The following is a 121,896-nucleotide window of genomic DNA, read 5'->3' on the forward strand; positions in this document are numbered from 1 at the left end:
GGTAAAGTTATTACCCTGGAATGAGAACAGCTTAGTTGGATGGAGACCCCCCCCCTGCCCCTGATTTGTGTACGTATACATACGTATCTAATCTATGAGAAAAAACTATGCAAAGAATAGAACAGTAGAACATTCACTGGATAAAGAATGACAGTAGATACACTCACAGATACAGTACTACACAATGTATACAAAACGTACATAGTATTATTATTCAGGGGTCGAAATTAAACGTATTTTCATGGTAGTCAGCAGGGCTGGTAACCGAGAAGTTTTAGAAGCCCCGATGAGATTTTGGTAGCCCCAAAAACACATTGAGTCACGGCACAAACTTTACAATACACCATCAGCACAGTTCATTGCGGTTTGTGATATTGATTTTCATATTATTTTCCCATTAGCCCAGCGGGCTATCAAGCTCTGATAGTCCCGGGCTAGCGGGCTAGTGGCAACTTCGACCCCTGTTATTATTTATTTAAGATCATAGTCTATAGACCAATCTGACACGCACCGTGCGCGCAAGTGTTGGCAAGTGTTGAGCACCACGCACCATTTATTGCGATGTCTTCAATGCCTAGATTGTGCACAAAAAGACACCGCAGTTGGTAATTTTCAATAGAGGGCGCTACCAATTTTGTTCCGTCGGATTGGTCTTTAAAGTAAACAAGGTCAAACTAACCTGTTGATATGATTGTTGAGTACATCGTACACATTGGGATGCTTGTAGATGATAGCATACCCTGCTACTGTATCCGCACCCGGAGTCAAGATGGCCCAGTTACCTCCAAACATCAAGAGGAGGTTCACGATGTCCGAGTGACCCCTCTTCCCAGCCTGAAGTTACACAACAATGCATTCATTGTTATAATTTGTTATTGGGCTTTTTCACAAGCAGAATCTACATGTATGTAAGGGTGCTACAACATCAATTAATCAAACAACAACAAAAGCAAAACAAAAAACAGCTCTGAACATAACATCAATTGACCCCTTGCACGCACGTCACACGCGGCATCTGATGCCACGCTCACCTTGTTGGTGGTCAATAGGTTTACGTGTATACGCTGCGTCGCCTAAAATGCGCACTTCTCTGAATAACACACGTTGACATTGACCACCAAAATGGCGCATCGAAGATAACTCTGATGATAACGTCAGGTGAATTGGATCAATTCATGTTATATTTTAGTCACTGGCACAAGCCAATTTACTTTCAAATGTATAAAAACAAATTGTATTTCTTAATTCTTTTTCTGTAATTTTTTACATATCTGTTTTTTTTTTATAAATCTACTCAATTCAGCCTTTGACTGCGATGTTTGAATGTTTTTAATAAACCAATAATAACAATAACAAGCAATATTTACAGTGTTGTTATCAAGAGTTTAGCTAAATTGTAAGCATTTCCACATGTTAAACTTAAAGAAAACTTTCATATCAGTAGATAGGTCTCACACATATTAGGCAAAAAAAAAATAAAAATTAAGCGTCCTGCCTTTTTGACCCTTTTTCTTTTTAATTGCTGGTCGACACATTTTGTCAAGACAATTTTTTTTTTTTTCCCTGTGTAAAAAATGGCCACTTTAAAAGGAGGCAGGCAGGATACTAAACATGTTTTTTTCCTTTTTTTTTTGCCTAAGGCCATTTTCGGACCACTTTTAACGAGTGAAGTAAACCGACTTGCACACTTTAACGGGTCCAAATGTTCAAATATGCGCGAGACCTGCACAGTATGTATGTATTAAAACACAGAGATTAAAAACGTGAACTGTTTTTTTTTTTTCAGTAAGCAATGATCAACCTAGACCTGACTGTTTACAAAACACAAACACAAAACAAATATAAAATAAGGAGATTTCACTGGTACCATCATCATAGCCGTCTCCCCTGTGCCATTTTGCTGTAGATTGACGTGGGCACCAGCTTCAAGCAAAATAGCTACCAGGTTATAAAGTCCCTGCAAAAACACAGAAAGAAAACTGGATTTAAAAGTTTGCGTCTAAGCTGTGACAACACAATTACAAATATGTTTAACTGGTATCCTGCACATTTTTGCTCAGCAAAAAAAAAAGCAGTTAAGCATCATTTTCTCCTTAAGCAGCTCTTTAAATTTATCGGTTTATTTCGTAAAAAAATTACAACCAAGGTTGAATTGCACTAGAGCATGCACAATATAAACATTTCTTAAAAAGAATCTAAAAGGTTAAACAGTTTTAACACATGACCGGAAATGAGCAAGTATTCAAAACAATCAAAACAACAAACAATCAACCAGCACTTAACCAGAAAGAAAGAGACTTAACTAAAAGAGACACATTGTGCATAGAAAAGCCAACACTCAAATCCATACAGTTCAACTTAAAAGAAATGAAATTGGGTCTAAAATTTCAGCTTGTTGGACACCAGAACGCTTAGCCAAGACAAGCTAAAGATTTATTGTAGAATATGTGAGAAACAAGAATGGTGTGTTGACAAAAGAAAATGCCCCGCTGAGATTAATCTGAGCGGGCAAGCGGGGCATTTTTGTTGATCTCACTCACTTTTTAAAATCTCACTCAAGAATGAGATTCATCTCATTCTTGAATTATCACTTGGACAACATTTCTTTGCGTTAGCCAAAATGAGCTTCACATTTGATCTAGGGATGTAGGGGGCTCCAAAAATAAACAAGTTTCGAGTTGATATGCCAAGTCCTTCTAGAGTTATTGCTCAGACAATATTTCTTTTGTTATGCCCTTTGGGCTTGCTTCGCTGACGGGGCATAACATTTATTGATGGAAAGGAACAATTCAGTTTAAGCATGATATCTTACCAACTCCGTGGAGTACATGAGCGGAGTCAACCCTGACTTCTCCGGTATGTTGACCAGAGCTCCGTTGGCAATGAGTAGCTTAGCGATCTCGTCGTGGCGGTTCATACAGGCCAGCATGAGCAGCGTGACACCACAGACTGGGTCCGGCTGCTCCAGGTCATGCATGCCGTTCAACCAGAGAGCTTCACGGACGCGCTGGGTCTGGCCCTCCTTCACGGCTTGTTTCAACGATTCTACAGAGCAAATCCAACATTGACAACATTATCTATAAATAATATAATAATAGTGGATTCTTATTTCGCGTTCAAATTCATTACTCCAAAGCGCTCAAGGCACTACAACATTGTTACACCCTGGCAACCGGGCCATTTATTTTATACCTTAAAGCCATTGGACACTTTCAGTTAATAGTATCGTCCAAGGCCCACACTTCGTGTATCACAACTTATATATAAAATAACAAACCTGTGAAAATTTAGGCTCAACTGGTCATCGGAGTCGGGAGAAAATAAACAGAAAAACCCACTCTTGTTTCTGCACGTTTCGCCGTGTCGGGAAATGTGTTTAAAATAAATCCGTAATTCCCGATATCGAGAATTGACATTGTTTTAATGTTTTCTCAAAAAGTAAAGCATTTCATGGAACAATATTTCAAGAGAAGTCTTTCACCATTACCTTCTGTAAACCCTGTAAGTTATTTGTAAATCTGTGAACTTTTAATTTTTAAACCATCTCAGCTTTTTAAAATGAAGTACTACTCTCTGTTACCGAAAATGACCCGAGTCGACAGACTACTTATTTTGCTGGATTGCATCACACATTGTGGGTTAGATAATGGGTCAAGCATTGTCAAGAGAGGATGAGCATGACTAAATACTGACCGTTTGAGAATATGACCGGCGATAGACCCTCAGGTTTGACCATCCAAGGCTCCTCAATAGATGTATCTTCATCAAAATCAAACTCAATCCCACCTGCAATCAAAAGAGAAACACAAATATGAACCTTCTAATTGTATTATAAACATGTTTAACACTTACCCTGCCAATGTATCTTGGTAAAAGTTGTTTTATATTCTTGCATAGGAGTCGACTCCAATAACATGATTAATTACATGATTAAGAGTAACAAAAATAATATGTAGATTTCTTTGACACGTGGCTTTATCACAAGGGTGTTTTGTAGCGCTCATTGAACAGGAAGGAAAGCTTCAAAAGTATGATCAAATAATAACTAAATACAAAACAAACGAGGATAAAATAAACAGTCACATTAGTTTTACTGATTTCATTCAAGTTGATCTGTATACATCAGATCAAAAAGGACAGCCTTCAATCCAAATAAACGACACAAATTTTAAACAAAAATAACGTACGTACTGTAAAATCATGGCATGTATGTGTATTTATTAGTAACAAAACACTAACACCGGATGTTAATCCAACAAAATGTGCCACTTTTCAATTGCATCAATAGAACAGTTGACTGGTAAGAAATTAAAATAAAATAGTGACATGGTTCAAACTAACCAATCTATTGACCCAATTCACCTAAGCCCGGTTTCGTGGCTTTGCTTACCACCGAATTCTGTGCTTGCGATCACCATTCTTTGCTTACAGGGCAAGTGCCAAATTTCTGCCCTCGGTGTAATGCCAAGAAAGCCTATTAAGAGCAATATTTTCTACATAAGCAGCTCTATGAAATTAGCTCCAGAGGAGAAGGGCACATGAACGTACGTTATTGTTTTTCAATCAACATGTATTCAGAATTTCTATGGAATATTATCATTGTGAAAGTGCTCCCAATGTATGATGTGCATTTGTGTCACAGGCAAGCAAACATAAGCCTGGTTTATACACAAAAATTGGGTGCGGAGTTTCAATTTGAAGTCAATTTCTGTGAGGCAGACATTCGATACGTTCCCCATTGTTGACTTGGGGAAATTTGATTTTGCAGTAAACAAGGGGCGTGTTTGCAAACCTCAGCTTGTGCTCTCGCTTCTATGAAGGCTCTATCACCAATATTGGAGCGGAGTACATTTTGCATGATGTTATCAATTTCAAACGAAGCCCAGAGCTGGAGACGGGGGCCTAAGATTTTGAAAAAGCCCCAGAGTTAAAGGACGACAGACTCTACAGCATAACCAGTAGTCGCGACCTGGCTTGACCTGCTTGAAACCAGGGGCTTTCCCCAAACCCCGGCTAGGGCTCTGGCTTATCAATTTAAGAATCCAGTGTACATTTTGCATAATGTTTCCAACATCAAACAGAGCCGAGAGTAAGAGACAAAGCCCAAGGCAAGGTTCTGAAAAAGTCCCTAAAATAGGAACTTGGCTCTTACGTCAGACCTTGCAAGCCTTTTCTAACACATGGTCATGGCAGCATTTGATCAATGACGTCACGGGTGGCAGCTGCTAAAATAATAATACTAGGTTCTTATGTAGTGCTTTACAATGTATAACACCCCTAGGGGCGTATCAAAGCGCTTAGTATTTTTCCTGCAAAGTGTATGTGGAGCTATGTTGAGGCCTATTCCTTTATGTAGCACCATGTATTGGTGCTATATGCTGACGATCAGACCAGGAACACTGCTGCGAACCCTTTCTCATTACAATGAGTACACTAGGTTCTTTGACACGCATTACTGGACTTACATACGCTTTCAGTCCAATCCAAAGGACGCAGCAATAAAGGTTATAAGTGTCTCGCACGACCGGGACTCAAACCCACACTCTGCATCAGAGCTTGAGTCCGATGCTCTTATCCGCTTGGCCTCAAATAAAAAAATTAAAAAGCAAAACAAAAACAAGTTCAAGCAACACTTAAAGAAAGCAAAGCAGTAGCATGGGGGTTGATGTAATAATACCTTGCATTGAGGAAGAGGTTGTGGTTGAGGACATTGAGGCAAGCAAATCCCGGAGCTCAAAAGGTAGAGGTGGCTCATTCAGAAGAGCTGCACTGCCACCTGGGGCAACAGTGGCCCCTGGGGCGGCAGTGCCACCTGGCGCAACAGTGCCACCTGGGGCAGCATTGCCACTAGGGGCAGTGACTAGAGGGATAGCAAAATCGAGGAGAAACGGCAAAAATTACAACAACATCATGCAAAGCGGTGGACCAATCGATACGCGCAACAATCTGTACACAAAGACATGTTTTTTGTACTTTTGATGTCAATCAGGCATCATGTCGAGCGATTTATACAATTTCCCTGACAGGACATGCAGGACAGCACATGACATACATGTAATGATGATGAACCAGGCCTAAAATTTCAACTTTGCAAGGGCAAGGCCACTTTCATTTTGCAAAGGGCACTTCCATTGGAATACCTTAAAGTGTATGGAAAACTTTTGAAGGGCCACAAAGACGGTTGCCTCTGAATAATTCCAGGCCTGTAGAACGCTGAGACCATGAATATTTGAAACTAAAAAAAACTTTAAATGAATCACAAAAAAAAAAAAACCAGATGATAGGCGAGTTTAAGTATGATACATGTACATGTAGTCATGGTCGGAATTGTACGACATTACATCTGCAAGTTTTTGTCAGGGATTTTTCCATGTCTTTGTGTGAAAAAACGTTGTGCTGCCAGCACACCAGCCATGGCGACACAGTGTGCAGAAACTGCATACGTACAGATTGGTCAAATAAATTGCGACACAGAAATCAACAATAAACACAGCATGCAGAACGTGTAATTGATGCAAGTCGCATTGTGCTCAGTGTAGACCAAAGGCAGGAATACAGAAATGTGAATCAATATCTTCCTGGTTCCGCTCTTGGGCAACTCATGCAATTTGCATCACTTCGTTGATGAAAAAAAATGTGTTATAAATTAAATAATGTTAACGGGACACATTGCCTTTGATCGGGCGAGTTGATCTATGAAAATCGTTTAAAGGCAGTGGACACTATTGGTAAATGTCAAAGACTAGCCTTCACAGTTGGTGTATGTCAACATACGCATAAAATAACAAACTTGTGAAAATTTGAGCTCAGTCGGTCATCAAACTTGCGAGATAATAATGAAAGAAAAAACACCCTTGTCACACAAAGTTGTGTGCGTTTAGATGGTTGATTTCGAGACTTCAAGCTCTAAACTTGAGGTCTTGAAATCAAATTCGTGGAAAATTACTTCTTTCTCTAAAACTATGCACTTCAGAGGGAGCCGTTTCTCACAATGTTTTATACCATCAACCTCTCCCCATTACTCGTCACCAAGAAAGGTTTTATGCTGATAATTATTTTGAGTAATTACCAAGTGTCCACTGCGTTTAAAACCATTTTCTAACCACACATTTTCATAACAAACGGTTTCAAACGCTTTTCATAGACCAATTTGCCTGATCCTAGGCAACGTGTCCCTTTAATATCGTTGTAAAGCTGGCATATGAGAGGCTCCATGCAAAGCACCTGCTATCTATAATAATGAGGGATCACGCATAGCAGGTTTATAAATCACCATGCCAGTGCAAAAACGTATGCCCTTCTAATCTAAACCATTCCAACATATACATACCCCCAGAAAGTTTTAGTGCAGAGAGATTTTTTTGGTGTTTTGCATTGAGCCTATCTCGTGAGAGGTACAACATTATTAGAAAATCAAGTATGCTTTTTCACAAAATGGTGTAAGATCCATGCTGTACATGAAAAGAAAACATCTAAGGCCAAGTGAACGCAGGAACCATCGTTGACCAAGTTAGCCTGAAGTGTGTCGGGACACTTTTGAAAATTGGAAACAACTTTAAGTTGGGGAGGTGGTGCTTTCTGCTCTACTGGCCAGGCTTCGGACTGATGATACCCAAGCCTACATCCGTATGGACTGTAAAAGGGGTAACCCTATTTCAGCCCTAGGACTAGTGGCAACTGCCTCTGGAAAAAAAAATAATTGTAGCCCACACCTTGAAGTGGTCTTCAGGCCTTGTGTGTCTGGCGACTTGCAAAAAAGTGGGAACAGCGCAATAATAACATGAGCTTCAAACAGTATTTTTTTAATTGTCAAAATGGTTATTTGTGCAAAAAATTACTTTTCTTGTTGAAGTGGTGATTAGAAAATAACTTGGTTGAATAACTGATTAATCGAGGTAACAAATGAATGATGAGTTAGAATTATGTAGATGGAAAAGAAAACTTTTTTTTAAAACAAAAAATTTACATCTGGACCAGGTACCTCTGACGGCTAAAATCTTGCTGATCTCTGGTATCTTTGTTTCAACTTTGACCTTCTCCGTTGGTTTGAGGTCTTTTTTCTTGGCTTTCTTGGTGGGTTTGGTGGAGTCGGTTTTCTTGACTTTCTCTGAGGGTTTGGAGTCGGTTTTCTTGACTTTCTCTGAGGGTTTGGAGTTGTTTTCTTGACTTTCTCTGACGATTTGGTGTCTTTTTTCTTGACTTTCTCAGATGGTTTGGGACATTTCTGGCTGGTATTGGAAGCAGCGGGCTTACGGCTGGTTTTGCCAGAATCTGGCACATGCTTGCGGTGCTTTTCTGTTTTACACACATCACACACACACATGCAGTTAAGCAATATAACGCATGAGGACATGCCACAAACTGCAACCTCGGAGACAGCTTCAGCTACATGGAACGCGTCTGCCTATTCTTCAACACTGGCAGAAGCGCTGATCTAGCTGTAGCTGTAGTGGAAGCCGCAGTTTCGGACACCGCCTAGGTAACTGATGCAATAGGCCATTATAAACTCTCTCATCTTTTGTCAGGTCCCCCTTTTCACACAAAAGTAACATAGTTCAGTCATTGTAAAAGGACCAGACTATTTGACTTCCCTTTTTCAGAAGCACAGCTTTATAGGCTCTGACTCTGGCTCAATCAGTAGTTCTGAAATCAAGCCTTTTTGGTATGCTCGGTTGTTTGTAATCAAAGTGTTTATCAATAAAACTAATCCTGTATTTTGTAAGAAAATTTAATTTCAAAGGGTGATTGCATTTTTAAGATTCACCGAAAATCCAGAGCGAACAATTCCACGCATGTTTTATGTTTGCATCCCTAAAAGGGATACAATCAGAGCAGCATCACAATCTGAGCCTGCAGCATTACGGACAATAACCTTCTCAGGCTCAGAATTTGTTGGGCATAGAAAACTTAAAGCTTTTTACATGTTTCTCAAAATGCTTTATACTTTCAAAAGCTGCTGTAGGCTTCTTAAACTAAAAGTTGTTATTGCCATTCCTGTTTAGAGCAGTTGCCAAATGTGAAACAGACACAAAGTTGAGCCTGAGCCACAGGACCCAATTCCAAAGAGCTGATCAAGCACAAAAAGTACACAAAGTAGCTAAGCACAATTAAATTGTGCTTACAAGAATAAGGTTACTAGCATAGTTACCAGTACCATGTTACAATATGTACCACTTGTGACTGATATCCTGCTCAATTCTGCTTAGCAGATACAGTTTGTATACATATATATTTTCTGCTTAAGCAGCTCTATGAAATTGGTTAACTGAAGTCATGCTAATGTACAAGAGCAACTTGCATTCTGTGGACGAACAGACAAAAATAATGGACGCATTATAGAACAGGTCTACAGTGCACAACTCACCTTTTCCATTCTACACACAAACAAATTTGCTTGACAGAAAACTATTTTCATGCATGGAACAGGAGACTGTTGAACGCTAGGTGGCAGCAGACTTACCAGGTAAATGTCCATTGTTTACGTAGTTCCGAGCATGCGCACATTACCGAGAACAATGGGTTTTACCAGGTAAGTCTGCTGCCACCAAGCGTCCCAAATGTCTCCCATTGGAGGAGGTTTGCATATTATTAAGCAGCATTCTCTAGAAGGCCAGAGATTGAATACAAGGCATGCCTAAAGGCCGAGTTATAGTTGGTCGCGTGATGGAAATCTTGACGCCAATTATAAAAAGACACAGCTTTTGGGCCTCAGTCTTAAGATTGCGCGCAAGATTTCCATCGTGCGACAATAAACCAGCCTTAATACTATTTCACAGAGGAAAGGGAGGCAAGTTTAGTTTGTTGTTTGTTTGTTTGTTTAGACAATCTTCCCAACAAGGGACTTTGGCAGAACACCCACAAGGGAACGAATAACACGATGACAATCAATGTCTCAGAAAGTGCTGAACTTTTGATCAAGCCCTGTAAAGCCAAAGCAACAATGTGTTGCTTTAGATTGAGATCGCATTAGGTTGCATTTTGCATTGAGATCGTTTAAGAGAGGGTTCTTAAGAGACTCCATTAAAAACAAGAGACAAAAACAAATCTAAAATGTACATACTCTCTTCTTTGTTCATCTTAGTTTCCACCATCTTGCTTGGCATCTTTGCGTCTTCATTGTGGTGAGACATATCTTGCTTTTTCTCGTCAAGTCCCCTGTTGATCATCATAGGCTGTGGACTGACTATACCACCAATGGAGGGCTCACTCACATGGCTCCGTACTGCATCACTGCTAGGAGCCGCTGTGTTTGCAACCCTAGCGACCGGCGCCACGTTGTTGTTGTTGGCAACTGACTGCAGCATGGATTCCTTCTCGACGAAATTTTGCAGTTCCCAAATTGGAACTTGCCCGGCGCTGGCTTGCTTCTGTGACTCCTGTACCTTAGTAAGATGGAACCCCTCCGGGCTGCTGTATGTTGGGGTCGGGTAGTAAGGTTTTGAGGTGCTGGTTGTTGGCGTTGCATTGGCTGTTGATAGAGGCTGACAACCTGCTGGTGTGTTGTGTGTTGTGGTTGCTGCGCAGAGGGGAGCCTGGGTGTGTGGGATGATACGGGGTGCTTCAGTGTAAAGGGCGCCCTCTGTGGTTGGCAGTTTGTGAGGGATCTTGGTGCCTGTCAAGTAAGTCAGACCGCTAGGGATCTTGGTGCTTTTCAGGTTAGTCAGACCTCCAGTGTAGAAAGGGCCTTCGGCATTTGACGTGTTCAAACTACCCACCGTGGAGAAAGGGCCCTCTATATTTGGGATGGTGCGGGGAACTTCCATAACGGGTGCGGCCTTGGTATTTGTTAAGTTAGTGGCAGCCTCTGTGGAGAAGGCGCCCTGAGTGTTCAAGATGTTTAGGGTAGTAGGTTCTTTGCAGAAAGTGCCCTCAGTGTTGTGGATATTGCCAAAAGAATCCTGAATGATTGAAATGTTCGGGGTGCCTCCTTTACAAACAGAGCTCTCTGTCCTCGGGATATTAAAAGAAGAGGGTTCTTTAAAGAAAGCTTCCGTGCTTTTTGTGGTGATAGGAGTAGATGTGGCTTTTGTGTCTACGGTGCTAGTGGTAATTCCTGTGAAGAAAGCACCCTCAGTGTTTGGGATAGTAAGGGCAACCTCCTTTTCGGGGTGAAACGATACTTGGGCAGCAAAGTCCGGGTGATGAAGTGACACTTTGGCAGCGAGATCCTGCCCCAGGTTCTGAACGTCGTCCCTGCTCCCAACAACTCCTACCATGCTTAGCTCTTGAACGGGGTAGTCACTACCTGATAGCGACAGCGTAGTGCTGCTGCAGCTGCTGCTGTTACTGCAGGTGCTCGGGGTGGTGAGTTCCCACGGTTTCCACATGGTGGTGGGTGTCTCTTTCTGGGAGGATTCGGGGGACTCCGGTGTCTTTTGGGTGACGACTGCGGGCCAGCGTGATGCGGCGGCGTCAAAGGTTGGAGAATGTGCTTGGGGTGAAGTGTTTGAGGTAGATTGCACAGACAACTGCTCCAGTCCATGTGCTTCGTGTTTTCTGTCTGTAGAGGGAGCTAGATAAACCTGGTGTAAGAGAAAAAGAAAAAAAGTAGCAGGTTAAAGGTCAAGTCTAGACTGATCCCTTGCTGTCTTATTGGCAAGGATAAAGACAGGCACTGGTCTTACAGACCCAGCAATTTCATTGGATACAATGATTTTATTGGATAAACCTGTTTGTCAGTTGTCACGTCTCCTTACAGCGTGAATAAACTCCTGTGGTGCCATTTTTAATCAAATTTTGTTGCCTTCAATTCAAAACTGCCAGGTCTCCGCTAACGCCACTCTAACAATTGTGATCTCATAAATGCATGCATGTCATACAAGAATCGCAGGCACTGCACTATCCTGAGGTATCAAGTCTCACGTACAATGTACAGTGCTCAACCCAACCCTTCTCATGCTTAGTGTACATGAACCATCAAGTCCCTTTTAAAATATACAGTCAACCCTGGTTACAAAGAGCACTGTTATAAAGAGTTTCTGCTGTGAAGTCCGGAATTAGCAATTCTGCTTTGTGTTTCTTCTTTTTCACTGTCCTCTTATAACACATTCCAATAACAAAGAGGTAATTTGGTAAGTCCCAGCATTCTTCTTTTGAAGCATGACAAATGTCGTTTACTTTGGACAGCTTTATCAGGCCTGCAGCTCATTTCACAAATTAATACTATGTCGAGTTAGGAAGAGTAACCCGTCCTTACTTAGGATGGGTTCAATTTTGGATGGGATGGTTGTAAATATCTTTGTCTCTGTGTTTTTTGTATCGCTTATATTTTTATACCAGTCTGATATTTTTTTAAATACTGTGTTTTTTATGATGCAAACTGGAAGGCAATTTGCATGTTTTTAACGTGATGTGAATAATAAAATTAATTGAATTGAATTGAATTGAATTGAATTGAATGCATCCTATGACTTCAGATAGGGAACTTTAAACTCGTCAAGTAAGAACGAGTTTGGTGAAATCGACAGGAGAATTAACACGGAGGCAACACAGGCCATGGCTCTTGTTCTAAAACCATTGAACGCGGCATGCAATTTGACCCTTCGAGAACTGGTTCCCGAGGGCGTAACATGCATTGAAAGTTTACAAACAAAAATTTGTTTTACAGTTTTTGAGGCATGCAACTGCCCGTTGAAAAAAAGAGGAACATCTTCAAAGGCACAACGCAAGTGCGGAGGGAGGCAGCCGAAACGCCACGGGACACGAGACCCACAATGGTACCCTAGAAAATGTTGAGGTTTATTTTGCTCTAAGGTGCATTGTTAGCATGAACTAGGATTATTTTACATTATTGTAGTTGTACATTGTTGTTGCCAGGCATACATGTACTAGGCTTTAACAAACAAAAACAAAAATTTTTGTTTTTAAACGCGGAAGAGTTGCATGCCTGAGTTTTTCCTCACCTAAAATAAATGCTTTTTAACAAGCAGCTACATTTAAATGAAAGGAAATAAAGGAGAAGTGATTCGGACTCAACCAGCTGTTTACAAATTTGCAGGGTTGTTGGCGTGCGATATTAAACCTTGCCTGGTGCTGGTACTTCATTGCACAACCACAACCCTGCTTGTTTTAAACAGCTGATTATGAGATTCCTCAAATACGCTTTTATTCCTTAGTAACAAATACCTCTGTACTGTAAATAGTCTGGAACGTCCCTGTGTATTTTTTTAATCCACATCGAATGCAGGTCCACACCAAAAAAGAGCCAGATCATAGTTTGTTGTTGTTTTTTTGCACCAATATTTCAATTTTCCTAAACATCTGTCATGCTTTATTGGCGTCAGGTGCAACAGCATACAAACGTTTCATGCATTCTTAATTGCCCATATTTAAAATTATACTGGCATTGTTTTAAAGAGTTGGTAAAACTGTGCCTTTCACGGTGTGGGCTACAATTATTTTTGTCCAGAGGCCATTGCCACCTACTCCTAGGGCTGAAACAGGGTTACCCCTTATACAGTCCATACGGATGTAGGCTTGGGTATCATCAGACCGAAGCCTGGCCGGTAGAGCAGAAAGCACTACCTCCCAAATTTTATGTAGCAAGTGTCACGACCGGGACTCGAACCCACACTCTGCTGATCAAACAGCAGAGCTTGAATCCGGTGCACGCCACCTTTTGTGCTTTTAAAAGCAGCTCTTTGAAATTGGGCCACAGTTTTTCTCTGCATTCTTAAAATTGAGGTACACAATTTAGTAACAAGTGATATTTGGAATCTTTCTTGCACACATTTTTGTGTGTGATGTGTTTGAGGCATGTGGAACACATTTTCGCACAACTAGGGATTGAATTCTGTTCTTGAAGGGGGCACAGCATCTTTCCTCTGGTAAGGGGCACATCTACATGTATGAGGTCAGGAGACCTTTAATTTGTAGTGGAACTTTGCTAATCGGCACCACAGCAAAAGCACAGGGCACAATCAGCAATTATGGGTGTTGTCGGTTATTTCGAGGCACGTGTATGTAGAACTACACTGATAAAACGATAGTGCATAAATATTTTTAGGTTGATATTTGGAGTGCCTCTTTAATCAGTTCAGCCATTCCGTGGTATTTGCGCTTCATAGTAAAAAAATTAAAATGGTTATCGTTGAAGTTTTTACATTTATTTTGAAACAAGAAAACCTAGCGCTTCTTCTTCTAAAAAGACTTTATACAAATATTCTTTATTGTTTTTGCGACAGCCTTGGGAGTAAAGGGTAAAAAGTGTACACAAAAGTCTGAACAATCCTTGAAATTCAGGTTTTGAAAAAAAAATCATGAAACAATAGGTGTTCAGATTTAATCATTATGTATAAACAACAAAGAGTCATTAGTAAGGACAGCCAAAATTAAATATGCCTTTTTGAACTATTAACTTTTGAAAAATGGGAGTTAATTTTTACCCTCGTTTTACTGTCACGCGAGTCACAAAAAAAATGATTATAGTATTTTTTCTATTATAGACCCTCAACATTTTTTTTCTTCTCTCTCATAATAGTGGTCTTTTCAAAGGGTCTTTCAAGAATTAATTAGTTTTTTTTACCTAGACCTTCTACCTAAACAAAAAAAAACACCCTCGAGTTGTCACGCGAGTCACGGCTAATGCACTTAATGCACATGGTTAGCAAAAAGCTACCAAAGTATTCTGGGGATGATGTCTATGAATGTTACCAAAGCACCCCCAGCCCACTGGAACATACTACTATGCCCCTGAATTATAAATTTTTGTTAGAAAAATGAATTACAGTAAGTCTAAGAACGAGAAAGTAGAATGAGCTGGGCCCAATTTCATAGAGCTGCTAAGCACAACAATTTGCTTAGCATGACATTTTGGCCTTGATAAAAGCAGGATTACCAAGCAAATTTTCACGTTATTTTAAGGATTTGCAAACAACAGCTGAATACCAGTAACTAGCAATATGCAACCAATGGAAATTTGGTTGGCAATCGTGTTTTTATCAAGGAAGAAGTTTCATGCTAAGCAAACTTTTGAGCTTAGCAGCTCTATGAAATTAAGCCCTGTTGCAAACTGCCTACCAACCAAAATGACCTGTGGTAAATATATGCAAGCAATGGTTGATGGCCTGAAGTTACCAGAAACGTGTAGCCCTCTACTAGGGTCGTAACGTCGGGCCATTAACTGCTTTTTGAGGTCTAATAACACGCAGAGTTTTTTTGTTGTTTTTTACAGCAAGTGTACTTGAAAAATCCCCCACCCCCATTTTCAGTTTTTTTGTAAGCTGGAGTGGACTTGTATATTAGACAGAAATTTTGGATTGATGTTTTAATGAAAGTGCCTGAAGTTTTTTTATTTTTGTATATAATGTGTATTTTCTTTGATCTGTTAATAATATTTTGGGGCAGTCTTTTGGTAAATTAAATGTAAAATTAAACGTGTACTGTACTGTATAAATGATTATGACAACTATTTTAATCAGTGTTAATGAACTTTGCAGCTTTTTGGGGAAAAGAATTAAACATTTTAATAGATAAAGGGATAAACTCTAGCATCGAAATGATTTTATTAATGGTGATAATAGGCATTGAGCAAGAGAATAAACCATTGTCTGACTGGCTGTTCAGAGCTACCTTACTTAAGCGTGCTCACAGATTACGCATGGCCATCACAGCTACCGTACGTTGTTGTGCGCACACATAAGGTATGGCTCTTTGCAGCTACCATACTTTGGTGTGCACATAGATAACATAAGGGCCATCCATGGCTATTGATGGCACCCTGATAAACCATGGCCCTTAGCAGCTACCATACTTTGATGTGACATTAAGTCATAGAGCAACTGGTACACTCTCAGTCTTCTGGTGAGATATATGCAGTTTAGGGTAACCATTTGAAAACATGCAGGCCTGATACTTCACAGAGGCAAAACAAAGGCGATTGCCTCCATGCCAGCCTCGCTACCATGGGCAGCGCGCCGTATCGATACCTCTCGTCACTAACCCCTGGGAGGGATGTACTGAGAAACAACGCTGATTGGCTCAGGAAATTCGTTATGCATTAGATGTCGTGCGCGCGTAGTTTTAAGATACTAGCATGTTGATCACACCCGCGTTTTTTATGATACGAACACGTTTTTTTTTTTTAAACAAAAAAAACGAGAGGCTGTGACAATGCAGTAGAAAAGTCAGAAAAAAGTATGGTGGGAGATTTACATGAATTTCGGTTAAACCGTTTAGAGTGAAGGGATCTTTAAAAGTTTGAAGTGAAAAAAAATCAAAAATAGTGAAAATGTTGAAAACAGTGAAAAGGTTTTTTATTTGTCGATCACCATGTATGTATTTCACAGGTCAGTATTAACCAAACATGGCCTTAAAATATAAGATACTTAGTGTAATATGTTTATATAGCAGTCTAAGTATTTACTCTTAAAGGGGCTGTGTTGTCGGGATCACAGTGAATCAATTGACAGACATTGAACTCTGAACTCTTACCCAGTTACTGCACACTTCCGCACATTAATAATGACGGTGCCCTTTTAGGCGTTTGGTTGTGATGTGACGCGGCCACGCCCGTTGAACTCTGACCTTTGTCCCAGTTACTGCACACAAGCGCATAATAATAATGACTGTGCCCTTTTAGGCGTTTGGTTGTGATGTGACGCGGCCACGCCCGTTGAACTCTGAACTTTGTCCCAGTTACTGCACACAAGCGCATAATAGTAATGATGGCGCCTTTAAAGGCATTTTACACGCTTGGCAATTGAAACCCACCGTTTTTTTTTTCTTTTTCAATCCTATATACTTGTAGATGTACCTTTAAAACTAACATGTGAAAATTTTAAGTAGCACTTTTAAAATATTGCTGAAAATTAGGAGCGATTACATGTATGTCCTCGCAGGAAGCATAATTTGCAATTGGAATACACAATCTGAGAAACGCTACTGTTCGTAATGTCTCTCAGATTCAAATTTGGGGATCTTTCTCCATAACTGCAGTACTTTAAAGGGAAGGTACACATTTGGTAATTACTCAAAACAAATATTAACTTCAAAGCTGACTTGGTAACGAGCATTGGAGAGCTGTTGATAGTATAAAACATTGTGAGAAACGGCTCCCTCTGAACTAGCATAGACTTTGAGAAAGAGGTAATTTCTCACTAAAATAACAAAAGACTTCTAGCAAGAAGTCTTTTATTCCTATCTGAAAGTACACAAATTCGTCCAACAAGGGTGTTTTTTTTCTCTCATCATTTTCTCGCAACTTCGATGACCAATTTAGCTCAAATTTTCACAGGCTTGTTATTTTATGCCTAATGTATGTACATGTTTGGATAATCCAAGTGAGGAGACTGGTCTATGACAATTACCAAACGAGTACCTTCCCTTTAAAGTGAAAAGTTTCTCAAAATGCATTATACCATGCACACTTCTACTACCAAAACTGCTGTACTTCTTACCATGTAAGTTTTCATTGCCCGTTATTTTCAGAGTCTCTGGGTGCATTTGATTAGCTTCCTCGGGTCGACCCCGGTCTGCCCCCAGTACGCTCAAATAGCTTTGACGTCATCATTCCCGGGGCTCACCCGGGTCAGCCCCCAGTGCCCTGCTTGTGGAACGGGTCGCTTGGGGCTGGCCCGAGGTGCATGACGCCACCATGAGAGGGCGAGTGTGATCGTTCAGTTAGCTCTTGTCAGGGGCTCACCCGAATGAGCACCGCGGGGTCGACCCAGGGAAGCTAATCAAACGCTATTGTTTGTGATGTGCATGTACTGGGTGAGAGTTCATATTTCCATGTCCAGTCACAAGCAGACAATGATCTCGACGACACAACTTCTTAAATATTCACTAATTAATTGTTGTTTTTTACAAACAGTACCAAAATAATGTGTCTAACGGAATTTCTTTGAGATGTGTATTTCTTTTTGATCAGCATTTTGTTTTTCTATTTTTGAACTAAATATATGTACACTGATCTAATTATTATGTGTCAAAAATATGCTAATTTATGTAAACTGATTAAACAGTTTCTACCAAAGTAGTGTCTTACGAAATTTGTTGGAGGTTTTTTTTCCTTGTCAGCATTTCCTTTTTCTATTTGAATTAAATATTATCAAACATTGATGTATGTATAAACAAATAATATGCACATTTATGTAAATCAGTTAGTGATATGACTTCTAATGTATGTTGTTAGAGTTAGAAAGAGAGTCTGTCCTCCTTGGCCATGTTTCTTTCATAAGCAACCCGGTTGCAATATAGGGAGTCTGGGAGTCAGATGAAAAGGTAAAGGGCTTTTTACTGATAAAGTTACACTGGTTACGAACAACTAAAACCTTGGGCCCAGTAGAGGAAGCAATCGTTTAGCTTCCCCGAGTCGACCCCGGTGTGTTTTTTTTTTTCAGGACAAGTGTGTGCAGATAATTACCCACGTTTGTCCTGGTAAAAAAAACCGCCACGCACCGGGGTCGACCCAGGGGAGCTAAACGAACGCACCCAGAGTTGTTTAAGCAGAAAATATTCCTTAAACATTTTCTGCTAAGCAAAATTAAGCAGAATGCCAGTCATAAATGTTACACATAGTATTTGGTTGATAACCTTATTCTGGTAAGAAAAATGTTGTTGAGTTACTTTTTGTCCTAAGCAAATCTATGAAATTGGGGGTTGGTTTAAAAACAAAAAATGTTATGGATCAGGCTAAATTTGTTTTATCAGTGTTTTTATTTTTTGTAAGCAGTATTCAACAATATTCAGTTCCAGTGCTCGAAATGCTACCATTGCATCGAGGCACTTCACAGATGAAAAAAATATTCCTAACAATTGACTGCTAAGCAAAATTGAGCAGGATACCAGTAATAGATGTGTACATGTGACATCATATTTTGGCTGGTAACCTTAGTCTGGTAAGCATTACTTTGCTGTGCTTAGCTACTTCTTGTGCTTTAAGCAGCTCTATGAAATTTGCTATTTCTAACTTCAACTTTTAAAAAGTGTATTTAGTATTTTATTCTGGTGTGGCAAGAGATAACAAGGAGAATTACATGGAGATAACAGGTGTTAGTTGTCAGATGAAAAGGATGTTCAAGTTAAGCCTCTGTCCCGTAGTAGTACTATCCAAAAAAGTAGGTCTCAACCAGGGAAGGCATATACCCACATTGAGATCCAGTCACTGTAATTTACTTCCATTGTCTTTCTTATATATTTCAATAGATTCCTGAATTATTAGTACCAAAGAAGAGCTACTGTGTAATATTGTTTTGCAGAATGAAATCGAAACATTCGAGTTTGAAATATTTATTCACTGTAATGTAGTTTTATTATCTTATGCACTCATCTCTAGCATGAAACACTAATAAAAAGGTATTCATTATTATAAAAAATTGTGTCAAGTTGCATCTGAATAAGAGTATGGTCTTAGTTTAAGTCTGAAATCCTGCAAAATGTTTGGCAGTGGCTATCGTCAGAATTCTAGAAAGTCTGTAATCTTTAATGTTGTCGTTTCAGACATTGGTCATAGAAAAAACGTAGTCAATGGATTCAGATGTGACTAGGTCAATGTTATGTTCCTAGCCCAAAAGGATCTGAAAACATATCCTTTATCACAACCCCCCCCCCATTTCACTACTACACAACAAGCTCAAAAAAGGTCATAACTTTTTGGGTGAACTATTTCCCCACTACATGTACTTCCCTGCCAAAACAACACAAGTGGAAATAGTCCAGCACAATTACCATACTTGGATTTATATTAACATGATACAGTTTTCAAATTAAAACAAGACAACAGATACAGTATCTCAAAGGGTCGTGGGTTCAAATCCCACCCGCGTAATATGCCTGTGATATGTTTTCACAGGACTCTGGAAAGTACTGAGTATATAGTGCTAACACACATCGCTTTATGGGTAAAAACCAAAATTAATATTATTTATCCCCGATGCTAATTGAACATCTATTATATCGTTGCGATACCCGCTGCCAAATTATAGGATTCGAACTGCCTCGAGCTACCGGGCAACCTTGGTAGTCTAGTTGGTAAGACACTGCTCTAGAATTGCAAGGGTCGTGGGTTAGAATCCCACCAAAGTAATATGCCTGCGATATGTTTTCACGGGACTCGAGTAGACAGTGCTGACACACATCGGTGTATGGGTAACGGGTAAAAACCAAAATTAAGATACAGTATCACTGGATAGGGGATAGCATTTTACCTTAGCATGAATATTACAATTAAGGGGTTTATTGGAACCTAAGGGCGTCAGAGCATAGGGGTATTAAAAGGGCTTGGTGGAACACAGGGGTGCTGGAAAATAGGAGTGTTGAAACAAAGGGAGGTCAGAAATTAGAGGGGTTGGCATATACAGGGGTCAAAGGTTACGGTAATGTCATTGTCCGAAAGTCAAGCCGATTGGATCGCAAGGGACAATTGTTAGAGAAGAACATTCCCACTTGAACAAAATTACAGCAAGGGAAACGCAACTTTAAAACTGATAATTTTATTGATAATTTATTCATCAACAATTTCATACTTTAGACTGGAGTGTGGACTACAATGTCTACTTTCTGATAATAAAAAAAAAAAAAAACATTGCAGGATGCTTTTTCATTTTTAACAAGTGAACCATTTTAAAAGCTTCAAATGAAATAAATAACTTTGACATTTTATTAGATTTAAAACAGACTTTGCTTGGCGTGTTAACTAAAGCACAGTAGAGCAGAGGACCAGTGTACTTGATATGTATGGTGCAAACTTTCATCAGGGACCAGTTAAGATTTATATAGATCTGCTAAGCATGGATATGTACTTAGAAAATACTCCATGATGTACTTTGAACTCTGAATATTCATTTGTGTTCTTTACAAATTAAAATTGAATCTGTAAACTGGTCAAACGGGTATTAAAGAAAGCTATGCAAACTTCATACTTCATACACAAACGTACATGGCCAGATTCCATGACACTGCTTAGCATGTAATTCTGTGCTTACTACCAACAGAATCACACCCTTTACAGAGGCCTTTACAGAGGGGCTCTAAGGTCAATTCAATCTTGTGATCCGCCCATTTCCTCTTAAGTGATCCATTCATATGACCCAATAGATAGACTATTATGCAAATGAGAAACAAGTTGCAAGTATGTACAAACCTCCATTAAAATGGTATAAAATGCCATTACGTTTGATACCCTTCAAGTGCAGTATTTGTAAAAAAAATTTGTAACTTTGACATTTTGAACAGAGAAGTTTCAGTTCATTCCTGAATTCTGATGATATTCAATCCAAATGGCATTGAGTTTGATCTGACTGGCGCAGAAATTCTTCCTCTAGGAGATGCAAAGGCAAAGACTCATTTGTTCAATGATCTTGTAAACCATTTTAACGTGAGGTTAGAGACTGGTTACTTTATCCCCACCTATTATGAGGACTCCATCTATCAGAAAATAACAGACACCAGAAAATTCATTTTGACCTCAGAGCCTTTCTTTAAAGGGAAGGTACACGTTTGGTAATTGTCGAAGACCAGTCTTCTCACTTGGTGTATCTCAACGTAAGCATAAAATAACAAACCTGTGAAAGTTTGAGCTCAATTGGTCGTCAAAGTTGTGAGAAAATGATGAGAGAAACAACACCCTTGTTGGACGAATTTGTGTGCTTTCAGATAGGAATAAAAGACTTCTGGCTAAAAGTCTTTTATTATTTTAGTGAGAAATTACCTCTTTCTCAAAATCTATGCTACTTCAGAGGGAGTCGTTTCCCACAATGTTTTATACTATCAACAGCTCTCTAATGCTTGTTACCAAGTAATTTTTTAAGTAATTACCAAACGTGTACCTTCCCTTTTAGTGCAGACTTATGTGGTTAGCAGCCGAATGGAATCGGCCCTGGTCCTTTTGTAAGCTTCTTTTGAAGAAAAGGTACAATGTTGAAAAAAAAATTCAAATCCAGAAGTTGAGTTTTTTCTAACTTTGTCTGAGAAAACTACAGCAACCCAGCAATTGACGTTTTTTACATTATACATGTAGAACCAGCTCGAACAAGGAAATTGACAAAATAGGGAGACCGCCAACATAGGGCTAGATCAGTTGGTAGAGCGCAGGTCGTTTATCCGGAGGACATTGGTTCAAATCCCGCTTGAGTAAATTTTTCTTTGTTCAACCCAAAACCTTTTTAAATAGATTACACACAAATTTCAAAATCAAATGTCAACATCAGAGTGTGGCGGTCTCCAATTCAAGTCGCCCTTAAGCGAAACACTGAACCATAATTGCTTGTCCACACCCAGGAGTAAATGGGTACCAGCGAAGTGAATGATTAGCAAACTGTGAGCCCATTAGGGCACCAGTGCTGCATACTCTTCAAGAGTTGGTTTTATAGGAAAGCTTTGAGGGGCTCGCTTGGCTTGAAAAATACTTAAAATAAATAGTTATATCTTTCTTTATATTTTCCCCTAATTCTTCAAAATCTTTCCCCCAGTTTGCCAAAGTTTGATATTTAGTGAGGTTTTGGTCAAAATTATTGTATCGTATTCCTTTCTTTTTACTCCTTTTCCACTGAACTGCTTCTGATTCACCAATATACTTGGATGTGTTTGTCAGAGATAAGATTTTATGAATCTGAAAACCAGCCTTCGAGAACAACGAAGGTAAAAATGTAAGTTTCTTGGAACAATTTTATTATTATAATTTATTCATAACCTTAACATAATCTACATTGTACCTTTCCTTTAAATAAATACAGTACCACCTACAATCTCAAAACAGTTTAACAAAAAACTGACTAACCCGAGAAGAAAAAAAGCTCCGTCCAAAACGAGACCATGAGCCACATTTCTCCGAAATTATAAATCCCTAGCGATATTACACACACAATTTGGTAAACGGTGAAAAGGTTAAACGTTCACGCCCTTCACAGAGCAACGGTCGTTAAAATTGTCGTCATCGATATATATTTTTTGTACCTTAAGAATACATTTTCTGTGCTAAAAATCAGCCTTCTTCCATCTTCATAATATAAAAAAAAATAAAACTTAAGTACAGTGTAATATTTTCCCATTTTCAAAGCGGGAAAAAAAATCTCCAAGTTCAAAATTTCAGAAAACTTTGTTCCTCCCATCGTTATTTATTTCAAAGGCTGTCAAAAATACACCCCTACAAAAAAAGAAATGTAAACTTCCAAATAATTTGCATAATTAATAACATATTCACATGCATATATGAATACGTACAAGTACTTTGAGCTTTAAGGTGATGAATGTCAATTGATTAAATACATGGTTAAGGCTAACGCTGTGGTATTGGCCGGTGAAATTTACATAATTCATGCACAGTGAAAGGTAAAACATTTTGATATTTGAATATTTGAATATTTATACAACTTGACTATTCAAGGTTATTATTTACTTATTTCATTTTTGTTTTTAATATAACTCGTAGGGAATTCCTGTCAACAATTTGAATTTTCTTTTTTTGAAGAATTTTTTGTTATTTTTTTTACTACTCTTGAACTAAAGCACAAGGAGCGCGAATTTTTTGTAAACCGCAGTAAAATAATTAACTGCACTATTTGGAAGCATCTTGATGAAAGGGGTATGTTTTGAGATGTAAATAAGAACAATTCTGGTTGTTAAAGGTGCAGGGGTCGATTTCACAAAGAGTTAGGACTAGTCCTAGGAGACATACAAAACGTGTGGCTAGTTCGACGAGTAACTCGTCCTAACTTGAGATAAGACTAGTCTTAACTCTTTGTGAAATCCACCCCTGGACACATTTAGTAATCGTCAAAGACCAGTCTTCTCATTTGGCGTATCCCAACATATGCATACAATAAAAAGAAAATTGGAGCTCAGTTGGTCATCAAAGAGAATAATGAAAGAAAAACGCCCTTGTTGCACGAATTTCTGTGCTTTCAGATGCCTAAAAAGGCTTCAGGCCTGAAGTATTTTAATATCTCAAAAACTATGTTACTTCAGAGGGAGCTGTTTCTCACAATGTTTATACTATCATCAGCTCCCCATTGCTCGTTACCAAGTGAGGTTTTATACCAACAAGTATTTTGAGAAGTTACCAAATGTGTCCACCTTTGAAAATTACTCCATTATGTTTTGTTCATGATTAAATTGCCAGTTGCACCCGAGGTGTAAATAGTAATGCACCTCCTTCATATTTTGGGCAACCTTTTCCAGAAAAATATTTTGCGTATATTTTTGTCCACGTAATGCTGATCTATTGTTAAAAATATCAAAAAAAGCTATAACAAAAGTCACATGTGAAAGTGTCAGCTGAATACAGTGTTTACTTCTTGAGTAAACAGTGAAAAACTGTCATGGTATTTTCACAAAAACGTTGAATCCATCCACCTTTAGCGAGGTGACAGCCGGTACCAAACGCATCTCTGGCCGCAGCGTATGCAAACTGACACCTACCCGCAGAAATCCGAGTAAAGATTCAAGTATTAATCGATTCTCAGAACCAAATATCTATTGATTTCAGATCAACTTTTTTTTCTTTGAGTGCACAATTTATTTATCAGTGCCAAAGGTAACTTGTTAGCATTACTGTATTAAAAGAACGTTACAGAATTGGTAAGAAACAAAAATCGTGAAGATCACAGATTTACATAAAACTTACACGGTCTAATGATGATGATAGTTGAAAACATCCCTTGAAATATTTCTGTCTGAAATGTTATATTTGATTAGAAATAAATAATCTAACTTTGCAGTTGGAGTTTATCGTTCAGTGAGCGTTTTATTCATTTTTGTTTTGGCATCGATGCAATGCCAAATGGGAATCGGTTTTCACTATATGATCTCGTGACCCAGATGACCGATCAATCTCAAACTTCTACAGGTTTGTCAGTTTATGTATATGGTGGATTATATAAAGTGCTTACACTGCCAGCAACTGTTTTGTTAGCAACAACCAATTCTGCAATGTTCCTTTAAATGTCAAGTCAAAATTCAAATTTTGTTTTTGCAGTAAGGCCGATTTTGTTAACAGAGCCATGACATTAAGCCATATCTATAAGTTGTCTTAGGTAAAGCTAGTTCTGAAGGAGTCTTTACTCTTTTGATGACAGATACACAACTGTAAGACCCAAATGCTTGTACTTGAAAAACCAGTTTAGTAAGAACTAAACCAGTTTAGTTAGAACTAAACCAGTTTAGTTAGAACTAAACCAGTTTAGTTAGAACTTGGAACTTAACCAGTTTAGGTCAACTTAAACAGTTGTCTAACCCTGTTAGCACACTGTTTAAGTGATTTAACCAACTATAAAACAAAAATCAAGTTTAATTATTACCCCAAATAAACTTTATTTACATTCACATCTCGTTATTATACTCAGAACCGGTAACGACTGGTTTGTACCAGTTCGATTCCACTTCCCCCTCCCCACAATTATTAGCCGTTTATAACCAGTGCTGGAATATAAATGCGCAAGAACTGAAGAGGCAAACAATAAATACCCTTATTAAATATACACAATATAAAAAAAAAAGCAAAAGTGGAGCACACACGTATTTGGTAAGTCACGAATCAGGGGACAGCTAGAAATGAGCGAGGGCGCTCTTGTCTGGCGCAGAACTGGAGCAATACGAGGGACTGAAATTGTGATGTAGATACCATGAAAGGAAATGACAGACATTTTGTAATCTTGGTGCCTGGGTCCCAATTCCCCAAAGCTTCTAAAGCGGAAAAATGTTGCCGAACGCTTTTTGTGCGGAACAAAAATGAACAGGATACCAGTCACAGGTAATACATATGACATGGTACTTCAGCTGGTAAAAGTTGCATGCCGGAGCACAACTCTGCCATTTTGTTTTCACTCCACGTAAACAAGTGCAACTCATACGGAGGCTGGCAGGAAAAAATTAGTCTGGTGCCAATTCCTTAAACAAAATAAAGAACTACCACATCCATTGAATGAGAAGGGAATCCGACTTAAAATTAACTGATTAATGGTTTTGCCAATGCAACTTCAGGACTGGCTTTCATAAAGCATTAAGATTCAACTTAAAATGAGTTGTCAATATTACCATAGTGATTTGTGATCGCCACATCACACTTTACTTAGCAACTACGAATGATTTGCATTTAAGGTCAATCTTAACTCGTATGTAACTAGCTGCCCCTTGACCCTAACCACTTTAAACCAGTTTAATGTAATCCACAAGTCATGCTTAACTAGCTAGTTTATGGTAACCTACCCAGTTTAGACAAGAACCTAGCAAATCTCTACAGATGTACATGTACAACTCACATTTTTAAGAATAACTCGACCTATTTATAACAATTTTTTTGTAAATGGTAGGTTGGTATTTTTTTCTTTATACACAGGATTAGGTTATAAGGTCCATATATATAAAATACTAAGTATAAATATTTTGGTAAGAATCAAAGACAGGCAATAATTTTTTTCAAGAGACCCCCATCCCCAAACCCCTCCTCCCTCCCACCCCATACCTTACTAGTTGTTGCTACATGTACATGTACTGTAAGCCTCTACAGAAATGTCTGTAATAATTTACCCACCCCCTCTCTCCCATTTCCGTTTGTCCAAAGACTTTACAAGTCTCCAGTGCGGTTCTCAAACACCCCAATTTCAAAAAGCTGCCAAGCAGAAAATTCTGCTTAGCAGATTTCTTTGCTAAGCCCAATTTCACAAAGTTTTTTTAGCAGAAAATACTAGCAAATTTCTTGGCTAAGCAAGAAATGACCAGGGGGACCACTAGCAGCAATGGTAAATGTATGGTATTCTGGCTTGTCACTTATTTTTGCAAGGCAAAAGTTTGTTGTGCTTAGCAAGTTTTTATGCTTACTGGCTTTACGAATATTGGGCCCTGGTTAGAACCCATTAATAAAGCATGTTATTCACTTAAGCTTAAAACGTGTTTATGCTTACCAGAATAAGGTAACCAGCTAAAACACCATGTCACATGTACAATATGTGACTGGTATCTTGCTTGTTTTTGCTTAGCAGAGTATTGTTAAGCATCATTCTCTGCTCAAACAACTCCATGGAAATTGGGCTTACATGTCTGTAGGCCTTCAGATGAATTTCAATCAAATCAACATCAGAACATCATTTCGTTGCTTCGCTTTTTTTTATTCATCAAGGTTTATCAATCCGTCATAAAGCACTTCAGACCAAAGGGTTGGAGTTAACGCAGCGGCCATCTTGGATTATTCAAGTGCGACTCAGTGAAATCCAGAATGAGGCTAAAAACGAAGAACAAAAAAGACTGGTGCTCATAAAGCCCTGGTTTTCTGATTGCGGTATTATGGTTTGGTTTCAGGGATCAGACGTTCGGATGCAGAGTACTCAATTCAGGAAACTATTTTCAAACAATTTTGTGCGAGATGAATTTGAGCAGATCGCTGAAGACAAGTTTGTAGATTTATGAACAGGTCAAGTACGTTGACCTCTGCACTTTGAACTCTGGAATACTCCATTAAATTTACATGGTAGGGGTGATCAATTGAATATTTTATACACCTTTACATACATCATTACATCATGTAGAATTTAAGCATGTCACATGTAAACTACATGTTTGTCATATGCTGATCAGTTATGTCAAATGACCGTCACTATTCGTCACATGGTTCTAGCATAACATTGAGCCCCTTGAATATTCCATGTTGAGCAAATGAACATCACATGTTAATCACATGTTCATCACATGTTCATCACATGTGTGTCATATGGTTTTAGTATGATAACCTTGATTGAGCACATGCCTGTTGCATGTTGAGAACATACTGAATGCATGTTGAGCAAATGCACAATGCATGCTGAGCACATGCACATCACATGTGGATCACATGCACATCACATGTTGATCACATGCATGTCGCATGGTTCTATCATGATAACCTCGTGCAAGTTTCTTAAGAGCACTCAGTGCAGGTTGAGCACATGCCCATCACATGTTGATCACATGCGTGCCATTAGGTTCAAGCATGACAACCATGTTACATGTTGAACACATGTTGAACACATCGCATGTTAAGCACATGCACATCACATGTTGAGCACATGTTGAGCACATGCACAGTACACTCGAACCTTAACCCTACCAAAGTTCACGGCATCATTATCACCGTTACAAGACCCGATCCATCCCATCTCCCCAAAACACGATTTCATCACTAAAGTGTGGCTCGTTCCAACCACCAGAGAAGCACACACACACACACACCAAAAAAAAAAAAAAAAAAAAATCCCAAATGCTCTTTTATTTAATTCCAGCCAAGAAAGTCGTATCCAAGTCTTGTATAAGCAACCGGATGAAGGACATTTCTTTGCGGGTATTCTCAAAGATAATTTGTGGGTTATCAGAGGCACAACGTAGACAGTTAGGTGCCATGACCATCGCTAGGTTATTGATGTCCATCTTGGTCTTGGAGACGTTCACTACCTGGCTGAAGATCTGCAAAGAAAAGGAAAAACAATAACTATATATTAGGTGTTTGTCCTTTGGAGCTCTTCCGTTTATATTTGATAATTAAACAACCCAAACCCTGAACATTAATTTGAGGTAGTAGGCCTAGATAATCTCCCTTAACCTAACGCAGAAGATAAAGAACAATAACTAGGCATCATAGGAGCTAAGAAGAGGAATAATAAACTTGGCATTAGAAAATAGGTGTTTTTTCTTTGAGTGAACACAAAGCTCTTAATCTGATGTTTTATGATTATACATCCCAAACTCTGAACCTAATTCTGATTTTAAGATATAGACTATCACCCTTAACGTATCACCTACTCTCTTACTATGCCCAAAACCCTAACGCTGATTGAACTCTAACCGCGACTCCAAATTAATCATATAATGCGCAAAATCCTTCAAATTGAAACCCAAGGCGATTTACCCATCAGTGAAAATAAACAAACTGACCTCATCTAAGGAAAGTAATGAAATATCACATGAAAAATTCTACAAAAATAATCGCAATACAGGAGAGCTACATGTATATTAAATCTAAACTTAGGTTCAACAAATTTTTAAAACAACCTGTTTTTTAGTGTGCCCTCTAAATCCGGGGATGTTCGAGGGCACATAAATTACAATAAAAATTCAATAAAAAAATACCAACTACAACAATACAATGAAGCCTGCAAAAATATATACAATGTGCCAAGTAATATGTACAGGTGCAGCATGAAATTTCACAAACAAATTTTCAATGACAGACCCTCACCCCTAACAAGGGGGAACAAAACAGCAAAATATAACATAGTAAAATATAGAATGAAAGAGTAAAACCTGGAAATGTACACAATAATTATCAAGATGCAAAAGCAGTACACAATCAGGGGGGGGGGGGATTTGAGAAAGACAAATGGTAAAAACTACAGATTTAGACACAATATGGACTGTTATTTTCTTAGACAAAGGACAAATCACTCAAAATACGGAAATCCACACAATCAGGGTCAAATTTCATGGCTCTGCTCACCACAGAATTCTGTTCTTAGGGCACCCTACATAATTAAAATGGGCAGTAAGCACAGAATTCCACGGTAAGCAGAATGAATTCACTGAATTCAAAACCCAATCCACATCCAAGGCTCCGGTCTGAGATGGGATTCAAACCAGGGTTCACAGAGGTGAAACGCAGGGAAAGAAACCAGGGAGCCAACCTGAATGCCCTGACAATGCAACAGCAGCAGCTGCAGCATTAACCACTAACTGCAGCAGCTCCAGCAGTTAGCAGCAGCAGCAGCATTAACCACTAACTGCAGCAGCTCCAGCAGTTAGCAGCAGCAGCAGCATTAACCACTAACTGCAGCAGCTCCAGCAATTAGCAGCAGCAGCAGCATTAACCACTAACTGCAGCAGCTCCAGCAGTTAGCAGCAGCAGCAGCATTAACCACTAACTGCAGCAGCTCCAGCAGTTAGCAGCAGCAGCAGCTGCACTAGGGCCCAATTTCATAGAGCTGCTAAGCACACAAATTTGCTTAGTATGAAATGTTTGCCTCAATAAAAAAAAGGATTACCAACCAAATTTCCACATGATTTTCAGGATAATCAAACGACAGCTGAATACCAGTAACAAGCAATCTGAAGAAATGAAAATTTGGTTGGTAATCCTGTTTTTATTAAGGAAGAAATTTCATGCTTAAGCAAAGTTTTGTGCTTAGCAGCTCTATGAAATTGGGCCCAGGTTACAGCAGGCTGCAGCAAATATAATCAGCTGCAGCAGGCTACAGCAGACTGCAGCAGTTAAAAGTAGCTGCAGCAGCTAGCCCCAGCTGCAGCAGCAGCAGCAGCAACAACTCACCTGCAAGAACTTGATGAAGTGACACAGCACCAGGCGGTTGAGATCAGGCAACTCCTCCACGATCCGTAGCGCCGCATCCGAATCGTTGCAGTTGCGCACACAGCGTTCGTAGAACTCCATGGGGATGAGCGGGTCGTAGAGGTCACGGTACCACAGCTTTAAGAGAGAGGCCGGGATGTTGGCATCGTTGCACTGAGGCATCACCCACTGGTCGCACTTGACCTTGAGGGCGTTCACCTCATCGATGTCACCAGGGACTCTGCAAAGTAGACAGAAAAATATTGAAATTTCTTGTCAATGGTTGTTTAAAAGACCAGACAGAGCTCGATCAATTTCATAGAGCTGATTAAGCAGGAAATATTGGTGAACAGTTTGCTGCTGAGCAGAAGAGAGCAGGATACCAGTCACAGATTGTACATGGTAATTTGACATTTCTTTTCAACAGTTGTTGTAAAGACTATCATACCATACAGAGATGGGTCTAATTTCATAGAGCTGCTTAAGCAGAAAGTATTGCTTACCAATTGTCTCATAAGCAGAAATGATCAGGATACCAGTTACAAATTGTACATTAGACATAATAGTTCGGCTGGTAACCTTATTCTGGTAAGCATAATTTTGTTGTGCTAAGCTACTTTTTGTGCTTAAGAAGCTCCAAGCAGGGCCCAATCGCAAAGACTTAAGTACACAAAAAGAAGCTAAGCACAACCAAATTTACGCTTACTAGAATAACGTTTCCAAAAACCACGTATCATGTACATTTAGTGACTGGTATCCTGCTTCTTTCTGCTAAGCAAACAACTGGTAAGCAGTATTTTCAGAAATTGGCCCCTGAACATTGAGCAGGGCAAAATTTCATACAGCTAAGCACAACACAATTTTGTTCGTATCCAACAAAATCATTGTATCCAATGAAATCACTGGTTCTGTAAAACCAATATCTGTCCTTAACCGTGCGGAAAAAGGCAGGGGACCAGTCTACAGGGCTTAGAGAAACATTCAACGCAAGAGGGCGCTCTCACCTGAATATTCCCTCCACCTTCTCCCCTTCGAGTCTCAAGACCTCCTCAGCGAGTACGACGGCGATCCAGGGAAGTTTCCGATCCGGAAACCTCTCTCTCTGCAGCTCCATCACGTCGTCTAGTGTGTTACCGAAGAGGGACGGATGAAAGACTGAGTCCTGATCGAAAATAAAAGTTGAGGTTTAAAAGGAAGACCACCTTTGGTTTTTGGAACTGTTTGATTGTTCTAATCCCATATAAATGTAGATGTACATTATACAATGGTCACGTCTTTTGAGATATCATGGAAAATCTGGAGCGAATAATGTCCAAGTAGGAAGAATGATCCCTGATAGAAATACACAATCTGAATAGCGTTACTGCAGTATCGCCTTAGGGAGCCCATAAGTAATTTATCAAAAAGCGTCTTACGATCGCCAAATAAAATATATAAAAACGTTGAAGTGTAAATTGGGGGGCTAATCATCCTTACTCGCAGCTAAGAGCTGAATTGCGAAGGACGCGGCTACAACGTGTTCGAGAAGCAGGCATGCAGGGCGCCTTTGGCTGTCAGCCACATCAACCCATTATGACCACGGAGCAAAGCCAAAAATCAAAAGTGTTTGATTTTTACCGAGGGAGGAAAACCGGATGGTCTGGAAAACCCTCCTGGCACAGCAGAGAGCCAACGCACAACTCAACTCACACAAGGCCGTGGCCGGGAATCGAACCGGGTTCACCTTGGTGAGAGGCGAGCGCTTTACACACAAGCGAACCGTGCCACCCATAGTGATTTTCCTCTTGGAGATTCCCTGGAACTGGTTGCCTGTAAATTGCCTAGTGTGCCATTGGGCCAATTTCACAAAGCTGTCAGTCAGAAAACACTGAAATTTCTTTTCTCAGCAAAAATTGAGTCGGGCACCAGTCCCAACAATGTAAACTTAACAAAATTTTGGCTGGTAACCTATTTCTGTTAAGCAATGATTCTCTGTGGTTAGCAAGGTTTTTTTTGCTTACAGGCTGAATGAAATTGACTTCAGATGAAGAGCAATAAGACAGAAGGAGAGCTGGAGATGGACTTACTTTGGCAAGATTAATTTCTTCCAGGGTGATTTTCTTGACACCCTTCCTGGCTCCTGTCTGGGCAATTCTCTCCAATTTCTTGTAGCAATGATCGGCGTACTGCCTCACTGGCACCTAAACACGAAAAATGGACAAAAATCAGCACTTGATGACTTCGAGCAAAACGAGTCGTTTGGCGATCCCAGGTCATTTGATTTTTTTGTGTACGATAATCTATGCTTTATTACTGTTAAAACCCCATGTTGATACCACCTTTGGTTCAAACGTTGTGAAAGAAGAAACACCAAGAGATGTGAGAGAATGAAACTGAGATAAAAGTGTTTCAAGTCGACACATTTTCTTTAAATAAGGGAATCAATGTGTGGTGAAGAGGTTTTCAACTAGTGGTTGAATCCCAACGAGGCCTGGTTCCTGTCTGAGGTATTTATGAATGCTAATTTTTAACCCCTTTTTGAAATCATTTAAGAAGATTAAAAATAAATAAGATATATTTTGGCATTTAAATTTCACCCCTGTAGCATATTTTGGCTTGTTTTGCCAAACTGATATTTCCGATAAACAACTCATTTAGCTTGATCCCGTCACAGATGTTGGCGTGTCATGGCGAGTGCAATTTCATTCCATTGTGAAGCCAAGGACTCTCGGAAAAGTGAACTCAATCACTGTACTAGCAAAGAACCCAATAAGCCTTTTTGAGGTATGGCGGACGTGATATGTACACGCGCGTCACACGCCGCGACTGATGCCACGCTCACCATGTTGGTGGTCATTAGGTTTAAGTGTAAACGCCGCGTCGCCTCAAATGCGCACTTCACTGAATAACATACGTTCTATTTCTATGGTCAATACGCACAAATTTACCACTACTTTACAGTGTTGTAGGATTGTGTCCGCCATACTTCAAAAAGGCTTATGGAGAGAAGACAAGGAAGGAAGTTTCAGTTTTAGACGTGGAAAGAAAACTCTGGCAAATTATTCCAGGGAAACACCACACAGTCAGGTAGGGACTAAGAACCCAACATAGTACCCCCAGTGGGATTCAAACCGGAGTCCTAGAGGTGGGAGGTGAGGAAAGATAACTCTACACCAACCTGACCACAATTTAAAGACTCTGGACACTGTTTGTAATTGTCAAAGACCAGTCTTCTCGCTTGGTGTATCTCAACATATGCACAAAATAACAAACCTGTGAAAATTGGAGCTCAATTGGTCGTCGAAGTTGCGAGGTAATAATGGAAGAAAAAACGCCCTTGTCACACGAAGTTGTGTGCTTTCAGATGCTTGATTTCGGGATCTCAAAATCTAATTCTGAGGTCTCGAAATCAAATTCGTGGAAAATTACTTCTTTCTTGAAAACTCAGTTACTTCAGAGGAAGCCGTTTCTAACAATGTTTTATATATACTATCAACAGCTCTCCATTGCTTGTTACCGAGTAAGTTTTTTATGCTAACAATTATTTTGAGTAATTACCAATAGTGTCCACTGCCTGTAAGTACATTTCACTACATAGTACAATGAGCACTTTTCTATTCCTCAAATGAAAATGAAAAAGGTCTCCAGCCAAAACATATGTGCAAATAAATACTAATAATAACAATAGTAGCTTCTTATACATGTATACTGCTCATATCTGTCACTCACTGCGGCTCAAGGCGCTTCAACATTCAGTATTCCCTGCATGGTATGTGGGACTACTGCATGGTATATGAGACATATACTCCTTTTACACACATGTAGAACCATGTAATGGTTTACAAGGTCTTGTGGTGCTACATTTGTACATGCAGCCAATCAAACCAGGAACGAGCCCCTTCATTTTTTTATAAGTGCACAGGGTTCTTTGACGTGATTTACACAAAACTCGGCACCAACAGCTTTACGTCCCATCCAAAGGACAAAGCATCGTGGTTAAGTGTCTTTCTTAAGGACACAAGTGTCGCGACAGGGACTCAAACCCACATTCTGCTGATCCAAAACACCAGAGTTGGATTTTGGTGCTCTCAACCGCTAGGCCAAAACACTTCCATGTAGGGGGTAGTGACAAAGCGCTACATAAGAATGCATTATTATTGTTATTGTCATTATTATTATTATTGTAAACGGAAACCTAATTGTTCGGTGTTAGGCCTGACTATAGACTCACAGTGCATTGGTATCTGTTTACCTGTCTGGTATCAAAGTCACCGTTGAGGTGTTTGTAGATGTAGCCCTCTAGGTAGGAGAAGAAACGAATGGAGGGAGGGAAGAAGTTAAGAAAGATGGCCATCAGCTCCCAACCGTGACGTAGACTATCGCTGTAACGACAAAATGGGAAATACCATAAGCTGGTGACAGTTATTCGTTATACCCAATGCAAATTTAACATCTATTATATCGTTGCGGTACACGCTGCCAAAACATTGGATTTGAACTGCCTCTAGCTACCGGGCAATCTCGGTAATCTAGTTGGTAAGACACCGCTCTAGAATTGCAAGGGTCGTGGGTTCGAATCCCACCCGAGTAATATGCCTGTGAAATTTGTTCACAGGACTCGGGTAAGTATTGAGTATAGAGTACGTACACATAGAGTGGGTAAAAACCAGTATTTTACATGTAAATAGCGGTTCAAAAAATCAACAAGATTAGCAACGTCTAGGCATGTTTACACAGAAATGAATGGTCTCTGAAGGGTTAATTAGGCAGCTACATCTACAGCTGATACCACGGTGAGATCGGCACAGCGCGATCGAGTACCACTGGGAACAAGGTTTAGGGTACGGGTGCAGTCAACTAAATAAGCATATTGGACTGAAAGGTAAAGACGACGCTTTGACTTACTCATAATAATTAGCAGTGGTCTGCCTGCATATCTGTATGTACATCTCATCCCTGACCCCTTCCACCGTCCAGCCCCTCCGGACCAGGTCAAGGGATACCGACTCAGTGGTCAGGTTCTTGATGATCCGATCGCCCATGTAGCACTGGATCAGCTTGAAGACTTCTATGGCTTCCTTCTTAACGATCTTGTCCCGCGTGAGAAGCATCGGCTTTCTGATCAGGTCCTAGAAGCAAGACAAAATTCAATAGAATGACAATAATAACAATAAAAATAATTAGGTTTATAATAATAATTAGGTTTATTTTCACACCTGAAGGGCGTCTCAAAGCACTTCCAACAATATAACCCCTCGTCACTCGGCCGTTAGTTTATTCCTTAAACCATCTCAGCTCCTTGGGGAGTATACAACCTGTGCAACAAACATGCGCTACTCACGCAAAAACCAAATCAAGGTGTGGGCTACAATTATTTTTTTCCAAAGGCCCTTGCCACCCATTCCTAGGGCTGAAACAGGGTTACCCCTTTTACAGTCCATACGGATGTAGGCTTGGGTATCATCAAAGGGTTTCACTTATTTCAAGAACTATTGAAGGCTCAAGGAGGCTTTGAGTAAAACATTGCGGGCAAGCTCAATTAAAGAAAGAAACCATCCTTTTCCTCTGGCAACTCACACCTGTTATCTCCATGTAATTCCTTTTCCAAACAGTGGACTTAACATTGGATCATGCACAAACCACTGGGGCTGCTGACTGCTCCAGGCAGATTTACAGCTCATCCATTTAATAGAATGACCCGATGTCATTTAATGTATACAGCAGTTCAGTTATGGAACAGTCTTCCAGAGGTTGTTAAACAGGGTGAGACATCAGAACAATTCAAAACCCGGTTAAAAACATACGTGTTTACTTTGTACAATAATTGTTGATTTCCTTTTACAGCGCATAGGGACCTCACGGTGATATATGCGCTATAAGAATGGTTTTATTATTATGTTATTATCATTAATACACAAACCACAATATTGAGAAGGATGTATAATTTCAGAATTTTTGTTGCCAAACTGCCAAACTCAACATTTTTGGTAATTGTCAAAGACCAGTATTCTCACTTGGCCCAAATTAGTTATGTGTAGCCCTCACCTTCAAGTGGCTGTTTGGCTTGGTGAGTTGGGTAATTTCTCATAACAAAAAAAATGAAAAAAATAAGTTTTAATAAGTACCTTCGTGAAGGACAGCATCTGTGACAGCGGAACCTTCTTCCTGAAGATGCCCTTCTTGTGTCGGTTGACGTTCTCCGCTGCGTAGTTCTCGAGATCACTCTCAGACGACGACGGCTTCTTGGACCGTCCCATTGTGATGAGGGAGGGGCTTGGCTTGATGGCTCCCGGGACCGTTCCATGCTTTTGCTGGGTACGAGTAAAAAATAATAAATTTGTGAATATTTCAGTTATTTCTACTTTGTTTTAATAGAAATAAGGGGAGAACTTTTAACATTTAAAAGCAAAATTTTTTTTTTTTTAAAACCTGTAAACTTTCATACATGTAGATCGTAAATAAGAGAGTAAATGATTTTAAAGGAGACGAGACCTCTTTACAAATGCGTTCTTCTGTAACAGCCCCTTTGATCCTGATGAATTTGCAAATCAGCCTGTTACAGTGGCCGCACTTTGCCGCACCTCAGCGGGCCGCAGCCTGGACTCTGCGATATTGCATGGCCCGACGCAGCCACTGATTAAAATATTTAAAGGTGTGGCCGCACTTTGCCGCACCTCAGCGGGCCGCAGCCTGGACTGTGCGATATTGCATGACCCGACGCAGCCACTGATTAAAATATTTAAAGGTGTGGCCGCACTTTGCCGCACCTCAGCGGGCCCGACGCAGCGCACTGATTAATTTGTTTGTTTTGGTCACCTCTAAGGTGGATAAAAAATTTAAAAAACAAATAATGAAAATAACCTGTGCATTTGTTGTAGATAATACCAATAGAACGATCAACTATACCATATGAACACCAACATAGATCTCTCCCAACACACACGTACAGATTCTCTGCTGAACCATGTTGGCAAATAGTTCAAGGAGAGAAAGAAAAGAAAACACCTTTCTCCTTAAATCTTTTAAGTGATTAGGGAAGGGCACCAGACTAGGCCAATATCTATAATCCGTGGAGTCCTGTTATCTCTGTCACTCTGCAGCCATCTTGGTTTTGGTTTATTACCCAATTCACAGGCTGAAACAAGGCCGTATCAAAATTTTCGATTTCTAGACAGTGAGGTGATTAATTAGGCTGAGCAGCTTAGTAATGTGATCCACAAGGTTGATGAGTACGGACATCGGAGCAACTGACCACCACCTGCACAGAACACTTAGAGTCAAAGAACTTCAATGAGTCACATGAGTAAGAGAGTAATGTTTGATAAACTCGTCAGACTCGGCAAGTAGTTGCATATCAGAAGACAAGATGTGAAAGGTGGTCCTACCAAAACTTGGCGTGGATGATATTGAGTCGTCTTGGTGCGAGTGACACTGAGTTATCCTGAGTTAGAGAGATCGAGTGTCCAAACTAGCAATTGAGAGTTCTTGAGTTGGGCCACTGAATTATCCCAATGAGATCCAAGACGGGTCGGTGAGTAAAGACAGGAGATGAGTGTGGCAGACCCACACTCCTTTCTTAGCGAGAAGTTGAACATCAGGCTAGTATCCAAGGTGTGGTCAAGCTGGGAAACTCAAAAGAGGTCGGGAATGTGCCAACGAGTTACCAGTGACACTCGCCCAGATTAAAACCACATATACATGTTACCACATGGTCCAGCCAAGCCAGTCAGAGTGTGACGTCAGTCATAGAGACTCAACAGTCCAAGCAGAGAAGCAGACCAAAACTGAAATTTCATCCTTTTCTTCTCCAGTGTGATAATTCCAGTTAGGATGCTTTCTGCACCTTAAACACCCAGCAGGGTGGATATGTGCGCATCACAAGTCTTTTTATTATTATTTATTTATTTCCCGACTTTACAATATAGATTCAGATTCAGAACACACAGCTGTCAGTTAAGCACATAGAATCCACCAGCATATAGGCAAGATGCACAACAACAGTTTGAGTCTACCCAACGATTAATGCTTGCAGAGCGAAAGCCCAGTCTAAAACTGAAATTTCTTAGTAACAAAAAGTTGGTGTGATGTCTCCAACTAATGCTTTCCAGACTAAACAACTCAGATTCAGAACTCCAAAGCTGTGAGTAAAGCACATAAAATCCTTCGCCAAGCAGGCAAAACGACACAGCAGCAGCAGTTAGCTTTGAGTCTACCCAACAATACTGTTTGCAGAGCGAAAATAAACTCTGCCCCGTCTAAAACTAAAATTTCTTCATTGTCTTCTCTACAAAAAGTTGATGCGATGTTTCCATTTATGATGCTTTGCCGACTTTACAACAGATTCAGATTCAGAACACACAGCTGTGACTTTACCACATATAATCCTCCCCCAGCAGGCAAGACGAAACGCAGCAGTTTTCCAATAATACTGTTTACGGAGCGAAAGCCCAGTCTAAAACTGAAATTTCTTTGTTGTCTTCTCTACAAAGAGTTGGTGTACTCCAGATACAGAACTCAAAGCCATGAGTAAAGCACATATAATCCAACCCGAGAAGGCAAGCCGACACATCAGCAGTTAGCTTTAAGTCTATCCCTCGATAGTTTGCAAGAGGGAAAGGAACTATGCCCAGATACACCCTGCCACGGATGTACGTATATACCCATCCTTACCGGCAAAATCTGACCGACGTCGCAACCTCACAGCACACCAGATAAGAACCTGAGCATGTAATCACATCATGAGTTCAGTCAATGCTGAATTTACAAAGCCGACCCTGCTACCGTTAATCGGCAGTTTCCTCTTGCTAAATGATCAAATAGCTGCATGCGGAATGACCAATCAATTCAAAACACTTATCAGAGTTTTTAAACTCACTCGTTAAGGATCCCAGAACATAGATTCTTCAGCACCAAATTTTGCTTAATAATGTTCTGCTAAGCAAAAATATGCAGAATACCAGTCACAGGTTGTACATGTGACATGGTTTCTATGGTAACCTTTTTCTGGTAAGCAGAATTTTGTAGTGCTTAGCTACTTTTCAATCCTTAAGCAGCTCCATGAAATTGGGCCCAGAGGAAAGCTCTTCCCCTGAACATCACAATTGTTCCATATGCCGACTCTTTCACTCAGACCTTTCTTTGCTCAACTTCCTCAACTCCCTGGGGCCAATTTCATAGAGCTGCTTAAGCAAAATTTGTGCTTAAGCACGAAAACAGCTCGCTTATTTTACACATGTTACTGGCCAAAATGTTATGCCATATACATTGATTATGACTGGTATTTAGCTGTTGTACACTTAGTAGCATAACAATTGAGTGGAGTCTTGGCCGATAATCTGATTTTACTAAGCAAGGATTTTTTTGCTTAAAGTCACCTGGAAGTGGTATTTTTTCAAAATAAAGCTTTTGTCACTAATATTATGTGTTTTGATGAGTGGAATGTGAATTAACAGTAATCTAAGGTTTTAAAAAATCAGTTCTTATGTTATTTACAAATTTAAGAGTAGACCCCCACCCGAGAGGGCGCTGTTCGTGACGTCAATCGAGGCAGACTTTGCCTGTAATGCATAGAGTAAACACAATTGCAAAGTACATGTACGGACCAAATCGTGAGTTTGTACGTTTCAAAATTTTTTGTTGTTGTTTTTTTCCGGCAATGCCGACCAGGTGTATTGCTGCTGAATGCAGAAAAACACTTTTTGAAATGTACCAACTCACGACTTGGACGTACATGTACTTTGCACCTGTGTTTACTACACGCATTGCAGGCAAAGTCTGCCTCGATTGACGTCACAAAAGGGGTAGGCGGAGTCAGCCCCCAAACAACTTTATATATGTTTTAAACATATAAATCGTGACAAACAATTACTAAAAAAAATTGTTTTATTGTTCGTAAGCATATACTCTTATGTTTGAAAGAAAAAAAATTATATTTCCAGATGACTTTAAGCAAAATTTTGTGCTTAAGCAGCTCTTTGAAATTGGGCCCTGGCGAGCATACAACCCCAAGCTGCTTAAATTGGCGCTAAGGGGTCAATCCAACACAATACTGTCAAAGTCCTTTCATTTTCCGATTAATACACCTGGGTTCGTAACAAAAAATGTTCCGCAAACCTCCAGTAAGACTAGACTGTATTTCTAGCGACAATGTTGTACGGAGCTAGTTTGCCGTGGTCTTTACAAACGATACACCATCAGTACAAAAATGTGCCGTAAACCTCCAGTAAGACTAGACTGTATTTCTAGCGACAATGTTGTAAGGAGCTAGTTTGCTGTGGTCTTTACAAACGATACGCCATCGTTACAAAAATGTGCCGTAAACCTACAGTTAGACTAGACTGTATTTCTAGCGACAATGTTGTAAGGAGCTAGTTTGCCGTGGTCTTTACAAACGATACACCATCAGTACAAAAATGTGTCGTAAACTTCCAGTAAGACTAGACTGTATTTCTAGCGACAAAGTTGTAAGGAGCTAGTTTGCCGTGGTCTTTAAAAACGATACGCCATCGTTACAAAAATGTGCCGTAAACCTACAGTTAGACTAGACTGTATTTCTAGCGACAATGTTGTAAGGAGCTAGTTTGCCGTGGTCTTTACAAACGATACACCATCAGTACAATAATGTGTCGTAAACTTCCAGTAAGACTAGACTGTATTTCTAGCGACAAAGTTGTAAGGAGCTAGTTTGCCGTGGTCTTTACAAACGATATGCCATCGTTACAAAAATGTGCCGTAAACCTACAGTTAGACTAGACTGTATTTCTAGCGACAATGTTGTAAGGAGCTAGTTTGCCGTGGTCTTTACAAACGATACGCCATCGTTACAAAAATGTGCCGTAAACCTACAGTTAGACTAGACTGTATTTCTAGCGACAATGTTGTAAGGAGCTAGTTTGCCGTGGTCTTTACAAACGATACGCAATCGTTACCAAAAAGTGCTGTAAACCTACAGTTAGACTAGACTGTATTTATACATGTAGCAGCAACGTCACAAGGACATTGCTGTGGTTCAGACGTGTATACAATCTGTCACAAGCATTTCCATAGCTACATTAATCTAATTCATGAGCTCCTTTAAAACTGTCTCCCTCATCAAGCGTCTCCCTTGACGACTCATGGTCAACGCAAAGAAGAGATGAGGAAGGGGTTAGACGATGGCCAGGAGAGATGGGGTGGAGAGGGGGGCTTCCCTTGAGGAGGAAGGAAGCACTGGCATGGTCAAGATAAGACATGAAGATGATGGACAGAGGTAATAAACAGGGACACACAGTGAGGTTTTGTTGGGCTGGATGGTTTTTGTTGAGCTGCCAAGGTTTAATACCTCGTCATTGGGGAGACTTCGTGCAACAATCATATACTCTTGACAACACCAGAACTTGAGTCTGCTTAAGAAATGTAGCCCAGCGCAACAACCAGAGACCACCATGCCCCATACCCACCATAAAAGCACAAACTCCACAACCAATCAAACGTTCCTCGTTTGTTCAACACCGAATACGTCCACAGAAGTAAATTTGCACTTCGAGTGCTGGCCCAGAAACACAGTTTTATATTACAACGATTGTCAGACGTGTTTAGTAGTTGCGCCAGAAACAGTGAAGGCCAAGCTATAATAACCGAAGGCCGGAAATTGCAATAGAGGAAAGAGCAATTTGAGAGAGTACTTCCTGCATTAGAGAAGGCTTAACCTGATGGGCCATCCACAAAAAAAATTGTTTCTCAGCTGTCATGAAACAGATTTTCTTGTTTCTTTTTCTACATTTTCTTTTTCTACATTCATTTCTAATCCCTAACAAATGTAAATTTTAATCACACAGATGTTTGGACAAGGCTAAGCTTCTGCGCTCTAGCGCACAATTTCATAGAGCTGCTAAGCAGCACATATTTGTGCTTAGCATCAATAAGCAGGAAACCAGTCAGAAACTGTGAGCTGCTTAAGCACATGCTGCATGTAGGAGACCACAAACAATGTTTCTCTACTAGTAACTTTTGACATTGGAAGTTGTTAATCTTTCCCTGGTGCTAATCAGTGGGGGGGTAAGTTTAGAAAAATTAACGAGGAACAAAATGTTAAAGGGTCATACATTTAGACTGTCCTTCTTTTACAGGAGGTGGTTTGCCTATGGCACTGGACAAGTTTGTTAATAATTGTCAGAGACCAAAACTCTCACTTGGTGTTTCCAAACAAGTGCATAATAACAAACCTGTGAAGATTTTGACTCAATTTGTCTTAGAAATTGCAAGAAAATAATGGGGAAAAAAAACACCCTCCTTGCACAAATGTGTGTGCTTTCATATAATCGAGAAAGGCTTCAAGCCTAAAGAATTTCTCAACTTCAAATATTTTAGTGAGAAGTTACATGTACCCCTTTAAAAAAAAAAAACTATGTTACTCCAGAGGGAGCCGTTTCTCACAATTTGTATAAATACTATCAACAGCTCTTCATTGCTTGTTTCCAGGTAAGTTTTTGTGGTTATTTATATTTTGAGTAATTACCAAACGGGCCCAGTGCCTTAATGGTAAACAAATTTTGTCACAGCACAAAAACTAGTTTCAGAATTTAGGAAGTGCAGCATGGTTTTCAGACGCTCAACAAAAACACTGTATTTCTGCAAGAGATTGTTCTGTTTAGCTTGAGCACAAATAATACAGAAGTTAGAAACAATAAAAAGCCAAACTTACCGGAAAATGCTTCACACAAAAAACGGAGAAGTAGAATATTTTTCAGAATTCTTTTTAAATAGGTAGAAAAGACTAGTGGAAGGTGGGTGTTTACGGCAGAGGGGATTTTGGCAGCACGTTTTTTATTAGTTTCCCTCCCCCCACAAAAAAAGAAAACAAACAAAAACAATAGCTCATTCCTGCAGCTGTTAATTTGGGGGGTTTGCAAAGCAGTAAAAAATTAGGAAAACAAAAACATTTTTGAAGTGTTCAATTTTTGAAGTGCTCTATACCCGTTGTTTGACGACAGTTTTGTGTCCTCACTTTATCCACCAAAAATTGTTTTGATAAGTAATACCAAAATATTCTTTCTGATAATGCAATTTTTTGTCTGGAATCTTATAAACAAAATTATTTGCACCCTTTTCTCTTCAGGTATCGGCTCGGACAACATAATCGCAAAAACAAAACAAGTTTAAAAAAATTAGATCCCTTGAAAAAGGATTGCAAAAACTTTTTTTTTCAGCAACTTTTTTTCTTCAGGTATTTTTCAACATAACTGCAAAACGAACAAGCTTAATATATCTCTTGAAAAAAGTTAGCAAAAACTGGAGGCAAGGGAGGGTAATTTTTTTTTCCAACCAAAACAAAATAAAAGAAGTAGCAAACCAAAAATTATGCAATTTTATGCTATTCACAATTCGTCTCCTCCCTTTTATTAATTATGCGCAAACCAAAAATATGCAAATGCTATTCACACTTCGTCTTCCACACTCTGATTAATTATGCATGCGGGATGACCCACCTTCCACTCGTCAGAGGGGGGTTTAACCAATCCAATTACCAGTGATGAGGGGCGTTGGTCCTGCACTGATATGCTGCGTTCAAGCGAGGGGAGTCCCTGCGTTGTTCCGTTGTCTTGCTTCTTTCCCCGCCGTAGTGACTCATGGACCGTCTCGTTCTGATCCTCGGGGCTGTCTTCGAGAGGCTGGCTGCTCGGGGAATCGTTGGAGGCTTCCTCCGTCTTGCTGTCGTCTTCGATGATGAGTGCATCCTGGGAAACTTTATGGTCTTCATCGTTATCTATAACAAGATGAGGTGAAACATATTCGTTTGAATAATTTTTAGCTTTACATAACAAAAACTTAATAATTATAGAAAAACAAGTAAACTGAAACTCACATAAAAACAAACACCCAATACCAAACAAACAAAAAAACACCCCAGCGAACAAGCAATAAAAAGCAAACAAACATATGAACAAACAAACAAACGTCTCAACACCCCAACAAACAAACAACAACCTAAACAAACAGACAAATTGAAATTGTCCTAGCAGGGATGTGGTAGCTGCACTCGTGTCTGCTACAACTGAGGTAACTACATTTACTCTGCCAAACAAAATTTTAAGAAAATAAAAATTGGCTTACCGTCTGAATCAAAGCTCTTATTGAGATTCTCCTGCGAGCCGTCATCCCTCAGATCCAACTGTCCCTCTTCGATCACCTCGCTGTCTCCGTTTGGTATGATGCTCATTGCTGAAGGCATTCCAGACAGGGGTCTTCGTTGTCTAGGAGGTACCTGAGGAGGCTCCAAGGTGGTGTAGTGGATCTGATCCAACTCTCGTAACCTCTCTCGTTGATGGTCCTCTCGCTGTTTCTGATGAATGAAGTCCAGGTTCTCGTAGATCGGGTTCGGGCCGTCTTCCGTGATCCGCTTCGTCTTCTGTTTGGCTCTGAACTTCTGGACTTGCGAAGCGCGGGTGTAGCTTTGCGTTTTGGTTGACTCCTCCGCTGGCGGATTATCGTCGCGTTGTTTCTTGTCCGAGGGTTGGGGGTCTGGTTTGGATTGTGGTTGCTGCTGTTGGGGTGGAGTGCTGCTGCGGAGAATGTCGTCTGAGGACTGCGAGTCGGAGGTGACCTGGCGAACAGAAGAGTCTGAGTGTTGAGATGATAACGAGTGCTGTGAGGTGTGAGAGGTTTGTGAGAGTTGGCTCTCCGAGTGCTTGTGAAGGTTTGAGCGATCCGAGCGGAACTCGCCCTTGGCCTGGTAGTGGTGAGGTACGTCCGACGCTTCCACCGGGGTGAAGGAGTCCTGGCTAGCACTGGAATCGGGTGTTTGGACGCTGTAGTGGTAGGTCACGGGGACGGTCGGCGACCCCTCGAAGGAGTCCTGCCGATCGTACGGGTACTGGTGGGGGTAGTGGACGCTATGCGGGGAAGCGAACGCGGTCGTTGAGGTTGGCGTTCCCGAGCGGAAATCGGCGATGGGTGGCGGGGGAGGCAGCTGGGGTTGGAATTGTGAGTGCTGGGGCGGAGGAGGCTGCTGCTGTTGCTGTTGTTGTTGGAACTGCTGGAAGCGCTCCCCCGATTGCGAATGGGGGATTCCAGGGATGGAATGCTGCTGCTGAAGCTGATGGGCCTGTGCATTCGTCGGGGAGGGGTGCGGCGGCGGCTGGTTGTGATGCTGCATGGCGTTCAGCCCCATCCTGGGCATCTTGCTCTTCTTCTTCAATCGCGGCGACGGCTGCGGCTTGCGGGCGTCTTCCGAGGCGCTGCGCACCGGCGACCCTTCCGGCTGATCAGCCGGTGCGGGGCTGCCCCCGCTCACTGAATGCTGACTTGAAATGGACAGCTGGCTGTCCGATCGTTCATGTTGATAATGCCTATTTTGTGGGTGCGGCGGGTACCCCTGTCCATAACCCATCCCAAACTGGGGGCTTCCACCCCCGAACCCATCCCTATACACATCCCCTTGTGAGGAGCTCAATACAACCCCGTCGTTATACCTCGGCGATCGTCCCTGCTGGTACCCAGTGGGCGATCCGTCCCTTTCAAAGGACCTCCCGCTCCCACGAAGCATGTCCCCACTCCTTAGGGCTTCCCCCCTGCCCGAGTTCTGTCTCTCGAAACCCTTATGATGGTGTATCCGGGAATTATCCGTGGAGGACCGCCGTCGTTTTTCAGAATTCACGACAGGGTGGGTCGTGCCCGGGTCCAGAGGCTCGCTGTCGGAGCGTAGGCGCCTCATCTGCTCAAAGGAGGACTGCTGCTGCTGTTGGTATAGGATGGCCTGCTGATCCATCGGGTAACGATACGCCCGTCTGGTCTGGGGCGAACTGTGGGACAGACCGGGTGGAGGCACCGTGGCGGCTTGGGTGACTTTTCGGCGTCCCTCAACAGGCGAGGCATGAATGTGCCTGGGAGAAAAAAAGACAAAGACAGAAAAGTTTTATATTCTGGAACTGCAATTTTTTCATCTCATTGCTGAAAAGAAAATTGCCATTGAATAGGAAGAACATCGTGAAATAAAAACTGCACAAATTTGTTTGAGGATGAGTAAATACAATATGTACGTCAATTATATAGCATGTATAGATGTTTGGGCACAGCTTTGTACCATTGGTGTCCAATAATGTACCATATTGCACAATTTTATGAGGCTGCTTAAAAGACACTGGACACTATTGGTAATATAGTCAAAGACCAGTCTTCTCACTTGGTATATCTTAACATACAATGTTTGCATAAAATAACAGACCTGTGAAAATTTGAGCTCAGACACTGAGCACTTACCAAAGCTGAACCGACTGACTCCTTTTTCTAGTCACCAAAGCTTTCTCACCCACACCAAGTGTCATTTTCTTTCAAAGTTTAAAAAAGTGCCAAAAACGACAAATTGTTCAGCTTGAAGATACTTGGCATGCAGCCTAAAATTTCAAAAATTGCTGAAGCCAATCAAATTTTTGTTGCTCTCTCGAAAAAATTAGTCCTTAACAGTTTTCCAATCAAAAAATTAATGTTCAGCTTGAAGATGCTTGGCACCTAGTCTGAAGTCACAACTTGCTGTAGAATTGTTCTCACATTCATCTGCGACAAGGAAGGTTGTAAATTTACGTGTTGCTTTTGAACTTTTCAAAAAACTAATTTCTTTGGTCTTGTCTCTCAAATTACTTTCTGGTTTATGACAAATCGTTTCGCGAATACTACATCTGAGTTCCTCAATTGCAAAACAAAAATTGTTGGGCGGGCAGAAAGAAATTATTTTGAGTGTCACGGTGGTGATGTCGTAATGGTTTATTAATACAGCCATTGGTTAGTTTTTATAATGTGCATCGCGTTCTTGAGGAAGTCCCCGTTAATGCCCATGTGATTGGCACATTTCCTGTTCGTAATGAAAATAACTTAGTGTCTATAGTAACGTAAATCATGTGGAACTGCTTGGTAAAAACAACACACACATGACTGGAGTTTGCTAACCACAAGAAACACTGGTCTAACTGAATGGGCAGGGTCCAATTTCACAGAGCCGCTTAAAAAGCAGACAAATTTGCAAAAATAAGCAGGACACCAGTCAGAATTGGTGCATGTGACATGGCATTTTGGATGGTAACCTTATACTGGCAAGCAAATTTATTGTTCTTAGCTACTTTTCGTGCTTAATCAGCTCAAAAGAAACTTCTGCACATGAATTGCTTGTGCCCTTTTTCTATTAAATTTTGGTTACCTCATTCTTGAAATAAGACTAACTTGTGACTGGTTCAGCAAATGAAAGTGTTAAGCAATATTTCTTACTAAACAGCTTTAAACTTGAACCCATTTTATTCAATTGAATGATTCTGGGGGGGGGGGGGTTCAGCAGAAAATGCTGCTTAGTGCGCTGCTCAGCATTTGTTTTCTGCTGAGCAAAAATTAACAGGGACCCAGTCACTAAACACATTATTATATTATAAGTAAATGGTATTTAAGCTGGTAACCCAGCTTTTGCTAAGCAAGTTTCTTTTCATGGCTGATACTGCTCGACCAAAAGCACTGATGTAAGAGGGTAAGATTGAGCATGATACTGGGATCGAAATTACCCGTTGTACATTTTGTTTTTCTCTCCGACAGCTCTGTGCACAAAACTCCCATAGTGGAGGTTGTTGAAATCGTTTCTGAGCAACCCCGCTTACTTGAGCTTTTTTCTATCAAGAAGTGTGCAAGTCGCCCTAAACCTTTAAAAAATGGATGCAGGGACTGAGGTACAAACTGCATCTCTCTAGCATTTTTAGTTCCAGAGCATTGCTGAAAGTTTTTAATTGTCCGGGCCTATGTTTTGAATGACTATTATTTTTGGTTGGAAGCACTGATGTAAGAGTGTACTTTCCCTTTGAGTTCTAAACGAAACTGAAAGCAGTTGTTGGGTGCAAGGCGTCACATAAATATTGCCCATTTACAAATCTAACAAACATGTGGATACACAACAACGAAAGCGAAAGGAAATGAGTCTAGGGAACTTTTACACAGAGGTACAGTATTTCCCTAAATTGTTCAAAACCTCAACATCCACCTTATAATCCCAAACCGCGATTTCATCAAGCGCCACGGGTTAGCGGGGAATTTTGCTTCTGTAAATTGTACTTCATGTTACTGAACATTCTTTGCTTACACAGCTACAATCCCAGCCAAAATGCTTGGGCCACCCATTCCTAACGTTACAATAACCACTCCCTGTCCACTTCCCCCCCGACAATAAACATTCCCCCTAGCCCTATTTGGTAATACCTTTCGTCTAGTGAATCCATTCTCTTGTGGAATCTCGGCCCCGTTCCGTTTGCCGACTCTGCTCTGACGTGGTCCTCCACAGCGCCATCAGTGGGGGCATTGTTGTCGTTCCGTCGATCTCTGTTGTGATGATCGCGACTTCTCCTATGTCTGTGCCGCTGCTGTAAGAAATAACAACAAAATTCTTTGTTAGAAAACTGTACTCACTCAAAGGGTCTGGGGTGGATTTCACAAAGGTAGTCCTAACTTAGGACTAGTCCTAGGCAATGCTAAGCGATAGGACCAGTCCTAAGTTAGGATGAGTTACTGGTCCTAACTTAGGACCAGTCCTATCTCTTAGCATTGCCTAGGACTAGTCCTAAGTTAGGACTATGTACCTTTGTGAAATCAACCCCAGGGCACTTTATACACAGTGTCCACAGATTTACATTTAAAAACTTTACCAGTTTGAAGTTAAAGATAGTAGAAAGCTTCCCTTAAAACATTATTGCTGAGGTGCTGTAGTATTTGATAAATGAGTAAAACAATGGCACAAAAATTAATTTAGACTCAGTTTAAAAGCAGTGGACACTATTGGTAATTACTCAAAATAATTATTAGCGTAAAACCTTTCTTGGTGACGAGTAATGGGGAGAGGTTGATGGTATAAAACATTGTGAGAAATGGCTCCCTCTGAAGTGCCATAGTTTTCGAGAAAGAAGTAATTTTCCATGAATTTGATTTTGAGACCTCAAGTTTAGAACTTGAGGTCTCGAAATCAACTATCTAAACGTACACAACTTCGTGTGACAAGGTAATTTTTCTTTCATTATTATCTCGCAAGTTCGATGAACGATTGAGCTCAAATTTTCACAGGTTTGTTATTTTATGCATATGTTGAGATACACCAACTGTGAAGACTAGTCTTTGACAATTACCAATAGTGTCCACTGCCTTTAAGCATGTAAAAACGTATTAAACCACTTATGGTATTTTACCATAACCTACATGTACCATAACTGGTTAATATGTTTTAGTGAGATATTGCGGGTTACCATGGTTACCGTCGGTGAACTACACGGGTCTTGGCCCAATATCACAGAGCTGCTTGTTAAAGCCATTGGACCCTTTCGGTAAACAGTATTGTCCAAGTCCCACACTTCGTGTATCACAACATAAAATAACAAACCTGTGAAAATTTAGGCTCAATCGATCATCGGAGTCGGGAGAAAATAACGGGAAAACCCACCCTTGGTTTCCGCACGTTTCGCCGTGTCATGACATGTGTTTAAAATAAATCCGTAATTCTCGCTATCGAGAATTGATATTGTTTTAATGTTTTCTCAAAAAGTAAAGCATTTCATGGAATAGGCCTAATATTTCAAGAGAAGTCTTTCACCATTACCTTCTGTAAACCTTGTATATTATTTGTAAATATGTGAATTTTTTTTTTTTTTCTGTCCCGAAAGTGTCCAATGGCTTTAAAGGCACTGGACACTATTTGGTAATGACTCAAATTAGTGGGTAACATAATCAATTACTAGGTAACGAGCAATGGAGAGGCTGTTGATAGTATAAAACATTGTGAGAAACGGCTCCCTCTGAAGTGACATAGTTTTTGAGAAAGAGGTAATTTCTCATTCAAGATTATTTTAATTGAATTTGAGACCTCAGCCGCGTTCTTGAAATCAAGCGTCTGAAAGCAAACAACAATAAAATACTTCAGCTGAAGCCTTTTATTTAAATGCACTAAGCTTGGGCGATATTGATTTATTTTATTCACGATAATATCGCCGACAATATATCGCGATATTCGATATAATCGCGATTAGTTAAATTTGACATCATCAGTCTTCAAACTCCCAGTGACAGTTGTAGAAGAGACAGTCACAGCATAAGAGAGGTGTTCTAATGACCTATTCTTGTGGTTTTACTCCAAATCTATGGGGTGCATGATGTCTCAGCTAGAAAATACATCCCGATATTGCGATATATCGATATATTTCGATAAAAACCAAATCGATCCGATATCGAAATCGTTTCCAAGTTAGTATCGCGATATTCGATAATATCATGATATCGCCCAAGCTTAAAATGCACCTGAGCACTGGGGTTGTGAAACTTCCTCTTCGGCGTTGGATTAATTCGTCAAGGAGTCATTAGTACGACTCGGACCGTTGCTGTTTTTTCGCTTGTTTGTTTGTTCTTGTTTTTGTTTGTTTTGTTTTTTGTGTGTGAGGGGGGGGGGGGTTCCTCTCCTCTCCACCGGGTAGGGGAGGCCTGGAATTTCAACTTTGAGGGGGCACGACCATTTTCATTTTGGTGAGGGCATTTCAGTTGGAAAATGGCCAAGGCCAAGACCAGAGGTCATGGAGGCCATGACCTCAGTGACCTCTGTATATTTCAAGGCCTGACCTAACAGACAAAATCAAAAGAACCTTTTTCAAAAAAACAAAAAAAAAATACCGGACAGCGATATGACGTCAATTTACCACTTTGCGCCAGCTTGCAAATATTACCCCAAACTAATCAACTCACTCCTAATGATTCATACACCGCGGAATATTACTCATAAAATTTCCTCGGCGGTGTGATTCTTAGAGACTTTCTGCCCCAATTCCTGCCGTGATCACAACGAGACCAGGCGCGATGAAAGCATTGCACCTTCCAATCATCTGGGAAATTGAATTACTCAAACGCAGATGCGTGCTGTGCAAAGCCAAAACGATTTGGAGCTAATTCCTCAGACACTCTTAGAAATATTGGATCAGCAAATTTGTCATTCCTATTTTGAAAATCTGGATTTAAATACCGTATGTATTTCACACTGGGGGTATTTCAAGAAGACACACTGGTATGGGGGGGGGGTGTGGTAACACCATGCCCCATATCAAGCACCAGAATGGAGTGATTTAAAAGCTTTCTACCAAGTCGGGCCCGGGTTATTTCAGAGAGTGGTTCCCCTGGTACACGCCATGGGACATTACAACAAACCCAGGTCATTTCAGACAGTGGTACCCCCTGAACCAGCCATTTGGTCAAATACATGTACATAGTACAACACACTTGGGGTATTTCAAGAAGACACACTGGTTGGGGGGGGGGGGGGGGGGGGTTATACCATGCCCAATATCAAGCACCAGATGGAGTGATTCAAAAGCTTTCTACCAAGTCAGGTCCGGGTTATTTCATAGAGTGGTTCCCCCTGGTACCAGCCATGGGACATTACAAAACACTGTGTAATCCTTCCGTAATGAACTACCGGGTCTGTTTCCCTCCTGTATTGCAATCATTATTTTCAGTCTTTTTAAGTATTTGCCGCTTCTCTAATCTCTCTCTCTCTCAACTTTCTCCCGAGGGTGAATTGTGACTAATGATGAAAACCCACACAGTGGAGGATGGGATCATCCTGGTGTGAACAATGTCTGCGGTTGCGGACTAAAAACCAATTATGTCCGAGGGAAATTACACTGCGGTTCGGAATCCTCAGCACACCTAGGGTTTATCGTGGGGAGAGGGGCTGATGAGAAGAACATCTTGTCTTTATTATTATGATGTATTTCTGGTACATGTCAATTACCTAATCACTGTCAGTGTTGTAGCCACGGTGGGCGGTGCTGGGCGGCCTTGCCCAGGACTCACAATGTTTTGCCCAGCACTCTGAGCAAAATACATTGTGCCACCTGTCCTTACTCTAAGGTGCCACCCAGCACAGATTTCAAATATTGTCCACTTTGCATTGATCTCAGCACAGCTCATGATAAGGAATGTCACAGAGAAAGATCACAATCAAAATTCAACTTATTGCATGGCCCCATAACACAAACAGTTTGGAAACCAGGCCCCACTTCAGCAATATGGCCCATAAGTGGCACGGTTGGCTTGTGCGTAAAGCGCTCGCCTCTCACCAAGGTGACCCCGGTTCGATTCCCGGTCGGGGCCATATGTGAGTTGAGTTGTGCGTTGGTTCTCTGCTGTGCCACGAGGGTTTGGGTTGATGTGGCTGGCAGCTGAATGCGCCCTTGCATGCCTACTTCTCGACACATTGTAGCCGCGTCCTTCGCAATTCAGCTCTTAGCTGCGAGTAAGGACGATTAGCCCCCAAATTATTATAATTCAACAGTATTGCCCACCAGCACGACTGGTCTAGCTACAACCCTGATCGCTGTACATTTTCCAAGCCTGAGGAAACCTGTTAAACAAGGGTGCTTGCTACATTGTATGTGAACCAAACACATGGGGTTACCACCTACCATGCCTACTATTCCACGATAAGTGTTAAGTAACCGATTTCACGAAACGCTAGGATTAATCCTTACTCGAGTTAAACTTACATTAGGATGGGTTCAATGCGTCCTACGTTTTTGGATACGAAACTGAACTCGTCCTAAGTCGTATTGATTAATCCTAAGTTAGGAAGAGTTTGGTGAAGTCGACGGCTGGGTTCTTTACTGTGCACTACCGATCCTAGTTTAACAAGACGTCATCCAGGGTGAAACGGATATTACAAAGTACTGGAAGAGTTATTTAATTTGTCAGAAACTTACAGATGATTGTTGGCGTTGCTTTGCCCATTCTCCTTCGTCTGGTCTGACCTCTGTGTTTAATTTCAAGGTCTGTAAAGAACAAAGTCAAACAAGGAAGAAACATCATTATACAAATTAACTCAGAAAAAAAAAAACTATATTTAAGCCAATAGTTCCACAAAAATATTGTAAAAATTTGGTTGAACAAAGAAAAATTGACTGGAGTGTGAGTTGAACCTGCAAGCTCCACTCTAGATTAACGTGCCGGCACTCTACCAACTGAGCTATCTTCATGTAGCTCTGTATTGGCAGTCTCTCTATTTTGTGTATGGGTGCGTTCGTTTAGCTTCCCTGGGTCGACCCAGGTCAGCCCCCACCACCCTGCTTGTGGAGTGGGTCACTTGGGGGTGACCTGAGGTGCATGCCGTCACCACGAGAGGGCGAGTGTGATTGTTCGATTAGCTCAGGGGCTCCCATATTAAGATACAACATGGGCAGCGACAGCCAAGTAATCACTAATAATACTCTTTATCTTTGATGCAAATTCAACATCTATCACATTTTTCATTCTAATTTCAAGATGCATCTACGAAGATTCAAATATAGGGTGCGTTCGTTTAACTTCCCTGGGTCCACCCAGTGGTGCTCACTCGGGTGAGCCCCTGACAAGAGTTAATCGAACGATCACACTTGCCCTCTCGTGGTGACGGCATGCACCTCAGGTCACCCCCAAGTGACCAACTCCACAAGCAGGGCACTGGGGGCTTACCCGGTTGAGCCCCGTCGAAGCTATTCGAACAGGTCGGGGCAGACCAGGGTCGACCCTGGGAAGCTAAACCGACGCACCCATAATAAGGAAGTCCCATCAAGATGAGAGACAAGCTCGGTTTTGCCAGGGTACTTCAAGCCGCCGAACAAGACAATATTATTATTGGGTCGAGTGCGTCTGAAGCAAGGGCTTGCCTTGTTGACAAAGTCAGTGTTCTTCATCAAACTCGAGGTACTCGACCGATTATTTTTCTATAATGGTTAGATAGATAATTTAAAAGTACTGTAGAATATAATGATCCACACAAATTTGCCTCGAACAAGCAGAGGCAGTCCAGGGAAAGGCAAAAGTAAAAAAAACTGTCATCAAAAAAAGATGTGCCCTCCCTGAATGAAAAACTATTTAAAAAATTAATACAACAAAAAAACGGCCGGAAAGTCAGGATTCCTACTGTTGATTTTGTGCCACTGCGCAGACATCCTCAAGGGTCTAGAATGCCATCATGTCTGGGCAGACCCTGGGAACGAGGATGCAGGGACCGACGCTGAGGACTCAGTGTCTAGCACGTGTGTCTCTGCAGCCACCATTAACAACAACGGGCACTATCGGGCAGCATGAATATTTATTATTATTATTAATTATTCGGCAATTCACATAAAAATACAAAAATACAAACATTTTATAGGTAAAGGATAAAGCTCTTAAAAACATTAAATAGCCCTATATAAATATAAACATCTGGATTGGAATGAGTTTGCATGAATAATTCATGGAGCTATTCCTGTTCCAGACACATTAGCAATGCATCATTAACTACGCTAACATTGTCAGTTACATACAAAATAATAATAGCCAGGGCTATTAGTCTGTTAAACAAATATTTTGTTTTAAACTATTATAAAAAAAAGAATCTAAACGTAGAAGTTCACAAGCTATTTTCACAAACTCATTTAACAATTTAGATCTAACAGTGAATTTTGAACTAGGTCAAAATTAAATATTAATAAACTTGTAACAGTCTCGCTGGCAGAGAAAATTGCATGATTAATCATCCACTCAAGATTCCTGCACTTTCTTTGTCCCATACAATAAAGAAGGTGCATCCTCCTCGGGCAATTTGCAAACCACGTCGTTGCTCTGCAACACTCAAAATAAGGTGACTGTTTAGGAAGAGTGTCATTTACCGGCCGTCACGGACTTTGGAATGGAAAAAAAAAGATCTTGAGAAATCCCTGCTGTTTCTGAATGATTTCTGACCGCAGAAACGTTCCGATACAGCGATCACTTCCAAATATAAACTGAGCCACATCACTGCTCTGCAGCTCTCAAAATAAGGTGACTACTCATCAATGAATATTACCATTTTACCCATCGTCACAGACTTTGGAGCGAACACAAATTTTGTTTACAAAAATCCCGCTGCTTTCTGAATGATTTCCGACCGCAGAAACGTTCCATTAGAGCGATCACTTCCAAATATAAACAGTGACACACGTCGAGGTGACGAAGCGTCCCCGACTGTTTTTGCCGAAGTAATGAATGCGTTTAACCATGTGTCATTGGCACTTTGGCGATGTCCGTCAAAAAAAAGATGACAAATGCGAGAACTCTTAAAGAAAATCGCGGCTGATTATGCCCTTCGCTGGCCTGTATTGACGTTCGGTAAAAAATCAAGGGGTGAGAGTCAATGCTGGACAAGAAGGTCTGAAGCTCGGTCAAGTTTTAAGAGGTACACATACATGTACAGGTATGTTGCAATGATGGAATTTCCATCTTTTAGTCACCTCTGGAGTGATATAATTTCCAGGAGCTTTTGTTGGCAACAGTCTTCAGCATTAGAGAAGCAGATCAAAGAATAGGATTCTTTCTGCAGGAAAAAAACAGCAATTTTTTCCCACCACAGAAAAAAAGATGCACAAAAGATTTGACTCAAAAAATTATGGAAATGGTAGATGCACATTGTTCGGAAGTGGGTTTTTGCGCAAAAAGTACAGCTGCGTGTATTGTCCATAATCTGCCTCCTTTTGGTGTCAGGGATGGCGCTTTTTGAGAATGTGACATTATATTCAAGGGGTCTATTGGTTATTTTATGGATAACACGGTGGAGTTGATTATGAAGTTGATGGATGGGTTGTAGAACTAGGGAGGGTGACAATTCAGCCGATGATGAATGGGTCTCAGTCTCTGAATGGAAGAGATACATGTACCAATGTTGTTTGTGTACTGATAGACAACATGGTGTAAAAAGCATGGGGAATTAATGAACCGGCTCAGACATTTTGGTGTCGATATTACAGGAAGGCTTTGTTCCACAATCAGCCCCATGGCTGAGGTGCATTAATACATGTAATTATAGTAATAAATATTGTTATTAACCTCTGATAATGGAACTAAGGAATGGATGCCTCAAAAGCAAACTGAGCTCAGAAGCCTGGGAAAGCCTATAGACAAGGATTCTTTAAGAATGAACCAGAAACACAAGGGTTTTAGCCTCAAATCTTCGATAACTGTTCGGATTATTTTACAAGCATTACCAGATCCTCAGGACCTACGGCTTTTGCTCCAAAACAAAAAGCGATTTATCAAGTGATATATCTTGCCTCCATACTGCGCCTTGAGAACCCCTGCGCCTTGAACACCCAGCAGGGTGGATATGTGCGCATCACAAGTCTTTAATATTATTTATTGTATACCCTTGTTCATAGACCCTGGATACAGTCGTACCAGTTGGAAGAGCACCGTAACATTAATCAGTTGGTCATTGGTTCAAATCCATATCCCGTCAATTTTTCTTTGTTCAACCGCAAATTATTTCAGATAAAAGTCTGAAATTTCTCATTCCTGACTACATCTTCTCCAATAAAGCTCATGAATGATTGCATACTTCTGTGTCACACAAAGCCACAAGCAAAACACGACAAAAAACCCTAATGACTAAATTTCCTAATAAGTCTATTTTCTAGTCTATACACACAAAAAGAGCCCCTGATGCTAATTTGAAACCTGAGTCAATACAGACAGACAAAGTAAATTAGTTGGAATTGCTCGGGGACAATCACTCTAGGAATTACATGGCTTTTGTCAACATTACAGGTCTTTACTGAATGACAAAACACTGTTCGTCATCCACAGCACAAACCTTCCTGCAGCATGTAATATGAAACTCAATCAACTGAAGCCCCCCCCCCCCCCCCCCAGAAAACAATAAAATACAAAGTTTTTGTTTCTGGCTGTATTTGCACCCCGAGATATGGCACACTCGGTAGTATGTAAAATATTATGTGAGACGGAAGATAAAGAATGGAGGGAAGAAAAAGAAATTAAACAAAAACTTATTTGTTTCTTGGATTTTCTTTCTGGTTGTATTTACTCCCCATGGTTTGTGCATGTTTACACAGTAGAATGAAATGTAATGTAAGAATCGCAGAATTGTGAACTGAAACAGTTTTCAAGAGAATTTAGATTCTCCGCAGTGTTGACATGCAAGGAATTATATATCACAGGTTTTTAAAAGTAGAATATTTTGTAGCGACTTTTTGAAAGTAATTAACCACAAGAGAAACTGAATGGGTATATTTTTGAATCATTTTACATACGTATGTTTAACACAGAACTATTGACCTAAGCAGGACTTGGACCTGCAACCTTTGGAATGATGTGCCAGCACTTAACCAACTGAGCTTCTAGCCCTATGTTGGCAGTCTCCCTATTTTGTCCATACATGTATCTTTGCTCGGGGTAATAGCCATGAAGCCTGTGACTGCTGTATAGCCAGGGATCAAACCCAAATTCAATCTGTAGTTGCTTAGTGCAGGGCCTGGTCTTCTCTAAGAGAGCAAGGCCATTTTCATCTTTGCAAAGGGCACTTTGGAAAAAAAAAACTTCACATGAAGGGGCACCATTGCTGATGAATAATCAGCCCTGAACCAGGAAGTAAACTCAAGCTAAATTTAATCCCCATTTTTTCTAAATCATTAAAATTCCCGAGGAATCAGATGGATGGATCAGATGACCAAAAGCCACCTTCTTTTTCTTCATCATAAACAACATTTTCTTCTAAAACGCCTGACGAGCCCGGGAATCTGAGAACACAAGAGAAGATGGTAGCAAGACCTCAAGACAACAAGAGCACTTCTTGACAAGGCTTAAATTTTACACTGGACAACCAGCTTTAAGGCAGTGGACACTATTGGTAACTACTCAAAATAATTATTAGCATAAAAACTTACTTGGTAACGAGTAATGGGGAGAGGTTGATAGTACAAAACATTGTGAGAAACGGCTCCCTCTGAAGTAACGTTGTGTTCGAGAAAGAAGTAATTTTCCACGAATTTGATTTCGAGACCTCAAATTTAGAATTTGAGGTCACAAAATCAAGCATCTGAAAGCACACAACTTCGTGTGACAAGGATGTTTTTTCTTTCATTAATATCTCGCAACTTTGACAACCAATTGAGCTCAAATTTTCACAGGTTTGTTATTTTATGCATATGTTTAGATGTAGTGAGAAGACTGGTCTTTGACAATTACCAATAGTGTCCAGAGTCTTTAAGGCCAGTGATTTCAGTGTCAGGCTAGTATATAGTAAACTCAAGACAGGACAAGTCTGGTGGTCGTGTTTTTTTTCTTTTCAATTCAACATTTGTCTCAAAAGGAACGATGTTCAAATGTTGAGTTTGAGTCTCACAAAATATCTATCAATCCTGATGAACATCAACCAGTAAAACAGAAGAAATAATTCTTCTCTTTGTGTTTTGATCAAATAAAACAGTTAGGATGACAAAACTGTGTGTGCTCTAGTTTTGATTCTAGTCTCTTCTCATTTTGATTCAGGTAAATGTAAATAAAACTCCGATCCAGTAAAAATTCTCAGCTACAAAAATACAAGTCCTGCGGTCTTGTGAATCCCCCCCAAAAAAAAAAACATTAAATAAATAAATAAATAAATAAAAAAAATAAATAAATAAATAAAAAAATAAAAATAAAAATAAAAATAATAATAAAAATAATCAGGCCTCACTTGAGAATCTTTGCAGTCGTCTGCAACGTGGAGGTCTTGGGGTTGATTGGATGAAGGAATTATGATTCAAATAAAATGGTGGATTATAAAATAATCCCCCTCATCATTGCTGCAGAGTTTAGACATCTGCATCAATAGGGCGTGGTGAAATCGGATAAATGAGTTAGGCCATTCAAAAGAATGATTTTGTTTAGGGTGCCTCATTCTCAATTTCTTCAGGGGGGCGGGAGAAAGTTTTTTTTTCACCCCCTCTCCAACCAGACAAAAATATAATTAGAAATTAGAAAAAAATACCAACATTGAATGACACAATTTAAAATGAACTCATTTGTATTATGGGTTCATTGTAAGTATGTATTATTGAATATACATCAGATTTGAATGACTTTTATCAGACTATATAAGTCAACATTTGGGCGAAAAGACAATCCCAGTGTTTTTTTTAAAGGATGGTCAACATTAATCAGGGAGATATTTAAAATAACATTCAACATACTGATAAGGAAGCAAGTTTCCAGAATCAGGGAGATTTGCAAATTTGCTCATCAGAGCATGGAAACGTTGGTTTTTAATCAGGGAACTTTCTGCAGAATCTGGACGAGTTTTGCAGCTCTGCAATAGACCTGTATCATGCTGCGTCCATCTTGGTCATGTTCCTCGTATCGAATAACAATAATGCATGCTTATAATCAACTTGCAATTAGGAACCCACAATTTTGTTCTTCCAGCCTCGGTTTGGTAACATTGATATCAATGGGAGAAATATAAGTTGGCTGCACCAGGATAAAGGTAGATACCAGAGAAGTACAATGGCAGGGCTGTATGCTTCGTTTTTGAAAGGGCAAGGGCACCAAGGCATTTTCTTCTTGGTAAAGGGCACCCTATGATGAAATTGCAAATTTGTACTGGAGCATTTCAAGGGCACCAAGGCAATGACCAGGGGACACGGAAGCAATCGCCTTCGTTGCCTCCGTGAAGTATCAGGCCTGCAATGGGCATGTTCATTTACTGTACAGGATCTCATGGGTCTTAGAGCAAGGATAAAGGCCTTCCCCCTCCCCCTCTGAGAAGTCTGTGTAGAAAATGAACAAGGTGCATTGATCCAGGGTAGTCTGGTAGTAGTAGGAAATGACAATTGAGAGGAGGGTTTTTCTCAATGAATGATCTGCTACACGTGCGAAGTACGAGGTACGTGTGTTGTAATGAAGAGGGTCATCGCACTTACAGAGTACAGAGATGTAGGCCAACCATAATAACCGTATGAGTATTCTAAAAGAAGGGTCTAACATGTACAGGTATAGGCACAAAAGTTCCTAATCCATTAAAACAAAAATGGTGGAAAAAAAACGGGTCCACCTTTGGAAATGAATTTTTCACATGCGTGTTAGTTTGGTTGTAAACATGGTAAAGGATTAAAGACAGTGGACACTATTGGTAATTGTCAAAGACCTGTCCTCTCATTTGGTGAAAGTCAACAGATGCATAAAATAACAAACCTGTGAAAAATTTGAGCTCAATCGGTCGTCGAAGTTGCGAGATGATAAAGAAATGAAAAATTACCCTTGTCACACGAAGTTGTGTGCTTTCAGATGCTTGATTTCGAGACCTCAAATTCTAAATCTGAGGTCTCGAAATCAAATTCGTGGAAAATTACTTCTTTCTCAAAAACTACATTACTTCAGAGGGAGCCGTTTCTCACAATGTTTTATACTTTCAAACTCTCCCCATAATACTCATCACCAAGAAAGGTTTTACGCTAATAATTATTTTGAGTAATTACCAATAGTGTCCACTGCCTTTAAAACAATTGAAGGATCCAAAAACCACAGGTATGTTTGCCTTTAAAGAGTTTTATACAGTACATGTACATTAGCAGTGTTTCTAGAAAACATTTGACGATTGGTACGGGTTTTATACAGTAGTTTGTGTTTGTCTATACTTACTGAAAGGAGATACTGAAAACAGCACATAAACTCCATAGTTTCCACAAAGTAAACTGCAAGCAGTCAGCTACAAAGGTAACTAAATCCAAGTTTTGTAAATCACCAAGAACCGTTCTCCACAAGCAATTAGGTCATTTTCTGGCGCATCATACACATACGATGGCAGTTTATGAATGGAATTCTGATCTCTTGATAATCGGTTGTCCACCACACTGCTCCAGTATTGTCGCTACGATACTTTATCACTTGAAAATTTACAAAAGAATGTATTCACAATGATCCAGGTTGAAATCCACCGAAAGGTTTTTACGTCCTACTGTCAATGCTTCTCACCCAGCTTTCCCCAAAACCCTGCTCTATTAATTCACAAAACAATATAATATTATTATGCAAAAAAAAAGTATTTTATTCAACTGTCCGTTTTTCAGATGAAACGATCCGGGAAGTCCCCTCACGAAAGAAGTAATGAGCACAAATCTTGCAATGACAACAACAACAAAACCGATTACACTTACATGTAACTGGCTGGTCCATTAATTCACCAAAATATTGACAAAATCTGTTTCAGGCAATCCCTCTTAAAAGTATTAAATTTCTGTCAATTTGACTGTACTTTTTTCAGATGAAACGATCCGGGAATTCCGCTCACGAAAGAAGTAATGACCACAAAAACTTGCGACGATAACAACAGCGCTCCATTACTTAACCGTGAACTCACAAAGACGTTCATTATTTTAAGACGATCCCATGACTGAAAAAATCCTCAATAAAGTCCGATCCACAGCACAAGGAGTAATTTTTTTTAAACAGGATGTAAAATCAACCATTAATCTCGCCACGAGGCATCATTCCTCTGCAAGACCACCGTCGAGCCTCTCACCACGCGTGACATCGTTCCAATCCGAACCCTTTGTCTCTCACTAATCACAGATAGTTTAGAGAAGCTCTGAATGAACGACTGATTGCACAAACGACGCTCACACACATCAAATCCAAAATTATTCACCCTACACTATAATTGGATATTGGTAGCTCCTCCGTTGCCGTGGTATCGCATCCGAGAGAGTGAGAGCCAGAGAGAGGGAGAGAGACGGATGACTGGAGTAACCGGAGAGTAGCTGCCCATTCATAAAACCAAGGCGTGTGAATCGGAGTGCTTGGACGACCGTTGGTAATGAGACCGAAGACCATGTGAGTGTTGGCGGCGCACGTGGTGTGGTTGTACACTACGGAGTTTGCTGTCTCAGGATTTTGCTGCTCACTAAGTACTACTATGGAGTTTGCTGTCTGGGGGGGGGGGGGGGGGGGAAGGGGGTGCTGCTCGCTATTACTAACTCGTACCTGGAAAGGCGGCGAGCTGGTCTTAATTTGCATCTAATTTAGGGGTATTGGGCTTTTTATTTTTTTATTTAAGAAGGGATTTGAATGAGTGACAGTGGAATTCTGATATCAATGATTGTGTACACAGTGGCTTGGTTGGGATGATGTTGTTACAGTTCATGCATTACCTGTTCAGTAGCGATTTGGTGCATTCTGTAATTTATTTGAGTGATAAATTGAGCATATGGACACATTCAGTGTACAAAAGCCCTAAATGGTCTTGATTGTTGTATTTGTTTCAAAATCCCCCAAAACAGGTCAAAATGGCACTCTTAAGAGTTCTCTTTCCTGTAAATTCTGAAGACAGTGTGGCCGTGCTATCTTTATTTTTCGTTTGCAAGCTTAATAAAGAAACTTACACTTAATTGCTGTCAATACAAACCAATGTTCTGTAATGATAAGGTGAATGAACACGGTGTGGCAAATCAAAATTAATGGATGTTTTCAAATTGCATCCTGTTAGATCTACACAATGTAGCTTGGTTACTGAGTTGAGCTCAGGGACTAGCTCCGTAGCGGAGTCTAGTGACACATTAATGAAAAGAGACCTGCTGCGTTTAATGTTGCTGCTGCCTTTTTTTAATAATGTTGCTTTCTGCTTTCGCCAGGTCTGAGATGTAATTACATCGTATGTGGGATACATTGGGACATTGCGCACTTTGGGTAATCGTTGTGGACAATCAGAAGCCGGGAGACTTTAATTTGTACATTAAGTTACAAACCACAGAGAGAAATTTACCCAGACAGTTTCCTTTGTGAATGTGAGGTACTACTTGATAATTGAAACCAAATATCGCATCCACTTTATAAGGTGATCCCTCTGCTGTGGGCTCCTGCTTCCTACATGTACATGTAGGTTGTATTGAAACTTGGGTGTGATCCCTGGCTACATGGCAATTAATATTTGTTTCATTATATTTTTGTTAACATAAAAAAACATGAGAAAACCATCATATCAGCCATTCCGTGGTATTTGCGCTTCATAGTAAAAAATTTAAAATGGTTATCGTTGAAGTTTTTACAAGAACACCTAGTGCTTCTTCTTCTAAAAAGACTTTATACAAATATTCTTTATTGTTTTTGCGACAGCCTTGGGAGTAAAGGGTAAAAAGTGTACACAAAAGTCTGAAAAATCCTTGAAATTCAGGTTTTGAAACAAAAATCATGAATCAATAGGTGTTCAGATTTAATCATTATGTATAAACAACAAAGAGTCATTAGCAAGGACAGCCAAAATTAAATATGCCTTTTTGAACTATTAACTTTTGAAAAATGGGAGTTAATTTTTACCCTCGTTTTACTGTCACGCGAGTCACAAAAAAAATGATTATTGAAGAATGTTCCTGATTGCACAGTAGACGGTAGTATTAAAACCAATTAATTAACACCAATGAGAAAACATTCTTGTTTCAATTCAGCGTGCTTCGCCCAAACTTCAACAATTTAAGTCCAGAATGTCCCCCAGTTTTGGAGAAAAAAAACATGGGGGAGAACCCTCTATGACAATATTAGGTTTAGGTTTATACATGTAAGGTAAATTTATAAGTATTTATAAGTATACACCTAAACCAAATAGTACATTCTTATGCATACGTGTGTATAATGTCCTCCTAAAAAAGGCCAATGCCTGTGCAAAGCTTGCATAAAAGACACTACAAAAAGATGCTCTAACACCCCAACAATAAACACCTCCATGAAATTATATTCCTGAAAAAGAGCTTCAGAAGTGAGAAGGAAAAAAAAACACCATGGAAATATAAATGAGGCGGAGAAAGCTTCATCGTTCCACGGAGCCAAAGCCTGCCCTTGAGGCATACAAAATGCTCCATTTCAGTGAAGCGAGACCGGTTAAGAACGCCGGTACCCTTGGGCATTCACAAACAGGCTTTATTTAGATGATGATGCGGTCAGTGATATTGGGGGGGGGGGGGGGAGGGGGGTGGGAGTTATCGCCAAGTCCAGAGAAGCTGGGATGCCTTTAATTTACAGAGGCTTGTAGTGGGATGTAAACACAATAAGGTAATGGGTCATCATGTTTTTTTGTGTTTCAGGGTTGTTTTTTTTTTTTGGGGGGGGGGATTAGGGTTTGGGGGAGAGGATAATCGCCAAGTCTAGAATAGGAAGCTGGGATAGCTTCAATTTACAGCAGCTTGTAGTTGGGAAATATAGACGTGATTAGGTAATGGGTTGTCATGAGGGGGGGGGGGTTTCGATTGAATTTAAGAGGGGTCAGTGTGTAATGAAGTGGGAGGGACATTAATTTTTTTTCTTCTCTCTAGCGCCCTTCTAATAACAAGATAGAATCTATTTAAAAGAAATCAGGGGGGTCGATTGATTTTAAGAGGGGGGTCAGTGTGTAATGAAGTGGGAGGGACAGATTATATTTGTTCACTCCATGGCCTTCTTAGTTCCCTTCTTATAACAAGATCTGGGGGGGGGGGGGTGATCGATTTTTAGAGACAGGACAAGGATGTCAGTCGGCATTATATTGTGAATGAGTCATGGGTGGTGGATGTTCAGGGTGAGTGGTCAAGAGAGGGCGCTGTTGCAAGAACTTTATCCAGCACATTTTTCAGGACTGCTCTTTTTTTTTTAATGATGGGGAATGTAAAGATGGACACATCTGAACATAAGAGGGGGCTATATATTTTGGCTCTGGAGTATTCTTCGGAAGGATGTCTCCTTGCAGATTTAGCGGGATTGACAATTTTTGGTTAAATGGGGGGAATGTAAAAGATAGGTATATCTGGACACAAGAGGGGGGGCTACATTTTTGCACAAGTGAGTTTTTTGGGGAGGATGTCATTGCAAAATTATTGCTCGCCAGTTAACTTTTGAAACTTTATACTACATGTACTGACCAAGCACGGGCCTGTATTCTTCATTTTTGAAAGGGCAAGGACACCAAGGTATTTTCTCAATTTTTGTTTCTACTGCCAGGGCATTTCAAGGTCACCAATGGGAGACTTTTTGAAAGCTCTGCCACTAGAGGGCAGCAGACCTACCAGGTAAGGGTGCACAACTCCTATAGCAAACAATGGTAAATGCTAAAAATTCAAAAATACTCAAAAAATATTTAGAAGTCTCTCAGCCTCTTGAAAATAAAATCAGATACATTGTCATACTGTACAACTAAACTTCAGATTTCTTCTCAATTTTTGGTAGGTCAGCATTTTGGATTTTTGCTAATTACCCTAAAAGAAACACTCCCAAAAACTCAAGCACACCGCTTGTTATCCTTGGGGAACTCGTGTCCAGTACGTCCTGTTCCAGAACAGTTTGGTTTATGCTGGCAATGTGTTATGCAAAACAAAATACAGTTTGGCTAAATCTAAAATACAAAATCAAAAACACGCAAAACACAAGGTATTTGCTGTCAGTGACCGTCACTCATGCTTCTCCAATTCCTAAGTTGTTGACATTACCTGGTGAAGAGCGCCCTCTCTTGGTGATTGGCAGATAGTCTAAAGTTTCCCATTAAATAACCAGGGGGGGGGGGCATGGAGGCAATCACCTTTAGTGCCTCTGTGAAGTATCAGGCCTGCAGTTCTGCCATCTGTTCCAAACCCGTTTCACTCAAACTATGGCAAGGAAACCAACCAATCAAAATTACTCTAACAGATTCTTCCCTACAGACTGACCAATCAGCTTACCTGTAGTTTAGCCAAGGGTAGGTCACAGTTCTGCAGTCTGTGACAAACTTTTTTTCACTAAACCATGCCAAGGAATCCGACCAATCACAATGACCGTAACAAAATCTTCCCTACAGACTGACCAATCAGCTTACCTGTAGTTTAGCCAAGGGTATGATGTCACAGTTCTGCGGTCTGTGCCAGACAGTTTTCTCCAGCATTTCATTGTAGTAGTAGAAGCGTTTCGTTTTCGCATCAAACAGCTCCCACCACTGGTTATTGTCACGTTTCTTTCTGTAATGATCAAGAAGAAATTGTGGAAAACGTCAATGACATTATAATTATTAAATCAACATACTACATCTTCATGTGAACAGCACATTTGTTTGAAGGAGAGCGCTCACTTTCGGAACCTTATGGTGACCAAGGACAAAACAAAAAAGGAAAGCGAAAGGACTCCATGTGGAGAATTCTACAGACTGGGGTGCTCCAAAAGACAATTTGTGTACCAAGTCTATGAAAAACTGTTAAGTGCAGGGAAAAAAGAAATAACACAAGAAAAAAGTGTCCTAGTGTCCTGCTTAAGAACACAAGCTTCAAGAACGGGACTCGAACCCACATGCTGCTGATTAGACACACCAGAGTTTGAGTCTGGTGCGCTTGACAGCTCACCCAACACAAGCCACATGTCTCAGCAGAGCTGCTTCAATTATTACTGCAATAGCCCCCTCTCTTGGTCACACACACCTAGTCCTGTTTTGGCCAATGCAATAAAACATATTGTTTCTCTGTGACAGCTGTCACAGTGTTGTTTACACACATGGTGTGAGTTACTTAAGAATGGAACTTTCTACATCTAATCAAAACACACATAAATTTCACTCATTCAAGAATAACTGATTGAAATGTACTGAGCAACTTCTGACCCACGGGCCACAATGCATTCAGACGAATAACCGACTCCTCCAAGCGCTGTCACAACTTGTAATTTAAAGTAATAAATTTAAAGCCAGGAACCCAACAATGTGAAGATGGCAAACTATTTAAATAAACAAGCACAGCCCCTGTGACAACCAAAATAAATTCCACTGGCATCATAGTGAATGTAACCACGAGTGAATTATGTGGGACAAATGCTTGGGTCATATCTGGGTCTAACCATTGACAAATTCATCACAAGACCACGAGATTATTAAAGGGAAAATACTGCTTTTAAATGGGAATCTTTAAATCGCAAAATCATTCTGCTAACCTGGAACATTAAAGGAACACGTTGCCTTGGATCGGTCGAGTTGGTCTTTCAAAAGCGTTTGTAACCGTTTGTTATAAAATGCATTGGTTAGAAAGATGTTTAAAAAGTAAAATACAATGATCCACACACATTTGCCTCGAAATTGCGTGGTTTCCTTTTACTTTGCGAACTAACACCTTCAGCCATTTATGGGAGTCAAAAAAAATGTTTACTCCCATATATGGCCAACCGTGTTTGTCGACGAGATAAGAGGAAAACCACGCAATTTCGAGTGATACTTGTGTGGATCATTATCTACTTTTAAAACATCTTTCTAACCAATATTTTATACAGTATTTTATAACAAACGGTTACATACGCTTTTCAAAGACCAACTCGACCGATCCAAGGCAACGTGTTCCTTTAAAAACAAATAATTCTGCACACCAGATACATGTACCTTAAGCAAAATATTTTTCCGATATATCTCTTCTGATAACTAGCCTTTAAGCGAAATATTTCTGCTTACCCGGAACCTTCAAGCAGAATATCTCTTCTGATAACTAGCCTTTAGCCAAATATTTCTGCTTACCCAGAATCTTAAGCAGAATATTTCTGCTTAAAATAACCCAACGTTTACAACCAGTTGCCAGCTTACATGTACATCATGTAGCTTAGTTGGGCGTTGCAGAGACTAATAAAATAATATGTCTGCTAAAAGCAGCTGAATGATTTTACACTGTGGACAATCAAAACCACGCTAAGCATCCCCACTACCCCCCGCCCCCCCCCCCCCCCTCCAGTCCCTGTCTCTCCTCTCACTTTCTGAGATGCCAATGTCCGACATTTCTGGCCTGCAAGGAATGTGGTAGTGGATGCTGTGGAGGAATCCTGCCCAACCAGCTCCAATGAAAACCCAATCATTTCCAGTAACTTTAAACCTATTTATACGATGACCTTGTGTCCTCCCACTGTATTCATTCAAGTCGTTGTCGCAAGCGTATTGGAATGATAACGCCTGTGACATATTTTTAAAGGGAAGATACGTTTGGAAATCACTCTTAAATTGAATTAATGACGTTTTCCTCTGCAAACATAAAATGTTTTTACTACTTGTTACTATGACAGTTGATACATAAACGCACTGCACTTACATCATTGTACATAGCAGTTAAAGGGAAGGTGCAGTATACAGTGGTACATCATGTACCTTTGGTAATCAAACTTTGGGCTCAATTGGTCATCAAAGTTGCAGGCAACTTTGGGCTCAATTGGTCATCAAAATTGCAGGAAAAAAAAAACAAAAAACAAAAAACACCCTTGTTGCACAAATTTGAAATCAGATGCCTAAAAAGGATTCTGGCCTGAAGTATTTTATTAATTGAGCGAGAAATTGTAACCTCTTTCTCAAAACTACATTCTACATGTTACTTCAGAGGAAGCCGTTTCTCACAATGTTTTATACTATCAACAGGTCTCCGTTGCTGGTTACTACATGTACAAAGTTTTTATGCTAACAATGTTTTTGAGTAATTATTGTACAGTGTCCAGTGCCTTTAAGCAAGCATCAGGATAAATAATATTATTTGGTTTTACCCATACACCAATAGGTTGAAGTACTGTACTTTCCCAAGTTATGTGAAGACGAAAAAAGTGGGGAAAAAAGGGGAAAAAAGTCCTTAAAATATCCTTTCAAAAGTGTTTTTCAGAAAGAAGTCCACCCTGACCAAGGTCGTAGGAAATCTCCTAATCAATCGACACCTCCTTACAACTCAACCTAGTCCCCCTTCCCCCTAACCCTCTGACCTTTTTAACATGCACGTCAATGAGGCAAAACCCTTTTCCCCTAGAGAGTCACATCGGAAATAATTGGACACGCACAGAATTTCTTCATCTTCTAAATACTTTCTGTCATGAGTCCCAATATCCTATTTTTATTATGGCAGGAATGGGAGTATCCTCAGAGGAGATCGGGGAACGATTTTGTCAAGCAATTTTGCATAAATAGCAAAATATTTACTACTACTACTAATAATAATATCAGTTCTTTTATTTTAGCGCTTTGTCACTCCTGACGGCGGGTGTCTTAAAGCACTAAGCATGTGTCTTATTTGAGGGGTGTATAATGTAAGTCAGAGAAAAGACAAGAAAAGCCTGCCAGTAAATTCACCTTAAAAAATTAAGTTCCTCACGTGTCGGGATTTATCATTCTCTACATACATTGTACAATGTACTTGCCCTTTAACTTCAATTAAGTTTATTGAACAATTTCAATGTTGCATCTCGTCAAGTACTTCCTGGATGGCCCACTGTAGGAAATCCTCAATTGACCTCCAGTGACCCCCTTTTCAGGCATTTCAGCAACAAGGTCAAATGTCATGAACATGTCTTATTGTGTAGATAAACCCTGCCAAGACTAGATTTGGTATTTTCTTAGTAGCTTAGGGTGCTCAGAGCACTATGTAATTTTCAATATGAATGAAAGAAAAAACACCCTTCACACGAAGGTGTGTGCATTGAGATAGTTGATTTCGGGACCTCAAGTTCTAAATCTGAGGTCTCGAAATCAAATTCGTGGAAAAAACTATGGCACTTCAGAGGGAGCCATTTCTCACAATGTTTTACACATTACCATCAACCTCTCCCCATTACTCGTCGCCAAGTAAGGTTTTATGCTAATAATTATTTTGAGTAATTACCAATAGTGTCCACTGCCTTTAATTTTTTACATACGAAAACCATGGATGCTCCAGATTTGTACAGTGGGGTTAACCAAAGATTACAAGACATCGTTCCACGTTACATGTACTCATGTTACACGTGTTACATGTACATTGTACTCCAGTTACATCAAACTCATGTTACAATGATAAGTTATATGTATACTATGCGCATGTACTCATGTTAAATGTGTACTCATATTAACAATTATGTACCCTTGTTACACACCCACGTACCTGTACTCTTTTTACATACACATTCATGTTACAGTGCTAATGTTACAAAATAAGGCCCACACTCTCCGCGCAGGGAGTCTAGTTTTTTTGGTTTGAAACTGTAACACGAGTGGGTATACATGTACATGAACGTGTAGCATTAACATGTAACGTGAGTATGAATAAATGTACATTTGCATGGGAATGTAACATGTACATGGGAATGTAACATGAGCAAATGTACATATGGACATTTGCTCATGTTACATTCCGATACGTATGTACATTTGCTCATGTTACATTTCCATGTAACTTTGCTCATGTTACATTTCCATGTACATTTGCTCATGTTACATTTCCACGTACATTTGCTCATGTTACATTCCCATACGTATACATTTGCTCATGTTACATTTCCATGTACATTTGCTCATGTTACATTTCCATATATGTACATTTACTGTATTCATACTCATGTTACATGTTAATGCTACACGTTCATATGTATACCCACTCATGTTACATGTACATGTACACATGTACGTTTACATGCACACTGTACTCAATTCGCATTGAGTGTACTCATGTTACATAGACAGTAAGGACAAACTGCAGGAGTGTTTCCCATGCGCCATGCTAGTCAAGGGCACTTAACGGATTGGTGTATAAAAGGTCAGGATACTTCTCCATTCAGTCAACTCGATGGCTAATTAAGACAAGTCCGAGCTATACAAGGTTTGACACTGCAATGCCAAATATTTTGTTTGACTGTATGACTGTATGATTACATAGACCATGTAATCTATGACATCACCTGTTTACAAAAGAGCCACAAAGCCTGCAGCCGATTTCGTGAAACGCTAGGATTAATCCTATCTCGAGTTAGGACAAGCAACATTGGAAAGTCTTAAAGTGGATGGATACTTTTTGAAGGGGCACCCAGGCCAAGACCAGGAGCAACAGAGGCAATGGCCATCAGGTAATTCCAGGCCTGCACCAGTCGGGGAGATATTTAGCAACATTTAACATGTCAGTGAAAAGGTTTTCATATAAATCAGAAAATTTCAAAAATTTGCATCAGAACATGGAAAGATCAGTTTTTTTTTAAGGGAACTCTCTGCATAACCAGAAAGAGTTTGCAGCTCCAGTAAGCCTGATCATACTTCCTGCGAATGCGAATGCGAATGCTAAGCGAATGTTGACGTTACAAATTTGCAACGAATAAATCGCAGCAGTTTAACTCTGTTCAATTTGCGAATATCATTGCGAAAGGGGAGTTGTGACAACAAATTCGCTTTGCATTCGCATGAAGTATGAACCGGGGTTTACACGTGATATATGGGCAAGGGAAGTGTTCAGCGAATGAGGAAATACATGATACATCCTCTAGAAACTACCAATATAAACAAGAGAACAACTACACAAAATGCATTATTAGGTGCGAAAGTGAAACCACAATGTGAGGGGGAAACCCATTATTATACAAGTAAAAAATACAGGCACATTGTATCAGTTTATAAATGTATTATTGAACAGAGCTCAAATTAAACACAAGCCAAGCGTACAATGTCTGCCTGCCGTGGTCTAGAAAACAAAACTTCTGATCGTGCACTGTGGGTTACTAAAAACTGTGCTAACTACATAGGTATACCTATAGATTTACGGTAACACCATGTGTGTATCTTATTGCCAGAGAACTGTCTTGCTTTATTCTACATGTACTACCGCGGAGTAGATGGGTGGGGTTCAGGAGACTACTCAGTTCTGAAAAAAAAACTGTCCTGTTTTTTAACTATTACCCGGAGCGGATGGTATAGAAAATAGGCTGGGACTACTACTTTAGCTTAAAGCCAGTGGACACTATTGGTAATTGTCAAAGACCAGTCTTCTCATCTGAGCACTGTATCTCAACATATGCATAAAATAACAAACCTTTGAAAATTTGAGCTCGGTCGGTCGTCGGAGTTGCGAGTTAACTATGAAAGAAAAAAGCACCCTTGTCACACGAAGTTGTGTGCTTTCAGATGCTTGATTTCGGGTTGTCAAATTCTAAACTTGAGGTTTTTAAATCACATTCGTGGAATATTACTTCTTTCTCAGTTGACCTCCACCCCTAACCGATACGTCAATAACACTCCCCTCCCCCCCCCAATATAATTATTCAATCAATCCCCATTACTGCCAGTTGACACCCCTCCCCCCCCCCCACCAAAATCCAAAAGTCAATAACTCCCCTCTTTTCACAGCTAACCTGTAGGCCAAATCAAAACTATTGAATCTCCATCACCGCCAGTTGACCCCCTCCCACCCCTCCGATCTAAACGTCAATATCCCCCTCCCTCTCTTCGCAGTTAACCGAGGGTGCAAATCCCTCCTCACTCTTCCTCACCCTCCCTCCGGCAATCCACGTCGCGTGGCATTCTTCCGCCCCTGACGATCTTAACGGATCTTAACAGTGAACAGGCCAAGAGGTGTGTCACATGATCAGATGGATTACTACATACACAGTGTCAGATGTGATACATTGCAAGCGACATCAACCGATTTAATAGTCGGCTATCCGCCTCACTTAAAGGAACACTACAGAATTGGTTTTGCTAACAAAACAGTTGCTGGCAGTATTAAGCACTTTAGGTAATCCACCACATAGGCCTACATAAACTGACAAACCTGTACAAGTCCAGGCCATCTGGGTCACGAGAAAATAGTAAAAACCGGTTACACTTTTTCCATGATATTTGTGCAAAAACAAAAAATGAATAAAGCGCTCACTGAGCGATAAACTCCAAACGCAAGGTTAAGTTCGTTATTTCTCATCAAATATGACATTTCAGGCAGAAATATTTCAAGGGATGTTTTCTACTATCATCATCATTACACCGTGTGACCGTGTAAGTTTGATGTAAATCTGTGATTTTTACGATTTTGTTTTCTTACCAATTCTGTAACGTTCCTTTAAAAGCGTTTCACAACGCCCCAATTTGTTCATCTTCTTCTTAAAGGGTACACAGTACACATGAGTACCTTTGGTGTTTCTTAATTGTTTGATTGTTTCACCCCTGTTTTGGCTTGTTTCTCCATACTGATATTTCAGACAAACAACTCATCTAGCTTGATCGCATCAGATGTGTTTGTCTAATTAATTAAACATGCATTCCATACGAAAAATAAATTCCTTGTACACGAGTACAGAACCTGATGAAGTATGACTACACACAACCAGAGATCGTCAGTGTCTAATTTTTCAGGAAAACCCGAAAGCCTGGAGAGAATCAACACTTGACTCTACTCACATGGCCTTAGCCGAGAATCGAACCAGGACCACGCTAATGAGAGCCGAGCACTTGAGCCACTCACCAAGAGAGCTCTAAAGAACAACCATGCTCTTATACATTGTACATGTACATAGCCCTAGCAGGGAATCAAACCAGGACAACAGTGTATAAAAATACAACAAAGTTTGTTCAATGTAAAAAAACAATCATCGTTTGAAATGAGGATGCCCTACATGTACTTCAGGGAAAAGAGCAATCAAAACTCAAGGCACAGTTCCTTCAGGAGGCAAACTCATCGTCGAGCCCTCTAATACACAGTTCCTTCAGGAGGCAAACTCATCGTCGAGCCCTCAAATACACAGTTCCTTCAGGAGGCAAACTCATCGTCGAACCCTCTAATACACAGTTCCTTCAGGAGGCAAACTCATCGTCGAACCCTCTAATACACAGTTCCTTCAGGAGGCAAACTCATCGTCGAGCCCTCTAATACACAGTTCCTTCAGGAGGCAAACTCATCGTCGAACCCTCTAATACACAGTTCCTTCAGGAGGCAAACTCATCGTCGAGCCCTCTAATACACAGTTCCTTCAGGAGGCAAACTCATCGTCGAACCCTCTAATACACAGTTCCTTCAGGAGGCAAACTCATCATCGAACCCTCTAATACACAGTTCCTTCAGGAGGCAAACTCATCGTCGAGCCCTCTAATACACAGTTCCTTCAGGAGGCAAACTCATCGTCGAACCCTCTAATACATATTCCAGAGAGCTTGCCTTTTTAAAGATATTAGATTGGAACATAGACAGTGTTCATGTTTGATCAACCATTTTACCTAGTTCATGAAAAAACAAACCTGAGGCAATTTAGCGAATGCGAATGCAAAGCAAATTTTGATGTCACAGCTCCGTTTTCACTGCGAATGTTTCGCAGGAGTCGGTTAAAGATGGAGAAAACACATCTCTGCAAGTATGAACTTCGTAAAGCAGTCAGCTTTCAGGCTAAATTTAAACCACGTTTTTCATCCTATTTAATAGACCATGTGAACCTTGTTTACAATAAGTGTGACCTTGTACATTCTTTGAGTATTCTGGCAGGCAAGATACTACACTGGTCCTATGGGAAAGTTGACATTTTGTGTCATACATATTTCCACATAAAACCAAGGTTGTGAAGTAAAAGCTGGTCAAGTTTTGAGATGCGCCCCCTTTCATCATATCAAAAGTTGATAAGAATTAGACAGTGCAATCTCCATAAAATATAAGATTTTATGTTTTCTTCCATTGAGCTATATACAAAGCATGCCTGCAGGAAGTCCAGGCTCTGTGTCTCTTTTGTATACATGTGATGTCACAGGTCACATCGTCAATACCTTTAATCATTTGTATTATTCATCAGAAATTACCGGCAAAATGTCAAACAACGAAAAACGATAATAAAGAGAGAGAAGGAACGATATTAGGGAGGGGAGACTCCCGAAGGAAATGACAAGTTCGGCGCCTTTACCCTCCTTGTATCATTAGTGGTCTGCAGATGGAATAAATCAGTAAATGATGTCGCTATATGGGTATTAAGTGAAGCGTAGGGACGGCAGACCTGCCAACATGTATTCAACTTGCAAACGAGGAGACTTTGTTTAACAATCGGGGAGATACACTGAATTTAGAAAACAACAGAATAGCAGGCCTGGATTTACAGTAAAATGTACACAAAGCCACAGAGGCTATTGCCTCTTGTTGCCCTGGTCTTGGCCTACTAGGGTTCAAGTCAAGAAGGGAGGGCAGAGCTGCAACCATGTACGTAACTTGAAAGCGAGGAGACTTCGTTTAACAATCAGGGAGACACACTGAATTTAGAAAACAACAGAATAGCAGGCCTGGATTTACAGTAAAATGTACACAAAGCCACATAGGCCATTGCCTCTGTTGCCCTGGTCTTGGCCTACATGTACTTGGGTTCAAGTCAAGAAGGGAGGGCAGAGCTCCCAACATGTATCTTGCAACCGAGAGATTTTGGACAACAATCAGGGGGATATTTGGAATTACACTAAACTGCACGCCTGGAATTACTCGAAGGCCATGGCCTCTGTTGCCCCTGATCTTTGCCTTCGTGCCCCATCAACAGTTTCCTATAGATATTATGGTTTACCTTCCTAGTATCATTATCTGCAGATGTAATAAACCAGTAAATGATGTGGCTGTATGGGTATCAAGTGAACCATAGGGACGGAAGAGCTGCCAACTTGCATCTTGCATCCGGTGAGATTTTGTACAGATATTTAGAATTATAAGATGTAAATTCAACAGAATAGCAGGCATGGATGTGGCCTCTGTTGCCCCGTGTCTTGGTCTTGGTGCCCCTTTAACAGTTTCCCGTAGAATTTAAGATTTTCCAATGGCCTGATACTTCACGGAGGCAACGATGGCGATTGCCTCTGCGCCCCTGGTCAATGCCTTTGTGCCCTTGAAATGCTCCAGTAAAAAATGCTCACAATTTCCTCATACACCTAGGGTGTCCTTTACCAAGGAGAAAATAAATGCCTTGGTGCACTTGCCCTTGCCCTTTCAAAAACGTGCAAACATTTGTTTAATGTTGTTTGTACCCTTTGCAAAATAAATCGGTAAATGATGTGTCTATATTGGGTATCAAGTAAAGCGTTGGGACGGCAGAGTGCCAACATGTAAGCAACTTGCAATCGGGAGATTTTGTATAAACAATCAAGGAGATACATTTGTACTTAGAGTATACTCAACAGATTAGTACATAGTACAGTGTAGGTCTGGAATACACAAAAGCCGCAGGCTGGATGGCTCCAGAATGCACATTGGGCATTCAAAACCAAAACAAACCAAATACAAAACATTCCGAAGTTCACTCAATTTCAATTTAGCATCCTTTGGCCAAACTTCAATATTTGTTATCCAGAATGCCCCAGTTTTTGAAAATCCTTGGGAGAACCCCGAGTCCTCTGATGAAAAACGGTTAAAGGTGACAGTCCTCAAAGGTGCTACATCACTTAAGACTTGCCCCTTTAAAAATCTATGCATCTTACATGCACTCTCATTCTTGATTTTGTCATCTTCTTGTGGATGTAAATCTATCGAAGTCAAAGCTTGAAGGATGCCACGCATGGGCAGGTCCCCTAATTGGTCATCTCTATGCACAGTGCATAAATGATGAGCATTGGCAAATTATCACAAGAGCATGTTGAGGAAGCCATTGGAAGGAGGCAAATTCCCACACCAACATCCACACAATTGCCTCGATATCAGTGTTCTCCAAATGCACAAGCTACATGTTGCGTGTTGGGACGATACGCACGGGATACGTGCTGATACCAACAATTTTCAGTCGATATGCACTAAGACAAATTATATGCACTAAGACAAGTTATATTTAAAAAATAAAAAAACGTCTTAGTGAGACGAAAAACTATTTTAGCAAGTAAAAACGTATTTTCGTGACAATGTTTTACTCATTTCTCAAAAACTACAGTACCTCAGCAAGTAATAATTTAAGGGAAGCCTTCTACTACCGTTATCTGTAAACTGTGAAAGTTAAATTAAAAATCTGGGGACATTGTGTTTTGTGTTACACAAAGTACCCAGACTCTTTAACACCAATAAAGACAGAGAAAGAGGGAAACAATGTTGAAACATTTCTCAATAAAGAGTGTTACATCGTCCATTCCAGTTGGTGTTCGTCTAGCCAGCTTCAGATTCCTTACATTCCTTTCTGAACTTTTTCAAAAGAAGACGTCTAATTGAAAACGATCGATCAAAAAACATGAGATGAGTTTACAGACCTCTACAAGAACATTCCCAGGTCCTGAGGGGGATTTTGATACATTGAAATGTCCGGTATAGATGGTGATAGGGTCCATACATGTAGTCTTGGTTTCAAGACCTTAGCATGGATCAATTCCAACAACCGAATGCGTCACTATCTATCATTGGTACAGTTCGCACCGACTTGATCAATTCTCCAGAAGACAATCAGCGCATACTGATCGAAACGTCGAGTTGAAACCAACGGTTCTTTTCAGAACCACCCCAACTCATTTAAAGATTATCATTACATGGTGTTACCACAAACCTTTATGGATCCATTCAAACAACAGAGGGCGTAACTACATGTATCCTTGATTCGATTTCCAGCTTTCATAAAGGCAGTCAACAACCGAAATGAATTTAAAACAAAAAGCGCACCCTCAGATGGGTGATCACATTACATTTAAAGATTGCAACGCCTTGAACCAAGACTAGGATCTGTGGTGTTTTGTACACACAAGAGGGCAAATGGCACCCGAGGCAAGGCCGACATTGCCATCTGACCCCAAGTGTATTGTGTTATTTAAAAAGTACATAAACCTCAATAGACCCATAAACCTGGTGATAGGATAGGGTCCATAGTCTTGGTTCCAAGACCTTAGCATGGATCAATTCCAACAACCGAATGCGTCACTATCTACATGTATCGTTCGTACAGTTCGCACAGACTGGATCAATTCTCCAGAAGACGATCAGCGCATACTGATCGAAACGTCGGGTTGAAACCAACGGTTCTTTTCAGAACCACCCCAACATATTTAGAGATCATCATTACATGTACATGTACATGGTGTGAGCACAAACCTTACTATATGGATCAATTCAAACAACAGAGGGCGTTACTATACTTGGTTTGATTTCCAGCTTATACTGCAGAGAGTCGTTATCACATTGCGATACGAGATAGTAACGTTTTGAACCAAAGCTGTTGGTGACATCTGCCCCCGAGGGTGTACAACACCAATGGAACCCATCACAGAGCAGCCCTCGAAATAACCCCACGTCACCAACAGCAATTGCTGTGGTGCCCTGTGGTTCCCTGTGGTTCCCTGTGGTTCCCTGTGGTTCCCTGTGGTGCCCTGTGCTTTTGCTGTGGTGCCCTGTGGTGCCCTGTGGTGCCCTGTGGTGCCCTGTGGTGCCCTGTGGTGCCCTGTGCTTTTGCTGTGGTGCCCTGTGGTTCCCTGTGGTTCCCTGTGGTGCCCTGTGGTGCCCTGTGCTTTTGCTGGGGTGCCCTGTGGTGCCCTGTGGTGCCCTGTGCTTTTGCTGGGGTGCCCTATGCTTTTGCTGTGGTGCCCTCTGCAAGGTTCTTAAACAAACTTAGTGCCCCTTCATGAAGACAATTTGCCAAACGTGGGACCCTTTCAAACTGATTCAAGACACTTTGATTCCCTTATTAATAGCCATGTCAGCAACAACTGTGCAAACAAATCCCTCGGCAGTTCATGCAAACACATACTGCAATGCCAATTATTTGAGCACCAGAAACATTTAAGCCTATCTAATGTTTATAAAGACTAGTCTAATCAACTCCCCCTAATTAAATCCTCACTAATTAGGGGCAAACTCCATTTACTAATGATGCCCACTGGCATAGCATTTATTAAATCACACAGTAGCACGTTGCTTCACATCAAAGTGACAGACATGACAGAGCAAAAGGAAAAATACTTGGAGTTTGCACTCCAGAAATTGTCTCTTCAGATTTTACACTCATTAACTACAGCCAAACACGGAGCGAGACAAAAAGCGACTTAAAGGACTTCTCACCAACGCTTGATGTTTTATGGCACTATTGAGGCGTCCTGCAATGCATTAATAACATGGTACAAGGTTCACTCCTTTTTATCTTTAAAGGTGCAGGATTGATAGAGCTGACAAAATAGTCTCACACAGTGTTCATGTTTTGTGTGATCAACCATGTACATGAAATATCGAGCTGTAAAAACTTTGGATTAATCCTTTGTGTGATTCAGGAGAAATAGTGAAAAAATATGCACAGTTTTTAGCATGTCGATCACATGATACATTACCTTCGGGCCTGGAGTTTCATCTTTGAGCAAACAATACCATTTTCATTTTGAAAAGGGCACTTCCGTTTGGAAATCTTAAAGTCTAAGGGAAACTTTGAAGGGGCACCAAGGCCAAGACCAGGGGCAACAGAGGCCACGGCCTTCGTAAAATCCCAGTCCTGTACCTTTAATCAAAAGTAGGCCTACAGATTAAATGTTTTGCGTGAAAACGACAGTGACTGTAGAGTGTTTGTTAGTTTCCTCCGTTGATGAGGCCCAGCGTCTGTAAAGAAGAGCCCCGGTGATGTCACAGACACTTGTGAATGATGTTTCTAGGGTATCGATGTTACTCACTGACCAGACACAGATGCCTGGATGGACACTCCGCACACTACATGAGAATAGGAGATGTGTACAACCGGATACGTGTACAACACCACGCCAGACAAAAGACATCATTGTTAATCAATCTACGTCTGACCTACTTGCTCCTAGACACAACCTTCCATCTTTCACTGTCTGTGATGATAGGTTGACTTTGTGGTTTAATCACCATTCCTCCTTCTTCCTTTGCCTTCCGTTCAGGGTAGTAAACAAAACAAAGAAGACTTTCCTCTGATTGGGTTTAAGGGAAGGTCTATGTTCGGTAACCATTCTATAAATGAATGGCAATAAAAACTTACTTGGCTAGATGAAGTACTGTACATGTACAACATCTCAATAAAGCATTATTGAGAATACTTTCCATTTTAATTGATGTTATAATAAGACTTAAAATGTGGCCGTTACATCACTTTAAAACATGACAAGACAAGACCAAAAACTGAAACCTGTTTACCAACAAAATAACAGTCTCCTAAATACTACACCTCCTACGTAAGACACCCCTAACCCCTTCCCCCCCCCAGCCCCACCCCTCCCCTCTGCTAAGTGCTCTCCGCACACCCACACTGTCGAAGAGGGCTGCACAGAGTAATTCAAACTCCATTGCATCCCATTGAGGTGGAGAGAGAGACCTCACGAGATACTACGTAAAAAAACCTTCATTGATTAGGAAGTCATGGCTTTGCATACATCATTTCTTATGGGAGCTGTCACTAATGCATTGCAATTCGGGATCTTACATGTGAGATGTATCTTTACATTAGACCTACATGATCTATACTTGTTTTTACTCCGGAGAATGCAAATAGTGGTGCGTGCTGACTGATAAACTTGGCACGAAATGCACACAACGACAGCACTTTTATAAAGTGACCAGTTTGCCCTACACAGGCATTGGTACTTTGGAAAAAAGTGTGAAAATTTTACCAAGTAAAAGGGCAGATCTACTTGTTTATGATGTATACAGTGTAGGGTTTACATGTAATAGGTTTGCAGGTTTTTTAATCACATTTTTTCTGACTTCCAAGGACAAACAAATTGGAACGCAGACTGGATTTAGACTGAAGTGAGGAAGAAAACATGCCTGCACACAAGCAAAAATCTGGGTTCTGAGAAAAACTAACTTTTTTTTTTAAATGAACAGCATTTTTTTTTCAAACTGCTGTTTCGGAAACTGCTTACAATGTTAAAATCTTTGGTGATATTGATACACATGTATTTGACCAAATGGAGAGTGTAGAAAAATATTTGAAAACAAGGGCTGACCTACAATACAGTTCTTGTGTATGATGCAGGATTTGATAGACTTTTTAGGGCCACATGTATTTAATCACAGTTTTTCAGAATTTGTTTTCATGGGTAAAACATTTTTGAATCGGAGAATACAATGTCTTTCTAATGTAGGCCTAATACTGCCGTGCTACTCATGTGCTGAAATAGAACTCTTGACAGTACAAATGTCGTCATGTGTTATTCTCAGAATGCTACTTTTGGAGTGGCACAAATGTGGCAGTCCAGTGTCGCTAACACACGCCAAAAAAGATATATTTTTTCTTCAACACATGGTCGTTGGATTAAAACTTCAAAATGTTTACCCAGATGGAATTCTGCACCCATTGCCTCACTACTGGTTTTGGGTTATCCCATTAACATGGGATTGCCTAATAAGGTCATTGACAACAAAGACGAGTCACCAGTCCCCCTGCTGGCAAATCACTCTCTGTGTTGGTTTTTCAGTAAAAGGACAATCCCATTTAAAGAGGGGGTGACTTTCACTGGCTTTGTGGTTGACTGCTTTCTTTCCAGCAACTCTCTACATGTTGTTCAACCTCATTCCCAGTCAGGCTCACCCATTCCCAGTCAGGCTCATCCATTCCCAGTCATGCTCACCCCTTAAAGCCAAGTAAATTAAATAACTTGTTGCTCATTCCTGCCCCCTATGATTTTGGACGTCGCATCATTTTTTTTTTCCAATTTTTTTTTTAAAGTAATCTATTTATCGAGTCCAAACAATCTACTACATGTACAGAAAATCTAATCCCAATGTCGTGACTGCGTCACAAGCTTTTAATTTAACACGCCTCCCTGAAGAAAGTGATCTGCCCTACATGGTAGCAAATCGGAGAATGGGTATCAACTGAAATGCAAAATCTGGATTATCTCTTAAATCCTGCAGCCTTAATCCATCTGCAAGGATTAGTGAACAGTACAATCCAGTATGCTTTTGTATGACATTGTAGTCTTTATGATGTACAATTCATAGCAAACGATCACAGTGTGTATGGTGCAGTGACATGATGCTACAAGTGTACCGTATTGCACTGTCTCCCAATGATGACTAGAGCAAGCTAGTCCAAACGTTGAGACCAACCCAAGAACTGACTCCGCGGTAGTACAGTAAATTATGATCCTCTAAGCTAAAGTAGTAGTCCAAGCCTAATTTCTATACCATCCGCCCAGGTAATAGTTCAAAAGCAGGACAGTTCTTTTCAGAACTGAGAAGTCTCCCACACACCCGAACAATCTACTCCGCGGTAGTAGAATAAAGAAAGACAGTTCTCAAACAACAAACTCTACCTGGCAAGTAGATACAAACATGGTGTTACCGCAAACCATTGATACCTCACCATGCAATGCCTCAAATCCTATGCACTGAAGTATGTACATTGGTATGTACACATTTGTAGCCGAAAGATAATGACAGCCAAATGTTCCAAACATTGAGTCGGTAAACCACTAATTTCTTTTTTAGAACCACAACTCATTAGGGAGATAATTATTATGCTTGCAACCTGTTCCTCTATTACATATGTTCCTGTACTCCACACCCACAGTTTACAATGGTGTTTACCACAAACCTCAGTTTCTAGAATAATTTACGTCCAAATCCTACTCATGTCTTACAAGGTCTGGGGTGGATTTCACAAAGTTAAGACTAGTCCTATTTTGAGTTAGTAAGCAATGCTAAAGTACTCTGCATTATAAAATACAGTTCATGGACACGTGTAGTCTATATTCTCTTTACATACACGTACACTGTACACAGAGTGAAAGTTCCACAGTTTGTGTACCTTGCAAATCATACCCACCCGTAATTAGAGGTGTGGATTACAGTATCGATTCCTTAATTAGGTTTCCAACTTGCTTGATTAACGAGGTAGCGCTCGTACATTACATTACGCACCGACACTCACAGAGTACAACTTGTTGGCGACAGATCAAAAAGCGAAACCCAGCATTAGATGGAAATATAGTTATAAGGTTTTCAGCGAACCGATATTAAAGGGAAGACGCATTTTCAGATTTTCAGATTTTTCCAAGATTTCAGATCTTTATTTTGTACAAAAATAAAAAGCTGTTAAAAAAACCATACAAAAAAATTTAGCACAAAAAAACGCTGAGCAGAGACCAGGGCCCAATTTCATGGCTCTGCTTACCGTAAGCACAGAATCGGCGCTTACGGTAAGCAGGGAATTCTGTGCTTACGGCAAGCGTATTTCACATGTTAGCGGCGAATTTTAGCTTCTGCGCGTGCGTACTTCACGTTACTAGGCATTCTACGCTTACAAGGCTAGCGCAGAAATTTGACGCTTGCAAGTAAGCGGGGAAACGCGATCGTAAGCGCAAAATTTGGCGGTAAGCAGAGCCATGAAATTGGGCCATGTACCGCCGAGCAGAAACAGCTTACCTGCATTACTGTCAGTAATGCTTTTCAGATTCAAATTTTGGGGGATAAAAAGTGAGATCTTTCCCCTATAACCACAGAACATTGTCTATACTTTTCAAAGGTACTTCTTTCCAGGTAAGTTTTTATTGTCATTAATTTTCAGAGTCATTACCAAATTCAAAGACCCTTTAAAAACATGTAGTCAAGTGAAAGCAAAAATGAGACTTTCATTTAAAGGGAATGTACACTATTAGTAATTATCAAAGACCAGTGTTCTCACTTGGTGTACCTCAACATATAAACTAACAAACCTGTGAAAATTTCAGCTCTTTTGGTCATCGGAGTTGGGAGAAAATGATGAAAGAAAAAACACCCTTGTTGGACGAATATGTGTGCTTTCAGATTATAAAAGACTTCTATGAATAAAAGACTTCTAGCTAGAAGTCTATTATTATTTTAGTGAGAAATTACCTCTATCTCAAAACCAATGCTACTTCAGAGGGAGTCGTTTCTCACAATGTTTTATACTACATATCAACAGCTCTCCAATGCTCGTTACCAAGTCAGTTTTTAAGTTAATATTTGTTTTGAGTAATTACCAAACGTGTACCTTCCCTTTAACAAAGTCATTAAATTTTATTCAGTCTCATAGAACGGAAACACAGTGACCGCAAATGACAACAGGTATAAATGACATTAAATATATTTTCAAAACAAATGGGACTGTGTTTATTTTATACCTTGATTGTTCATGCTAGTACAATCTCTGTTTATTTGTACAGGCATGGTACGTCTGTACAGCATGTAGTTACGTATGTAAACATAAACAGTACACTCATGTATCTCCCTTTCAGTTTTTTTTTAACCAGGCCTAACAAAAAAATATTAAGGTTTCCAGTGATATGCCATGAAAAGAAAAGAGGGTAGAGCAGGCCTGATACCACACGGAGGCAATGAAGGCAATTGCCTCCGTGTCCCCTGGTCATTGCCTTGGTGCCCTTGAAATGCTCTGACAGTACAAAATATTTGCAATTTCATCATAGGGTGCCCTTTATCAAGAAAATAATGCCTTGGTTGGTGCCCTTGCCCTTTCAAAAATAAAGCATACACTGTATAGCCCTGGTAGAGTATTAAACATTATGAAAAACAGACCTTCATTTTTTTGGGAGAGCTGGTGCAATATTACCGCTGCAGGCCGTGAAAAATAATCCAAGGCACCTAAAGCAATGGACCGTTCCGGCTTTCCACTAAGCTCCGCCCACCGCGCGCGTGAGCAAGACACGTGTACGAGCACTCCCAATGACATTCTGCACGATTCTGCCGCGCGTGCCAATTATACCAAGTTTGTCCGACCACAATCATTGCTGTGATTGGTCAAATGGGTGAACGCGCAGTTTGATTGACAGGCCAGAACGGTCCATTGCCGTGATGCCCTGTGCTTTTGCTGACCCTTTGCAAAGTTCCACTACAAATTAATATTTTCAAATAAAAGTACACCTTACAACACACAAGAGGAAAATTGCTGTGCCCCTATAAGAACTAACTTCAAGACTTGCCCTTGTCTGGTGGATTTGCAGAAAAATAATATTTTTGCTCAGGCTACACTGTACTACAGGAAACAAAATTATTTTTTGTAAGGGCCACCACAAAGATTTGTTCTCTCTCTGGTTTGTGTGTTTATTTGATTGAAGAACAAGTGTTTATTTGCATGTGAAATTTTACTCACTGCACTTTTTCTGCCTCATGATGAGAAGCCAGTGAAGCGTGGATTATCAGATGATGGAAACTACAACGAACAATGGGTTTGGATCTTGGATGTCATCTCCAAATTGATAAACTGGTACCCCGCTTCCCCCCCCCACCCCCCCAGCAAAAAAAAAGGGAAACAAAAAAGAGGAAAGTGCAAGACACATCGAAGACAATAAAACCGGCTTATCACAGAGAAGATGCATGCCCGACTGCATCATCTACATGGCTGCCAACATTGCATCTTGCAATCAGGGAGATATATGGAACTACATTCAACAAGAAAAAACGGAAGATTGTCAAATTTGTTCATCAGAACATGATGTATTCACCACAGAGTACGTATTCATATTACTGTACACTTTGTCAGAGGACCAACATTTACAACCCCCATGTATGAATGCGACATCCTCACTCAATCACTGGCGTTTGGTCATCACTCGTGAAATTACTTAAGTTCTCTTTAAAAAGCAGTATTTGTTAACTCAACTAGAAGTCAATGTTCTCATCATGGGAGTTGCCAATACGTGTTGTTATACCTACTGTACAAATTGTGAAGTTTGATTGGTCGAGAACCAATCACCTGCCGTGCAATAAATACAAATGTATCATGGCTAAAGGTGCGCGCTACGCCTAATGCACGGCTCGCTGGGTAACATGAAAAGTGATGTACACCGGTGTATCACCTTAATTGTTCCCACTTTTGGTCGATTTCCAGCGCTGTACGAAACACGCGCGGGTTCGAGACAGTCAGGAACTGTTTCTTGTTCGACTGCTAATTAAACAATGAATACTCCATCGTAAATGTTTCAGATTACAACAGAACTTCGAGAAGAGGAATATTAATATTACCAAGGTATAACAAAACAATATTGTATAATGAATTTACCACAGAGTACAACATTCATATTATTGTACAGGTTGCCTGAGGACCAACATTTTGATAGTGACAACCCCTTTAGGTTTTGTATGGATGCAACATCCTCACTCAAACACTGGCGTATGGTAATCACTCGTTCAATTATTGTTAACCAACATTAATTATTGCAATATTTGTTAACCAGGCAGACTTTAAAAAGTCTGAACTCAACCAGAAGTCAAAAATTTTCCCATCCCTGCTGTAAGTTCCAGTTGTCCCTGAGTATCGTACGCTCTTTGAGACAAGAAGTGCATTAGGCCTATTAACGTCATACAGTTTCACTTTATTGACAAACCATAGACAAAGGTCTACAAACATATAATGCCTTCGTTTGTGTGCATGCAAGTATCAGTTTCGCAGACTTCATTCAAACAAAACTGATTCGTTCCTTCCAATAACACTTATTTCAATAAACGCTAAACCAATAATTTCTAAGTAAAGTGTACAGTAATAATACGGAATCAAATACAAAAGAGAGGAGAAAATTATGTATTGTCAAGGCAGGTTGGTGAGGGAAAACAAAGATTTTAAAATTAGAAAAACAGAAAAACAGAAAATGTACATGTAGGCGAGTTCCCAAGTACAGACAAATCTTGCTGTAAACAGCAACTGGTTTACACTGCAGCATTTTCTCCTATTAAAGCCATTGGACACTTTCGGTACAGAATTTTTTTTTTACTAAGTTCACAGATTACAAATAGCTTACAGGGTTTACAGAAGGTAATGGTGAAAGACTTCTCTTGAAATATTATTCCATGAAATGCTTTACTTTTTGAGAAAACATTAAAACAATATCAATTCTCGATATCGAGAATTACAGATTTATTTTAAACACATGCCATGACACAGCGAAACGTGCAGAAACAAGGGTGGGATTTCCCGTTATTTTCTCCCGACTCCGATGACCAATTGAGCCTAAATTTTTACAGGTTGTTATTTTATAATAGGCCTATAAGATGTGATACACGAAGTGTGGGCCTTGGACAATACTGTTTACCAAAAGTGTCAAATGGCTTTTAAACAGCTTTATGACTTGGACCAGGAGACAAAATGCAGGCAAATCCCCAAAACACAGGGGTTTTGATGTGGGAAGCCTAGACAGAACAAGATCAACAAACAGATCTAGACAAAATAAACAAACAAACCTACAGACAGACAGCAGGCCCTACCTGTAGATATCAGCATTATAAGTTTGGTTCAGTGGTCGTCGATTTCACCCAAACGCTTCCTAACTTAGGATTAATCTTAGGACTTAGGACGAGTTAATTTCCAGACATCCGAAGATGTGGGACGAATTGAACCCATCCTAAGTACTTCTCCCTCTCAGTTTTTCTGTGTAAGATTTAGGCAATTTTAAATAGTAATGTAATGTTTTACTCCAAATTTTTAACTATGTAACTGTCCATGTAATTCTGCTGCTGGCAGCGAATTGAATAGAATTTTAATAACCCATTGGGAAAAAAAAAGTTAGGACGGGTCATTCGTCCAAACTCGAGATAGGATTTATCCTAGCGTTTCATGAAATCGACCCCTGGTTCACTACATGTAGTTCTTCTATTTAAACAAAAGTAGTTTCAGTGAAACCCCCAAAAATAATAAAACATTGTGTGTAATTTATTAAAAGCATTTAAGGCATGCCTATCATATTACCCACAGCACCCACCACAGCAATTGCCGTGGTGCCCTGTACTCTTGCTATGGTGCCCTCTGCAAGGGTTCCAATACGAACTTACATTTTCCTCATAGAAATGCCCCTACCAGAGGAAAATTGCTGTGCCCCTTCAACCGTGGTGCCCTGTACTCTTGCTATGGTGCCCTCAGCAAGGGTTCCAATACGAACTTACATTTTCCTCATAGAAATGCCCCTACCAGAGGAAAATTGCTGTGCCCCTTCAACCGTGGTGCCCTGTACTCTTGCTATGGTGCCCTCTGCAAGGGTTCCAATACGAACTTACATTTTCCTCATAGAAATGCCCCTACCAGAGGAAAAATTGCTGTGCCCCTTCAAGAGGGCAGTTCAAGGCCTGATAAGGGCCTACAACTACGAACATGTGTCTTCACAATAATATCCAAGATGGCCAAATACAGAAGTGGCTCACTGTAATTAAAGAAGACTTGTCCCAGTCCTCAAATGAATTAACCCCGATTTCCAAACCAAATTATACATACTTGATGACAATTCAAGTGGAGGGACTGGTTAATTCATTAACACGGGACGATTGGAATGTTGCGTGTACTCAACCAGCTGTGCGCAGGCTTTTATTTCAATCAAAACAAAAATGGGGAGAGTGACAAAAAAAACTCAGGGACAAAAAATTTATCCTTGACAAGTTTTTTTACGCACCATGAAATAAAGGTAATGTTGGATCTATAGCTAGATTACAATGTACTGTACACACGTGTATAAAACATTTCATGTACATGTACATAACTTAACATGCGTACTACGTATGTAGTGCATGCATACATCATGTGTGCAATTTATCAAGTAATAAACCACAAGGGAAACTGACTGGGTAAGTTCGCAACTTCCCAGGTTGTATCATTAAAGGCAGTGTACACTATTGGAAATTTCTCAAAATAATTTTTAGCATAAAACCTTACTTGGTAACGAGTAATGGGGAACTGTTGATAGTATAAAACGTTGTGAGAACGGCTCCCTCTGAAGTAACATAGTTTTCAAGGAAGAAGTAATTTTCCACGCATTCGATTTCGAGACCTCAGAATTAGAATTTGAGGTCTCTTTGTGAAATCGACCCCAGCCTCTTATACACAAAAAAGGAAGACCTACTACAAATAATGTATCAGTACCAATGTACATTGGATGCATGCTTGCATTTCTTGTGGAGCCCCCTTTAAAAAGATAAAATGCCTTGCACTGCCCCTTACACACTAGAACGAAGACCTGATAGTACACTAACAATCAGTACCAATGTATGCATGTCATTTCTTGTTTCGTTCAACCTACATAATTCAATCAGCACTCACTGTTTTTCTCTGCTGATACTTTACGTTTAGTTTTTTACTTTGTACATTTAAAAAAAACTAATACTGTGCAATCTAGGCCATTCTACGTATATAAAATGTTTCTTGTTAAATATTTCTTCATAATTATGATTGGTGTGAATTTAATCTGAAGTGCCCTACTCTCCTAAGAAAAGAAAGAAAAAAAATGTATAAGAAAAATCCTATTTAAAAAAATAAATAACGATAACAATAATATTTTTGTTTGGGCGTATCGCACTACATCATCATGCAACTTGTGCAAGAGGGGAACACTAAATCAAGTAATTGTTTTACCCTAACCTTGTGTGCGTTACAAAGTTATAGCTACGGGAAACCTATTCACACTGTACATTAGCTGCCCTTTGACTCCATGATCTAAAATTTGGGGCAGAATTTTATTAATTACCGTTGATGTTCCCTTTTCCGGTTTATGATCAAGACAGTGTCATCCACGTAGGGAGCTTTTAACATGTCACAGCTGGATCGAATTTTGGACCCTCTTAAAATAATTGCAACAATGTGGGCACTAGGTCCGGTTCACAGTATCAACCCTCCCGTCTATTTACCATGTTTACAGTACATTATCTTTGTTCATTAATCCGTCAACCAAGTGACAGGGTATTGCATCAGGCATGAAATGTCATGCAGGCCATTTCATGCAGGCCATAATGACAGGGCCCAATTTCATAGCGCTGCTTAGCGGCCGATTTTGTGCTTACTGTGCAATTTCTATTTCATAGCGCTGCTAACCATAAGCAAACGATTAATGAGAAATGACGTCACAATGCAAATCCATGGTAAGCACGCAATATAGCCGCCCAATTTTTCTGCTAACCTGTGAAATAACGCTAAGGCTTAAGCAGATTGGCTTACCGTTAAGCAGCGCTATGAAATTGGGCCCTGGTCTAATACCCCACGGAGGCAACAAAGCGATTGCCTCTGTTGCCCCTTATCATTGCCTTGGTGCCATTGAAATTCTCCAATAGAGTGACAGGGTAAGTTCCACGGAGGCAACAAAGCGATTGCCTCTGTTGCCCCTTATCATTGCCTTGGTGCCATTGAAATTCTCAAATAGAGTGACAGGGTAATTTCATGCAGGCCATGACAGGTCTGATACTTCACGAAGGCAACAAAGTGATTGCCTCTGTTGCCCCTGATCATTGCCTTGGTGCCCTTGAAATTCTCAAATAGAGTGACAGGGTAATGCATTTGGCCTGGAATTTCATGGAGGCTACGGAGGTTATATGACATGTCCGATACTTCACAGAGGCAACGAAGGCGCTTGCCTCTGTTGCCCCTGGTCATTGCCTTGGTGCCCCTTTGGTACAAATTCCTCATAGAGTGACCTTTACATGTACAGTACTATGCTTTGGTGCCCTTGCCCTTTCAAAAGTAAAGCATACAGCAGGCCTGATACTTCACGGAGGCAACGGAGGCGATTGCCTCCGTTGCCCCTTGCCATTGCCTTGGTGCCCTTGAAATGCTCCAGTAAAAATTTACAATTTCCTCATAGGGTGCCCTTTGCCAAAGAGAAAATGCCTTGGTGCCCTTGCCCCTTCAAAAACGAAGCATACAGGCCTGATACAGGCCTGCATCAATGTGTAATAAGCACTGTACACATGTATACTCAGAAAATTTAGAGTGACTAAAAATTGTTAAATTGGCTCCTTTAAAAAAAAAGGGTCGGGTAACCTTCAATTTTATTTGGCCCCATCAGAGCAGAGGTTCTACAATGTACATACACTGTTACCAGCCAATGTCATGACAGCGCATGCAGTTGTGTAGGTGTAAGGATAAATGGATGTGCAGTCATGTGCTACTGGCCGGTCACACTAAGTTATTTTTAGTGCAGTTAAAGGGAAGGTATACGTTTGGTAATCACTCTTGAAATTTTTGCCAATAAAACTGTTGGTTAGAAGCCTACAGCAGCTTTTGATAGTCTAATTTTGAGAAACATTTCACTCTGAAGTAGAATGTGGTTAAAAAATGTATCTGTTTTTATGCCCCAAATTTTTAATAAATTTGCAGTAACTCAGATGGTGTTGTCCTACAAATGTTTCCTGTATCCGCTCAAAACCGGAAGCATGTTTTGAAATGAAATTTTCACAGGTTAGGTTTTTTATTTACATGTAATAGGCCTACTGTACAATGTACACGTACACACGTACAATCTGTATGTATGTACATGTACAATGTATTGTAGGATTGAAAAGATCGAATGATTCCGAAGCCAAACTTTGCCTTTAATACAAATCACTGTATTATTTATTGAAAGCTGTAAAAAATAATACAGCCACATCACTGAAAATATTTTAATACTGATTTTAATGGTTATTTTGAATAACAGAATTCCTGTATTTATGATGACCATAATTTTTATGAGGGGTTTGTCTGTAGAGGACACACAAATAATGGGCCAAGCTAAACAGAGGATGGTGGTAAACAGAGTCGGGAATCAACAAGCAAGCCCGGAATTCCTTGTTTAGCTGTAAGCGTTGATTCTTTGCTTACAATAAGCAGAGTCATGAAGTCCAATTTCATAAAGCCTGTAAGCACAAAAACTCGCTAAGCATAGTAGCCAATTTCCAGCCAAAAATTATTAGATTTACATTGATTGTGACTGGTGGGGCACTCAGTTTGACAAGCGGCAGGGCCCAATTTCATAGAGCTGCTAAGCACAACAATTTGCTTAGCATGAAATTTCTTCCTTGATAAAAACAGGATTACTATCAAAATTTCCACGTGATTTTCAAGATAAAAGCAAACAACAGCTACATTGTAGATACATCCAGTAACAAGCATATTATGCAACAAATGGAAATTTGGTTGGTAATCCTGTTTTTAGCAACGAAGACATTTCCTGCTTAGCAAATTTGTGTGCTTAGCAGCGCTATGAAATTGGGCCCAGGTCTGATACGACACGGAGACAACGATTGCTTCCATGCCCCCTTGGTGCCCTTGAAACGCTATGACATAAAAGTATAAATTTACAATGTACTGTACATGGTAGGACGCCCTTAAGGAGAAGATGACTCGGTGCCCTTGCCCTTTCAAAAGCAAAGCATACAGACCCGACGCGGTATTTTCTGCTTTTACAACAGCTTTATGAAATCGGCCGACATCTGCACAATACACAATCTCGCCGATATCCATCGTCAAGTACAGTTTTACAGAGCAATTAATGCCCAGGCAAAAAGAGAAGTGACACCATTAAAAGGATTTCCTGCTACCACTCTCAGACTGACAATCAATCACATTAGATTCTCCGCAATGTACGTTAACATTAGGAATAGAGAGAGGCACAATTTGAGTTGGGCAATCTAGATTTTTTACATTTTCAGACACCATCATACGTGATTACGTATTGCATCCAGGTACATGCACCAAGGAGAAAAAGTGGGGCTAGCTGGGGTCGAAATTAAGCATATTTTCATGGTAGTCAGCAGGGCTACATGTAGTAACCAAGAATTTATAGTAAGCCCTAAGGAGATTTTGGTAGCCCGAAAGACACATTATGTCTCGCATAACGGCTCAACCTATACAATAGCACAGTTCTTTATTGTTTGTTATGAGATTTTTGCATAATTTTTCCACTAGCCCTTCGGGCTATCAAACTGGACAAATCAGTAGCCCGGCTGTAAATCTGGTAGTCCCTGGCTAGCGGGCTAGTGGCAATTTTGACCCCTGGGCTAGCCAACCTACATGTGTGTGATACATAATTTATAAATGTAACACATCGTGTACAACTGTAATGTGTAGGCCTTACTGTGTGTTTTACAAGCTACAACATCAAAATAGAATGAGGTACAATCTGAGATGGGCAATCTACATTGTACACGTAATGTGTGATGCAGTAGGTACATGATGTGATTGTAAGTGGGGCTAGCCAACCCGTGTACACGAACATGAATGACACACATCAAGTCAACCTACATACATGTACACATACAGACGCAATGTAGGCAATGTACATATTGGCTAAGTGCATAAATTACACATTATTTCCTGACATGTTACATGTATCAAATGATATTACAATGGTGGGAAATAGCTACATGTCTTATATCGACACGTATGCAGCGCATGGGGAGAACCCCGCAATGTGCAAAATATGATCAACATTCATGTAACACTGTATGTGTGCATCCCCCTGGCAAATAGTCTACGCAGCAATGATATGTGTCATACATGCGGTACATGCTACTGCAGACACTGGACACATGTACTGCGTGGAAGTCATTAACCTCATTACACTACAGAGCCCATTGCAGTCATTTACATACATGTCGTATCATAGGGATGGGCCCAATGTACAATAACAAACCTAGCTTTTTGCCAAGGCCTTCATGGCTTGGACAGCTTCGTAGAGCTATTATCCTGTACGTGGGTGGCAAAACTATGAGGGCCTTTTAAAACTGGTTTGCAGTTTCTTCAATGTTTTTCTTTATAAATCTCGATTTTTAGTACAGCGTTTGTTTGTACATAATTTGTATAGTGATGGCCCCAATGAGCAAACCCTAAACTGGCACAAGTCCTTCTTTATCCTGTTCTTACATTGGTAGCTTTCCCTTTTCTGGTAAGCATAAATTTGTTGTGCTTAGCAAGTTTTTGTGCTGACAGGCTTCATGAAAGTGAACCCTTGTCATTTCACTGTCAGTCAACATTGCACCACGACCAGTGTTATTCTATCTGACATATCTGTGGTGGAAACCTCTTGGCCCCATTTCAATGCATAAAATAAACATACACGTCATACATATTATGCCATGCAGGCTGCATCAATCTGATCAGGTCAAGCTGCTCTGAATTTCTTGCCCGATTGGAAACCGTGTCCAACTAAGAGCAAAGTGTCCAAATTGAAAAGTGTGTGACCAATTAAGAACATAATGTCCCAATTTAATATTTAAACAAGTGTGTCAGGATGACCACATTGAAAAGTGTGTGACCAATTAAGAACATAATGTCCCAATTTAATATTTAAACAAGTGTGTCAGGATGACCACATTGAAAAGTGTGTGACCAATTAAGAACATAATGTCCCAATTTAATATTTAAACAAGTGTGTCAGGATGACCACATTGAAAAGTGTGTGACCAATTAAGAACATAATGTCCCAATTTAATATTTAAACAAGTGTGTCAGGATGACCACATTGAAAACAAAGCCTAACTAAAAACAGTTTGTCAACATTTTAACAAGGTTGTTTAAAATTGGCCACAGAATGTCCAATTTTAAACAACTATGTCCAACTAAAAACGGGGTGTCCAACTGGAAAACATGGTGTCCAAATAAGAATACTCATATCAGTAGACCTTGCTCACGCCTATTGCACAACTTTATGGCGTTTGCCAACCAATAGTGTTATATACAGTTTTGTTCTACCTCGGTTACAAACTGTGAAGTTTGATTGGTCGAGAACCAATCATGTGACACACAACAAAAACGCATGTTACATGGCTTGACGGGCCGGGTAACATGCAAAGTGATGTACACCGGTGTACATCACCTCGATCGTTCCCAGGGTTGGTCGATTTCCAGCGCTGTGTACGAAACACCCGTGAGTTCGAGGGAACAGTGAGGAAATGTTTTTTGTTCGTCTGCTTTTTAGACAACGCACTCCATCGTAATAATGTTTGAAGGAGACAACAGAACTTCGAGAAGAGGAATAACAATGTTACAAAGGTATACAAAATTTGCCTCGTGTTTGCCCACTGGGGTGTACAAAACGCCATGGACCCCGTCACAGCGAGCAACAATTGCATAGTGTTACATACAATACATTTTGGTTGGCAACTTAAAGCAGTATACAAAAGAGCTACATGTACTAGTCACTGTCAGTGATGTCACATGCAATACATGTGTACACTTGTAAAAAAAAACCAAGATATTCCACTGTCACCATTCAGATTCTGGTTGCATTCGTGCCACTTATTTTTCTTACAGATGAACTACAACACTCTTCTCTGAAAGGAGCCACACCCTAACTTTTGGTTGTCTACCAAGAAATCTTCAGGACACTGCATCGCATCCAATAATCCTCGTACATGTAGGTGTATCCTTGGATGTGGGTCAAAGATCTTGTGTTACTTCCAATTCCAATTCCGTCCTTGGGATGGGACGTAAAATTCATTGGTCCGACAAGTTGTGCAATGCATGTAAAAGAACATGGCAGATACATACAGTACTTTGAATATCAATAAGAGAAGGGGTTAGTCCGGTGAGTCTGGCAGTGGCTGCTGAATGTGCCGCATCACCTTGTAAACCTTTATGAGGTGTACATAAATTTGTCTTATAATTCAGCAACTTCAAAAACTGTCATCTGTAAATAATCAGCCTTAGGTGACGTCCATATCGCTATAGACCCATAGCATATTACGAAGTCACACTCCCAAAAAGGAGGCAGATCATTGTGCGTAAAAACATGCGCGTATTCTCAACGATCCTGGAGCGTTTCACGTTATGCAAGGGGGAGCTATTGATTTCTTACACAATACGCGCCTCCGAACAATGAGCGTAATTTTGGGTGTCAACTCTCTTTTGTGCATGTTTGTATCCGATTTTGACACCCAAAATGACACCCAGGATAGGCACGGAGTACGCTGCGCGTATTGCAAGGGCTCTAAAAGGTGTATCCTTGTCTTGAAGATCTCTTGTACCCTCCAACATCACTGTCGAAGTCTCCCACAGAGACCTGCTACTCGCGTCCAAGCAAATTAATGCTAAGCTAAGAAGCAAAACAATTTGCAGGATACCACTTACAAATAGTACATGTGATACATGTACTATTTTGGCTGGTAACCTTAATCTGGTAACCATAATCAATTTGTGCTTAGCTTCTACTTAGGCTTTAGCTGTTCTATGAAACTGGGCACTGGACCACAGCATAGCGTCAACCTGGTGCATGGTTATTTTGATTACAAGATGGATTGCACTTACACTTTGGCGCTGACTGGAGGTTCCCAGGCTAGTTCCCCGGTCCTCAGGTTGCCATACATAGGCCGCTGGGTCTTGGGTTCGATAATCTCCACCCATTCCACCCTGCAGATGAAACAAAAATATTAAAAAGGAATGGTATTAATAAACATTATTCATTTTACATTCATACATTTAGCATCATTCATAACATACATTGGTTGCGTTCGATTAGCTTCCCCGTGTGTACCAGGGGCCGATTTCACTAACGTCTATGTTTGCGATCATCGCTAACACACTTGCGATGAGATCGCAAACCTCAAATCCATCGCAATTGCGATGTCGCTAATTCTGCGTTTCACTAAAGTCATCGCAATTGCGATGACGTTAAAGGGGAATAAAGTTTTTGTACGAGGCTAATAGTAGTGACCTTTGACATCCCGCAACAAAATCGTCGGTCGTCGCTCGAAATGAAATGGCATTGTGCAGTTTATATGTAAGTCGTTGTCATGTTGGTGCCTACGAACTATTGTGGACGATGTTTAGGCATTCATTTACAAAGGGTTAAAGCATTTATAGGCCTATGGCCTCTATTATAATTTTAGATTTTAATAAACAGTTTTCGTAAATCTGTTGTTACGGTGGGGTTGATGAAAATTCTGACATATCTGTCTAATAATATAGCTTCACACTGTCAATTTGCCAATACATTACACATTTTTTCTAAAAATTATGGTTAAAATAATCGAACCCATATAGTATCTCCTTTTTACCGATATTAAGGGGCTCTTTGCTGCAGTTGCGTCGCTGATAGTTGTCATCGGCAATCTGAGTCTACCAGGTAAAAGACCGCAAGACTAAAATAATGTAGCGCCACTCATTTTACTCTAAATCACGGGCAATTTATACGTCAAAACGTACACCGCTATAACTATAAGCACATAATGGCGCAATGTGTCATAAGTTTGCGATGAACTTTTACTTTGCGACCACTAACATGTCATCGCAAGATTGTCATCGCTAAATAAAACTTTGCGACGAGTATATTCATCGTTAAGTTTTAGTGAAATCGTCGGCTAAAAATCCATCGCTAAGTTGCGATGGATTTTAGATTTAGCGATCGATTTCGGCGTTTGCGATGACCAAAACGCGTTAGTGAAATCGACCCCAGGGTTTACACTCGTGGTAGCCACCAGAGGGTAGCCTGAGCTGGGTCGCGAGCCGGGTCTGTGGCGGCTGGCACCGGTGCAGAAACAAGTATCACTTGATGGCTAATCTGAAAACTCCTGTGTTAAGTTAATCGAATGCACCCACTGTACGTTATCAGGCCGGGGCTCAATTTCATAAAGTTGTTACGAAGAAAACTCTGCTTAGCAAATTCCTTAGCTAAGCAAGAAATTACCTGGGTACCAGTCACAGCAATGGTAAATGTATGGTGTTCTGGCTGGTAAACTATTTTTGCTAAGCAAAAGCTATCGGGGGTGTGTCGTCCCCCAAGCAGTCAAGCGTACTAGACTCAAGATCTGATGAACCTGATCAGCAGAGTGTGGGTTCGAGTCCTGGTCTTGACATGTTTGTGTTGTTTAAAGCATGACACTATTTAAAACAATCAATTTTGGGGCTGTGTTTCCAACATGAAAGAGGCCTGAAGCCACATATGGAGCACAAGCCGATGTTTGTAAAAAGTCGCGGGTTGCTCAGGTTCTGTCTGGGTGATAAGTTACACAGAACGTTGCTCACAAATCAAGTGTTTGTGGCTTTCTACCATGTGTTGAAATGTTTTTTGTTTTTTTTATGTTCGGGATTTTATTTTTATTTTAGCTTGTCGGGCGGCAATTTGATTTTGTCGTGAACTTTTAATACAAAGGGAGCACTATAATTGATAAAAGTTGTTGGAAATGACTAAGGTTGACTACCTTATTTATAAGAAAAATATGCATCAATTTTACACGTTAAATTTGACACATGTTTTGGGAAAACATTAATGATTTTATAAAACTAAAAGCTAATGTTGTTCTTTTTCCAAATGAGTTCATCAATAATGGTAAACTAGGTACACAATTTTATTCTGTGTCATGATTTAGTGCATCAGAACAAATGTCCATATCTGGCCACCACTTTTTCATCATTGTTACCAAAACAATGTCTCATTTGACTTGAGTAAAGATACTATCTAATAATACTAAGTTAAAAAGTATTTAATTTTATTTCATAAAGATTGAAAAAAAGGCAGCCAGATACGGAAAATATTCCATTCTATCTGCTGTTGAACATGACAAAATGAGAATAAACTATGTGCATAACTTTACAAAAATATCCTGACAAAACAAAAACATGAAACAAAAAGCAAAAGTCCAAATTAATCCAGGACAATCGAAATATGAGCATGAAGAGAGAACAAAAACATCAAATTAAAAAGAAACAATTAATTTAAATGTGTCGACAGTGCATCCTTTAAAATATTCCCAAAACATATCTGGGTTTTTAAGACAGGAAGTTTATGCGTAATACAGTTCCCAACCATATCCGCCCTTTGGGATTCTAAAACTACCACACATAAACACATGGGAAACATTGACGTAGCACACACACACCACGTCAATGAACGGCCAACCAAAATGGTACAACCCAAAAAAGACACATGAACGATGTCAAAAAAAAAAACGGTCCCAAAAATTCCACACTTCCAGCACAAACTAACCAAGTTACGGACCCCTCAACGGGAAAGTTTTAACAGGGTATACGTCTACTTACCTCTCCGTCATCTTGGCCCAGTTTGGGAGGAGGGCTCACTGAATAAGGAGGAAGGAAACCGCTTCAAAACCCACTCAGGAAGTGCTTCGGCTTGCATTGCCTCTATCCGCCATGTTGTTTAATTATGTTAATGAGGGTCGTGACGTAGCAGGCCTCTTCGAGAGTCGAGTGTGTCACACGAAAATCCGCACACAGCCGAAGGTGGTGCTAGCGATGACTAAGAAAAAATTGTGTTTCTCCGAATTTAATGAGATTTCGCATTGAATCATCAAAGTTCACAGAGTGCTATTTATATATACGGAGTGCTTTCTTAGAGTTCATTTGGTAACTTGTCGGACACAAATTTGTTTATTGTCTGAGAATAGAGTTCTGTGTGTGTGACGATACTTTCTGTGGTTTGTTTACAAGTTGGTCTTAGAAAAAAAGTACACAAAGCCAGGAACATAACAGTTGTGAACACTTTTCTAAACCCACTAAAACGAAGGTGTTTTCTGTCCGACCCATGGATGTGGGGGTGTGAGAATGAAGTTTAGTTGTGTCATGGTTGAGCCAATGCGGGGGCCCATTCCATAAAGCCTGCTAGCCAAAAACACATTTTGCATCTTTAAAAACATATCATAATCATCTGGCTTATTTCTATTTCGGTAATCAAAATAACTGATATTGATTTTTGGGGATCTCACAAATTATATTACTTCATTTACTGGTAGCGATACAGGCAGATATTATTTCTACCAAAGAATTAAAATAAAGCGCTGGGAAATTAACAATAACAAAGTAATAGATTGACGGAAACGTATTTTGTTATTGACGTGGCCACAACACCTGTTAAAAAAGGGTGTATGTGCGGCGGCCTTTGTGTTAATTAAGGTCGCTTGTGTATTAGTGAATTAATGGACTAAATGGTTTATAAGCCAATCTTGCGCTGGCAAACAAAGTGGTAATAATTATTTTGGGGCTGGTCGTAGTCTTTGTTCGAGGCGCAAGTTCCATTAAAACATGAGATGCTTCACCCTTTTAGAAAGCGATTGTGTAGTTCATCAATATTTCTACCTCCATGATCAATTCAGCTTTAGCCTGTTGGGCCTGTTTAATTTTAATAATTTTATTATCATGGAATACTTTAAGTTATTCCTTGTTTTGCTCTCTAAAATCTCCAGGGTAAGAATTGACCATGCAGACCGTGGATCCGATCCATTTTGACCCGAAATGTTTCAAATTCCTTGACCAAGAATTTACTGTAGTACCCGAGTCAACTTGACCCAGAAGTGGGTCAGGTCCCCGGGATGAGTTTTGATTTAAAATTCAGTCAATATGTATTTTGATGGGGGTCGAGAAACTTACAAGCATTCATTTGAGCTACTGCTCGAAAAAGTCTACCAATTCTTATGTGTTTTATAAGAAACGTTTTTAATTTTTGCCATGGTTCCTGACCATTAAAAGTAAAAGTTTAACTTTTTTTCGTTAGAGCGGGTGATACTCTTTTTTTGAAATGCCATTCACTCAAAAAAAATATATATTTTTTAATGTTTGGGGCCAAAAATCTGACATAGCATCTTTAAGCAGAATGAACTTCCTTCAAAAAAATTTAAACACACTGAAAACAGGTTAATTTAATAAACTTTTTATTTATTTAGAATAAGATTGACAAATCTTTCCAGCATTGACCATTTTAAATTAAATTTGTGCAAAAAATTCCTTTAGAGGTTATAAAAACATTTACATGACATTTTGCAAGGTATGAACTAATTATTGCAGGTAAAAGAAATAACAAGTAATAAATTACTGATGTCATTTGAGAAAAGAGCCCAATTACATAGCGCTGCTTAACGGTAAGCAAATTTGCGTGCTTACTGTAGCAGAACAGTTGCTTAAGCCTTAGTGTACTTCACAGGTTAGCAGAAAAAATGGGCCGCCATATTACGTTGGATTTGCATTGTGACATCATTTGTTTTTGTGTGGTAAGCACCGGAAGGATAGCATGCCTTTTCGTGTGCTAGCAGCGCTATGAAATAGAAATTGCACAGTAAGCACAAAATCGGCCGCTAAGCAGAGCTATGAAATTGGGCCCTGACGTTAAACTATTGGTGCCATTCCTTTTACAGCAATCAATCAATCAAACATTGTGCATTTGTAGAGTGCAACCACTAGTCTCTTGCAGCAACACCAACAATCAATATTACTTTTCCAATTGTCGATATCGTGGATTCCTTTGAGTACTTCAGTTGGGTGCAAACTTGAAACCAGCTCAAGTTTAAAGCGGGTCAACCGTCATGGTGTTTGGCTCTGCTTACCGCCGAATTCTGCGCTTACGATCACAATTCCCCGCTTACGTGCAAGCGGCGAATTTCTGCGCTAGCCTTGTAAGCGTAGAATGCCTAGTAACGCAGAGTACGCACGCACAGAACCCCAAATTTGCCGCTTACCCGTGAAATACACTGCCGTAAGCACAGAATTCCCTGCTTCCGTAAGCGGCGATTCTGTGCTTACGGTAAGCAGAGCCATGAAATTGGGCCCAGGTAACTTCATTGTGCTCAATAAACCCTATCGACTTTTCACTTTTAGTTTTACAAACTCATTGTTTCTTTGGTTGTTTCGCAGTAATAAACTGAGCTATCTAGCCCAATGTTGACGATCCCCTGGCTGCCCCTTCCCAGGTATCGTAACTTCGGTGTGATCCCTGGCTACACGACGGCAGTTAATGGTTGCATGGCTTCTGACCAGCAACCCCCAGACAAAGATATTGACAAAATAGAGAAACAGCCAAAATAGGGTTAGATATCTCAGTTGGTTGAGTGCCGGCGCGTTAATCCGGAAGTCGTTGGTTTGAGTCCCATCCTATCCCAGTAAATATTTCTTTGTTCGAACCCCAAATCATTTAAACAGTTTACCCAGTAGGTTTCCCTTGTGTAGTATAGGGTAAAACTCACAAAGAGTCAATCTTTATAGCATTCATTACATGTTTGAGTTTAGCCAAGGCTACCAGCCTTCTATCTTGCCATTGACGTCTCTCCTGTAGTTGATCAAAGTGAAATCTTGCAGCAATTTCTGCAAAAATTGCATCACTTTTTTCTACCTTGAAGGTTGGAGATGGTCCAAATGATGAAGTGACTCTGTTGATAGTGGCACCGTGATGTTCCATGTATAGTTGGCTGTACCTGAACAAGTTAAACATTATCAGTGTCAGATTGTTAACCAGAAAGCCTTGATTTTTTTAAAGACTTTTGCATATTTTGTTCAAATGCATTGCGGTTCTGAATCGCGATAAAAGATAAACCTTCGACCTTCAAGGTATTATTGCCATAATATTGGATCTGCCTGCCAAGTGAGCGCAGCGCAGTGACAGTGTTTGCTTACCTTCCTTGCGATCAATTCTAGTTTGGGATTCCCTCGTGAAGAGATGGTAGTTTGTACCCACAGAAGTGGCGAAAGTTATGCCAAAAAAGTGAAGAAATTATGAACAAATTCAAAGTTCCAGAACTGAAGTTGAGCTGATCTGCTAGCTTATACTTCGTGTTGACATGCATGACATGTGGACTGTGTTTTTAATTATTGCACCAACACAACAAAATGAGGGCGCTATGCTGGTTTAACGGTGATTTTTGTTTGCAGGTGAAAAATTAACGGTTGTGTTAAATACCGCCCTCTTACGTGTGGACAACTGCTGCTTTATGATTGGTCTGTTACGCGTAAGTCCACGCGCAACAGACCAATCATAAAGCTTGGTTATTAACTTACGAGTAACAGACCAATCATAAAGCAGCATATGTCCACACTAATTTGGTTATTACCTTACGCGCAACAGACCAATCATAAAGCTTGGTTATTAACTTACTCGTAACAGACCAATCAGAAAGCAGCAGTTGCCCACACGTAAGAGGGCGGCATTTAACACAACCGTTAATTTTTCACCTGCAAACAAAATACCACCGTTAAACCAGCATTGCGCCCTCATTTTTTTAATTATCGATAATTACCCAAGTTCGTCCTGGGAAAAAAACCGCCAAATACCGGGGTCGACCCAGGGGGAAGCTAAACGAACGCACCCAATGTACGTTGTACGGTACGAGTTGACGTGGGTACGACTTGACCTTGGTACGAGTTTACTTAGGTACGAGTTGACTTGGGTACAATATCTTGGGTACGAGTTGACTTGGGTACGAGTTGACTTGGGTATACGAGTTGACCCGTTTCGTATCTTATACAGCGCCCTCAAGTGTCAAGTGGTTTAATACCAGCAAAAAACACTCGTCGCGTGATCGTAACCTCGGCACCCAGCCCCTAGCAAATTCATGCCCAAAAACATGCCTGAAACCGTCCCTTTTGGTGCCCTGAATCCGGTCTTTGCCTCACTGGGAGCTGTGGTCGCCTTCTACGCAACGTTTCGTCTAGTTTCATCGGTTTTCAGAGGTTTTAAGGCTTTCTTTTTGGCGAGCCCGCTTGGACTTTGCGCCAATGTTAAATCGTATGGAGATTGGGCAGGTAAGACAAGATTAAAAAGATAGCGATCAAGCCCACCCCGCCCACCTTTTGTTAATATTAATGCACAGATTAGACTCGAATCCTCCATTGCAACATTCATAGAATATACCTCCATGTATAGAGAAACTCCTGGAAAGGTAGTAGTCTACCACTCTTTTACATTGTACCCAACCCAAGTCCCAAGTCCAAAATGAATATCTCCTTTCCTTTGTTGTCATGTTTGTAATTTAATTGATTGATGTTGATTGATCATTGATTGATTGAGGTGGCTTTATGATGAAAGAGTAAATTAATTACAAAAAATTGTTAATATTTCACATGATAATGAATAAAAACGCACTGTGCACCCTCTCTACTCTTGTCCTAGAACTGGGATGAGGTTTGTTCTGCTATCGTCAAGAACAAGATACGATAGCGGAATGAACCTCATTCATACTACTTATGAATAATATGATACTATTTACTATATTGTAGTTCTAGGACTAGGTTAGTATAGAACTAGTAGGAGTAAGCGGAACACGCCTCATCTTGGAGTACCTCCTCTAGTACTCTTTATTTTAACCATGTGTAACCAGTAAGAAGTATATATTGTTAATATTATTTTCAGCTGTTACCGGGGCAACAGATGGCATTGGTAAAGCTTACGCAGAACAGGTATGTGCCCTTTGAGTTTGGCCTCGAAATAAAACAGTATGTAGCTGAAATATAAAACCATAACCCTCCTAAATTCCTCTTCAGGAATTGTTGTTGTGGACTGTAGTTAGCACACTAGAACTATGATGTTTGGTCTGTTATCGTCTCCACGATTGAACCTCATAGTTTAAGGAGTACAATGATACCCATGTAGACTGAGCTTTAAAATGTAGAACATGTGTTCATTCATTTCCTCCGCCTGTTTGGTCCTGATATGATAATAATTTTAACTTGTTTTTCACCCTTACACCAATGTGTGTTAAGCACTGTGTATACTCAGTACTTTCCCCGAGTTCTGAGAAAAAATCCATTGTCTGCAAATCATTGGTTCTCAGTCTAAAGCGCCTAAAATAACTATATGGTTTCGTTCTTTCCTCTCCTCCCAGCTGGCAGCTAAAGGTTTGAATATCATTCTGCTGAGTAGATCGCCGGACAAGTTAAAAGATGTGGCCTCAGAAATCGGTAAGTAGTCTTGGATATTCCTCAAATAAGAAACCACACGGGAAACTGACTGGGTTGATGAATAAAAAACTTGACAATGTTAATTTCCCATATGGGGGACAGACCTGGGACTCTGGAACATTGATGTTGAGGTCGTTGGTTTAAATCCTGCTTCAGTTAATTTGATCTTGGTTAAACCCCAAATCAGTGGAATCTTGACTACGCTCTTTTAATATTTCAGAATCAAAGTACAAGGTGCAGACGAAGATCATAGCGGTCGACTTCTCCAAGAGCGGAGAGATATATGAGATGATAAGCAAGGAGCTAGAGGGTCTTAGCGTTGGGGTTCTTGTCAACAATGTTGGGATGTCTTACAGTTATCCCATGTACTTCCATGAACTCCCTGACTCCAAGAAGGTGGGTAGCTTTGATAGTCCTTGCCCTCATAATAATATAATAATATCGAGGTCTTATATAGCGCACGTATCTACCAAACAAGGTACTCAAGGCGCTGAGTATATACAAACTTTCAGAAAGATAGGTTATTGCAGTGATGAATTCTGAGACCCAATTATTTAGCACCTTATAAGGGTTTACAAGGTGCTACGGCGCATTAAGCAGCCACAACCAGGAACACCGGGGCGAACCCCTTCTCTTTTCGATTAGTGCACTGGGTTCTTTTACATGCGTTACACAACACATGGGACCAACGGCTTTACGTCCCATCCGAAGGACGAAGCAATGGTTAAGTGTCTTGCTCAAGGACACAGTGTCACGGCTGGGGATTCGAACCCACACTCTGCTGATCAGAAACACCAGAGTTTGAATTCGGTGCTCTTAACCGCTCGGTCCTCATCACTAATTTGAGCGCGCAAAGTAAAAATGCGCTCAAGTTACTGATTTGCTTGCACGAATCCGCAATTTGCAGGAGTCAAATGCACACAATTCCCAAACTCGTGCAATCATGTTTTAACTTAATTGCGCTTGAAACTATGCCATCTGATTGGTCTAAAGTTGGGGGCAGGGGTGAGAGGTATTTGGATGTGGCAGGTCTTAAAATTCGTTCATGAGGGGGCACATAAATTGTTTTCTGGCAGGGGGCACATCGTTGAGGAAGATGTTAATTTGTATTGGAACTTTGCAAGGGGCACCACGGCAAAAGCACAGGGCTCCATAAACCAATGTATCCTTTGTCGTCAACTCAACATTTCTGCGAAACATTTATTTTGGTCGTAACTGGTCTTGACTCTTTTTCAATACAGCTCCTGACGGACATGGTCAACTTGAACTGCCTGTCGGCTACAATGGTAAGATTGCTTTGTGATTGGTCGAAAAATATTTTCCATACTTGGTTCTACTCTAAGGCAATGTTTGCAAGTCGTTCTTGCTAAATTTAGATTTAAATCAATCAATCAATTAAAAGTCATTTACAGAGCGCCAAAAGTTTGCTCTAAGGTGCTGAGGCACTGATGAAAAGTGAGTCAGCCTGCTGGAATAGGTAAACAATGTCTGGTGTAATGACTTGCTTAGTCACTGCTGTGCCCACTACACCTTGGATATTACTCTGCACTAATGCAAGAAGCTAAGTACAATTATCACAAACCTGCATCAAATTTCTCTAACCTGCATACTATGGACATGTGCGGGGGGGGGGGGGGGGGGGGGGGGGGGGGTGGGCGCACAAATTTCAACATGCAATTACGTATTTATTTATTTCAAAGTTTCATTATTTTTTATTTTTTAAACAGATGACTGCAATTGTTCTACCAGGAATGCTAGAGAGGTAAGTGTCTTAGAGTTAAGGTAGAACTCGCAACCTGCTCGCTTACTTTATTAGGCCTCTCTTTGATTCATCGGTCTGATCATAGTTGCCATTTAAGCCCACCATAGTAATAACAGTGATAGTCGGGCTCCTCAACATCATTGTCACTGGGCCGTTTCATTCATTCCTTAAACCATCTCAGCTCCCTGGGGAGTATACAGCCTGTGCTCCACTCGTCTACATGTATAAAACGCTAAGGTTTTAAAATACAAACAAGTCCTACCACTTGATTTCTCCCACTTATAAGAAACGCATACTAACGACCTACTTCATTAGTCCCTTTAATCTAACATTTTACGTATAATTTATTTCTTGCAGGAAAAAGGGTATCGTTGTTAACGTCTCGTCTGCATCAGGCATGAACCCAAGCCCTCTGTTGACCGTTTATTCCGCTACCAAGGTTGGTTTAACTACTACTTGCAGGGTTTTCCCTTTACTTTTTTAGTTGTGTGTTTGAACGAAGAAAAGTTTTGAGGTATGAGACCTTTTCCTTTCATAGCACCATGTTACGGTTTACAAGGAGCTGTTGTGCAATATGCTACCAATCAGACCATGAACACCGGGGCGAACCCCTTCTCTTTACAATAAGTGCACTGGGTTCTATTACATGCATTACACATAACACATGGGACCAACAGCTTTACGTCCCATCTGAAGGACGAAGCAAAAGTGGTTGAAGTGTCTTGCTTAAAGGCACAAGTGTCACGGCTGGGACTCGAACCCACACTCTGCTGATCAGAAACACCAGAACTTGAGTCTAGTGCTTTTATCTGTTCGGCCACAACACATCAATTATTTCTATAATAAAATAACTTTTCTTTGCTTGTTTTTTATAACAGGCATACATGGATTTCTTCACCAGAGCTCTACAGACCGAGTATGCATCTAAAGGCATTATATTCCAGGTAGGGCTTAACATTTTATAGAGGGGGCTCTGAGGTTAAGTTCGAAATAAATAGAGCTGGATTTGAAACTTTGCATGGTGGGAGTATAATTAGGTGAGGTTTTTGTAAATCTCTTTTAGAGTTTGTGTTGACTCTGAAAAGAACAGGTGGTTGACAACTCAACAATTCAAAGCAAGAAGCACAAACCAGAATAATAATAATAATGGCTCCGTGTATATCATAAAAATTTGTCACTCAAATTTGGCGCTATGACATTGTACCCCCGTCACTGGTCCATTTATGTCGTTCCTTAAACCGTCTCAGCTCCCTTGTGAGTATACAGACTGTGCTGCCAAGTATGTAGCGCACCAAGCTAAATCAATAACAAATGAACCATCTCTGCCCTCACAGGAACCCAAACATTCAGTAACACTTGAAAACATTACCCCTGGTCACTGGGCCATTTATTTCATTCCTTAAACCATCTCAGCTCCCTTGTGAGTTTACAGCCTGTGCTGCCAAGTTTGAAAAGCACCAAGCTAAATCAATCACAAGAACCTACTCTGCCCTCCCAGATATACATTAACTTCCTGCTATGAAAGTAAAATCGTGACGCTGGCGATTTATATATTTTTATATTTAGTCTGTTCTGCCATTCTTCGTGTCGACCAAGCTGAGTAAGATTCGTCGAGCCTCGCTGACCGTTCCGACGCCTACGGGGTATGTCCGTAGCGCCTTGGCTACCCTTGGTATTGAGGACAGAACCAATGGATGTCTGATTCATTCTATACAGGTGGGTTGAGACAGATAGAAATAAAGTTGGAGAATATTGCGTTTAAAGGCACTGGACGCATTTGGTATTGTCAAAGACCAGTCTTCTCACTTGGTGTATCCCAACATATATGCATAAAATAACAACTCTGTGAACATTTGGACTCAGTTGGTCATCAAAGTTGCAAGAGAATAATGAAAGCAAAAAAACACCCTTCTGGCACAACTTTTGTGGTTTCAGATACATAATAAAAGGCTTCAGGCCAGAAGTACCATATTATTCGAGTGAGAAATTACCTCTTTCTTAAAGACTACGTTACTTCAGAGGGAGCTGTTTCTCAACAATGTTTTCAACAGCTCTCCAGCTAAGTCGGACTAACTAGTGGCACATTAACCATGATATCTGTAGAGAAGACAGAGGATGGCTACAGACCTACAGTGGGAAAGAGGTTGTAACATTGATCCCACTGTAGAGAAGACAGAGGATGGCTACAGACCTACATTTGGAAAGAGGTTGTAACATTGATCCCACTGTAGAGAAGACAGAGGATGGCTACAGATCTACAGTGGGAAAGAGGTTGTAACATTGATCCCACTGTAGAGAAGACAGAGGATGGCTACAGACCTACAGTGGGAAAGAGGTTGTAACATTGATCCCACTGTAGAGAAGACAGAGGATGGCTACAGACCTACAGTGGGAAAGAGGTTGTAACATTGATCCCAACACTTCACCAAAAAGCTTAACAAAATGTAGCCTGAACATCTGACATCACACTTCTAGGCTCGTGAATAATGCGAGAGACCGGCCTCCAGCCGGCGTGTACATGCACCTTTGACCTACATTCATTTCACATAGTGATGCGCAGTCAAATTCTATGGCAGACGTGATAGGAGTGTACTGTTTGGGCATCTATGGAAAGATTCATGTCACTGCAAGTTTATCCAATTTGATATTATTATATCTAACGAAATCACTGGATCTGAGTACAGGGGTCGGTTTCACATCCTAACTTAGGACTAGTCCTAGGAGATATACAAATAATTTGTTGCATGGATAGTCCTAAGTTAAGACGAATAACTAGTCCTAAATCGAGATAGGACTAGTCTTAACTCTTTGTGAAATCCACACCAGGTACCTGTCTTTATCCATGCGGATAAAGAAAGGGGCCCAGTCAAAGCAAAATGCTTCCACACAGATGTTAATAAAACCTCCATGTTGTTTTTTTTCCTTTCCAGGGGTGGGTTGCAAACGCTGCCCCAGAATGGCTCATCAACAAGGTACAGATGAGTATGCATCTCGGCATCCGCAAGAGCGCCCTCAAGAGGCTGGGACAGAAGAAGGCCGAGTAAATCTTAGTGTAGTCCCCACACACGCCTAGTGTATACGGGCTGGTCGTGTAAAACTCTTCCCTCGACCGCAATGTTTAAAAACAAAATTTACGGAGAACTTGTCGAGTGCAATGATTATGTGATTTCCTGGGTTTGAGGCCAATTTCATAAAAATTGAGTGGGGCACCAGTCACATTAATGCAAATTAGTGTAGTTTTGGCTGGTAACCTATTTCTGTTCAGTAATACTTTCTGTGCTTTAGCAAGTTTTGGCGCTTACAAGTTTAATGAAATTGAGCCCTGGTAATTTGATTTGAAACTACACCCAGAGCAAATTACTTTGAGCGCCGTGGCAAGTGCAGAGGTGCCAAATCTATCATTTTTTTTTTGCAAAATGTAGGTGGGGGAAATTGAAACACTTTAATTGGGGGGGGGGGGGGGGGGGGTAGGGGGTGTGACTTGAACCAAGTAAAAGGTGACAGGCAGTGTGTTATTTCATGGCATTTTAACTTGTAAGCGGTTTTTTTTTTAATCAAGTAAGATTAATTACTTTAGGATTTTTGAAATAAATTTTGATACTAAACTAAAATATTATTGATTTTACACTATCGATTATTTGGTGTATGTCAGATTTGTCTTTAATGAAACGTTGTGCAGTCCGGGTACTTTGTTTTTAGAATAGCCTCGATCAGTATAATTTGGGTTTGTGCATCCAATGCACTGGACACTATTGGTAATTACTCCAAATATTAACAAACTTACTTGGTAACAAGCAATGGAGAGCTGCTGATAGTATAAAACATTGTGAGAAACAACTCCCTCTAAAGTAACATAGTTTTTGAGAGAGGTAGTTTCTCACTCAAATAACAAAAGACTTCAGCTGAAGATTTTTTATTATGCATCTGAAAGCACACCAAATTATGCAACAAGGATGTTTTTCTCTCGCACATTCAATGACCATTTGAGCCCAACTTTTTACAGGTTTGTTACTTTTAAATATGTTGGGATACATCAAGTGAAAATACTGGTCTTTGACAATTACCGAAGATGTCAAGTGCCTTCAAGCACCGTTTACGTAGTACTTTTCCTAGGTCTGTGAGGAAACAAAATCCACAGACAAATCACTTGATCAAGGGTGTACAGTGTATTTTGCTTTCCCTTTGCCCTGCAGCTGGATTTTTGTTTATACAATTTATACTTTGTTTTCAAAGTTATGGTTTCATTGATTTGGATCAGTCAGGGTTCATTTTCGTGGTGACAAAAATTAAGAGGTGATTAATAAATTGTGCAAATTGTGTATTGTACTCTAAATCAAAATATTGCTGGTTGTGTGTGTTTAAGGCTTCAATCCTCGAGTCCGAGTCCATAGTGTTGAGTATGGGTTCCAGGTCTTTGGGGTCAGTTATTATAAATATTATTAATATTTCTCTCCAAAAGTTAAATAATATTACACAAAACAGATAACAAATTAATATGGAGAAGGCTAGACTAAAGAGGAAAATATGAATTTTCTTATAACCTAAAGGTTCAGTCTAACATGAGGTACAGACGCACAATATACACGGGGGAAAATAGATAACAAATTACAAAGATATATGTTTAAAACAACTTTGATTTGGGAAAACGTCCAAGACCAAATCCTACAGACGTATTTTGACTTTGTGGTGTTAATTTTACATTAATGAAACGTGCCCGCATGCAAGGCTCTCATTGGCTGAGAGTTGTGCGCAGGGCGTACACGCGTGCACTTTTCAATTGGTTATCATCAAAAACGGTGGTCGATTACGCTTTCTGCAATCCATCTACAATGGCCTTCCCTCAAGCCACCCATATAAAATGGAGAGTCTGACAAATAAAACAAATGCTTTTTCACACTTCCTTCGTTTTAATACAAAATAAGTTCATATTATCACATCATACCAACCTGATACCCAGACTGCCTAATGCAATTCAGAACAAACTAAATGCTGGCCTAAAGGCGCCAGTCCATCTCGGACTACCAGGGCCCGATTTCAAAGAGCTGTTAAAAAAATTCTGATGAAACTAGCAAGATACCAGCCACAAATTGAATATGTCACATGGTATTCTAGCCATTAACCTTATTCTAGTAAGCATACTTTCATTCAACTTAGTTACTTCTGTGTGCTTCAAATAAGCAGCTCTTTGAAATCGGACCCATAACCAATTAAGAAGCAACCTCAGTAGAAATATTTCTTAAGAAATTTCTACTGAGCAAAAATTGGAAGGAACTCGGTACCAAATGTGGAATGGTATTTGAACTGGTAACCTATTTCTTGTAAGCACAGTTGTTTTATGCTTACTAGGTATTTTTTTCCTTAAGCAGCTTTCTGAAATGGGCCCAGCCCGTCTTACATAATGCTTACTCTCATGCCTATTTACACATTGGTAGAATTGGAATAAAAATGCTCACAAATGTATACACAACTGTGGTTTAAAGACAATTTGATTTGTGCCATTTTCTAAGCTAACCGTTTTTGTTTACAAGTACAAAAAGTAAAATGTCTGTACAAATATTGAGGTTCTATCAGTTACAACGAGCCATTTGCGAGCTAGATTTTTAATAACAGTCACCCTAAGTTGCATACAGTTAGACATGTCGCAAGATCATAAGAAGAATGAGAGGGGACCAGTTGCTCTATGACTTGATGCGTCTTTTGTGGGTTACCATACTTGAGAGTGCATGCATAAAGCGGATCAACCACAGGACTTATTTAAATGTGGATGTTTCAAAGTCACACTTCCAGGGGTTATGCTCGAGCAAGGCATTCTGGCGAGATCGTACACCACTGGGAACGAGGTTGCTAAAGACTTTTCTATTGCAACGTCAAAGCCCAAGTTTTTGCCAACGCTGGCAAACTTTGGAAAGCCATCAATGCAAAAAAAAAAATAAAAATATCCATAGTTTGAAGAAATTCAAACATTAGTTGCATTTTTGAAACAAATCAACAAATATAAAGAGATATTTCAGCCCCCGAGTCTTTGTTAACACGATTGATTGTTTTGCTGCCTGCCATGCCAGGAGGTGCACTTTGTTTATACAATAGAAAGGAATAGAGTAATTAAGTAACAAGGACCCGCTAACAGAAGTTTGCACCGAGACTTCTTTTTACTTAGGAAGCCATTTCATCAAACATTGATCAAATCTATCTCGCAAATGGCTTATTGTCCCATAACTGAAAGCTCATATATTGCAGTATATTTATTTTCATCATTATAACAACCTTGTATGATACAATTTGTTAAATAAGCAGCTTCTTTCTCGTATCCCCCACCCCCACCCACATGGGCCAGAATCAACTCCTATTACCCCCCAGTCAAAAGAGTTCATCACATTATATTGATCCCTTTTCAATGACAAACAATGCTTAGACACAAACATTTTCTAAGCATCAACCCATTTTGCTTGCTTACTGGAAAATGGTAACCAGCTAATGTATCATATTATGTGCACAGTTTGTGACTGGTTCACTGCTTACTTCTGCTAAGCAGAAATTTAGTAAGCAATATTCTTTGTTTAAGCAGCTCTATGAAACTGGGGTCTGAAAGGGATTCTGTGCCACCTCTCCCAGGTTTTCTGGGAACCTCCCAGAAAAAGTGTCAATCTCCAAATATGGCTAAAATTTCCAAGAGCAAATTAATTTTTAAACATAAATAAGCATATTTTTTATTTAAAATGTCATTCTCAGATTATTACTGATTGTTAAGTTATTGATTGTCAAATGGAATTTTAATTTTTCCATTTGTTTAAAGGGTTGGTATACCCTTTGGTAATCAAACTAAAAAAGTTAAGACCATAAAAATTGACTTGGTAAAGAGCACTAGAATTCAGAAATTTTAATTGGAAACACAGGTAACGACATCAACACAAACAGGACAAATTTCACTCATCTCTGAAACTTTGATCAGCATGTTCAGCTGTTCGACATTTGATCTCTATCCCTCTGTTTACAAATCCGTGAGGGTCACATATTGTTCAAAAACAGCTAGCCTCTGGATAAGAAATTTAAAAAGGTCCAACATACAGGAAAAAAGAAAGAAGAAGATATTGCAGAAAATAAACACAACAGACATGATATTTGGCCCTTGGTAGAAAAAGTAGGAAAAATAATATTTGGGCAGAAGGGCTGACCTACTTGTTCATAATTATGGTCCATGGTTTAATAAGGGAATAAACGAATAGGCGACGAGTTTCATAAATAAGGGAATAAAAGAGTAGGTGACCAGTTTCATAAACGGCCGTTTAAAACCGGCAGGGTCGTGTGATAGCCTGAGCCGAAGGCGAGAGCCTGAGGGCCTCAACCATTTAAACAACCACCATGTGACGGGCTCTCCACCAATAGCGTAACTGTCCGAGGTATTTATGAATGGCCATGGCCGTGGCTGTGGACGTGCGAAAAAGGCTGAATGCTCTCCATCAAAAGCTGTCTGGGGTATTTATGAATATATGTTTTCAGGCTACTTTAATCACAATTTTTCTGATTTTTCCACAGGCAAAAGAAAATCAGAAATAAGACAAAGTAGGAAAAGAAGATGTAAAAAATATATTTTTGCTTAGTGCATTTAGCACTTTCTACTTTGACCCATCAGCAACAGCTACCTCACTGATAAGTGGTGTGATTTTGATATCATTAAAGACAGTGAACACTATTGGTAATTGTCAAAGACCAGTCTTCTCACTTGGTGTATCTCAACATATGCATAAAATAACAAACCTGTAAAAATTTGAGCTCAATTGGTTGTCGAAGTTGCGAGATAATAATGAAGAAAAAACACCCTTGTCACACGAAGTTGTGTGCGTTTAGATGGTTGATTTCGAGACCTCAAATTCTAAATCCGAGGTCTTTAAATCAAATTCTTGGACAATTACTTCTCTCTCGAAAACTATGGCACTTCAGAGGGAGCTGTTTCTCACAATGTTTTATACCATCAACCTCTGCCCATTTCTCGTCACCAAGTAAGGTTTTATGCTAATAATTATTTTGAGTATTTACCAATAGTGTCCACTGCCTTTAAGGTCGCAGGGTCATAAGACCATTACATGATCAAATATGAATGAGCAGTCACGAAACACAGAGACTTATAAAAGTTTCTTATGTCTTCATATAGGTTAAACCACTTCATTATAAAGTATAAAATTGCACTACTAACATCGTTCACACACACTTTCTACTTTTTGCATCCCTTTTCATTGCCCTGTAGTCATACACTTAGACTTTGTACTCAAAACTCTTGGCAGACTTTCCTGAGTTTGGCCTCAAAGACTCAGAAAGTATAGACGATGTGACCTGTGACATCACACGTTTACAAAAGAACCACAGAGCCTGGATTTCCTGCACGCATGATTAGTACACAGCTCAAAGGAAGAAAACATTAAATCTTCTATTTTATGGAGATTGCACTGTCTAATTCTTGTCAACTTTTGGTATGAAGAAAGGGGGCACATCTCAAAACCTGTAGAGCTTTTACTTTCATAGCTCTTGGATTTATGTGGAAATTATGACACAAAATGTCAACTTTCCTATAGGACCAGTGCAGTATCTTGCCTGCCAGAATACCCAAAGAATATACAAGGTTCAAAAATGGTCTATATGCATCCTTTTCAATGAGTGGCTGTATTTTACCTCTGCATTACATGGATGATCCGTTAATATGCCTTAGGCAGGTCAGCAGCCCTACTTGTTTGTGCATGACCAATACAGTCCATTGTTTGGAAAAGGAATTGCATGGAGAAAACAGGTGTGAGTTGCCAGACGAAAAAGGATGTAGTATTCTGGCCTCTTTCGTCAATTAATGGAGCTTTCCCGTAATAAGATAACTATCTCAAAGATAAACATTTCAATCCTAAACTTTGTTCCGATTTCTGAATGATTGCTGTATCGCTACGATGGTGTTTGCACTCTGGAGGCGCGCCGGCGGCGCTTGTTCATAACCTGCCTCCTGAGGGCGCTGTTTATAATGCTGACACTCCACATCCAGAGGTTTTCTGGTATCTGGTACATAAACCACATCTGTAAGAACAAAATAATTGTATATTTTCATCGTAATATTGCAAAAAAATTTAGCCAAACCAAATAGATTCATAGTTCCACAGCCATGTTACTCAATAGAATGTTCCAACCCCCCCCCCCCCCCCCCAAAAAAAAAGATTTAAATATAATGGCTGCATGCCTCACTTACCAACAAGGTATGAGGCCAATACCCTGTGGTTTGCGTCGACCTGCCCAGCGTCGACACGGCGTGCCTTGCGTACAGACACGCTGACGGAATCATGAGGCTGGACTGATGAGGGCCATCTTTAAAGTCGGTCATCTTAGTCGCGACATAAGACGGCATGAGACTCTGAAAGATTACTCCTTTGGATTTGTATTCGTATTGCAGGGCCCTGGTGAAGAAATCCATGTAAGACTGTATGGTGGGGGTAGAAGAAAAAACAACAAACCTTTAGATTATTCATATTGCAGGGCTCAAGTGAAGACAAACATGTACACTCTTTTGCCAAGGAAGGACCTTATAGTCCAAAGACTAAAGCAAGACAAGTTTACAAAGTTAAAAGGTTGCAGTGATAGATTGAGAAGGCGTTGAATTTAAAAAAAGGTAAACACAGAAATGATCTTAAAATATATGTGTATATAAACAATATTAAAAACAACAAAAATGGTAAACGGTAATAGTGGGTTAGGAAGTCTGTCCTTCCATTTGTTTGTCTGTCTATTTTCTTACCTTGCATGCATGATAAACAGCCAACTGTGGGTTTGGATGTATTGATGCAGCTGCGGATATATTGACAACCACTCCACGTTTTCTATCCACCATTTGGGGCAAGATTATTTTGGTCATCTGTCATAAAATAATAATAATACTAGTATTAATAATGAAAAACTGACTAAGCGCACAAATCAACAAAAGTGCTTCTGGCGCTTAGTAAAAACAATAAGCCTAACATACACGCAAATTATTTAAAATGGAAACTTAAGCCTAAGCTATTAAGAGGTAATCCAGAATACTTTATGCGGTAAAGAAATACAAAATATAATATCGCTACAAAAAGGCATCACAGGGTAAAACAAATCAAACAAACCATTTTTACTCAATCTTCCCCCGTCATGTGAAATGAGGGGGAAGATTTAGAGGTTAGGATAAGTTTATTAGATAAATAAATACAATTATTTATTTGTTGATTAAACTAGAGGAAATATTAGTTTTAGTAACTGGAAATGACATCATATGTGCATAAGGCCTATTTTGGGGTCCTAGCATCAAATCAATTCTTAAATTCAATGACAAGAATATTTACAAATATATACATGTATATACAAAAAAATACAAATGCAAGCGTACCTGCCTATAAAAACCAATACATACACACACAAAATAAACAGGAAAAGCTTAAACAAATAAATACAAAATTATAGATACATGTATGTAATATGGCAATGCAACACAAACACAAAATCAACCATGACTGAATATGACGGAATCAATAAACCCAAAGCTTATAAAATGGGAAACACTAACAACAGAGGGGAAAATGAGCTGAACCATTAACATTGTACACAAAACACTAATGCCAGGTTTCATAAGCAGAAAATAAGCAGAAAATATTGTTTAACAATTTTTCTGCTAACCAGAAAAGAGCAGGATACCAGCCACAAATTGTACATGTGACACGGTAGATTGGCTGGCTGGTGACCTTATTCTGGCAAGCAAAATGTTGTTGCGCCCAGCTGCTTTTTCTGCTTAAAAAGTAGAAAATATCGCTTAAACATTTTCTGCTAAGCAAAAATGAGCAGGATACCAGTCACAAAATTGTTCACATGACATGGTAGTTTGGCTGGTGACCATATTCTTGTAACCAAAATGTTGTTGCTTAAGAAGTAGAAAATATCGCTTAAACATTTTCTGCTTAGCAAAAGTGAGCAGCATACCAGTCACAAATTGTACACATAATGGTAGATTGGCTGGTGACCTTGTTCTTGTAAGCCCAATTTTGTTGAGCTTAGCTACTTTTTCTATTTAAGCGGAAAATATTGAAACAAAAAAGTTCTGCTATGCAGAAAATTAAGCAGGATATCAGTCACAAATTGTTCACATGGTGTGGTATTTGGCTGGTGACCTTATTCCTGTAAGCACATTTTGGTTGCGCTTAGCTACTTTTTCTGCTTAAACTTACCAGAGTAGCTGCTCCGATGTTGATGTTGATGAGCTGCCAAAGCCGATCCGATTTCATGTTGAGAAAGTACTGTGGTATATCCATAGCTCCGACATTGTTCACTGAAAATAAATGAACATATCTCAAAAGCGTGACCACGTTCTTAAATGCAACTTTCACATGTTAGTTTTATTGTACATAATCAACATTTATATAGCATGAAACGAGTGTATGCTTACAATAAACAAATTTGACTCTTTAGAAATTGCCAAGGACCAGTGTTCTCACTTGGCGTATCCCAACATAGGGGCCCATTATGTTGGCATACGCAACTTGGCATCAATGGTTAAAATAACAGATCTGTGAAAACTTTTTGATCAATTGGTCATCGAAATCGCAAGAAAGTAATGAAAGAATAAACTCCCTTGTTGCACAAATTTGTGCGCTTTCAGATGTTACTTCAGAGGGAGCCGCTTTTCATAATATTTAATACTCCTATGCTCGATACCAAGTAAGTGTTATGCTAAAATAATATAGTAATTTGAGTTATTACTTTTTTTATACCTTGCCTATAATAGTAATAATAACAAATATTATAACAGTATCAATGCGCTTTACGTTAGTGCCCTGGTCACAGGGCAAATAACATCCCTTTTTTAATGTTTCTAAGCTCCCTTGGGAGTATACAACCTGGGCAACCGTTTATATGGCGCCAAAGGCCTTTTGTCAAAATATTGTATACTATAAGGTGACACGACGCCTTGGATCTTGGAACTTACCCAGAGTGCCTACCTGGAGAGCCCTGTAGCTGCCGTTCTATATCGGGCAGCGATAAAGCGATATTCAAAATAGTTGATTATTAAGGTGACACTCCACCTTCGATCTTGGAACTTACCCAGAATGCCTACCTGTAGACCCTGTAGTTGCCGTTCAATATCTGGATAGATATCGCTTCCCTGGCTGAAGTCGGCTTGGATTATCTTCGTCAAGACCTTGAAGTTAGTCTCTTTAAAAACAAAACAAAAAAATTATAAACAACTTCATAAAAACAAAAACAAATAAATAAGCGTATCAGAAAACACTTAACAACAAGTGTCAGAGAACCTTACACTTATTAAACCATTATTCATCGAGTGTTAAGTGTTTCTCAACTCCTTAGAAGTATGCAGCATCGACAGCCAAATGGGCTTGAATCACTCGACCTTTACCAAGGAGAAAATGCCTTGTTGGCCTTCCAAAAATGAAGCAAAGCGCTAGTATCTGCTTACCGATATCTTTGGCGACTCTCCTGAGTTTGTCTTGTGAGCGACTGATGAGGATGATGTTGACTCCATGGCTAGCGAGTTCCTGTGCATACGCTTTCCCGATTCCATCCGTTGAACCTGTGACAACTGGATATGAGAAGATCAGAAGTAAATTTTTCATCACCTCTTAAGAAAATATGGAGTGGTACAGCACTTCAAGAAAAGTTTCTTTTCTCATTTCATGACGTGTATTATTAGAAAAAGAAAAAATAGATGGACTGGCATGATTCGGTCACTGGAGCACATCAATCCCTGCCTGATGTGACGTGCAAATGACCCTCGACCTCGGGTAATTGGTAATTTTTTTAGTTACTCACCGTCACAGTCTGTCCCTCGGGGGAAAATACAAGCTTTAGTGACCGAATCATGCCAGTGAATAATATTTTCTTAAATTTTTGCCCTGGGCGCAAATAATATAAACAACAACTTACTTTTTGTTTAGCCTTCAAAGAAGAATCCGCTTGGCTAGGGATGTCAAAACATCAGCCCAATGTTTGCATTTATACCATAGGTCCTTTTGATTGATTTGTAATCGGTTTGTTATTTTAAAATTAGGTAATTCTATTTTCTTAAAATTTTGGGAGGCTAAAAAAAAGCTCTTGCTTCTTCTTTTGGATAACTTTCCGTATGGCGCCACCACTTTTTCACTCATTTTTAGGAAAAGGGATATCTCATTGAGGTAAATTAGATACTATATTATTTCATATCGAATGAAAACGTGGTGGCGCCATACGGAAACTTTTCCCTTCTTTTTCCTACATGTCAATGTCAAACTATTTTCTAATTATTGTTCATTAACTGGATCAAGTTTTCCTTAAGGACCTTAGTACAAGTTATTATACGTTGGACAAGTTTCCGCATGGCACCACCACTTTTTCATTCTATAATCCCTATAATACTATATGAAATAAAATAATATCTCATTTACCTCAATCAATGAGATATCCCTTTTTATAAAAATGAGTGAAAAAGTGGTGGCGCTATACGGAAAGTTATCCTATATGTTTTCTGTACAATTTTATCACAATTGATTGATGTTGACATGACATAAACATGATAAATGTATGCGAGTGTGACCCTATCTGAAATGAAAAATTAAATTAAATGAAAACAAATCTTATTAATTATTTCATTTTTTTTTTATCAAATCGAGTGAAAAAAAGGTGGCAGGATACGGAAATCTGATCGTAAATTGATTGGAAAGGATTCATATTCATCATATAATCATCCTAATTTCTAAATTAATCATAAAGTCTTTGTAAACTTCTCCTTCATCCCAAATTTTGTAAACAAGTCGTAGTCTACGGCGTAGACCGACAGCGCCCTCAACCATCCCTTCTTCACCAACCTGCCCATTTTCCGAATTCGGCGACCAAATCCCTCTTTCTCAGCGGCAGACGAGGCAAGAAATGCACCCTCGTGACCTCGCAGAAGTGGACCAACGTCTTCACAGCCTTCTGGCAAACGAAATAAGCTCCAAGAATCGTCAATGCTTCTTGATAGGTCTCAACAGATTTTGAAATTTCTGCGACGAGGAAATTCACGCTGTCAACGGCGGCTGCCATGTTTTTTCTCCGGGGGCAGAGGGCTAGGGGAAGCTGGATGGAAGAGCGCTTAGTTAAATAGACTTGTAAAAGTCGTTTGACTAGCACTATCCTTTTGTGAAAATTTCTTCAAACGACGTTCGCCCAAATTAATAGTAGTGACCTAGCACTGAGATTTCTAAGGTCGAAATGTTAGGCCACTAACAATTTGTTTGCATTTGTACCAAAATGTCGTTTTGGTTGGTAAGCAGATTGCAACCAGCTAATTATATTTTCTCAATAATCAACAGAGTGTTTTAGAAAAAAAAAAAAAAAAAAAAAAAAGTATTTTCCGTTTTAATAACACTGACGCTCACACGGCGGAACAAAATACAGACTACTACTATAAAATACAATACAGCAACATTCCAAACCAGAATAATAAACACTATAAAACAAAAATATAATGACTAATTCCAAGCAAAACTATTATAACTCTCTTAATTTAGTGTATGTAATCCCACAAAAAGTGTAGTTAGTGGGCTCACGTTTCGTCGACCCAGCTATAGCAGCGTCTTTTACGAAGGCTTTCAGCACAACAGGGCCAAATTTCATGCAATTTATTCCTTGATAAAAACACTGTTTTATTTTATCACTGAGGAAATTTCAGATTACCAACCAAAATTTATATTTGCTGCATATTGCTTGTTACTGGTATTCAGCTGTTGTTTGCTGATCCTGAAAATCACGTGGACATTTTGGTTGGTAATCCTGTTTTTATCGAAGGCAAAAATTTTATGCTAAGCAAATTGTTGTGCTTAGCAGCTCTATGAAATTGGGACCTAGTGTAAAGGCGGTCAAGTAGAAAGAGATGAAACAACACAGAAACAGCAAGAGATGAACAATAATTAAAAGGGTGACAAAGAAGGGGGCTGGTTTACCGGAAGAGGTTCATGGAACACAAAAGACAAAAAGCCAAATGGTGTGAAACGGGAGAAGAAAGTAATTAATAAGTAAACGCAGCACTCTAAAAAGGGGGGATGTGGGGAGAAAAATGATATCCTGTTTTTCAGTCGTCCTCATTCACAACGTAAGTACTGTCTTCTTTATCTTTCTATAAAAAAAAATCCGACTTCTCGTCCCGTGAGCAAAACACCCACTTCCCTTTTTGTCCCGATCCCCCTCTTCATTGTTTATGCCCTGCTTTCTCGGTGTGCTTTATCATCTCTCTTTCCCAACCACTGTCCACTAGAAAATGGAAAAGAAAGTAATTAATTAGCGAACGCGGCACTCTCAAAAGGGAGATATTAAAGTGTATGTGGGGGGGGGAATGATATCCTATTTTTCAGTCTACCTCATTCACAACTTAATTACTTTCGTGAATCTTCCCATCGTTAATGTTGGTCTTTTGTAATCTCAACCTCTCGTGAGCAAAACATCAACTTCCCTTTGTCCCCCCTTCATTGTTCATGCCCCACTTTCTCTCTCTCTCATCTCTTTCCAATTGGCTGTTTCTGTTACATCAGTATGGTCGAACACGTCATGCCACTTTTTGTTTGTAATTAGGCCTATAAACCACAATGTCCTTTTGGAAAGCAGTTTTAAGTACCTATTCCATTTAAGAAAGTGGGGAAAACACATTTTATCAATGGCTTCAAAACTTCACTCATCCAAGGTCAATTTTAGAACGATGAAAACTATGGTATGGTGATCCACGTACAACCCAAAAAGTGTGCAACATTTGAAACTGTGCTTGCTGCTGAAGATGCGTCTCCGAGCCGAGTCCGTTTACAGTGTAGGCTCGCATGAAAATGTAAATATTCAATTCAATTCAATTCAAAAACGGTTTATTAAAACATGGCTCGCAGTTAAAAACTGAATTGCACATGTCAACATCATGTTTAAAAAATACAGGGCTCTTCAATTGCGCACGTCACGTCACCAGTACAGTGGCTGCACCGATGGCCTCGTTTTGGGTTAGAGTGGTGACGTCATGCATGAATATTAAGAGAGGCGTATGGGCTATGAAGTTACAGTTCAAGATAATTGTTGATATCCTCAACTTCGTCTCCCAAGTCAACCAATCGATAAACTTGTAGGGCGCCCTCACACGAGATTGTGCCATCGCACAGTAGGTCTT

General features: G+C 40.0%; 4 protein-coding genes across 8 annotated transcripts in view; 1 reads left to right on the forward strand and 3 right to left on the reverse strand.

Annotated features, from left to right (window-relative positions):
* LOC117299547 overlaps positions 1 to 11,723 on the reverse strand; it is a 17,015-nt gene extending 5,292 nt beyond the window's left edge. Inside the window, exons 1-6 of the mRNA XM_033783096.1 lie at positions 11,697 to 11,723; positions 10,061 to 11,522; positions 3,694 to 3,786; positions 2,813 to 3,045; positions 1,868 to 1,957; positions 680 to 834 (exon numbers count right to left, since the gene is read on the reverse strand). Coding sequence (XP_033638987.1) covers positions 680 to 834; positions 1,868 to 1,957; positions 2,813 to 3,045; positions 3,694 to 3,786; positions 10,061 to 11,522; positions 11,697 to 11,723 — 2,060 coding nt within the window. The remainder of the gene's footprint in view (positions 1 to 679; positions 835 to 1,867; positions 1,958 to 2,812; positions 3,046 to 3,693; positions 3,787 to 10,060; positions 11,523 to 11,696) is intronic.
* A 14,674-nt stretch (positions 11,724 to 26,397) lies between these two features.
* LOC117299307 lies at positions 26,398 to 98,440 on the reverse strand. Of its 5 annotated transcripts, none has more exons than XM_033782812.1 (14): positions 98,339 to 98,440; positions 95,609 to 95,710; positions 65,829 to 65,967; positions 52,951 to 53,019; positions 48,425 to 48,585; positions 44,312 to 46,080; positions 43,726 to 43,964; positions 36,346 to 36,531; positions 35,126 to 35,349; positions 34,452 to 34,602; positions 32,308 to 32,421; positions 31,246 to 31,403; positions 30,224 to 30,482; positions 26,398 to 28,368 (listed from the first exon to the last, which is right to left on the reverse strand). In XM_033782812.1, exons 1-14 carry the CDS (start codon positions 98,347 to 98,349, stop codon positions 28,174 to 28,176), a joined length of 3,777 nt encoding a protein of 1,258 aa, XP_033638703.1. In that variant the 5' UTR covers positions 98,350 to 98,440; the 3' UTR covers positions 26,398 to 28,173. The 5 variants fall into 5 exon arrangements, with proteins under 5 accessions (XP_033638703.1, XP_033638702.1, XP_033638701.1 ...); XM_033782811.1 differs by having other exon boundaries at positions 34,473 to 34,602; positions 43,687 to 43,964; XM_033782810.1 differs by having other exon boundaries at positions 43,687 to 43,964.
* Positions 98,441 to 102,566: 4,126 nt separating this feature from the next.
* On the forward strand, positions 102,567 to 109,156 carry LOC117299297 (very-long-chain 3-oxoacyl-CoA reductase-like). Its single transcript, XM_033782795.1, has 10 exons — positions 102,567 to 102,820; positions 103,428 to 103,474; positions 103,900 to 103,975; positions 104,196 to 104,371; positions 105,217 to 105,261; positions 105,703 to 105,737; positions 106,095 to 106,176; positions 106,616 to 106,681; positions 107,304 to 107,453; positions 108,668 to 109,156. Exons 1-10 carry the CDS (start codon positions 102,631 to 102,633, stop codon positions 108,779 to 108,781), a joined length of 981 nt encoding a protein of 326 aa, XP_033638686.1. The 5' UTR covers positions 102,567 to 102,630; the 3' UTR covers positions 108,782 to 109,156.
* Positions 109,157 to 114,266: 5,110 nt separating this feature from the next.
* On the reverse strand, positions 114,267 to 119,798 carry LOC117299386 (inactive hydroxysteroid dehydrogenase-like protein 1). The gene is made up of 7 exons (XM_033782924.1): positions 119,582 to 119,798; positions 118,198 to 118,320; positions 117,825 to 117,935; positions 116,951 to 117,051; positions 115,501 to 115,617; positions 114,958 to 115,185; positions 114,267 to 114,788 (listed from the first exon to the last, which is right to left on the reverse strand). Exons 1-7 carry the CDS (start codon positions 119,796 to 119,798, stop codon positions 114,660 to 114,662), a joined length of 1,026 nt encoding a protein of 341 aa, XP_033638815.1. The 3' UTR covers positions 114,267 to 114,659.
* Between the last annotated feature and the right edge of the window lie 2,098 nt (positions 119,799 to 121,896).

Source organism: Asterias rubens, chromosome 14, assembly GCF_902459465.1.
Source record: "Asterias rubens chromosome 14, eAstRub1.3, whole genome shotgun sequence".
Classification (NCBI taxonomy): domain Eukaryota; kingdom Metazoa; phylum Echinodermata; class Asteroidea; order Forcipulatida; family Asteriidae; genus Asterias; species Asterias rubens.

Excerpts from the sequence above, each read along its gene's own strand:
- LOC117299297 (XM_033782795.1), top strand. The coding sequence starts at position 102,631 with ATGCCCAAAAACATGCCTGAAACCGTCCCTTTTGGTGCCCTGAATCCG. Across the intron at positions 105,738-106,094 it reads CTACCAGGAATGCTAGAGAG|GAAAAAGGGTATCGTTGTTA; the intron begins GTAAGTGTCTTA and ends TATTTCTTGCAG. Across the intron at positions 106,177-106,615 it reads CCGTTTATTCCGCTACCAAG|GCATACATGGATTTCTTCAC; the intron begins GTTGGTTTAACT and ends TTTTTATAACAG.
- LOC117299307 (XM_033782810.1), bottom strand. Across the intron at positions 53,020-65,828 it reads TACCCTTGGCTAAACTACAG|ACCTTGAAATTAAACACAGA; the intron begins GTAAGCTGATTG and ends TGTTCTTTACAG. Across the intron at positions 34,603-35,125 it reads ACCACTGCTAATTATTATGA|CGATAGTCTACGTCACGGTT; the intron begins GTAAGTCAAAGC and ends TTGTCGTTACAG.
- LOC117299386 (XM_033782924.1), bottom strand. The coding sequence starts at position 119,798 with ATGGCAGCCGCCGTTGACAGCGTGAATTTCCTCGTCGCAGAAATTTCA. Across the intron at positions 117,052-117,824 it reads TCTACAGGTAGGCATTCTGG|TGAACAATGTCGGAGCTATG; the intron begins GTAAGTTCCAAG and ends ATTTATTTTCAG. Across the intron at positions 115,186-115,500 it reads CTGTTTATCATGCATGCAAG|TCTTACATGGATTTCTTCAC; the intron begins GTAAGAAAATAG and ends CCCACCATACAG.